This window comes from Petaurus breviceps, unplaced genomic scaffold, assembly GCF_028583685.1.
Source record: "Petaurus breviceps papuanus isolate PSGF00001 unplaced genomic scaffold, PetGlider_PUasm1.0 90977, whole genome shotgun sequence".
Taxonomy (NCBI): Eukaryota; Metazoa; Chordata; class Mammalia; order Diprotodontia; family Petauridae; genus Petaurus; species Petaurus breviceps.
Window position 1 is genome coordinate 47,229,928 of NW_027187391.1, and position 144,179 is coordinate 47,374,106.

General features: G+C 38.8%; 1 protein-coding gene across 3 annotated transcripts; it reads right to left on the bottom strand.

Moving 5' to 3' along the window:
* Nucleotides 1-44,142: 44,142 nt before the first annotated feature.
* On the bottom strand, nt 44,143-70,283 carry PRDM1 (PR/SET domain 1). 3 transcript variants are annotated; one of them, XM_069077128.1, is made up of 7 exons: nt 69,987-70,283; nt 68,020-68,268; nt 60,045-60,164; nt 55,849-56,101; nt 49,058-50,169; nt 48,082-48,210; nt 44,143-47,693 (listed from the first exon to the last, which is right to left on the bottom strand). In XM_069077128.1, exons 1-7 carry the CDS (start codon nt 70,026-70,028, stop codon nt 47,118-47,120), a joined length of 2,481 nt encoding a protein of 826 aa, XP_068933229.1. In that variant the 5' UTR covers nt 70,029-70,283; the 3' UTR covers nt 44,143-47,117. The 3 variants fall into 3 exon arrangements, with proteins under 3 accessions (XP_068933229.1, XP_068933231.1, XP_068933230.1); XM_069077130.1 differs by lacking the exons at nt 60,045-60,164; nt 68,020-68,268; nt 69,987-70,283 and adding an exon at nt 57,601-59,029; XM_069077129.1 differs by lacking the exons at nt 60,045-60,164; nt 68,020-68,268; nt 69,987-70,283 and adding an exon at nt 56,776-57,573.
* Between the last annotated feature and the right edge of the window lie 73,896 nt (nt 70,284-144,179).

The window sequence follows — 144,179 nt, forward strand, 5'->3', positions numbered from 1 at the left end:
GATACACATTGTCACATACCCTGCTGAAATCCACCATAGCCCTAAAGACTATGGCTTGGTTTTGGACAGCAATCAACCATTGGCACTCAAGAAATGTTTTTATTGCTTATTAGTAGTAATAATAATAATAATCTTACTCTGAGCCAGACTGAGTAAAATACTCCCTGAGAGGGAATTGCTCATCTATTAGCTCAGGGCACGAGAGAACAAGTATGGTCAATTAGCTTTTCTAGGAACTAAATAATACTCTAGAGACCCAAAGGAGTTAATTGGGTGGAGTGTACTTCCAGGGAATGTTTTCTCACCCTGGGTCCACGAAGGATTAAATTTAGAAATAGTATGGAGTTTATGTGTATACACACATATACGTGCATATGTATTTAGCTTTAAACACATGTACCAGCATATGTATATATGCATATATATATACATAACACACACAGATATATTGGATGCATATATATTTTTTCTTTGTGTTAAAAAGAATGTCTTTAAATTTTAATCATTAATTTTATTAATTAAATGAATTAATTTTAATTAATTCAGTTTTTCAAATAACTTGCTTTCTCAATGAGGGGGGTGGGGATGGGGGGAGAAAACTTTGACCTCAATTTTTTAAATGAATGTTGAATGATTATACATGTATAATCTATATATCAGATTGCTTACTGTTTTAGGGAGTGGGAAGGGGAGGGAGAAAAATTTGGAACTCAAAATTTTACAAAAATGGATGTTGAAAACTATCTTTACAAGTATTTGGGGAAAATACTATTAAGGAAAAAAAGAAAAAAATGTTGAAAATTGTTTCTACGTGTAATTGGGAAAAAGAGTAAATTGTTTTTTAAAAAACAATGTGTCAATAGTGTTATTTATTTTTGTGAAAACATGCCCATGGGAATACACATACATACACACACTCATGCACACGCACACGCACACACATACACACACAAGGAGGGACTGGAACAAGCATTTATTAAGCACCAGTAAGAACTGTGTTAAACACTTTACAAATGTATCTCATTTGATTTTCACAACAACCTTGGGAATTATGTGAGAGAGAGAGACAGAGAGAAGAGAAGAGGAGAGGAGGAGGAGGGAGGGAAGGAAGGTAGGAGGGGAAGGGAGAGATACAGAGAGACAGAGAGAGAGAGAGAGACAGATAGAGAGAGAGAGACGAAGTTGAAATCCAAGTCCAGTTCCCCATCTACTGGGCCTCTGGCTGCCATTTGCTACATGATATATTTATATGCTGGCGCATCCTACCAAGGGAAGATTATCTATGTTGGCAATTAAGGAGAGCCCAGTGTCTGGGTAGGGAAAGACCTTGGCATCATAAAGGACTGGACTTGGATTTCAAATTCTACCTCAGATACTGGAGCCATGTTACCCAGGGCAAGTTACTTCCCCTGTTGTAGTCTCTGTTCCCTTATCTGTGAAATGAGATAACAATAGCATTTACCTTATGGGTGATAGTGTGCACTTTGTATATGCAAAGTGCTTTACAAATCTTAAAGTGTTATATAAATGTTAGCTATTATTATCCCCTCACAGTAAAGAAGGACAAGGCTCAAATTTGGATCCAAGAAAGCACGGACCAAAAGGCTGAACCACGTCAAAGCAACCGTGGTGTCTTTGGAGTACCACAATTTAAGGGATTGAGACAGATGTTGGAAAGTTATTACAGAAGTGGAAGTTGAGGCTGGGGAATAAAAGATTGGGAGTGTTTGTCCAACACTTATTTAATAACTCCATCTGTCTTTCCCATTATTTTAAATTTAGTATTTTTTTAAATTGTTTATGGTGAATGGGTGCATTCCCCTGCCCTACCCTGTGTTGATCTGTCAGTATAATCACAGATTTGGGTCTGCCATGCACCTTCCTAGCTCAGCCATGATTAGGATAGGCAAGGTCTTAGAATATGACTAACGGCCTAAGATATTGCAGCATATGGCCAATTGGCTTATGTCAGGAAAGCACTGGGGGAGTTGGAAGTCCAGTAGTCATGAGCTAGACTATTGGTTGGTTGATTGTTGTCCTTTGGTTCTCAAAGAGGACCAAAATGACATTACTATGCTAAAGAGTCGGACTGTGGCTGATCAGAGCAATATGAGCTCAGATAGCTCTACCACAGGTCGGGCACAAATAATCCCATGTGAACATTTGGAGTGAAATCTCCAAATTTGCGCTTCCTGCATTTCCTTTGAGCTGTTTCAATCCCACTTTGCTCATAGAGCACAGCACTTTCTCTGACGTGGGCACACCATGCTGAGCGGTCCTGTGCCAGTGTCTCCCATGTTCCACAACCAATTCCAAAGTTCTTGAGAGAGACCTTGAGAGTGTCCTTGTATTGCTTGTTCTGACCACCATGTGAACACTTACCCTGTGTGAGATCTCCATAAAATCATCTTTTTGGCAAGCATATGTTTTATATTCAAACAACGTGTCCAGCCCATTGGAGTTGCTCTCTCTGAAGCATAGTTTGAATGCTTGGCAGTTTAGTTCGAGTGAGGACCTCAGTGTCTGGTACCTTATCCTGCCAGGTGATGTTCAGAATCTTCCTAAGACAATTCAAATGGATTACAGTTAACTGGGGGTGGGAAGGTAGTGTCATTTTGTCAGAGTGGGAATCCCTTCTCCTTTGATTGCAAATACAATATTTCTGATGAAGCTGGAGCTCCTGCCTCAAGAACTTTCCACAGTGGGCTTTAAGGAAACATTTTGATGGAGGGTTCCTCAGCCTTTTGTGTATCATGGACCCTTTTGGTAGTCTTGGTGAATGAGGCCTATGGATCCTTCTTCAGAAAAATGTTTTTAAATACATAAGATACATATGAAATGATGCAGAGTGAAGTGAGCAGAACCATTATACATAGTAACAGCAATATTGTAGTGATGATCAACGGTGAAAGACTTAGCGAACTAGTGAAAGACTCTGATCAAGACAATGATTCAAGATGATTCCAAAGGACTCGTGATGAAAAGTTCTATCTCCAGAGAAAGAACTGATTGAATCGGAGTGCAAATTGAAGCGTACTTTTTTTTTACTTTCTTTATTATTTCTTGACCTTTTGTTTTGTTCCTGTTTTTGCAACATGGTTAATACAGAGATTTTTTTGCATAATATCACATGTATAATTGATATCATATTGCTTACCTTCTCAATGGGTGGGAGTGAAGGAGATAACTTGGAACTCAAATATTTTAAAAATGAATGTTAAAAATAAAAATAAATAATACTTTTAAAATGCGTAAGATAAAATACACAAGATGACAAAAGAAGCCAATTATATTGAAATACAGTTATCAAAATATATTTGAAAGTTGACTGACTCCAGATTAAGAATTGGTTTGAGGGGCAGCTAGGTGGCACAGTGAATAGAGCACCAGCCCCGGAGTCAGGAGGACCTGGATTCGGATCCAGCCTGAGACACTTAACACAAAAAATAGCTGTGTGACCTTGGGCAAGTCACTTAACTGCAATTGCCCTCCAAAAAGCAAAAAAAAAAAAAAAAGAACTGGTTTGGGAGCAGCTAGGTGGCATAGTGAATAGAGCACCAGCCTGGAGTTAGGAGGACCTGAATTTAAATCCTGCCTCAGACACTTGATACTTAACTAGCTGTGTGACTTTGGGCAAGTCATTTAACCCAACTGCCTTGCCCTATCCCCTCAAAAAAAAAAAAGAACTGATTGGGATTGACTGTTTTCCTCAGTTTTGATCAGATTTAAGGACTCCAGTTTCTGCCACATCATCTGAAAACATGGAACTCTACTCAACTTGGTCAAAAAGCTAGAAGACAGAGGAGACTAGGTGGTGCAGTGAATAGACCACCAGTCCTGGAGTCAGGAGGACCCTGAGTTCAAATACTGTTTCAGACACTTAACACAAAAACTAGCTGTGTGACCTTGGGCAAGTCATTTAACCCCAATTGCCCTCCAAAAAAAAAGCTAGAAGATAGTTTAAAAGATGTGGATGCTGAGAAGAGACCCTCTAGTCTTTAATGTCACCCCAGAAATGTTTTCTACATGCCTTGATCAAAACATTGAGGGAAGATGTTTTCTTATTGAAACCAAAAACTCCCATTTAAATCTCCAGAGCTGGGTGGTTTTCTTCATCCTCAGATATACTGAGCTGCCTGTGAGCGAAAATGCAGCCGGGACAGCCAAACTACCCTATCCTGCCACTCTTTGTTAATCACTCTGGCCTCTTATAATCTCAGGGTGAAGAAAATGATCACCGGCTGGGGAGATTCTGAATCCTGAATTCCAGTGCTCAAAGAGGAAATGCTTGCTTGGTTTAGGGGTTTGTTGGTCACCCACAAGCAGCACCCTATCCACTGTATCTCCCTGCTGTCCCTTTCCCTCTAATTCCACCTTATCATCTTATTTTTTTCTCCTCTACTCTTTTGGGATATAAGTCCATATATAAGTCCACGTCTTCCTTGGGTGGGCAGGGAGGCAGGGGGTGGGCAGGGAAAGGGGGTGTCTTCTGCTAACATACAGCTCTTTTCTTAACCAATATTTTCTGGTCCTTCAGCATATCTGCCCCCAAGTAGGCATGGCATTGTAAAGGAAAGAGGGTTTCCTCTTCTTTCCATAACTTTTCCATATCTGAAACTTCATGAATATTCAATTGTATGTTAAGTAACCCAGCTAAATAAGCATAACCAAGGCCTGGGGAAACATGACATGTGACGCACATGGAAGTCATAGTGTCTTATCCCTTGGTTATCAGCCAGGAGTCCTCAGAAACAGGAACCAAAGTGACAACATAGTCCAATTTGACATCATCAGAGTTGGAGTAGAGTTTCTGTGAAACCAGAATGAACTGAATTTCTTGCCAGCTGCTGTGAAATTTTAATTGATTCCAGGATCACCAATCTAGAACTGGACAGGACCTTAGAGGTCATCTAGTCTAACCCCCTTCCTTAACAGATGAGGAACTGATACCCTAGGGAGGTTAAGTGATTTGCCCAAGTTCAACACAGTTAGGAAGATGGTCATCATTCAAAGGTCTAAAATTTGAAGGGATCTCAAACCCAAAAAAATGTTTTCTGATCCTTCAGCTTCCCTATCTCCAGGCATGCATGATGCTAAAAAGGAAGTATGATGTCTCCTTTCCAGAAAACACAACACATTCATTTTACAGATGAGGAAACTGAGGCACAAGATGGCTAAATGAATTTCCTAAGGTTATACACAAGTATTGCCAGAGCCTGGATCTTGAACTCAGGTCCCATAACTCCAGATCCTGTACTTTGAATTGCTGACTGAATTGAGCTTGGGCAGAATGACAGTTTCAAAGAAAACACCTCTTGCATTTTTTTTTTCCTTATCTGTTACCAGACAAAACAGAAAACCAGGCAAGTTTCAGTGGGAGCCTACCTTGATTTTTCCCATCATTGTGAGACAAAGCACTGAAGAAAAACTTGAGAATACAAGACTGGAGTTAGAATTCTGCTTCTACCATATATTTACTTGTATTACCCTGGGCAAGTCACTTTCTATTTGCCTCAGTTTCCCCAACTGTAAAGGGAGGTCAGATTAGATGGTTTCTCGGGTCTCTTCTAGTTTTTAATCCTCTCATCTCACAATCCCTCCTTTATCCCTCATATGTGATCATCTTCCTCTTAGTCTTACTTCTGTTCCTTTTCTCTTTCAGATGATCCTCTGCCTCTTCCTAGCTCTTAGCCCCGTCATCCCCACTTTGTAAGTCCCAGATTGTAAGAAGGTTGGTGAAAGTTCTGTGTTTGTCGGTCCAGAGATTTCTGGGAGAGAGAGAGAGAGAGAGAGAGAGAGAGAGAGAGAGAGAGAGAGGGAGGGAGAGAGAGGGAGAAGGAAAGGGAGAGGGAGAGCATAGCCTGCTTGTAAGGGACCACAGTTAAAAATGAGTAGAGATTGTACAGTTTGCAATCGAAGGAGCACACATTGGTTTCCTTCTCATCTGAGATGGTAATGAGCATTGTCAGACTTTTGGCCCCTGATATGTCTTAAACTGCATCTCTATTAAGCCATTTAAAGCGTGGCCCTTGGGAGAGGGAAGGCAGGGAAGTGTTGGGGAGGGGAGTATGGAAGGAAACAGTATGGCTTCGTTGAGACAACCTTCATCTTATGCCCTACACTACCCCATCCTATTCCCTTGACTCAGCTGAATCTACCATTAAATCTACCAGCCCCTGACACCTGCTTGGAATACAACCACTATCACTTCCCCTCACCAACCCAACACACCCACCCCGTGGTCTGGAGAGGGAAAGTGATAAGGAATGTAAGAGAAGTAGTGTATGATCCCAGCTAAAAACCTGTGTTTAAGCTCTGCTCTCGCCCCCCATCCGAATAAAACCAACAAAACGAAAGTTGGTATGACAGCAGGCATTCCAGTGTGTTGGACCTCAGTTTCCAGTGGTGAGCACTACCATGTTTGAATACAATGTTAGTATTGTCACAGTATCTCATTGAGAAAATGTTTCAGGCTAGCCCAGATTGTCATAGTATCTCATTATGAAAATGTTTCAGGCTAATCCAGAAAACATTGTGAAATAGGTTAAGTTTAACTTCGGGAACTCCCACCTCTCTCATCTTCTTCCTCCCCTCTCCTTCAACTCTGGCTCTAAGAACAGAAAGCAAATCAATACCACCATTCCTGGAAAGCACACGCCCATCATTTCTCTGCCCTCTAATCTCCATTCCCTCTAACACTCCTGTCCTAAAGCATCCCCCTCTCCCTTTGCTCTCCATGCTTCATATGGGTTGTCTTCCACTGCTTGAACCTGGGCTTCTTAAGGCCAGAACAATCTTGAAGGTTTATTTATGTTTGTATCTCTAACTAGGTGCACATGCTAAGGGCTTAATACATCCTTTTTTTTCTTTTTAAACCTTTCTCTCCATTCAGCAATGCAGGATGATGTTGAGAAAATTCAAGGATTGTAGCTGGAGGAGCTCACTTTAAACAACCTTAATGTTCTCTGTGATTTGTGAAGCTGAATCCTAGGCTTGTTCCTTATTTTGGCTCAGACTTAAGACTGTTGGCTTAGGGAACTTCTGGTTAGGTAGGTCCCTCTACCAATGCTGTATCAACTTAGGGTTTTAGGGAGCTGCTTGTGAGGTTAAGGGAACTGGCCAGGGGCACTAGGCCTTTATGTATCAGAATCGAGGTTTGAACTCATGTCTTCCTGGCTCTGAGGCACTCTGTCTCTCTGTCTCTCTCCTTTCTCTCTTTCTCTGTCTCTCTCTTTTTCTCTCTCTCATCTCTGTTTCTCTTGTCTCTCATCTATTCTCTCTCTTTTGTCTTTCTCTCTGTCTCTATCTCTTTCTTGTCTCTTTTTTCTCTTTGTCTCTCCTCTTCCCTCTATCTCCGTCTCTCTTGTCCTCTCTCTCTCTCTTCTTTTCTCCCTCTGTCTCTCTCTCTGTCTCTCTCTCTCTCTCTCTGTCTCTCTCTCTCTGTCTCTCTCTCTCTCTGTCTCTCTCTCTCTCTCTGTCTCTCTCTCTCTCTCTCTCTCTTCCTGCAACTCCTCCTCCCCTCCCCCCTTACTCCCTAAACTAGGCTGCCTCTCCTCAGGATTATACAATCACATATTTAGATAGGAAAAAGCCCTTAGAGGTGGACCTTTTCAACACCCTCATTTTACAAATGAAGAAACAGAGACCAGAAAGTTTGAGTCATTTGTCTAAGGTCACATGGGCAGTAAGTAGCAGCATCGGTATCACCTATTCTAAGTATGTGTGTCCAAGAGGGCAGGAGGGGAAGGTTGACTCTGAAGATTTAAGGAGAAAGGAATAATTACTATAGGGACAAATGCCAGGAAGAACAATGAGACCCCAGATGAAGTTATTGTCAGTGAGAATTGGAGGGAGAGAGCCACCCTTAGCACAAAGAGATGAATCATTAATGATGAAACTCTGAGTATCCGTGTGGGGGAAATAGTTTTGGGCACAAAGATATTTTAGGCACGTACTGGTGAAGGAGGCCTGTAGGTGGCGCAGTGGGTAGAGGGCCAGGCCTGGAGTTAGGAAGGCCTGAATTCAAATTTGACCTCAGAGACTTACTAGCCCCAGGCAAGTCACAACCTCTATTTGCCTTAATACCCTGGAGAAGGAAATGGCAAATCAGTCCAGTATCCTTGCCAAGCAAATCCCGTGGACAGAATGATAAGTGTCAGCTATGACTAAAATGACCGCACAGCGACAACACCTGATAATTAAGATACGTGCATGGGTAGAGAAGAGGAGAGGGAGGGACAGTCAGTCCTGGAGAAAAAGCCAAGGTCTGCATCAGGATCCAACCCAGTACAAAGAGGCTGGGCCTTGTTGGTGCAAGGATTCTTTTTCGAATGCCAGGATCTAAGGAGTTTGAGATAACAGTGAGAAATTGGTTCTAGTCACCACAAGATGTCCACTGCCCTGTACATAAGGGTACATAGGCCTCGGTGTTTGCTTCAAGACTTCCAGAAAATTCCTTAAGAGCTCTCTAGTTCAAAACCTCGTTTTACTGACAAGGAAACTCAGAGAGGTTTAGTGACTTGCCCATATGCACATAGTGAGTATCAGAGACAGAATCTAAATCTAGGTCTTCTTGAAGCTAACCATTCTATTCTCTATGGCAAATATGTCTAAATGTAAAAGTGTAAAAAATTCTGTGTATGCATAGATTAAGAAACAGTGTTTCCCTAGGGAAAAGGGAAACATTAGATCAGCATATTTAATCTCTGTGGGTTTGGAGGTAAATTCTAAGAGATTCCTTTGATTTTGAAATTTGCTCTTACTTCATCTTCTCTTCCTATGGTCTGGCGTGCCCTCTGGCTATTGGGAAGGAGCAAATCATTGCAGAAAAATCTACCCAAATTCAGTTCCTTTTCTCATCCTGTAAAATCAGATTTATAAAATCCAGGAAGAAACGTACCATTATGCAAAAGAGGAGGGATTGTTGCGCATAGCCTGGACTTGTTCAAGGAGATCATGAGACTTTCTGGGCAAAATGACCACAATGCCCTGCTGACTTTGACCCTGGTATCACTTGGCCCTTCACAGTCACAAAATATATAATGGCAGAAATTTAAACACTTTGCCCCACATTCACAAGAAGACTTTTTTGAGATTTCTTAGCAGTGAGGCTAATCATTGCAGCATATACAAAGAATGTCATTTTGTGACACGAAATTTTGATCATCTGAGCCTACATTAGCAGTTGGGAATGTGAAAGCTCATAATCATGTTGATTTGTAACACATTTAAACTGAGACGCAGTAGAACTAAAGTGAATCAGGAAGGCCCAAGTTTGGCTCTTGCTTCAGATACTTACTAGCTGTGACACCCTTAGCAGTCCACCTCTATTTCTTCGTCTATAAAATGGGGAATGATAGCAACCACCTTGCAGGGATATTGTGAGGATAAAAAGAGATAAGGTATGTAGAGTGCTATATAATTATTATTCACTCCAGTGCTGACTTAGACACTAAATAGCTATATGACTATAGAGTCACATGACCTCTGAGTCTAAGTTTACTCATCTGTAAAATGGTGATGATGGAATACTTCTTATGAAGCCTTAATACGAGGAAATGACTTTGTAAATGTGAGATGTTACACTCTAAGCAGAGGACTCTTTTTGAAAAGCTAAAGGGAAAGTTTACTCTTTTCAACTCTAAAATCTTATTTTAACTAGTTGAGATAAAAATCATTCCAAGATGTATTACAGGAAAAAAAAATTATTACAGGTATTGAAGATAGACTTTTCTGCCCTTTTCAAGTTTATTGAATATAATTTAGCCTTTTCTTGACAACTCAAAGTCCTGAGATTTAGTGTCAGTTGGACCTGAGTTTGCGTCTTGTCTCTGAAACTTCTAGTCATATGACCATAGACAAGTTACTACACATTTCTATTTTCTTATTTGTTAAATGCAGATAATGATGCCTTCTATCAGTTAATAATAAACATTTATTAAGTGACTATCACATGCCTGGCACTATGCTAAGCCCTAGGGATACAAAAAGAGGCAAAACCCCTCTTGAGAGCAGTTACCCCTGCCCTCAAGGAGCTTACGATCTAATGGAAGGAACAACATACAAATAAATATAGAGAGAGCAAGGATACATATACAGCATGCCTTCTTCAGAGGATGGCTGAGAATAAACTTTTAAAATTTGTAAAAGTGTTATAGTAACATGAATTAGTATTATTATAATTATAGGTTTCAAAAATTGTGCTCTGATATAATAGATTCCCTCAGGGACTATTGAGGAATGCACAGCCCCTACACAAAATGGTCCCAGATGAATATGCTATCTAAGTCTCATATCTGCTTTTTTACAGTTTTTCTTTCTTTTCTGCAGTACTTTCTTAAGGCTATCAATGGGTCTACTCACATCCTCCTCCCATCTTTTTAAAATTTCCTATATGTGATCAAAGACCAAAATACTAGATTTATTAGGATTAAGGGTGTGCTGGAGTCAGCTTAACCTGATAGCATTGTTAAATTTTCAGTATATGCATCCATACCCTGAAAACTGGCAAACATTACAAAGCAGGGCTTGATTCTTTGCTTTGTTGATTGGCTTAAAGAAAGTGATGGAGAAAATTTTAATAATGCAGATTAAAAGTAAAAGTATGTGGAGTGTATCTTTTCCTCTTTACATAAGGAGAGGCAGTCTGGCATAGTGGATAGAGGGCTGATGTAGGAGTCAGGAAGATCTGCTTTCAAGTGACCATTAAAAAGTCCCTCAACTTTTCAATGTTCCAGAAAACTCACTAAGATTATAATTATTCATGGGTAGCCAATTTGAATTAATAGAAAGAGTCTCCGTAATGAGAGTTCCCCACTGAAGAAATCACAGGTCCAAACCAACCCCCATACTTAGGGGAGCTATGTTCCATACCTGATTTTGTATAGTCATATGGGCTCAATAATTGCTTACTGAATTGAATTTGATGGAAAGGAAGTTGTTTCAATGGAGCAAATATGGATTAAAAAAAAACCTACTGTGATATAGAGGAAAGAACATTGGACTTGAAATCAAAGGTTCTGGATTAGAGTCTCTGCTTGGACACTTAGCAGGCTTTGGGGGAGGCTAAAAAAAAAGAAATTTACATGCTAAATTAATTATATATTTAAAAGGAATAGCAAGTTATGCACAATACATTTGCAGTTTCATGTATAATTTATTATTATTATAGTATACTATAGAAATGCTTGTTTTATTCCATAAATTAAAAATAAAATCAATAAAAATGGAAAAAACAAAATAGAAAATAGAATAGTAATACCTGACTACCTACCTCATGGGGTTGTTGTGAGGAAAAATGCTTTCTAAAACTCAATGTGCTCTGTAACTATGAGTTATTGTTAGCTTTCTGCCACCTTTGAAATGATTCCTTAAGGGACACAAGGATCCCCTATGTGGGAGAAAGGATAGAGCATGGGGCCTCGAGTCAGGAAGATCTTAGCTCAGATCTAGCCTCAAACACTTACTTACTAACTGTGTGAGCAGTCCAATCCAATCTGATAAATATCTATTAAGTGCCTACAACATGCCAGGTATTATGCTTAACCCAATAGGGATATACAATTAATAAAAAGAAAGACAGTCCTTGTTCTCAATGAACTTTCACTTTAAAGGGGGACTTGACCCTGTTCACTTAACCTCTGTTGTCTCAGTTTACTTAACTGTAAAGTAAGGATAAAAATATCACTTTCTCTCCCAGCATTGTTGTGATGATCAAATGAGATACTATTGGGGGTGGCTAGGTGGTTCAGTGAATAGAGCACCGGCCCTGGAGTCAGGAGGACCTGAATTCAAATGTGGCCTCAGACACTTAGCATAAAAACTAGCCGTGTAACCTTGGGCAAGTCACTTAACCCCAACTGCTCTCCAAAAAAATAAAAAGAGGCAAAAAAGAAGTAAATGGTTAATCCCAAATTAACCATACAAATCAATATGGTTAATTACATCTTGATTCCTTCAGTCAAAGGTTAAATATGTGACATCATTCATTGAAGTGCTCAGATTTTCTCCATCTGAATTGCTTAGTCATTTTTCAGAGAAAATATGTAAAGCCATTTGAGAAGTAAATGGAAAATGGGGTAAATGAAGTCAGGAAGAAGGCTTTTGAAGGCAACAATTGACCTGGAGTCAGGAAGACCTGAGTTAAAATCTGTCCTCAGATAGCTGTGTGACCCTGGTCAAGTCACTTAACTTCTCTTTGCCTCAGTTCCCTCAATGGTAAAATGGAGATGAAATAGCACCTACTTCCCCAGATTGTTGGAAGGATCAAATAAATTAATATTTGTAAAAATCACTTATCACTTAATTACTTACATTAATCACTTAATGTCTGACCCATGGTAGGTGCTATATATATAAATGTTTATTTCCTTTCCTTTTGAGACCCAAGGGCCTAGACACTGAGCCCAGGAGTTGCTTAGTGAAAGTTAACCCTTCCTCCCCTCCCTCCTCCAAGAAAATGAAAGGACCAATGAAAAGTTTCCCTGATCACCCTGAATCATGAGCTGCTCCAACTACTTTGAGAGATTTTGGCTGTATGAACACACCATGAGCAGCTAGCTGGAGGGTCTTCATTGTAAACAGTTAGGTCACAACAATAGCAAGCCCCATTAGGAATTCGGATGTGGATGGTGATCAGTTTTTGACTCACAAAGCCGAGGTAGAGAAAATCCCACTGGCCAAAGGAGGAATGAGATGAGACAAAATTAACTCAGGTGTCTGTGAAAAAGGGTGGGGATTGGGGGTGGGGGAGGGAGAGTGATTCATAGCCATGACTAAGAGGAACCAATTCTTGTCATTAGAAACTCCAAGAAGTCCATAGTCCATGTTATTTAGTCATTACTGAAGAGGAAGTATATTTTTAATCAATTGAAAGTAAAACATGTCAGGAATCCAAAGGTGAAACTTTCAGTGGGAATCCCTAGGGCTTTTGAGGTAAGTAAATATATATGGAAGCCACAGAGCCCCATTAGGAAGCCACTCGGCTATTTGCCTACATGGTTTTTCCAAGATAATCATGTGGCCTTAATTTGATCACAAGCCCAAGGAGGGCTCTCACTTCACAAATGGACCTGTGGTGTCCAAGAGAATCTTAATTCATATTTTCTTATCTTATTTTTCATGAGTTAAAAAAAAATGAATCCAATTGCTAGGCTTTTGTGACTGATTCCCCGAGCCCCACCCCAGCACAGAGGATCATGGCAGTTAGGTGGCACAGTGGATAGAGCACCAGGCCTGGAGCCAGGAATATCTGAGTTCAAATCTGGCCTTAGACACTTATTAGCTGTGTGACCCTGAGCAACTCATTTAACCCCTACTTACCTTAGTTCCTTATTTGTGAAATGAGAACACACTAGAGAAGGAAATGGAAAACTACTCTAGTATCTTTGGCAAGAAAACCCCATGGATAGAGTTGGACACCAATGAACAACCAAACAACAAAAATACCTAGCACTCAGCACAATGCCTAACACAGGCACTTAAATGTTTATTGACTGACTATTCCCAATCTGAGATCCTCTGAGGCTTCTTGATGGTCTTGCTAAGTCATATACACCATCAATAAATATGGCAGCCCAGGCTCACTTTTATAAGGAATGGTCATTGGTTAAAGGAAGTAGGGGAGACTTTGATATTGAGGCTATTGGGTTGGATTTGACCAAGGATGACTGATAATCTATGATACAATGGAAAGAGAACTATGGAGTCAGAGGCTATGGGTTCAGATTCCAGCTCTGACAGTTACCATCTGTGTGATAAGGAGCAGTCATTTAACCTCCCCGGGCCTCAGTTTCCCCATCTGTAAAATGAAAGAACTGGATCTGAATGGCCTCTATGGTCCTCTCCATCTAGACCTCTGAGCCTATGATCCATTAGGCTACTTTGCTTGGGGTCTAAGAGAGAATTTAATTTCTATTCAGGTTGGGATACCTTAGTAGCACACTGCCTGATAACCTGGACTTTTCTCCAGAGATTTCTCTGGACATACTTTAGTAACTAAGGCAAATCAGGAAGTTTTTAGACCTTGCTTTTAGGTAATTAGCACTGTCTTAATTCTAAGCCTAGTGGTTACTTCTTTTTAGTGTGTATGCTTATCGAATTTATTTTTTTATGTAAATAGTATTTTATTTTTTCCAATTACATGTAAAGATAGTATTCAACATTAATTTTTTATAAGATTTTGAGCCAAATTTTTCTCCCTCCTTCCTTTCCCTCTTCCCCAAGACTTCAAGCAATCTGATATAGGTTATCTAAAGGTTACTTCTTATTACCACCAATGGTAACCCCACTGAAAACCAAAGAAGGTTGTCCTGAATTGCAATTAGTAATAATAAAGGTTATAAGGTCTGCACTGAACGTGGAAGGCATACTGTGAACTGTTGCTGGAATCGCCAAACCTCCAGAAAGTGAATTCAGGAGGTTCATGAACTTGGATGACAAAAAAAAAAATCATACCTTTATTTTAATATAGTTTCCTTTGTAATTTGATGTATTTTATTTTGTGCCTTTAAATATTGTCTTCTGAGAAGGTTTCCATGGATTTCACCAGACTGGATAAGGGTCCCATGACACAGAAAAAGTTAAGAATCCTTGGTTTAGGCTTTAGAAGGCTGAAAGTCAGCTAGCTAGATGGTATATACCAGAAATATCCCATCCAATCTCTACCTTAACATGTAGCAGATTAGTTATAGGCCTTTGGCCATCTCCCTGACTGATAATTACCTTCTCTCTGAGATCCAACAGAGTATTTTGTTCTGTAACACCCTACTTGCCAAGTGCACTTATCTTTGAATCCTAATAGCTATCTCTATTTGAGTTTTAATTCTCTACTAGAATGCAATGTCCTCAAAGGCAGGCATCATGTTTTGCTTAAACTTTGTGTCTCCCAGAGTGCCTAAGTACAGTGTTCTGCATGTTGCAGTCAACATATTTACATTTCTCCACCATGTAGGGCAGCTCCTTGGAAGTCCAGATATCTTCCCCTGGGTGAAACTCATATGGGATGGTGTCACTAAGAATTTTCAGGTCAGAAAGAATTGCCTGGTTGCATTTGACTTTTTCTCCCCCCTCATAACTCTATGCAATCTTGCCTCACATATTCTTTTGGAAGAATCACAAATATAGTCACCTAATTTCCATAAAACTGGCCGCAGGAATGGTTATTGAATGGGGTCAGCAAACTCTGCCTGAAGGACAAATAGGGCTGGCCTCCTGTTTTATTATGACCCTGCTGTATGAAAGGCTTTTACATTTTTAAATGAAATACGACTTTAATTAACAAAAGTTAAAACCATTCTCAGTTCTTGGGCAGCACTAAAACAAGGTGGGCTGGAGTCGGTCCTACAGGCCAGGCTATAGTATGTAGACCAGCCTGTTTTAAAACTGTCCAAGATATGCCAACATGTCTATATTGTTGTTTAGTAGATTAGTCCTATCTGACTCTTTGTGACTCCATTTGGGTTTTCTTGGCAAAGATACTGGAGTGGTTTGCTATTTCCTTCTCTAGCTTGTTTCACAGATGAGGAAACTGGGGCAAACAGGGTGAAGTGACTTGCCTAGGGTCACACAGCTAATAAGTGTCTGTATGCTATATACTATATACCAAAGTCCAGACTTATTTCATGAATCACATGTTCTAAACCTGTTCAATCCACACAGCATTTATTAATCATGCACTAAGTGTTAGGCACTATGTTAGGCACCAGAGATACAGAGACATAAATGAAATAAATAATCCCTGCCTTCAGGGGAGCTTACATTCTATTGTGCTAGAATTCCATGGAATATTAGGTCAGAATGAAAACAGGATTCTATGTAGGAATTTTGTATTAATGAGGCCCCAGAGTGGTTCTTAGGGGTCATCTAGTACAATCCATTCATCTTGCAAATGAGGAAACTGAAGTAGCTTGGCCAGGGCCCTGCAGTGAATAACTGACAGAAAAGGTCCTGCCTCCAAATCAAGTGCTTTTTCCCACTCTACCAAAGTTATCAGTTCTATTAGTATCAAGTTGGGACCATGGAGTCAGAAATTACATCTTACCTGTTTCTGCACCTAACTCAGTAGTACTCTGCCTACAAGAGCTCAATTAATGTGTTTGCTTATTTTATTTTATTTTGCTTTTTTTTGGAGGGGGGAGGGCAGGGCAATTTCGGTTAAGTGACTTGCCCAAGGTCACACAGCTAGTAAGTGTTAATTAAGTGTCTGAGGCTGAATTTGAACTTAGGTCCTCCTGATTCCAGGACTGGTGCTCTATTCACTGTACCACCTAGACACCTCATGTTTTTGCTTATTTTAAGGAATTGAATTTGGCCCAGAAAAAAATAAGTAATTCCTAGAACAAGGGTGTGGGTAGCTAGATAGTGTAGTAGAAAGAGCACTGGGCTTGGAATCAGGAAGACTCCTCTTCTGGAGTTCAAATCTTGACCCCAGACACAATAATTTTGTGACCCTGGGCAAATAGGACACTTACCCCTATTTGCCTCAGTTTCCCATATCTGTAAAAAAAAAAAACAGGAGAAGGAATTGGCAAACCTCTCCAGTATCTTTGCCAAGAAAACCCTAAATGAGATTACCAAGAGTCAGACACAACAGAACAACAGCAGCAACAACTAGAAGAAGAAGGATGTAATTTCAGACAGCTGTGAGATAAGGGAGAAAGGTTTCCTAAGAGGGTCTGGATTGGCATTCTGCCTCTGTCACTCATTATCTGTGTGACTTCAGGTAAGTCGGTTAATGAAGCTGGGCCTCCACTTCCTCATATGTAAAATGAGGGATTAATCTCAATGACTTCTCAGGTTCCTTCCAGCTCTAAAACTATGATCCTAAGATGCTAATTTTCCTTAAAATACAGGACAACACAACAATAGGAAAATAGGATAATACTCATGAATTCTCCCAGTGTTGTTGTGGAATGTTTGTAATGGAACTAGAAAGGTCAACTAGTTCACCAAATCTCTTACCTTTCAACCTTCCTTCACAAATGAGAATCAATCTTATTTTTAAATAGCTTTCTGATAAGAAAATTCCACATCCTCTTGGTAACTCAATTTTTTGTGTGTGCAAAATTAGATTAAATTGCCCAGAATTAAGCATAGGATATTGGCCCAGATTCATAGAGAAGAGTGAAGGAATTGAAATCTTTTCTCCTTAATAAACTATTCAGAAATCATATAATATCAGATATTGAGACTATCTTTCCCAAAGTAGAATATTTAAGCATCATTTACAAGACTATTCCACTGCATCATTCTGGAAGGTAAGTAATCAGCTTCCTCATGACTCATCCCTCACTTTGGGAGATGAGTTAAGTCTTCTTATTGAACATTGACTTCAAAAATGGCATGACCCATCCACAAAATGGTGCCCCAGTGGCCTATTAGAATTATAGCTTCTTTCTGAGTGGCAGACTAGAAAGAAATTTCTGCAAATTCCACCTGACTCAACATAGTAGGACTGTGCCATTAGAATCGTGTTCCTTGAGGGCCAGGATTGTTTAATTTTTGTCCTTGTAGCCTTACCTCAGTGCTGAGAAGAGAGCCTAGTACTTTATTTTGTTGTTGAGTTGTTTCAGTCATATCTGATTCTTTGTGACCCCATTTGGAGTTTCTTGGCAAAGATATTGTACTATTGTATATATTGCATATGTTATAATATTGTATATATTGCAGTATGGTATATTATATATATTTGCCATTTCCTTCTCCAACCCATTTTACAGATAAGGAAACTGAGGCAGATAGTAACTTGCCCAGGGTCATAGAGCTAGTAAGGATCTGAGTTCACATTTGAACTCAGTTCTTCCTTACTCTAGGCATTGAGCCATCTAGCTGCCCCACCCCAATAGGAATGAAATAAATGTTCTTTGAATTGAATTGTTATAAGGATCAAATGAAATTATGTAAAAACTTTCCTAAGTCTCAAATCGCTTTATAAATTCAGATTTTACAAAGGAAAAGGAAGAAGAGGAAGGAGACAGGGAGGAGGTGGAGAAGCAGCTCTTAAAATGAGTTCTGCATGTAATGTAGTTCTGTAACATCTCAGGGAAAAAGAGAGACCAAGTTGATGACTTTAATTGTCCCCACACAGCTGTCATCACTGATACACGAAGAGAATGTCCTTTTGTTCATAAACAAGGAGGGTGTTGTTATCATGATGCCTAATGAACACTCATTAGAACCAGGTAGTCTAAAATGCTCCTTCTGATTGGTCGATCTCAAAACAATTATGTCGACATCTGATTGCTTAAAGATGATCTTGTTGCTTACTTTTGCAACCTAACACCCCTTTAAAAAAAACAACAAAAAAAACCCAAGACCAGTTTGATGCACAAAAGGGCTTTTCATTCATTTTAATGAAAAAAAAAATACCAAGTCCTCTGACAAAAGATAGCAACTTTCTTTTGCTTCTGAATCAGAAATAGCTCAGGTCTGCTATAAGTGATTAGATCTAGAAGTGAAAAGCACTTGGAAAGACATGTGATCCAAACCTCTCATTTTCCAAAGAGGAAGAAACTGAGGCTCAAGGAGATTAAGGGATATACCCAAGGTCACACACATATTAAATGTGAGCAGTGGAATTGAAACCCAGATTCTCCATATCCAGGGGTGGTAGGAACAGCTATTGACACAAAGAATTCAGAGCTTCCTTAGTTTCTTCTTACACCCCCACTGTCTTATATCTATTTTATTTGTTTCATACTTATATGTATACCTGTCATATCCTTCAGTGGAGTGTAAGCATCTTGAGGGCAGGGGTTATTTCATTTTCATCTTTAAATCTCCAGCACCCAGCAAAATGCCTAGCACATAGTAGGTGCCTTTGCTTGTTGATTGAAAGATTGGCTTGATCTTGTCTTTCCTGCTCACCAAGAAATCTAGCCCCTTCCCCAAATAGTCAGCTTGGAAGGCAAGAAATTATTCTAACCAGGAAGAGCTCTGCAGATAATTGATCATTGAAATATAAGAACAGAACTTAATTAGCTCAGATGCAATTTGGCCAGAATTTGGAGGTTGACACCCCTAAGCTTATGAAAAGTGCCCTGGAATGTGTAATAAATGGTCTGCATTTTCAAGTTGTACCTCATCCCAAAGTGATAACACTCTCTATCCTAATAGAGCCACCCTTGGCCTTCCATGCAACGTGCTGAATCACCCTCTAAGGCAGAGTGCTGAATGCTGACTCATCAGTACCACCTCCCAAAGTACTGACTGACCCAGCCCTTGCAGGCTTTCCCTCCAAGTGTGGACCCCACCTTATTTATCTTTGGAAAGCTGACTTAAGCACCGCTTGTGATGATGGGATGTATATGGGCCACTGTCCCCAGGTGGTAAATAAATGCTCAATTTCTTTTCATGTCAACACATTTTAATAAAATCTATTGTATCATCATAGAGCTTTAGAGCTGGATTTTAGAAATTATCTAATCCAGGTAGTTGATCCTGTATTTCTTTTTTTTTTCTTTTTTTTTCCAGAGCGGGGAGAGTAGGGCAATTGGGGTTAAGTGACTTGCCCAAAGTCGCACACAGCTAGTAAGTGTTAAGTGTCTGAGGGCAGATTTGAACTCAGGTCCTCCTGACTCCAGGGCCAGTGCTGTATTCACTGCACCACCTAGCCTCCCTTGATTATGTATTTCAGATAAGGAAACTGGGATGATACCACATACTGTGTCAGAGCTGGGGTTTAGTCTTATAATCATAAAATTAGAGCTATAGAATTAGGGGGAAACCCTGTTGTTGTTCACTCATTTTTCAGTTGTTTCTGACTCTTTGGGGTTTTCTTGGAAAAGACCCTGGATTGGTTTGCTATTTCCTTCTCCAGCTTATTTTACAAATGAGGAAACTGGGGCAAACAGGGTGAAGTGACTTGCCTAGGGTCACACAGCTAGTAAGTGTCTGAGATTGAATTTGAATTTAGGAAGATGAATCTTCCTTGCTATAGATACATCATTCTATCCACTGTGCCCCCTAATTGAACTCCTTATTTTAGAAGTGAGAAAACTGGTGTTGGGGTGGAGGGAGGGGATTGACTTTGCCCAGAGTCATATAAATATTGAATAGCAGAGCCATGATTTCAACCCTACTTCTCTGACCCCAAATCTAGGATTTGAATCCTGATCTCCTGATTTTGAGATTAATCTTTGTTTTTTAATATCTTGTTTTGAGTGTGTGTATCTTATGCTGTGGAACTCTCTATTCTTTTTTTTTTTTTGACGGGGGAGGGCAGGGCAGTTGGGGTTAAGTGACTTGCTCAAGATCACACAGCTAGTAAGTGTTAAGTGTCTGAGGCCGAATTTGAACTCAGGTCCTCCTGACTTCAGGTCCACCTAGCCGCCCAGGAGCTCTCTATTCTAATGAAGGAAAAACAGTTCTTCAAAACTGATTGACAAAGCAACTGTCTGATAATTTATGCAACATTCCACACCCATAGTCCAGCATCTATCAATGAAAAGGCAGTATGTTTCATCATTGGACCTCTGAAACACATTGTACTGAATCCGGGCATTGCCATCTTTCATTATTATTTTCATTTACTTTGTTGTAGTTATTGTTTTTCTTCACTGTATCAGCTCATGCAAATTTTCTCATGTTTCTCTAAATTTCTAATAATCCTTATTTCTTATGGCACAATAATATTCCACTCATAATAATGGTAATGACTCATGGGTTTTAAAGTTTACTTACCTACATTCTCATTTGATCTTCATAAGAAGCCTGTGAGATAGATGCTGGTTATACCCATTTTATAGATTTATAGTCTCAGAGAGGTAGAATGGAGGTCATCTCAAAAGAAAGCCACTTTCAGGAAGGGGGCTGAAAAAAGCCTCTTGCAGAAGGTAGGATTTGAGCTGAGTCTGGAAGCAAACACAAATCACAGAGAAAAGGAAGGAGAACATTCCCGACACTAGGAACAGTCAATATAGAGGCACCAAGTCAGGATATGGAGAATCTTCAACATCATCATAACTTGCTATTTGTTCAGCCATTCCCCAACTGATGGGTATTCACTTGTTTACAATTCTTTGCCACGCCAAAGAAGTGTCACTATGAATATTTTACCACGTATAGGACATTTTTTTCTACATTGAACACTATAGGGTTTCTGTCCAGTCATGGGATTGTTGTGCCGAAGTTTTTGTGTGCTCTTTCTCCTACACTAAAGTATCTTCTCTGTTTATACCAAATATGTGATTCCATGATGTTTTTGCCTCTGTGTTGCTTTCTTCAAAACTACCTATCCTTGTTTTTCTTTTAATTTTGAAGCAGGATTTGGATCTTCTTGGGATGGTGATGAGAAAACAAGGACATAGATCTGCTGCAAATATGCAGATACATAAAATAACATTACACAGAATTTGCAAATAAAAGGAGACAGATCCATAGAAAGATAACTAGTTAGATGCAAATTTTTTGCCTAGAGATTCATGCCCCTGTTGTATCACTGCAGAATTTTTAGAGCTGGTCTTTCAAAATCATCTAATCCTGTTAGATAATGTTATATTACAGACAAGGAAACTGAGATGATATCACCAGCTGTGTCAGAGCTAGGGTCTTAGTATTACTTAGAATTACTACTTTGGTCTTAGAATCATATACTTAAAGCTACATACAGAATTAGAAAGAGATCCTATTGACCTTGACTGGAGATTCATACCCCTGAAGACCAGTGTGTATTATAGGAAATTGTTCTCTATTCTAGATAACATGTGAATCTTCCTACTTCTAGTTTTAGCTCAAGGAGTCAGAAACTGAATATCATGAACTCTCTCTCCAATTCCTGACAAGTAACCATTACTGAGAGGCAAAGCAAGGTTAATCTGTTATATGTGTAATGACAATTACACATAAAACAGCCCCAGTAGCAGTAGTTCATTAACATAGTGCTTTCAGGGTTGCAAAGCACAGTCTTCACAAATGCCCAGTCAGAGAGGTAGGGCAATTATTCTTTTCCTCATTTTACAGATGAGGAAACAAGAGCTTAGAAAGTTTAAATAATTTTCCTGGATCACATAACTAGCCAGTTCAAGGTCAGAGTCCAACACTAGCCAATGTTGGCACCAAAGAAGAACAATTACTAAACAATTACATCCCCCCCCCCCAGAAAAATCACTAAACAATTACTAACTTATGTTGTAAAGGGTATTCCTGTTCAGGTGTGGGAGTTACTAGATGATCTCTATGTTTCTTCTAACACTGAGTTTCTATTATTCTGTAAATCATTAATTGTTTTCCTATTTATTCTTCTATTAACAAAGAAAATTGCTTCTTAATAAGGGCAAGGGTTGTACTTTGATTGCTACAATAGTAATGACTACATTTCCGGGGTGGGGGGAGGGGAGGGGATGCTGTCACCTAACAAGTAGCATAGTGGATAGAGTGCAGGGCCTGGAGTCAGGAAGACTCATTTTTGTGAGTTCAAATCCTGCCTCAGACATCTACTAGTTTTGTGACCTTGGGCAAATCACTTAACCCTATTTGCCTCAATTTCCTCATCTGTAAGATGAACTGGAGAAAGAAAGGACAAAGCAGTCCAGTATCTTTGCCAAGAAGATCCCAAATCAGGTCACAAAGAATTGAACAACCCAATAATAACAACAGTCATTGACTATCTACTTTCTTAAGGTATTTGATACTGTAGCTGCTATAGAAATATACCCTTTTGCTACTAATGGATGATGGAACCCAATGACAGTTGGGAGACGTTACTCTTATTTTTTTTTACTTTTTTTTTTTGAGGGGGGAGGGCAGGGTAATTGAAGTTAAGTGACTTGCCCATGGTCACACGGCCAGTAAGTGTCAAGTGTCTGAGGCCATATTTGAACTCAGGTCCTCCTGACTCCAAGGTCAATGCTCTATTCACTGTGCCACCTAGCCTCCTTGACATTACTCTTTTTTTGGCGGGGGGGATCTTTTTTAGGAGGTGATCAGTGGATTCTTTCAACCTCTATTTTGCCCTCCAGTTCTAAAACATCAGGGCAGTTTTCTTTGAGAACTTCCTGGAGGATGATTTCTAGGTTCTTACTTTGGTCATGGCTTTCAGGTAGTCCAACAATTTTTAAGTTATCTCTCCTGGATCTATTTTCCAGGTCAGTGGTTTTTCCCATGAAATATTTCACATTGCCTTATATTCTTTCATTTGTTTGGATCTGTTTAACAGCATCTTGATTTCTCATAAAATCATTAGCTTCCATTTGCTCCAGTCTGATTCTGAAGCAATGAGGAGAATCAAGCTTTTTAAGGCTTTCTTCTCCTCATTGCCTTTTTGAGCCTCCTTTGCCATTTGAGTCAGTCTGTTTTTTAAGGTATTATTTTCCTCAGGCTGTTGACTCTCATTTCATAATTTTCTTGCATTGTTCTCATTTCTCTTCCCAATTTTTCCTCCACTTCTCTTATCTGCTTCTTAAGGTCCTCTATGGCCTGTAACCAGCTCGTATTTTCCTTTGAAGCTTTTGGTGCAGTAGTTCTGACTTCACTGTTTTCTTCCTGTTCCATGCCTTGCTCCTTCTTGTCCCCAAAATAGGAGTGTAATGTTGAAATCTTCTGTCTGCTTTGTTTCTTTTGCCTGCTCATTTTGCCACTCAATTACTTGACTTTTGGGCTTTTTGCCACAGTAGGACTCTGCTACCAGACAGGGGAGCTTTCGTCCCAAACACTGGGGTTTTCTCAGCTGCCTGAGGTATTAGATGAGTGCCCTCTCTGAGGTCTCACATGCTCTGGCAAGCTGGACACACACCCTAGGACCTCCACCCTAGACTGCAATCCAGATCCAAGCAGGTTAAAGCAAGAGTGATGACCCCTCAGACTGGTGCTTGGTCCCCCTACACTCTGTAGGCCAGGAGCTGAAGCTGCCACGTGGGGCTGGCTGGCTGTGCTGGCGGCTCAGCGGCTTCTTGGGGGAGGGGGAGTAAAAGCCATGCACTCCCACTTACTGGTCCCAAAGTCCAGACTGCACTGGCCTCTCACCTTGTCTTTCACATCTATGTGTTGATAAATCTGGAAACGGCCACCGCTGCTGCTGATCTGGAGTCCCTCCAGCTGTGGCTGGTCAGGCCCACCCTGGAGCTAAAGCCTTGGTGTGGGGCTGGGCTCGGCTCCCTGAGCGCTGCGCTGGCTGATTCCTGCCAGCCTGCCAGGCTGTCCTCAGTGGGAGGTTAGCTTCTCTGTGTCATTTTGTGGGTTCTGCAGCTCCAAAGTTTGTTTAGAGTCCCCTGTTAACATGGATTGGGGAAGGGGGAAGCCGGAGCCTCGGGAAGGTTATGCTTCTACTCCGCCATCTTGGCTCCGCCCCCCCCCCTTACTCTTGCTTGGTTGATCTACTAGGTTAAACATGTCCCCAATACATTATAACAGTGACCCATCATCAAAAGTTAGGTGAGAGGAGCACAATCTTTTATAGTTCCTATCAATATAGAAAAGCTTTGAGTGCAGGCCAAGGGAAAGAATTATGGATTTGAAGGTTGAGCAACTGACTTTCCCATGTACTTGCTGTGTGACCTTGGGCAAGTCACTATTCTTTTTTTGGTCTAAGTCCCTCTTCTATAAAATTAAGGGATTGAATTAGATGATCTCTAAAGTCTCTTCCAGTTCTAAATCCTTGATGTAAGCTGCTTCTACTCCCCTCCTCTTTTTCTTTTCCCCTCCACCATGACAGTCTTATTCCTTGTTTCTTTTCTTTCTTTTTTTTTGAAGGGGAAATTGGCAGGGCAATTGGGGTTAAGTGACCTCCCCAAGGTCACAGAGCTATTAAGTGTTAAGTGTCTTTGTCCGAATTTGAACTCAGGTTCTCCTGACTCTAGGGCTGGTGCTCTATTCACTGTGCCACTTAGCTGCCCCTGTTTCTTTTCTTTTAATATGTTCCTTGATCCCCTTCCTGATACATCCACTCTCCAAGACTGGAGTTTGTTTTGCTTATGACCAATCCCTCCCAGAATCTTGCCTCTCTCTTAGTCTCTCCTCCCCCTTCCCCCAGTTCTTTCCTGTTTCCTCGTGGAGATCACTGTATTTCTTTATTATGTGTGTTTATGTGTGTATACCATGTATGTTTGCGTTTTCCTCTATGTGTTATTGTGTGTGTATGTTTAACCTAGTGATCCTGCTGGACTGTGTATTCAGTTTCTAAGAACCAGTCTAAGAGTTCAGAGACTTATTTATCATCCAAGGGCTGGCTACCAGGTCATAGATTTTTTCAGCCACAATATTCATGAAGACCATCTGCTAAAGCACAATGAGCTTGTTCATCTGTCAGGGAAATGAATATCCACCTTGATGTCATCATAGACCCTTGTGTTATTGCAGTATACATACAGTATGTTATACCCCAGTACACCAATAGGATTATGCTTTTATAAATGCAAACATTCCTTCTGCCAATGAAAATCATAGCCATCCATGCCTTCCCATCAGTGTGACTCCTATATGTAACCTCCCCGGAATCATCCTTGAAGGGGAAGAGGGGAAGCAAGGGTCTGACCAATATGTTGAAGGTCTTGACATTATTTGTATATCAAAGTAGGACACACACCCTCTATCTAGTATCTCTCAGTCTTGCTATGATTGAACTCTCTCCCTTTCCAGTCAGATATCTTTATGATGCTATCTTCTATGCCATTTTCATCATTAATAAGCTACTACTGCTTATTACATACTCTATCATTTGTCCCTCCATTGTCCCTTGGATGGTCTACAATTCTGTTTCCTGAGAGACCTGTGGGATTCCATGATTTGTCAACACACAGCATCACTAGAAAATTATTGCTGTTAAAAATATTGTACATTTCAGGGCAAAAGTCCCCATTTAGGTAGCTTTTTGTTTTTTACTTTCTATTTCCTCTACTATAAGAATGGCCCTCAAACTTAATAGTATAGAGAAAATGAATTTATGACTCATGAATCATGTGTTAACTGCAACCTAATTCGTTTACTTTCAGTCTTGGTTATCCCATGAAGGAAATAACCCAGGGAAAGAGGGAAAATCAAGTCAAGAGTGGGAGAGAGAACAAAGTTATCTGGATAAATACTTTTTTTTTTGGGGGGGTGGGGTTCAGACCTGTGATTTCATTGACATAGGGGAATCCTTGGGTGACAAAATCTTTACCAAAACAAATCAGAAATTTCTCTGTAATATATGATCTACAGAGTAGGCTGGGGGTACTTGTCCAGGGTCATAGCCAATATGTTATAACAAGGAAAGATTTAAACCCTGTTCTTCCTTGCTCTGAGACTAGTCCTTAATCTAGTGCTCTATGGGGCCTCTCAAGTAATTGCCCAGTTCAGAACAAAGTATTATTGATGCCTTTAGTTTTCAATAATTATTTATGATTGTAGTGCTACCCTCCCCCTCCTTAGTAATCAGGGGGAGGGGGAGCCAGCATTGAGCCCCACCTTGTACCAAAGAACAGTTAAATGGAAACAATCCAAGTAATGACAGTTTAAACAGCACCCTGCCATCATAACTCCCACCTGTCTTTTGAGAATAAAGAGGTATGGTGGTTCACTTATCTGTTCATTGGAACGAAGATGGGTTATTGTTTCTTAAAGTTTGTCTTCCCATTAGTATGATTTTTTAAAAAAGTATATGCTACTGTAGTCATCATGTACATTTTTCTCCTGGTTCTGCCTAAATAGATCTTTCTAGCTAGTTTTTATAAATTTCTTTTGTCCACAAAGATGTCAAATGGCAGAAAAAATTGTTGAGTCAGCTTGGCATAGTGGGTAGATCACTGGACTTTGCGTCAGGGAAGAGCTGAGTTTAAATCCTGTCTCATCAGTGATGGAAACTTTACTAGTTGTGACCCTGGCTAAGTCATTTCATTTCTGTAAGTCTGATTGCCTCATCTGTAAAATGTATATAATGCTAGCACCAACCTCACAAGGTTATTATGAGGATCATATAAGTTAATGTTTGTTAAATGATTTGCATACTTCAAAATGCCATACAACTCTGAGCTATTCTTTTCACACATACATTTTATTTATTTCAATTAACAAAATCTATTTTCTATCTCTCCACCTCCCCCCCCCCACCATTGGGGAAGGGGTTAAGAAAAACAAGACCCTTTTAACAAATTGGTACAATAAAGTCAATCAAATTGTTTCATTGGTCATGTCCCAAAAGACACATCGCATTCTGCACTGAATCTATCACCTCTGTCAAGAGGTGAATAGCGTGGTTTGTTACCGGTCTTCTGGAATCACGATGATCGTTGTGTTGCTCAGATTTCTCAAATCGTTCAAAGTCAATAGTTTCTGAGCACTCTGGTCAATCAACTGACCACAGTTCCAGAGGCTCAGTGATGAACTATGCCACTTACCTCCCGACAGAGAAATGCTAGACTCAGGGTACAATATATGTTTTGGACATAGCCAATGTGGGAATTAGTTTTGCTTAACTATCCATATTTGTTACAAGGGTTTTGCTTTTGTTTCCTATTTTTTAATTTTCAATGGGAAGGGAAGTGATGAGGAGAAAAATAGATTTTTGTTAATTAACAAATTAAATTTTTATTAATTTAATTTAAATTTAAAAAGTAAAAAAGCTATGATTATAATGTTGCTATCATATGAATTGTTCCTGCTTCTGTGAATGTATTTTAAATTCTCACATGTGTTTTCAAAAGGGGTCTGCGACAAGGCACTCCTGTACATGCATTTGATTTCCCTTCCTCCTGCTGTGAGAGGCCTAGAGGAAGGCCAGATCATAACAGTCTGGAAACTCTGTTCCCACTGGGAGAAAAAGGGCCCCACTGAAAAACAAGCCAGCCTCACCTGGGGACTTGAAGAATGCCAATGTCATTTACAGAGTGACACAGTCATGCTATAATTGACCGGACACATTCCAGAGTTCATGGTTGTTGTGTAACAGCAATACATCCAGGGGTGGCTGAAGGCACGAGGCAAAACACACCCTAAGTGTGCGGTTGATGCCTAGGTAGCCACACCCCTAGGAATGTCTGATTGCTCAAGTGTTCCCGGCCCTCTCTCTCTGGCCTGACAATGCCGTGCAGGGGAACAGGCCCAACTGGAGGGTTAACTCTATTTTAGGGGATGACAAATTTATTGAGCTGATTGGGTGAGAGTGCTTGTTTTTCCTCCTCCCACTGCTCTGTTTTTAAGGATAAGCTGCCGGGAGTATTTGCTCCGGATTGATTTGAATGAGGAAGTGCTTACTAAGGACTAAATAAGACTTTGATTGGGGTCTGAGGAAAATCTGCTAACCCAATTGCCCATTTACTCATCATGTTCTTAAAGGCGAGGGAGTCAGAGAGGACATTCCATTGAGAGGGAGGAGGAGACAAGATGGCGGCTGTAAATTATATGTCCCATGGCCTAGGAGGCTTGTAAACAGCTCAGGAGTTGAGTGTTATTTTCATTCCTGACTGGTTTGGTGGTGCAAATTACAACTCCATAAACTACTGAAGCCCAGCTGAAATGTTGATGGCATAGATTGACCAAGGTGCTTCATGGCCAGCTGATGAATATTCAGAATTGGGTGAATTTGACCTGCAGCCTGGCCAGTGGTAGTCAAGAGTTTGGTTGTTACCTAAACTTTGAGCCACTAGAAGCCTGTATGGAAATTTAACTTTATAGCCCAAACAAAACAAAAGTCACTCACTGAGTGACATGAGGAAGTGACAATCCAATGGCTGACCTATTGTAAAACTGCCCAAACCAGACAAGCCGTGATCTTCTCACGGGGCTCCTTTTCCTTTCACTGTGTAGAGTATACATCCTACACAGCTTGGGTATATGCTAGGTGATTCCCAAACTAAAACAGGTCAGAGGGTCATGCTTCTTCAAATAAGAATAACTCCTCTGTAGAGTTTAAAGTTCACAAAGTACTTTTTTGTGAAACAGCTCTATGAGGTAAGCTGCTGAAAGAACCCTAGATGTGGAGGCAAGAGAAACCCAAGTTCACATCTGGCCTCTTAACCTCGTTAGGTGCATCACCACTGGTAAGTCACTTCACAAAGCCTCCATTTCCTCATCTTGAGGTAATAAATAGACTTAGGGACTTGAGATACAATCTAGTCCAACCAAACCCCTCATCTTACAGATGAAGAAACTGAGGCCCAGAGAGGTTAAGTTGAATTGTTCAAGGTCACATAGGAAGGTAAATAGCAGAGCTGGGGGTTCCAACTTGGGTTCTAACCGGTCCAAGTTCAGAACCCCTACTACTACAACACACAACCATATTATCTCTCTGTAAAATCTGAAGAATGATGCCTGGAATTCTTAATAATGTACATGAAGCATTTTGCACACCTTCACATATAGAGTACGATTATAATGTCAATTATAATCATTATATCCATTTTCCAGATGAGAAAACTGAAACTCAGAGAGGTGAGATGACTTGTCTATTATTGCACAGAGTCAATATTCAAACATCTACTGTGTTCCAGGTGCTGTGGATACAAATACAAAATGAGATTTTTTTTCCTTACCCTCAAGGAATTTATATAGTCTATTCAACCTAATTTTCTTGTCTTCAAGTCCAGAGTTCTTTCCACAACTTCTGAGACATAATTGAGCATGTTGATGTTACTGCCCTTTCTTTTGTCTAGGTCCCTACCTAGGCCTCATTCTTAGAGTGACCATGAATACAGGAAGCTACCATAAAAGCAAGCTTGGTTGATTTGGAGCCATGATGTTTAGCTTTTAAAGCCCTTCAAAGCCTGGTTCCAAACTTATTATATATTACCTCTCATCCCACATTCTACCATCCAGCCAAACTGGTCTTCTTGATATCCCTTACACATGGTATGCCATCTTCCACCTTAGCTCCTTTCCAGTGACTATCCCCCATGGCTGGAATGCCTTCCCTCCTCACCTCCACCTCTTAAAATTCTCCTTCAAAATTCTGCTCAAGGCCACGAAACCCTTCACCCAACTCCTATAGATTTCTAAATTTTCAGTGTGAATGGTTAAATCTCAGAAATTAGCAAACACAACAAATAAGGACTTGCTTTATTGTTTTATTCACTGTCTAGACTTAAGAAAGTGATGGAAAAAATGTCAATCATGGAGATTAAACTTAAAAGTGTGTCATATATACACTTTTTATAATTAACTTTTTTTGTATTATTCTTTTGGTAGACAGTCAGGTTTAAATGACTTGCCCAGGGTCACACAGGTAGTAAGTGTCTGAGGTCAGATTTGAACTCTGGTCCTCCTGACTCCAGAGTAGGTCCTCTATCCAATTCACCCTCTACCTGCCCTTATATGTGCATTTTTAAGAGAGCGGGTTGTTAAACATTTATCAACATGCCCCTGCCTCCCTGTTCCCCCACCCAATTCTACCTTGAACTTATTTTGTATATATTTGTTTTTGTACATGTCATTCCTATAGAATATAAGCTACTTGGGTGTAGGAACTGTTTCGTGTTTGTCTTTGTAACCACAGCACCTAATGTTGTGCCTAGCACATGGTAGTAAATGCTTGTGAGCTGATTGACTGATGGATGGTGTTCAAAGACTAGTGGAGGTGAAGCTCAGGCCAGAGCAGCAGTTTTTGTAAACGTGGGCCACAAGTGCCCATACCTTATAACCTTCCCTTTCTTCATCTCCCAACACCACCCCTGCCCACCCCAACTTCAGGGTGGAAGGGGACTTTCCCTCTGTAACCACTAGGGTCTATGGTGGTGAACAAATATGATGACAAGAGGAGCTATGTGGTTTTTTTCTCTATTAGAAGCACAGGGGAAAAAAACCTCTCAGACAGCCTGTAGAAGGGGAAAAAAAGGTCAATAGGGAAAGAGATCTGTACAGCCCCAGTACAGAGATAGATAGACTGGTCAGTTGGGTCTCTTCTTTCTAAGAGCTTGCATTGGTCTGTTCCCTCCAAGCCTACCGCACTCCTGAAATCTGGTTTAAGTCTCTGGAGAAACCCAAGCAGCCAATGGGCCTGAGTGGAGACCTGAGTCCAGGATAAATGTCCTTGAAGGGAGGTGGAGGGAGATGAGATGATGATTCTGTGTCTCTCCAAAGAGATAATCTCCCTTTCCCGGAAAGCTCCCTTTATAGCAGATCCTTTTCAAACTCTCATTTCTTTGCTTTAACCAAGAGCCTGAATTTTGAAAGCAGCATTTCCAGGCCAATATCCATTATTTCTAAGCTCTCCAACTTGGTTTTCGGAGGAGACCTGGTCTCTTAAGAGCATATAATTCTTCGGGCTACAGATGAACAATAATATATTATACTATTGTGTTAACGTTGGGATTAGGGGTTGAAACAGCTGTAACCTATCTATGATAGGCCTGAAATGGTGTGCTTTGGGGAATATAATTTGGGGTCTGGAACCCACATGTAGGTCGGAACCAGAGAGGACAAAAGCCACCAATTTGAGGCAACCAGACTATAAATCTTCTAGGGTTTCTGTGGGTTACAAAATCTTTATAACAGGTGGGAATATTGAAAGGCTTCAGATGATCTTTGGGGGTGGGGCGAAGGGTCTCATACCTTTTGAGACTGCATGGTTTATAAAGAGAAAAAGGTATAACAGCCTGTAGTTCTTCAAATTTATTCTCTGCCTATCACGTAATAATAGATAGAAAAGCATTTCTCCTAAACTTCAGGAGAGACTCATTCTATTGTCTGGGCTCCCACATTGTGACTCATGCATCTTTTACGTGTCTCCCCCTCCCCTCTTCTCCCATACACATTCCCTTTGCTGGAAATATACACACCATATGCTTGAAAGCTAGATGAACTCTAAAAGCAGTTTATCCAAAATGTAATCCAGGAGTAATCAGGGAGTTTTATAATTGCCCAGTACAATGGGTGGCATGGTAGATAGAGTGCTGGACCTGGAGTCAGGAAGACTTACCTTCCTGAGTTCTAATCTGACCTCAGACACTTACTCGCTGTGTGACCCTGGGCAAATCACTTAACTCTGTTTGCCTCAGTTTCCTCATCTGTAAAATGAGTTGGTGAAGGAAATGGCAAACCACTCCAGTGTCTTTGCCAAGAAAACCCCATACGGGGTCACACAGAGTCAAACACAACTGAACAACAAAAAAGTCTATCTGAGGATAGTAACATAGTCTATGCATAGAATAAGGAAACCTCTGCAAACGCTGCATGGTTTGGATGTTCTCTGTGTCTCAGTTTACCATTTTGGGTAGTTAGTAAACTGAGATGTATCCTTCCCCAAAAGTCAAATGATGACGTGAGGGCAACACCCCTGAGGACTGATGACCAGCACTCTGCCCTCATCATAAAGCATACCCTTGTACTATTTCAGAGCCTGCTGACTGGCCACCACAGTTGTGTTGCAAAATTTCCCAACAAAAGATACGTTTGAAATGAAGTCAGCTGCAGGTGACAGAGTGGCACGTGTGACTTTGAAGTTAGAAAGATTATAGAAAACAGCCTAATAGAGTAAGTCACCCCTAGTTCTCTAAGACTATGTGCTCACTCATTTCTCTCCTGAAATGTCTGCAGAACCAGTTAAAAAACAAAGACTTCTGACAAGGGAAAGGATGTTAATTTAATGCTCTATAAAAATTCTACAGTTTTGGCAAGTCTGCCTTAAATAAAAACAACATAAATGATTCCTTAGGGTCCTGCCCAAATTCAGCAATAGGGCTATTGTCTGACTTGCTACTCTGGAGATTCTAGACTCAGGAAGCTTGGATTCTGTTCCCAGTTCTAACATTGACCAGTTGGGTTACTTTGGGTATGCTATTTAACCTCTATATATCTTGATTTGCCCACTTCTAAAATGGGCAAATCATAAGTGGGAGAGAAAAATTCATCAGGATATCACAACCCTAGTATCAAATTGCTCACAAGTTCTGTCTGTCTCATGGTAAGACTAAAACAGAAGTGAAAAGACTGGAGTGGCAGAAAGAATAATTGGCTATCTAACTTTCCCCACCAGCAGACCCAACACTTACTTTGACCTCAACAGTACATACCAAGGTCTGTTTGGATCTTTGAGGAAAATTATCAGTCAGATTCCATCATAGAATGACCTGATCTTTCAAAACCAAGTAAAAGCTCATGGGCATTTTCACTAGTCCTTTCATTGTACAGGCACTCCTCAGTTATCTGTGGATTATCAACAAACTCTTAGATTATCCACTTTGGGAACTGTCTCTGTCAAATATTTTCTTTAGCCATCTGGCATGTTTCAGGGTCACCTGCCCCTCCTGAGGCAGTGTGTGCTCAAAAATGCCAAGCTCATTTTAATATTACTATAAATAAAGAGATAATTAGGAAAGTAAAACTGAACCCCCAAGGACCGCCAAAATAGTACTTATTATAATCTTATAACATTATATTAATAATACTATAATCTATATTATATGTAATATATTACAGATCATACTATATTATATTATATATAATAATAATATACTATGTTATGTAATATTATAATCTATTATAATCTTAACTCACGTTTGTATAATGCTTTCTGGTTTATAAACCCTTTGAGATACATGTACAAGCACTGTTATTCTAATAGAGTATAAGCTTCTTAAAGGCAGGGACCATTTCATTTTTGTCTTTGTGAAGCTAGCACCCGAAATAGTGCCTAGCACATAGTAGGTGCCCATTAAATGCTCGTTGACTTCTTGTTTCCCACAGGGAGAAAGACAGACTCAGAAATAGTAAGTGACTTGCTCTTGGTCTTATAGATAGTAAACATCAGTCAAATCTTAAATCCCAGGCTTTGGACTCTAAGGTCAATGCTTTCTTTATTATACTACACTTTCTTTCAATATAATCTATTCTAAAGTAAGTGCTAATTGATGTTAGATTATCCACAGTCTATCGTTCTTCTAAGGATCCAGAGAAGTGAGAAACAATGATATTGAGTAGCCTTGTCCTACAAGAGAGAGGCCATTGGATCTGAAGTCTGGAGAGGCATGGCCTTGAGAATATTCCAGTGTATGGATGTAATAGAAAGAGTTGTGCTGGATTTAGATCACTTATCCTATCATGACCTTGGGCACGTCACTTCTCATCTGTAAAATGGGGGCACTGAATTGGTGCCTTTCCCCATAAAATCACCATGCATTTATTTTATATACACTCTCATAAGTCCATGTCGTTTCTTTCAACAGAATGTAAGCTCTTTGAGGGCAGGCAATATTTTATTTTGTCTTTGTATCATGATGGTTGGTACATAGTAGGTGCTTAATACTTTTGATAATTGGATGACCTCTAAGGTTCTTTCTTGTTCTAAATTGATGCTCCTATGAATTCTACCTTCTAGAGAAGGTACCGTGTTTCCCCAATAATAAGACCTATCCCGAAAATAAGCCCTCCCCTTACTGTGTAAGATTCCTCTAAAATAAGCCCTCCCCTGAAAATAAGCCCTATTGAGATTGCTACTGTAGTGAAGGTGATCCCCTGCGCTACACGCTACATTACGGTACCCTCTGTATGCACCGTCCCCCCCCCCGGGTGAAACGCAAGCCGTGCTCCGAGCTGCATCCAGTCAGAGCTGCAGCAGTGAGCGTGTCATCCTGTTCTTCCCCAGTGATTTGCTTGCTGGTGCCATTGAGAGCAGTGCCGTGGAGGAGAGCTGAGGCAGGACAACATAAAAACCCGGTATGTAAGCGGGAGTGAGGGGGCATGATGGAGGATAAAAAGGGCATGATAGAGGAAAAAAGAAGAACTCAGGGGGCATGATGGAGTGAAAAGAAGGACTGATGGTCATAATTTTATTATTCTGTCTGTTTTGACCCCCAGACATGAGTACAAAAAGGAAGAGCTATACTGTTGAGTATAAGAAAGCAGTTGTAGAGGAGTCACATGTCATTGCTCTCAATGTTCATTAAAATAAGCCCTCTGGTGTTTTTCTGTCCAAAAAAATTAATAAGACAGTGTCTTATTATCGGGGAAACACGGTAGTAAGAACCCTTACCAATTGTTTGACCATGGACTTAATATCTTTAAACCTTATTTTCTTTTGTAAGACAAGAAGAATAATACCTGTAGTCTTTACCAGAGATGAAGGATATAGTATTTGAAAGCTAGGGAACCATGTGAGCAAAGGTTCACAGAAGGGTCTGGGTCATGGCAGATAGTCCAGTTTGATTGAAATATAGAACATGGAAAGAAGAGAAGTATGAGATCAGGGGGCACTAAATCATGAAGGGCCTTGGAATGTCAGGGTAAGGTGTACGGCTTTTATTCAGTAGGCAATCAGAGGTCATTAAAATGTTTTAAGCACTGAGTGTGAGGATCAGATAGGTCTATGCATAAGGAAAATTAACTAGGCAGCTATGAGCTATGAAAAGAATGGATTGGAATGGGGAAAGAGTAGAGGCTGGAAGACTAATTGAAAGGCCATTACATTTGTCTAGGTGGGTGGAGGCAAAGAGATATTCATATAGGATATGATGGATGAAAAATTTTGCAAAGGTATCATCAGCAAAAATTTGGTTCTGGATTAGACATGGAGAGAGACAGAGAGAGAGAGAGAGATAGACAGACAGAGAGACAGAGAGAGAGAGAGAGAGAGAGAGAGAGAGAGAGAGAGAGAGAGAGACAGAGAGAGAGAGAGAGAGAGACAGAGAGAGAGACTAAAGTATTGAATACAAGGTGATGCCAAGAACGAATATAATGAAAAGAGAAAGAAGAGTGGTTTGGGGGAGAAAAATAAGCTTGGTTTGGGACACATTGAATTTTTTTTTTTTTTTTGCTTTTTGGAGGGGGGAAGGCAGGGCAATTGAAGTGACTTGCCCGAGGTTATATGACTAGTAAGTGTTAAGCGTCTGAGGATGAATTTGAACTCAGGTCCTCCTGAGTCCAGGGCCGGAGCTCTATTCACTGTGCCACCTAGCTGCCCCGAGACACATTGAATTTGAGGTGCTGTTGGAATCTCCTAATCAAGTAGAAAATCCAGAATTGCATAGTTTATGAGAAACATCACCCATGATCTTGTGGGTGTCTATACAGCTCCATATAATCACTTCTCTTCCTGGGTGCTGGGGTGGGGGTGGGGGAGACACGCGGGAGGAGGAGAATCACAGTGGTAAGACCAGTCTACTTCCCTCAGTGTTCTCAGTACTTCCTCAAACATGCAAAGGAGTATAGGGAGTGCTACTGACAATTGTCATTTGACTAACTGGGTCTGGAGCAAATTTATACCTCAGTAGAGTTTCCTTTTTGACAATTCTGTGACCTACACAGGCAGGTACTATGAAAAAGCCAATGATAGTGGAAACCAGGGCCATTCTAAGCTTGATATGGAAGCCTTTGGGAGTAAAATTAAAAGCTAACATTTTTGCCTAGGCTTTAAGCATTTTGTGTGTTTTACCTTTTTTGATTCTCTCAGCCACTCAGTAAGGTAGTGACTATAATACCCCTTTTGTAGATAAGGAAACTGAGTGAGACCGCTCTTGGGTGGTCACACAACTAGTGAGTGTCTGATCAAGATTCAAACATGGATTTTCCTGACTCTAAGACTTGCATTCTGGGGCAATGGAAAGAGAGCCAGGCCTGGAGTCAGGAAGACCTGAGTTCAAATTAGGGGCCTCAGACACTTACCAACTGTGTTACCCTGGGCAAGTCATTTAACTCTGTTTGCCCTTAGTTTCCTTATTTGTAAAATAAGCTGGAAAAGAAAATGGCAAACCACTCCAGTATCTTTGTCAAGAAAACCCCAAATGGGGTCACAAAGAGTCAGACACAACTGAAAAAAACTGAACAACAGCAAATGCACCATCCATCCAATGCCAGATGGTTGACAGGAGGAAGAGAACAGGCCCAACCCACCTCCAAGCTTCCTCTCTCTCTCCATCCTCCTCTTCCTCCTCCTTCCATCCTCCTGCTCACCCTGCTCTCAGTGTGTCTATGTCCCTGTATTCTTTCTCCTCTGAAGGAATTTCACCTGAACTGTACTGTCAGCAGGAAGGGGAGATGACCAAGAATTGTGTTTGTTCAGGCTTCTGAGCAGTAACATGGGCCCACATGTCTCTCTGATCAAGAATAATCACAGTGAAACTCAGCACTAAAGTAGAAAACAGTGGCCGCCCACAGGAACTGCAGTGTGTGCACCCACCCGCCACAATGTAGGTTAGTAGCCGAGATGCCTCAATGCGGCAGCCCTGGGCTTCCATGAGCTCGTGACTCAGTCATGACTGGAAATGGGATCGCTTTTTCACTCACTGTTTTTAACGGTTTATTCATAAAGCAATTTTTCACTTTTCATTTATTTTCACATCTCCTCATGGCCTTCTTCTGCTCTGCCTCCATCTCACCCTCACTCAAACTCCTTTCTGTTATTTTCTCTATCCCCGCCTTTGTAAACTTCAACCTTAAGATGGTCAAGGCCTTCCTCCCTTGGCTAACCGAAAAGTTTCCTTGTAACATCTGAGTCTCGATTCTAGACTAATTCTCCTCCTTTCACTACCAGTGTATTTCGGTCCCCCAGCTCCTTTTCTTTTCTTCTTTAAGGGTGGGAGGAACAGCAATTGAATTCTCTTGAAATGTTTTTCACTCAAAAACTAACAGATCTTACCTTTGCTCAAATTTTTTTAAAAGTCTCCCTCTTCCCATGTAACAGAGAGACAGGGAAATATTGAGGCAGAACACTGAATACATTCTCATCCAAGGACACAAACATTAATAAAATCATCACTGGCTCAAAATTTAACAGATCATATATATACGTGTGTGTATGTATAGATGTGTATATGTATGTATGTATGCATGCATGCATGCCTGTGTATATATATACACATATCTATACACATTGTGTGTATATGTATACATACATATTGCATGCCTATGCATACACATATTGCATGCATGCGTACATGCACATATATGCACAATGCACAAGAGACACATATGTATACAAACACATACGCATGCACATATGTGTACGCATGCAACACAATAGGTATGTACATATATATGTATGCATATGTATATATGTGTATACATTTTATATCTGTCTATCCTCCATCTATCTAATCCTCTATTCATCAATCTATCATCCATCCATCTATCTACCTATCATCTATCTACCTACCTACTATCTATCTATCTATCTATCTATCTATCTATCTATCTATCTATCTATCTATCTATCTACCTATCATCTATCTATTATCTATCTACCTACCTATCATCTATCTATCTATCTACCTATCATCTATCTATCTATCTATCTATCATCTATCTAACTATCCATCTATATATATATATATATATATATATATATATATATACATCTCCCTCCTCCCACACAGGAGAAGTAGGGGACTACTGAGACAGAACACATTCTCAGCCAAGGGCAAAAAGATTGATTTTAATTAAGTAAAAACCTTGGCTGATGGTCTTTGTCATAAGAAAGGTTCACCATGGAGGGGGTTAGGAAATGACTGTGAAACAGATATTTTTTTAAATAAATAAAATTTAAAACCCCACCTCCACAATAACAAATTATTTTCCTTGTTTTCTTCCTCACAACAGGAAGCTGGACCCATTACTACTGGGGAAGCCACCTTATTTCTTTAGAGTGAGCACGTTAATTAAGGAGAGGGGTTTCTAGTTTTTGAAAATTTATAAGGGTATCTATGCTATAATTCTCTTTGCCCTGAAGAAGTTACAGTGGTCCTACATACTTATGGTTGGCCCTTTCTAGATATTGGTTCTAACTTCTGTTCATCATGTCTCTAAGGTAAGAAAAGCAAAAGTGCTCTAGCTGTAACACAGGCCTCCATAAAAGACAAAAAAAAGAAAATAAAAAAGAATCATAGAGAAATGGGGTGCTGGAGATGACAGAAACTTTTTTTTTGCTTTTTGGAGGGGGGAGGGCAGAGCAATTGGGGATAAGTGACTTACCCAAGGTCACACAGCTAGTAAGTGTTAAGAGTCTGAGGTTGGATTTGAACTCAGGTCCTCCTGACTCCAGGGCTGGTGCTCTATTCACTGTGCCACCTAGCTGCCCTAGAAACTCTTAAAGAACATGATCTCCTGCTCTTATTTTATAGATCTCTGAGGTACCCGAGGCCCAGAAAAATTAAAATGCCTTACCTATAGTCATAAAAATTCTTTGTGGCAGATCCAGGACTAGATTAGGGAATCCTGACCCTTTTTTCATTATCCCCTCCATGTGAGAGAAGGCTAGAAAATTTCTCAATAGACTCAAATCTCACTTGCATACATACATACATACATATATATATATATATATATATATATATTTTTTTTTTTTAAGTAGTGATCAAGTTGACCATGGAAACGTAGACTACAGTGATCATTCCAATGCAAGGTCTAATGAAGATCTTTTTTCTGTCTTCAGCCCCTTTGTCAGTCCAGTGAAGCCTAGGAACCCTTTCTCAGAATGTTTTCAAATGTGTAAAATAAAATACATAATATAACACATGTTTAGTGTACAATTGCCAAAATATTTTTTTGCTTTTTTTGGGGGGGGAGGGCAATTGGGGTTGTGACTTGCCCAAGGTCACACGGCTAGTTTTATTGTGCGTGTGTTACATGTCTGAGGCAGGATTTGAACTCAGATCCTCCTGACTCCAGGGCCAGTGTTCTATTCACTGTGCCACTTAGCTGCCCCTAAAATATTTTTTAAAAAGTTAAAAGACCCCAGACTAAGAATTCCTTCCTTAATGCATTTTAGCTGATAGGAATTTCATCAATCTCTTTTGTAGCCAAGGCAGCTTCTTTCCTCTTCCTGCTACTCGGCCTCCCAGGGGGATGGCTCCTAGTATCCCATAGGTAAGAGCCATCCCCTCTTGAACTACTGCCATTGTGACTTCTTAACATGATTGGCACTGTGTGGAGAAACCTCCTCTTTCAAGGTCTCCCAGGACCAGAAATTCAGACTATTTGTTTCAACAAATTAACAATAAATGTGACAGGGTGGGATCAAGGGATGCTCCCTAATGTGCTGGACTGAAACAATTGCCATGGAGCTAGGCATGAGTTCTCTTGCCTTGTGAGAAGAGGCATGCTCTGATTCAGCAGATGGCAGAAGCAGGTGGGGGTGCCCTGATCATGGTTATTGCATATATATTCAGTTGACTCTTACCTATGCATTAAATAATGTATTTAAAATATTTAAGATAAATATTGTGAGGCCCACAGGAAGGAAAATGGAATCGGCATCCTACACTAAAAATGTGACAACTCTCTGGCTCCTAGGTTGTTTGAAAGACTAATCACTAGAATGAGTCCCAAACTTGTGATCAAGAAGAGGCCTGAAGCTGGCTTGCCCTCTGCCAGCTCAATGGAAGCATCTCCTTTGTGGTCTCTCTTGCCATTTGTAATCTTATATGCTTGTCTTGGTTCTTTTCTTTCTAGAATCAACCATCCCAGAGACCTGATTTTTTCCCATGGAAACCATTGATAATGTGCCTCGAATTATTTTCATTACTTTTTGCTGGACTTTATTATGCCCTTTGAAAGATGGCATCAGAAGACAAAATAAACCTTTGGTGGTGGTGGCCTCAGCTATTTATACAAGCTATTAGGTATTAAATGGAGTTCATCTTAGGAAAGAGAACTAGGAATGTGCCCAGCTAGGGTCACCTCCCTACTGGAAGGTGTTTATTTCCTAGCCTGGGAGATTGAGGATAGGATTTCAGCAGTAAGACTTTACTTAGCTAAGAGAGAGAAAGACTTAGAAATTTAAAGAACATGATGCCATGTGCTCCATATTGAATATGACAAAGGGCTACTTTTTAATGACTTCAAGCCACCAAACCAAAAAACCCAACCAACAGCTGCTAACTTTAGCTCATTAAGACTGGAACTAAGCATGTTCATTGTTTTTTCCTGTGTTTTATTAAACATTGTCTAAGATTCACAAAGTATCCTCAGGATATAACTCTTTAGGTCAGGCCCAAGTTTTGTCAAGAAATGAGGTATGATTTATGGTGGCAACTGTTATCCAAAGGGTTTGGGGGAATTTGTTATTGTTGTTGATCTTTTTTGTTTTAAATGGGGGATTTCAAAAGTGATTGCTGCAATGGTTCTGCAGAATAGAGGCACAAAACATGCACCATTTGGCATATTTATGACAATAGAGCTCTGGTTTTCTTAATTCCACAGTTACATATTGGCAGGATTTCAAATTCTTAGGACAGATGTTGAAGTAAATTTAAAGAAGACAGTGAAACACTTTTAAAACACCAGATCGTGAAGGGTCACAATATGAAAAAGATCATTATTTCCTTTACTTGCAAATATCAAGTTAACTTGAAAGCCAGAAGAGTGAAATAGAAAGAGTCCTGTATTCAGAGTCAAAGAACCTGGGTTCAAATTTTCACTCTGCTATTTACTGTTAAGTGGCACAGTAGATAGAACACTGGGCCTGGAATCAGATTCCTCTTCCTGAGTTAAAATATGGCCTCAGACACTTACTAGCTGTGTGACCCTGGGCAAATCACTTACTCATGTTTGCCTCAGTTTCCTCATTGGTAAAATGAGCTGGAGAAGGAAATGGCAAACCACTTCAGTATCTTTGCCAAGAAAACCCCAAATGGGGTCACCAAGAGTTGGACATGACTGAACAACAACTGAATCCTTGGGGAAGTTAATTTCATTCTCTGGGTCTGTTTCCTCATTTGTAAAATGAGGGGGTTGGATTCTGGGACTTGGAAGGTCCCTCTCAGACCTAAATATAGAACCCTACTGACCCCAAGGTAGGAAAGGATAACACAAGGCTCCTTTTAGACACAGAAAGGAACAAAATAACAAGCAGGAAATTATATTTTCTTTAGAAGATAACAATAGATTAGATGGTTTCCAAAAAAATCCAAAATAATAAAAGGATTAAGTGGTCTTTTCCCCAAAAGGGGGCCCTTAAAGTCAGGTAGTCATCCAACAAGCATTTATTAAGTGCCTACTCTGTGTCAGGCACTGTGTTGAAGGCTGAAGATACAAAGACAGGCAAAAGAGGGAGTCTCTGCTCTAAAAGACCTCACAGTCCAGTGTGTAAGACAATACGCAAACAACTTCATGAAAATAAGGTACTGACAGGTTCAATTGTTGGTAACTAATGGATGGAAGGTATTAGAATTCAGGTGGAATTGAGAAAGGCTTCTCGTAGAAGATGGGATTTAGTCTAGGACTCAAAGGAAGGCTGAGGAAACAGGAGGTGGAAGAAGAGGAGGGAGAGAATCCCCAAAGTGCTTAGAATCAGGAGATGGAATGTCTTATGTGAGGTGAAGCAGAGGCCTGTATCACTAGATCACCTAATAGGGGGGAAGGTGGGGCAGAAGGGAGTGGAAGTAAAATAGAATACAAGCAGACCAGAAAGGTGGGAAGGGGTCAGGTTGGAAAGGGCTTTGCATGCCAAATAAAGGATTTCATATTTGATTCTGGAGGTGATAGGAGCCCCTGAAGTTTATGGAACTTGGGTGTGAGATACGATCAGATCTGCACTTTCAGAAGATTAAGCTGAGTGGAGAAGGGATTGTAGTGGGGAAAAGGCTTGAGGCCAGACTAACCAACAGGCTGTTCCAGGCCTGAGGTGATGAGGGCCTTCCCTAAGATGATGGCACTGTCAGAGGAAGTATATGAGGGATGTTGAGAAGGTAAAATTGGCAAGACTTGGCAAGAGATTGGATATGGGAGGGGTGAGAATGAGGATGGTCATGAGCCTGGATGACAGAGAATGATGGCACCCTTGATAGCAATAAGGAAGTTCAGAAGGGAGGAGGGTTTGGGGATCGAGGTGGGGGAAGAGAAGTCCACTTTTAGACACATTGAGTTTAAGATGTCTATGGGACATCTAGTTTGGGATACCTAATAGGCAATTGGAGATGCAAGTCTGGAGGTTAGGGCTAGATAAATAAGAATCACCAGCATAGAGATGACTGAAACTATGGGAGCGGATGAGATCACCAAGTGAAAAAGTACAGAGGGAGAAGACAAAGAAAAGATATTTATACACAGGTTTGAGATTTTAAATGTTTGTTTTTTAAAAGTCAGTAATCTTAAGGGCACAATTCACTTTAATTCCTAAAGCAGCCCTCTCAGTATCCACATTTCCATAGTTCCAATGAAAATGTTTGTCTGTGGACACCTAAGCTTGATCTCACATGTACACAGCTGACCTAATCCTAGGCAGAGTTGAGACTTGCCTGTGTGGTGTCATTTCTAGAGGTCAAAGGCTACCCTCTACGTCCACACCCACTAAGGTCCTCCCTCCACTATGGTTTTCCTCCCACCTCCTTGTTATTTGAAATTCCTTTAATAGAACATGTCTTCCATTCCATAATTTAAAATGACCTAAAACGGGGAGAATAAAAGTTGACTGCTTGTCCACTAAATGACTGATATCAAAGACTTTGGGAATTAGAAGGAACCTTTAGAAATCATCTAATATAAATGGTTTTACAACCAAAGATTTTTTTCCTGGAATCAGGGAAAAGCCCTAGCACCCAGAGGTTATGCAAGAGGCAGACAGGTCTGGTTTAGGGACAAGACTTTCTCTATTTCCAAAGTCTGCCTACTGCATAACCCAAGGAGGTCAAAGACAAAGGTTCCATTTATTTTAAAATGTAGTTATAGTAGTAATTTTTTGTGGCAGCAAAAAAAAAGTGGATGCCCATAGGATTAAACATTATAGGTCTGTGAATGCAATAGTTTACATAAGAAACAGTAGCTTAAGAATTCAGAGAAACGGGGCTGGCTAGGTGATGCAGTGAACAGAGCACCAGCCCTGAAGTCAGGAGGCCCTGAGTTCAAATCCAGCCTCAGACACTTAACACTTACTAGCTGTGTGACCTTGGGCAAGTCACTTAATCCTAATTGCCCTCCAAAAAACTGCAACAACAACAAAAAAAAGAATTCAGAGAAACTCAGGAAGACTTTCGTGTATGAGGACAATTTATACTCTGCAATTATAACAATGTAAAGGAAAACAATACTGAAAGTCATGTGATAGCTAGTCAATTCAGAGACCAATCTTGACTCTGGTCTTTCTCTTTTGGGCAGAGATGAAGAGGTGGCAAGGTATACCCCCTGATGAAGCGAATGTAGTCAGACAGAGCAAATGTGTGTTTATCTTCCTTCATTGGGGTAAGGCAGAGTTCTATATAATGTTGGTAGATCGGAAAGTGACAAAAAAAACCTTTTAAAGGAGGTCTAGGGGCAGCTCTATCTGTGTCTATACAAGGTCACTATTGAGAAAGCTGAAGACATGGCAGCAATCAGTAAAGCATGAACATTTATATTTAATTTACACTTTGACAATTGTACATAAATAACAATGTAAACCAGTTCGTAAACATAAGATAGTTTGTTGTTCTAGCAAAGTAAAAAGCCGATTAACTTTGGTCAGTTTTTCCCTTTGAGAAAAGCAAAACCACTTCTGATTGTTTGCTACATTCACATGTAAGAGGCCCAAACAGGGGAAGGTCAGGAGAACTATGGACAGTAAAGAGAATTCGAAATTTTTAAAGCTGCAATATATAAATTTTTTAAAAACTTCAACACAAAAGCACTAAAGGCCAAAAGTGAGGGAGGGAAGAGGGGTTTAGGATAAGAAAAGTGTGTCCAGTGTCCAAGTAGTGATACTTTGGTTTATCTACATTTAAGTACTGTTTTTTAACCACAACGCTATGCCTAAATTTTTCAGCCTTACTGTTTTGTCCAGCAAATACTTCATTTTACATACTTCCCTGGGTTACCTTAATTTGGTTTTTATCATCTAGTTGCCAACCTATTAGTTAATTTCCATCATAAAATCCTATAACTTATAAAATAATCTGATCAGAGATACACAAGTTATAAGGACATAAAGACAAGGTGCATTGAGTAGTAATGGGTGAAATAATGGGATTTGTTTCTGCCACTGGGCATTACCACATAACTCAGATGTGGCAAAGTGAAATAAAGTTCTATTAGGCTGTCCCTGACACTCAAAAATCATTTAGTCTACTCATATCTACTGGCCTTTGGGGTGTTACCATATGGAGGGTGGGATTATTTCCCTTTTCTGTCAAGGTTTTGGGTCTTTGCTTATGTACGTTAAGATTCTTTCAAATGCCCAACATATCAACATCCTGGGTTTGAGGTCATCAGGTGTGTTGCAAAGTCCTCTGAAAAGGTTTGATTTTCATCTTTTATGAAAATTAGGTTCTATTACATGGTTTGGCTCACAATGTGACATAAATATATATACACATACAGTATAGTGGTATAAATAAAATGTATAAATATACACTATTCTTTGCTACACCTTGAATGCCAACATGAGATCTTTGGGCTTAGCAAATTGAGAAAACAAAGTAACACTCATGCGCTTGGAGGAGAGAAAAAAATACAATAGCCCCTCTTTTGGATTGTCTACATCTGGCCCACCATTCAGGTGTAGTCAGTGGCACTGGTACAGATTTGGAGGTGAGGTGGTGTCTTCTCCCTTCCCTGAATTTTGGGGCCCCATTGGTAGTTATGTTTTTGTGTGTATTATGTTGTCTTTAAGTCCCTTGAAGACATGCACTTTTCTCCATTATATATTCACCACAGTGCCTTGCACATAAAAGGAGTACTTATGTACTTAACTGACCCTATACTCATGGCTCTCTCCCTACCCCTTCCACCCCCACCCCCACCTCCCTTTCTGGCCCCAGTCCTTCAGTATGACTTTTAAATTTTAAGGAGACAGAGGGAAACCTAAAAAAACAAAGCAAAACAAAAAACACCACATTCTAAGTTTTCTGTGCACGCTCGGTTTCTTTTCTAAAGTAGCAAAGCATTAGATAAAACAGCATTTCCTGCACTACTGGACACACTAGAATGAGGTAATTGTTGTTGAATAACTTTGCAATGCCCTTTTCATCTTCAATTAAATTAACCACAAAATGTACAAATGCAAATACTGAGGAAAATCTGAGTCTTACAGAAAACAAAACAAAATTGATGTGCTGGAACAGGAATGTTCATCACCCACTTCCACCCAGAGATAATGAGAAAATACCCGTTTTGATTTTTGTTTGTTTGTTTGCTTAGTTTTTCAAAATGTGGACTGAGCCTTTCTACCCCAAAACTTCTTTCTGGGAAAGCACCGTTTTTGTGCAATTCTGACATCTAGAAAGTAAAAACATACATCATCCACACAAAACACCCCAAACTACAACCTGAATAACGAACACAAAAACCACTTATCCTTTTAACAGTGGTTTTAACCATCTTCACATTTTTGATTGCTACAATGGGATGACAAAGCTAAATTGGCAGTTTGTGATGGATCTTTGGGGTGACTTTGGGGTTTTGTATTGCTTTTAGAAAAAAAAATCCAAAATAAAACCAACCAACCAACAACCACCACCCTGGCTCATTGGTATTAAAGTGAGGTTGGCATAGCCTGCCCTCCTGTTATGTCACCTTTCTGGGTAGAGCTGGTAAGTAGGGAGAAAAATGTCTGGACTACCTACAGAGAGGCAGCAGCCACAGGATTCCTTTCTGCATTGCCACTATCCAAATTATTATTGGGTAATTCTGCACATCTACCCCCAAGTTACACAATGTTGTTCAAACTAAATGATTTCCAGTATGATTCAACATATCCACCTTTGGCAATACAAAACCTCATTTTCAAACCTTTAGTATGTAGGCCTATATTGACTGAAGTAATGCATTTTTGTTTTTCCAATCTTAACTTCACCTTAACTTAGACAGATGTGCAGAAATTATCTACAAAGAATGGCCACAAGACAAAAAAAAAATAAACATTTATACTCAAATTACAATGATTTTTCCAGTCATTGTAAACATTTTCTAATTATTGCTTTTAGAATGAGAAGTTGCATAATAAATTATAAAGTACTATCATTGAAAAATAATTATAGATAGGAGATTGTCTTAGTAATGGGAAAGGCTATGCAAACATACTTACAAACATATTCAAAACGCACAGTCAAATATATATATATGTATATATAATACGTATACATATAAGAAGTCTTTTTTTCTTTATACCCTGAGATTATAATAACTTCAGAGTTCCTTCTTTGAACTGGAAGAAAAGCGAGGGAACTCATCTGTGATGTCAGGAAAGCTTTGCAGCATTGGGATCAATGTATAAACAATTTGCTACAGACATCCTGACTTGCCAAGTCATAAATTAATTATTTATATATATATGTGTATGTACATATATAAATCACTTCTTTCATTTCCTGAAAGTCTTAAGGATCCATTGGTTCAACTGTTTCTTGTTTGACCTTTACGGGTAACAGAGGTAGTGGGTGACTGTGAGGCAACTTCATAAGGGATGGGTCTGATGACTCGTAAAAGTTACACCCTGAGGAGAGTAGTCCATTCCCCATGTTCCTTTGCAAAGACATCTTCAGGTTGGCTCCTTCCATCTCTCTCCTAAGCAAAGCCAGGATCTCCTTCTCCACCACAGAGGTCATATCAGTACCGTCCTCTGTGTCTTCCAGTCGGTCTGCATTGTCACTGATGTCAAACTTTTCTATTTCTTCATTGATTCGGGTCAGGTCCTCCATGGACAGGCCGGAAGTTGGGTCTAGGGGGCAATAACCATTCAGATGAACCTTGAGACTACAGAGGTGGATGTAGCTCTTGTGGCACTGACTGCACTTGTGTGGCCTCTCCCGGGTGTGTAGGCGCTTGTGGAGTTTCAGGTGCACAAACTGAGTGAACTTGGCTGGGCACAGTTTACACTGGTACGGCTTCTCTCCAGAGTGAAGTCGCAGGTGGGTCTTGAGATTGCTGGTGCTGCTGAATCGCTTGTGACAAACCTACATTTGAGGATATACGGGAAGGGAGACAGAAACATCCGAAGATTAAAAGCTGTAAATAGGAGGGGTTAAGCTCAAAGACAATTTGCAACAACTTGGGAGGTGAGAAGCAACATGAGGGCTAGGCTATTAAGCAAACAGGGCTGTGTGGGCATAACCCACAGAAGGTGGCGGCTCCTTTCCCTGTCCCTCTGCCACCCACTGGCCACTAGGTCTGCCTATTTGCTTGAAGATTATAGGACACGGCTGTGGCACATAGCAGCAATCAATCAGCATTTAAGAGGAACTACATATTTTGACATTAAGCTTCAGACTCTCCTGGGCATGCTAGGAACTGGTTGGACAGATTTCTAACCAGTTTCAAAATTTTCCTCTGGAGTTTACCCACCTGACATTCATGAGGCTTTTCTCCAGTGTGGACCAGGTAGTGTTTCTGCAGATGGGCGAGCTGAGTGAAACCCTTATTGCAAGTTTGACATTTGAATGGTCGCTCTCCACTGTGCACTCTGAGGTGGACCTGGGAACAAAGAGCAAACAATTGCTTCAGTTTCAAACCAACATTAGGACTATGCTGTTTCTTTGAAATACTGGTGTTATTTTATTAATTCTCCTGTTGGCTGATTCTTTTCACTTTATTTTATATCACTTTATGCAGGTTTTCACAGTGATCTCTGAAAAGTGCTCATTTTCTCATCTCTTATGGTACAATAATATTCCATTACATCCATATATATGTTTAGACATTCCCCAATATGTGTTTTTTACCCTCTTTAAGTTTCTAGTTTGGGCTACTACAAAAAGAACTGCCACATGTATTTTTGTGTAATATGGGTCCTTTTCATCTTTCTTTGATGTCTTTAAAGTACAGAACTAGTGGTGTTATAGCTGAGTCAAAGGGTATGCAAAAGTTTAGTGATTTTTAAGACCACAATGTCTTTGAGCATTTTGGTTGGAAACATAAGATACATATTTCTCAAGAGAACAAAGGAGACTCTTTTCACCATTCTTAAAAGCAAAGTTATTACCATCAAATCATAATGATAACAACAATGATAGTAGCTTATATTTACACGATGCTACAGAATTTACTAAGTACTGTCTTCAAAACAACTCTATGGGTAGGTAGTAGAAGTATCATCCCCATTGAAAAAATTTAAAAACTGAGACATAGAAGGGTGAAATGGACTTGACCCAAGGTTACCCAGCTGTACAGTGAGTGGCGGGACCAAGACTAAAACTCTGGTCACAGAACTCTTTTTTCCAAAAAGTTGTAAAAACACGACCTTTTATAAAAAGATAGGGAAATACAAAACTACATGTGTGCATGCATGACACAAGTCAATAATTTGATTTTCAATACCTACCTTCAGATTGGAGAGTTGCCCAAAAGTCTTGGAACAAACATTACACTCGTACTTAATCTTTCCATTCTGTTTCTTCAGTGGATATGGAAGTGTTTTGTAACCAGTCATATTTCTCTTACTTTTAATGAGATTCATGGCTTCTTCACTGCTGTTGGTTGCCAATATCGCTGAGGTAGTTTTAGGTTGTATCATGTGTTCAGATGTGGCAGCTGTCCCAGCAGTTGGGGACCCACTTGTTGGGCTACATGGCTTGTCTTTCATGCTGGTGGCTGCGCTGGTGATAGAAAAGGCACTGTGGGGTGCAGGTACGAGAACATCTCTGGGATGGTCTGGTTGTAGCAACCTTCGGGATCCTTCGGAAGGTAATGAATTTGGAATAGTAGCTGAGTTGAACATGGTATGAGGCAAGTTGCCTCCTCCACTGAGTATGTTACCATAGACTGGATATAACCTTGGAAAGAGATTGAAGTTATTGATGCTATTTATATTGTTCACAGTACTCAGGCTATTACAGCTCATACCATATGGAGGTAAAAGTAACTTGGGATAATGAGCATTATAAGAAGGGAAGAAAGCTGGAGGAAGATGACTAGATGGTATATATCCAGGGTAAGATCCCAATCCTTCTGTGCCATAGTGTGTATTCAAGTAAGGGTAAGATTCCCGATGTTCTTGAGAAATGGGAGCCAAAGGTGAAACTGTGTCCCCCAAGCTACCATGAGGACTGGAGCTTTTCAAGCTTTGGTCTGGGCTGCTTATTGCTGAGGGGCTGGGAGTGGTAGATGATGGGATGGGGGAGTGAGTAATATAAGTAGGTCTCTCCATCCTGTAGGTCAGAGAAGCTTTCAACAAGTCTTCTGCGTGGGGAACTCGAATTGGGTAGATAACCCGAGGGCATATGGGCCTTTCAGGGCTGCAGTTTTTCCTCAGGTCATCCATGTCCTTTTCTAGAGTGATGGGTGAAATGTTAGCCGGGAAGAAGCTCTTTCCTTTTGAATGACTGGAATCATTTTTCAGAATTTCTTTCACACTGTGCTCTCTCTTTGGGACACTCTTAGGACAGAGTTCATTTTTCTCAGTGCTTTGCTGCTTTGGACTGATGTGTGTTTGAGCTGAAATAAAGAAGAATACACTGTTACTTGAAAGGATGTGAGAAAATGGCACACCATGGCCAAATTGGAGAGAACTTCTGTTTTGAGACCTTTTTTTGTGTGCCACAGCTTCCTTGAGTAAACTGAGTCAAAGGAAGAGGGCCAACCCAAAAACAGAGGATGAGACTTACTCTGGGGTTTGGGCTGTTCCCTCTGTAGATGACTCCCAGCAAACCATTAAAAAGTTACTATATCTCATTTATTTCCCCTTCAAAATGGGAAAAGAGAGAGTACTTATGCTATCATCTGCCATAAGAGGGTTATTGTTTGGATTATTTTGTTTCCATTGTTAAAGAACATAGAATGTGAAAAGTGCTTTTCAAGCAAAAGATCAAACTTGCCAGAACAGATAGCTTCTATTAAAATGGGGTGGAAAAATCCCATGCGGTGTTAGAAGCTAATAAAATAGTCATACTGATGGTTCACAGTTCACCTAAAGGAAATCAGTAGGCACAATGAACTAGATTAGTCAGGTCAAAACTGTTTGGAGCAGCATCAGTCATTAATTTTTACATCAATCGTATTTTTAAATGAATTTGATTAACTAAGTTATAAATGTCTATGTCTGGGTGAATTAGGAAATTAAAAGAAAAAAATCCAGTCAATGCCCTCCTCAAACCACTTGTTCACCGCACAAAAATTTAGCCAGGTTTTGCCCAGTAAAACTTGGCTCCCAAAAATGTTGTCCCCTAGAATCATAAGGCGTGACAGATTAACCTTTGCCAAACCACAACATGTGCTCAACCAGCCAGTTCAATTACTTATGGTCCCCAAAAAAAACATAAGCATCTCAGATGAAAGCCTTTTTTTTTTTCAAAGAGAAGGTATTCTATACCAGTAAGCATAACATTACTCAGTAAATACAATATTTAAGAAAATGAACAACAAAGAACAATTACAAAATACTAAAGTCCTGCACAGGACAATATAGACAAAGTATATAGGTCAAGGCAAAGAAAACCAAATTCATGGGACTTGGTCTACCCCAACTTATATCCGACCCGAAATATTAAAAATCTGCATTTGGAAACCTTTCGTTTGGGCTGTGAATACCTGACAATCACTGGCAATGTTACATAGCAGCTATGATATGGAAAGATATAAAACATGAAAACATAAAACAAAACAGAATGACCTTTGGGAGTAGCAAGGAGATATGCTTCAGTTTAATTTTCCAGTGTTTAAAAAGCAGAGTTTAATGACCAACTGATTGGGTAGCATCATTTTTCAAACAATATTTAAAAGGATAATAAGCTTTCAAAAAGTGTAAGTAAAGAATCATTTGGGGAAAACACCTTTTAAAAATTATCTACATTTATCTGAGAAAAAAATGCCAATGTCACATGTGAAAATCTGGTAGGTCCAGAAATTAATGGTACAGAACGCTAGAGACTTTACTTTCTAAATCAGTTTACTGCAGGCCACCAGGCTTAAGAAAAATTCTCTACCCTCTTAAGAATCCCTCTGAGAATGTTATCACAACTAGCTATTATCAGTAGCTCCTCACTGAGCAGGCAGCCCAGAATAAACAGGGAGAGGGACCCTTATCAGGAAAGGTGCTGATCAGTGGGGATTGATAGCGAGCCTGCAGAGGGACAAGGGTTTCTGAAGCCACTAGACCAAAATAAATATCACCTTATCAGACCAATATCAGTCTTTCAGTGAGGCCTGGGAGGCAGGAAGTTCAAATTGTCACTTTTGTTTTTTAAAGCTAAAATGGCTGAGGAAGAGAGAGACAGCTAACCTGGAAAACTGATAGGGGAGTGGCCTCACTGCTAAGGAGAGGAATTTAACTAAAATGAGGTGGAATGCTTGGTGTCCTTAGAGAAGGCTACCTCACTTCCCCCTCCTCATTCACCACAACTCACCTCAACCCCCTTTCTTAACAAAATGAAGGTACAGGTATAACAATCTACCATCTTCACTTGAGATCAGATTTAATCGACATAATTTTCTCCAGGGATCCCAAGAAGCCTTTCTTCTTCTTGATCAATTTCAGGATGGGAGTGACTATACATCAAGATGTCAGATGAAATCATTGATAATACTTCTTTGTTTTTTAAAGGCACTTACTTTTCTCTTGTAACCGTAATTGTGACTACTGAGTATACATCATTACTAACTTAATAAACTAAAACAAAACCAGTTTCATAATCATTAAGCAGATGGAAGAATTCATACTTTTTTTTAGAACCCTTGAAAGAAAATCAGATTCTAATACCAAGTTAATTTCAAGCAATAAAAAAAATCCCACGAAAAAGATAAGTGGAACATTTTCTTTTATAAAGTATCCTTTTCTGCTATTCCTCCTCCACGGAGCACAAAATAGATAGATACCTACTAATTAGAACAATTTTTCCTCCTTAGAGAAAAAGAAGAGAAAAAAAACCCCTCACAAAAAATGCTGATTGTTCATAAAGTCCATATGTAAGAGTTGGAATATTTTCTACTTCCCTAGTTTCCAAAGCCGCAAGTTACTAATATCTATCAATATCACAACTTTTAGAAAACCATGCCAGGAAAAGGCTATTTCAACCTAGGACAAGAATCTAATTAGAATGTTCTGAGTATTTTTGAAAGGAGAATTAAAAACAAAAAACATGTACATTTGTATATTAATACATAGTAAATTATCCTTCAGCACCTGCTGAGTAATCAGTAGTTCTGTTATTTCTAATTCTTCCACTCTGTAACAAGTGAACATTAAAAAAAAAAGAATTAAGAAAAAAAAAGATGTTTTGTTCTTAAATCTTAAATGGCTGTAGGCGGATAGAGTCATTTCAAGAGTAAAATGCTCCTGAAGGCCTTCAATGGTTTAATTATGCCGATTCACATTTTCAGTCTATAATAAGAGCCTCTAAGGTTAGAAGCAAGAGAACCTAGAAGTTCTACAGAAGGTAAAATAAAGCATGTTTTCAACTAAAACTGAGAAAGCAAACTAACATTTAGAAGTCTATAATTTGGTCATCTATTTTCTAGATGGGACTATGTATCCCCTTTTTATTTTGTGTATGTACCAAATAACTTTTCCCCACCATGGGTAGAGAAAGGAGGAGGGGCACAAATTAATTCTGACTCATATTTAAAATCCTGTTCTTCTAAAAAGGAAAAAAAAGACATCCAATAACTTGGATTTAAAATGTAGCTGTTATCCTATCAAAGCTCTTTTTTCTACTCTCTGTTTCTATTAATTAAACCATTATTATTATTCACTAATATCCTACAAGCCCCCAGTGGGAGTCTGGCACAGACTTGCATTATGCTTTAAATGTGGAAACTGAATACAGCTCACTAGTCAGAGGCATAATCTACTTATTAGGACTGATGAAATAGTGGAAATTTTTCTGATCAACAGTCTCAATCATCAGCCACCACACCTAAGACAAATGATTTCACAATAGGCACTAAGAACCCTCTGCTGAGGGTGACTAGTTGTTCTAACTCAAAAACTGCTAAACAAAAGCTGCTCTGAACCTTAATGAAAAGTGATACCTGAAAATGTTATTCTTCCACTATATAGGAGGACCTAGAGAAAAAAAGATACTTAATTAAAAGGTCCTATCTGAGAGGCAATAATGGCATTTCTAACAAAATAATGGATTCTGTCTGATACATGAATCTGAAAATGCTGTGTCTATCTTGATAATTTTAGGATACAATTTGTAATAATTTTAGAGGAAGACTCTCTTTCTCACTTGGCCAAGTAGAAAAGAGAAGGCAAAAGAACCAAAGACTCAGGAAGAGAGTCCTAGTGGGTTTATTTGGGGAGGGGGAGGTAACAAGTCATTAGAACTGCTCTGACTTGACCAATAATTACAAAGCTGCAAGAATCCCACTGGTGTTTCCATCCAAATAGTCTGAGAGTTATTCACTCTTCTCCACTGAAATAAAAGGATGCTGAATTGTATGTAAACGCTTACAAAGGTTAAGTAGTTCTACACTGACAAGGAGTAAGAAATTAATTCTGGGTAATTGCTAGAAGAAGCAGAACTAAATTACTCCTCAGGGGTTCAGGGTTGATAACTGAATTATTTCTGAACATTCTTAGTCTACCTAAAAAAGAATAGGGCCGTGACAATATAAAACTCACGGAAGACCCATCTAAGTGAGTGGGATGAAACTGGAAAGTAACAGGGAGATGCTGATCCAAAGATCAGTCTAATTTTATACATTCTCAAGAATTACATCGACCTACTACTCACTCTGATTGGAAACTTCATTTCTAAAGCAGTATGGTTAGTAATTCATCTCTAATGAGGATCCGCAACTGGAATTAGCTAGTTTGGGCATTTGTGTTCCAACAGCAAGATTAGGATTTCATAGAATCACATACTATCTTAGAAGTTATAGAGACTAGCCCCCTCCATTAAATGATGGGGACATTGAAGGCCCAGCAAAATAAAGTTACACAGACCCAAGGTCACACAACTGGGAGGGGCAAAGTCAGAATTTCTGTGTAGATATATCAGTCCTTTGATTTGATTATCATATGGTGTTAAGTTTTGTTGACATTTCTCTTTAAAAAAAGAAAATTAACAGTTAAGTTCAAATGATTCAGGGATATGATCTATCCTTGAAAGTAACTGGCTCTGGGGCGGCTATGTGGCTGCAGTGAATAGAACATCAGCCCTGGAGACAGGAGGAACTGAGTTCAAATCAGACACCTAACACTTAGTAGCCGTGTAACCTTGGGCAAGTCCCAGTTATAACCCCAATTGCCCTGCCTTCCCCCCTCCAAAAAAAAAAAAGAAAAGAAAAGAAATTAACTGGCTCTGTTTGGTTTAGGGAGCAAAACAACAAATATTTTGCTATTTTAAAAACAGCAGATTTTTGTCGGTTTCATCACACAACAAAAGATATAATTTCTGACTTATTGGAAGACTACCCAAGGACAGCCTAAATCACTCATACAAGTAAAACCTTTTGTAGCAGGTAGGGACAGAAGGGGGTTACCAGGTCCAGGCCCGATAATTTTACCTAAGTATAAAAGTGAAAGCCTATAAACCTGACTGAGGAACTGAGAATTTTTTAGATAAAGTGATATGCAGCTACTGTCAAACAGATTAAAAAATCAGATAATTAAAATCTTACCATAAGGAAGTTAGATATGAAATCTTCAGAACCTCCACTTAGAATAAATAGTCTTTCAGGACAGAGCTAATTGCTTACTGTTTCTAGAAAAAGCCTGGGATACCACACAGTTTATTCTTATGCTGTCTCTTGGCTGATAGTGATTTTGTAGTTGGCACTTGACTTGGTACAATATGAGATCCATTTCTAAGCAGCACAAATAGGCAACAGTAACTGATTTGTTCAATGGTTTCAGGCCTGTTGTACTAGCCATATATTTTTTTTAAGTGCTGCCAATTCTAAGTCACTTTCCTCCTTACAGCTTTATAAATTCAGCTCTCAAAAAGCAATGCTTAAATTTTTTAAAAAGTGCCCCTTGGATGGGCAAATGGACTGTGAAAAGAGAGAAGGCAAAGAAAGGAGAAAGAAGGAAGCAAGTCTCTTTCTGGTCCAAACCACCTACCCTGGCACAACAGTTGATACAGCCATATAATTAACCACCATATTATCAGATCGTACAGACAGAATAGACATTACTAGCATTTTTTTTTTAAATTGTAATCCACTTACTGAGATTCATCCTCATCAGCTCTCCAGAGGAAGGATAGGGGAGTCTTTCTGCAAAGTCCCGACAATACCACACAAGAAGTTCCTGGTTGGCAGGGATTGGCTTAATAGTGTAGAAATAGATGTTCATTCCATTCTGACATGCAGCCAAATTCTGCTCCTGAACGGAGTGAGCAGGGTTCACATAACGCATCCAGTTGCTTTTTTCCTCATTAAAGCCATCGATGAAATGGTGGAGCTCCCCATTAGAATAGATCTGGAGGAAAACAGAAGATAGTACCATTGAATAAAAAAATTCCTGAAATGACAGAGGCTTATTTTTATCTCCCTTCCTTCAGCACAACACAAGAATGGAGACGAATTTGAAGAGACAGATGTGTGCTTCCCTTGCCCCAACTCTCTTGTTACAAAGTTAAACAAAATCAGAGCATTCTAGATTTAGCAGAAATAAGGGAGTTACCAGTGAGAGGTGGCATATTTCTCTCTCTCTCTCTCTCATTACCTTTTCCATTTTGGTTAATTTGTAATGCTGAGGAAAAAAAAAAAAAAACCAAGACTGAAACACAGTTTCATGGAAGGAAGGGGCTGGGCTCCTCTGACTCTCAGAGCGCCCTTAAAAGCGTTAGAATGGCAAATGAGTAATACTCCTAACTCCAGTTCTGGTTGTGTGCTGACTTTGAGTCACCCAGGTACAAGAGCAGGCTGTGTCAAACCCAAGTCTCGGCTTTTGTTTTTTTTTCTTTCAATTTTAAAAAAACATTTTTGTTTAAATTTTTGAGTTACAAAATCTATCGGTCTCTCACCCCCACCCTCCACATTAAGAAATCAGATACAGGGTATACATGTACAATTATGTAAAACATTTCCATATTAGTCATTTTGAACAAGACTAATAAAAGAAAAAAAAAGAAAAAGTAAAAAATAGCATACTTCAGTCTATACTTAAATCAATATCAGTTTTTTCTCTGGAGGCGAATAGTATGCTTCCATCATGAGTCCTTTGGGATTATCTTGGATCATTGTATTGCTGAGAATAGCCAAGTCATTCACAGTTTTTCATCGAATAATATTGCTGTTACTGTGTACAATGTTCTCCTGGTTCTGTTCTCAGCTCTGTCTATGGGCCTCTCTTTACTTGCAGTTTCCAACCACCCCCGCCCAGAGGCTTAAACTATGCAAACATCCTCCACCCCCCCACAGGTCCTAAAGTAACACTTGCTCATATGAATACTTGGAACCTTGCCTTTTTGTGGAAACACTGGGTGGGGCAAAGGTGAACTTCACCTGCCATAACAAAGTGAAGACCTGGACAGAGGCCAAAATTTGACAGTCTACTACTGAGAAGTCACTTTTCCTCTCAATGGACATGTTCAGACCTGTACTTTTCTTTTAAACAACAAAAAAAAAGGGGGGGGGAGAAGAAAGGAAGTCCTATTACTTTTATAAGGGGTAGTATAAATCACTACACACTTCTCCGCATCAGCTGGAGAAGAAAAAAAAATGCAATTTGTTAAAGGAAAAGTAGGATGAAAAAATTAAAAGCTTTTCCCAGCGTCTGTCAGAGTAGTTAACGGATGTATTCTGATGAGATTGAAGAGTAGAGGGTTAAGAATAAGAAAACTCAAAGCAGCCCACTTGCTCAGGTCAGCCATACCTTCTACCTAAATCTCCCATCTTTCCATAGAAAGAACATTTCTACTAGAGATGTCCCTTCCCTCTCCCTTATCTCACCGGATTTTCTTTGGCAACCAATACCTGATGATCTGTAGTGTGTAATCTCCAGGAAGCCTCATCCCGTTCATAGTTCAAGAGTATCCATGGGGCAAGCAGACTATTGCTTGATTCTTATTCACACACCCTGACTCTGGCTATAAAGCCTTTCTTATGTCTCTCCAACGCTATCAAAAATAAAAAGGGAACTCTGTCCCTTTAACACAGGCAGTAAACACCAGAATCACTTTCTTTTAAGAGTAACTTCCTGTAAATTGTGAAGGGGGAAATACATGTGGCTTCATCAAAGAAGCTTGTGAGAGATTTTGCGGTGTGTTTTGTTATGAGAAAATGGAACAGGGCTGGGTGAATTCTGCTCTCAAGAGGAGTCTTCAAGTTTGTTTACTCTGATGTGCAAACTTCCAGGAACATGGGGTTCCATTGCTCTGCACTCTTTGCTTTGGGCGGAAGCTGCTTTCTAAAGCTAAGGGCGATGCACCTTCCAGTCAGCTTTCCCCAATTTACTGTACCCTCGTTTAAAAAGGGAGATGACGATGCCATGAAGTCACAGGCTCACACCCACAAAAATATAAAATAAAAGCAAACGCTAAAATGAATGCCTTTCCCTATCTTGTGTTTCCATATATTATCATGAAGATTAAAAATGTGCTGACTCACAGTACGGTTACAAGAAATAATGTCACTCTGTGGTTTACTCAACTCGAACATCCCTTCTCTTTGACTATGTAATTTGCATGGAACTTTTTTTTCTTCATACAGCAGATGTTCCTATCCCTGCCAGCAAAAGCAGGACAGTTTTTATAACATGTGGGAAGTTATCTCCGACAATTTCCTTTTCATGTGCAAGACTAATCCAAATCCTTAGTTAGAAAGAACATCTTTGGGGGACAATGGAAGCTTACTGACTAAGGGAATTTTCAGAGAGATGCAAGAACTAAGGTGCTGTTGTTGCCTTTTTCAAGATAGCTTTGCACAAAAAAAAAAAAAAGGCTTATACATCGGATGGTCTTAATTGAAGACTTAGTCACTCTCCAGGAAATTATACACCTCCATGGCTTGCTTTTAACTGAAGAAGGACTTACTGGCAATAAACTCAAATGAACCCACCCACTTTTTTCTAGGAAAAGCTTGTAGAGTGCACATACACACACACATGCACGCGCGCACACACACACACTTTGAGTAATTAAATAATTTTGGATTTAAAAATATAAACACAGTGTTCCTATTTTGGGAAGACAATTTAAATACCATCTTTTGTTCAAAATGGAAATAGAAATTGAAGACAACTTAAAAGTTAGTAAGAAAAATATAAGAAAGTGTAGAAGAAAAACAAAGGGAAAAAAAATTCTTAGGTGAAGAAAACCTAACCTCTCTCAAGAACAACTTGAATGAAGACTCAAATTCACAGCTTTCTTAACACTACATTGTGGTTTACAATAAAGACAGGATGAGAGAAGGAAATGAATAAAAAAAAAACAGGAGCCTGATAAATATCCTATAGATCAGTAATTAATAATATTGCTTTTTTGTCACAGTGACTTTTTCCTTAGAAGAATTTAAAATTCCTAAAAAAAAAAAAAAAAAAGATTTCCCTCCTAATTATCACAGCATTCTTTCAAGAAGTTGTGATAGGTCTATGGGTCTAAGTGTAAGAAACTAAAATTACAAAACAAACAGTGGTAGATTGAGGAAAGTAACTATGTGTGTGTATATACACATATATATTTGTTGATTCAGGGGTGCTTATTAGTATACCCAGAATGCCTTAAAAATATCTTTTATCTAAATTTTCTAGGTAAGGTTTTAAAAGTGTTAGGGATTTTATGGAAATATTCTAAATAATGCATGTAGTCATGAGAATGTATACATTCCAATAAACCTTACGAACTGAAACCCAGATTCTGAATTACAGCATATTCATTTTAAAGAACTACTCCTTCCCTTGCCGCTCCCCCCCATAACTAGCCTTGCCACCCTTCCCAAAGGAAAACATTGTTTTCAAGATTATATAATTCATTGTTTATCCAATGAATTAAAATTTTAGGAAGAATTCAATAATATCTGAAATTGAAAGGTTTAATGACTCATTACTCCCTCTTTGCAGAGAAATGCAAATGAGTTTACTCTGGAAGCAAGTAGCAAAACGGTTTCATTCTATCAGGAAGCTCTTATGAGTTGCAAAAATTCAAGTCAAGTATAGTCCATGTTATCTCCTTTTCTTCCACCTACAGGGGATTTTTTTCCCCCCAGAGGACCCAGAGACTTACTCAGCTACTTTAACATCCACTCAGAATTCTTATTCTGCCACCCAAGGGAGAATAAAGTTTCACTTGTAGGTATGCAAGTGCATATTAGCAGCCAGGCAGAAAGACAGACAGACAGACACACGCACAGAGGAAGGGAGCTAGCCTCTTTAGCTTTGCTTTTTTTTTTTTATTATAAAATTAACATGAATTTTTCCTTACCCGCCAAAAATACTGTCTGTTGGCATTCTTGGGAACTGTATCATTGGTATAGATTTCACCTATCAAAGGTCCAAAACGTGTTCCTTTTGGTATGTATTCTTTACTTATTACTCCAATCACCTAAAAGAGAAAGAATATAAAACAATCTATAACCTACATTTCAAAATGACAGTCCTATTTCCATCAAATTAGTTTTTCATAAAAGGTAAAAAATAAAAATCACCTAATGAGGCAGAAATGAACAAGTAGAGAATAATAACCAAACTCCATTTTAATAAAGTTGTATTTCCAAAATCTTAAAAGTGATGAAAACTCCATTTTCTAATTATTTTCACTTGTTGAATTAGGAGCCTTTGTTCAGTTTGGGAGTGGGAGGAGTTGAGTCACACAGAAAAGAAAACAACTTCTTTCTTAGAATAAGAATCAAATAATTTTAGAATAGATGTTCTTAACCTTTTTTTTGTCGTGGACTCCTTTGACTATCTGGTGAGACCTATGGACACCTCAGAATATTGCTTTTAAATGCACAAAATAAAATATATAGAATGTCAATGGAAACCAATTATACTGAAATTCAGTTATAAATAAATATGAACATGTTTAGTGAACATAGGTTAATATTCCCTGTTGTATATACAGTCAAGATTACACAGAAATAGATTAGACAATTCCAGTCCGGTGTTTCCCTTCAGTCTCCTTATCCATTAAACCATTAAATATCATGTCAATTTTGAGGAATGGAATATTTAAGCTTTGAATAACAAAATCATGCTCTTCAAAGGGTTAAAAACCATAAATTCACTATATTATACTCTGCTAATTCCCGATAGAATACATCATACTTTCCTGTTGCCTGATGGAGAAATAGCTTTCAATTAATTGTTTTTCCCTAAATGTGTAACAGGACAGCCAGCCTCTTCTATCTATAGAATAGTGGCAGGAATTCTCATTAACAATTATCTTATGGATCTGTCATGGAGACATTTTATGTGCCCTCCAAGCCTCCCCCACCCAAGATCCCGAGATAAGGAAATGACTGAAAATCTACTATAGTCCATGTTTCTAAAAAGGCTTTGGTAAAGAAACACATTACGCCAGTTCCTCCTTGATGGTAAATTTCTTTTGAGTAGGGTAGAATCACCAACCACAAATCAGGAAGCAATTCATCACTATTCAAAAGAACTCATCTGTGAGTAGTCACTTACAACATTCTGCTGAGTTACCGGTATTTTTCATCCCGTCCCTCCCCCCCCTCCAACCTTGGATTTCTCTTCTCTTTTAGGGTAGCCAGTAGAATTGCCTAAATTCTAACTAGAACCGATTGACAGAGAAGGAAAAAAAATGTATAAGAATGTTTTTAGTTTTCTTTTTTATGATGCTTCTTAGTGACTTAATTAAACTTTTCTGTTTGGGCCTGTGAATTAGATGACATCTTATTCACATCTTGTGCTAGTCAAATGACACTGAATAATAGAACAAAACTCTATGTTTCATCAAAAGTATCTACAGATAGTTCATGAAGAATGGTAAAATTTCTGGCTACAGTCACACTTATTCCATGCCATTCCTAGCAATGCATTAAGCCCCACTTCAAATGAAAAGGAACCTGAAACTTCCGTGGAATCGAACAGCTAAGCCACAAAGCAGAAATTTCTGGCAGATGATGCGTTTTGGTGCTTGCTAATGTCCATTTCATATCAGCAAGTGATTAGGAGCATAATAGTAGATATAAAAGTCAGTGAAGCATTTAAAGGCATCTGGCAGGGGCAGGGGGCGGGAAGAGAAGGCAAGAGCAGAAATTTTCCTATACCCAACACAAGCTGAAACAAGGTTGTTGGGCCAGTTTTATTTTGGGTGCTTTTCTGCATTTCTGGCAGAGTTGAAAAAAGCAGATGTTCATTTCATCCTCCTCTGCCCTCATTTACATCTATCTGATCTTTCAATAAAGGCTCATTATCATTGGTAATCACTACAGCCCAAAGGATGGGAAGATATTAGTAAAGTCTTAAGGCCCTCTAGGCCTCAGTGCCTCAGTTTCCTCACCTGTGAAGTGAGGAAGTTGGACTAGTGATCTCAAGTACCTCAGGGCCCTGGCATTGCATGATTTTGTCTGTGTATGCCTAGTGAAATTCTCACTGTCTACAGCATCCTGGAAAAAGTCAACTTGAAACATTCATGTTGGCTCTTAGGATGTAGCAAATCTTCTGACACTTATATTTGACTGATTATAATACAGCATTAAAAAGCCCAAACAGGAACTGCAAATAATGCCATTTGCTGGTCAGCCAATAATTAACAGCTGATTTTTCAACATGTCCATGTTAAAGTAGTAATTTTAAGAAAGGCACTCAACTGGTTCACCAACTTTTGTGTCTGCTAGAGACTATAATTTTAAAGTCTTGAGAGACACTGCATGATTACCAACAAGCAACATTACATTGAGGTCAGTGCTTTTCCACCTAGTGGCCATTCGGTTTACCAGAATGAGGTGCTTGTTTTTCAGAATTAAAACTCATCTTTTATCCATCCAATTCATGAACATATCAGACAGTTTTCCATGGCCAATTACAAGGTGACAGGCTAGAACCTTGTTTCCATAAGCATTATTGGCTTTCTTTAATTGGGAAGGTGTTACTAAGTAAAATATTTTTTGCTTGACACCTTCCCAATTAAAGTAGGGGACATAAAGAGGTATAAATGACCTAATTCTTACCCTCCAGGAGTTGACAATATAGTTGAGATAGGGAATAGGCATATAAAAAGTAATTCGGCTCTAAGGCCTATGAAGCTTACCTATAGCTCTCAAAACTACAAGGGAAAATAATTTGATTATAAGGGCCTTTTGTTAAGATCCATTGTCTTTTTGAAATTCATATTCCTGTGGTGTAAAGTGTACCTATGCTCCATACAGTGAAGTTACAGACCAGAAGGCACAATATAAATTATGATATAGTATGGAATATTAAGTGGCACATCTTGAACACTTTGTACATCACATATCTTCACGAAATCCTGTTTAAGATACAGTGATGAGTTTATCCATATAGATGTACTTACATGATAACACAAAGCTAATTAATTTTATTATCAGCTAGAAAGTTAAGTTTGTCCCAAACAGGCAGGGAATAACTATCAGAAGTAATATTAAGATATATTGTCAGTTGGATTCCTTCATTCAGCATGAAAGCTACAGCTTTAAAACAGAAGTGGTCAGGATACTTTCAAGATACCAGAAGATCAATCAATCTAGATTATTTATTAGGCAACTACTTGGTGCCAATCTAAAAAGCAGGGATACACAAAAATGAAACAACCCCTGGCAGGTTCTCTCTAGTTATAATCACAGAGGTTTCACCTATATGGTAACAGTATTTCAATGTTTATAAAACCTGACGTTATTAATTTTGCCCCTTATGAAATAAACATTGAATTTCCAAATCGAAAATCTTATGAGACAATTTTCCTCTGCGACAATGATCCAAAGATTTATAATTGGTCTGAAAAGGGGCATTCTTCAACCTCCCCTTCACTGTCCCCGAACTAGCAATTGCAGAACAAAGACTTTGTCTGGTGAATTCCCATGTGCTAAAAAGGCCACTTAGGCTGGTGCTCACCTAACCCAGGAAGGAAACATGATTGGAACTGACCAGGGTCCTAATGAATTACTGCTGGGACAAGGCTGCTGTATGCCTTCTATAAACATATCAGTGAGAAGACAAAAAGCTTCAACACTTTCATGCTTCATCTATCCCTACAGAAGCCCGTCCACAGGATGCTTTATGAGCAGCACCGACCTCCCTACCATTTTGGAAGATCCGTCTCTGTCAATGGACTGGGGCACAGAGCACATCCTGACACCCAAAGACAAAAAACAGGACCCCTTAGTCTCTTATTTTACAAAACTTATTTTTACAAAGATCAAGGCAATTAAAAAACTTTGGAGAGGTTGAGCTAGACAGGATATTTAATGCATATCCAATAGCAGTAGGGACAGAAAAAGGGTTCTCAAAAAGCAAATCTTTCCCTTAAGGGACTATGTAGATTTTTTAAAAAGCACATATTTATTTGGAACTTTATGGTTTCTAAAGTGCTATACACACATTATCCCACAACACACAAAACCCCACAACAATGGTATTTAAGTAGAGCGGTATTATGCAGGTATATTCATGATGTGGTCAAACTTATCCTAAATCATTAAGATCACAAATTACTAGTTCCCTCTCTCCCCCTCCTCCCTATAAAACTGATTCAGTCTATTAAAATTCTGTTTTGGACCTAAGACTATTTGCACTGTGATGACTGGGACTCTATAGATGGATCAAGACCTGAAGTCTGTAATTCATCTGATTTTTTTTAAAGGGGTGGAGTGAAAGGAAATGTTTTCAGATGGTTTCCTCCTTAATTATCTTTGTATTAAAGGAAACACAGTAGCAGCCTCCCTGTATCATCTCTAAAATAAAAGACCATCCCCAAGAACATAGGATTGCATGTTGTGGTGAGATATTTTTTTCAGATGGCTTAAGTTAATAATGGACTTCAGCTAAAAGAGGCATATAGCAGACTGATTTTTATCACAGTATTGCTTTAGAACTTCCCAGAACAGGGAGCTTCCCCTGTTGAGAGAGAAGAGCATTCAAAATCTAGGTTTTTCAAAGACATAAAATGTCTAAACTAATGTTTTCATGTTTTTTGAAATGCTCACAAAATATTATGAGCTAGTATCACAACCAAGTATCCACAAAATGAATAACACAAATCAAGACTTTAGTAAATAAAGATTAATATATTTTTAAAATGAAGTTTAAAAAAAGCTCTTAGCTGTGAAAATAAGAAACAAAAATCGACTCTTTAAAATGCATTAATTAGCCTAAATAAAATCTGAAAGCACCAAGGTCAAGAGCAGAAAGTTTTTAAACATTTAAAAAAAAAGAGCAGACACTTATGTGAATTCCTGAGAAAAAAGTCATGGAAAAAGAAAAAAAAATCTAGTATATCAGGAGAATGAAAGATAACATGTAATCTGACATCTACTACCATTCAAACAAAAAACATTTAAAGGACTTTATAAATCAGATTAAAACTACATGCAAAAAAGTTTTTTTTTTAATTCCCATGGGATACATGACTAAGGACAAACTGATCCATGACAGCCTGCAGATTTTGTTAATCATGAATGTTTGTTCTTAAATTTGTTGAATTCCCTCCATCCTTTGAAAATTATTGTTCTTTTAACAAAAACTGTCATTCTAGTACAAATTCCAGAGTTAGCTGCTAAGTAAGTGTGCATATAAAATTTGTATCCTGACTGATTCAGCCAGGACCCCCAAAATTGCTTGTTTCTGTTAAGTATGATTTAGAAGAGGAAAGAAATGACAGATGCCTAGGTAGGGCTCACTTCTCGTGTAACCACCTTTGTAAGGCGTTAAAATCTCTCCTAAATCAATTGAAGTAATAGGTTCTGGGTTGTATGGGAGAGCCAGTTAAGCTACACCTTATAGCAAGTAAATAAATAAAATCATGCAGAGACCCAAAATAACAACCACGTAATAATGCAAAGAATACTGGCCAGCGTTAGGGAGACCTGAGTTTTAGTCCTGGATTAGCCAATAATTAGCAGTGTGTAGCCTTGGGCAAAGCACTTAACTCTAAACCTCAGTTTCACCATTTGTAAAATGAAGGTGTTGAACTAGATGGTCTCGGAGGTACCTTCCAGTTCTAAAATGAGGCAGAATGGTATACATTCTGACAGTGGAACATAGAACACACACCAGTATACAGCATATTTAAAAGGAGAGGGAGAAGTAGCTCTCTTGAATACTAGAGTATGGATCAAGATCAAAGTTTCTTTAAGCTGCCTTTTGAATAAAATGGGGAACTCCAGAGAACAAAAGAAGGGAGAAGGCTCTATACCTTCACCTCCAATCTCCAACTCTAGTAGAGATCCATTTGAATCAAGTTTCATATTGGGGGTGGGAGCCTGGGGGAAATGCACCTCTTACAACCAGGACAACAAAAATCAATGTTAAACAATTCATAAAACATGTCAAGTTAGCCTTTGTCATAGAATTATGACAAATAATGCTCTACTCAGAAAAATGTTTCTATATAAGGGGATGTATAGGGTAGGGTGGATTCAGGGCATCTCCAGCAACTTAGTATTAGATATGGTTTATTGTGCAAAAGGCTGCATGTCTCTTGAGGTACTTAACAAAACATCTTCATAGAATTCCCCCTTTCAATTCCCCAACACCTCTGCCTATAGTTGTAATAAGTCAGAGGAAATAAGCAGCTAGTGCTTGACTTGGAGTGCTAAAGATAGGAGTTCAGAGGTGGGTAGGTGGTGAAGTGAATAGAGCACCAGCCCTGGAGTCAGGAGGAACTGAGTTCAAATGTGGCCTCAGACACGGAACACTTACTAGCCCTGTAACCTTGGGCAAGTCACTTAAACCCGGTTGCCCTTCCCTCTCCCCTCCAAAAATAAAAGCAAAAAAACCCCTTGTCTTAGGTATTTACTAACTGTGGAACTCTGGGCCATTCATTTAACTTCTATTTCCTCATCTGTAAAACGATTGGGTTATACTCAGACTCTAAAGGTCCTGTTTCTAATTCTGAATCTATAAATTTAGGAATATAGTTAAGTTTTATTTTAGACATCTTTGTCTCCCAACTCAGAAAATATCCAACTCTGGAACACACAATCAGGAACAAGACAAAGCTTTGCCCAAAAGGTTTCCAAGGTCCTTTAAATGCTCCTCTTAAGGGGTAAGAGAAAGTGATTTAACAGGGCTGTAATAAATATTCCCAGGAAAAAATTCTATACTCATAAAGCAAACAAATCCTTTCTCACTGTTATCTTAAGACACAGTAATATAATTTACACATGGTGAGGGGCGGCTAGGTAGCTCAGTGAATAGAGCACTGGCCCTGGAGTCAGGAGGACCTGAGTTCAAATCCAATCTCAGACACTTAACAAACACACAAAAACTAGCTGCGTGACCTTGGGCAAGTCACTTAACCCCAATTGCCCCCCTCCAAAAAACCCAAATAATTTGCACATGGTGGAGGTGGGAATAAGGGGAAGGAGGTCAGCAGAAAGGTCAATTTATCTGGGCACAGTAGCAGCACAGGTAAAAGGGGCAGCTCTAAGTCCCAGAAATAAAGAGGTTGTTCTTCAGATTACCTAGTTTAACATCACACCTGGATAGATAGTTACACAAATGGGTGAACACAAATCAAACTGCCCTTTCAGGGTCCTAGGGCAGCCTTTTGGAAATAACAAAGGGCAGTCCCACTTCAGAGACTGGGGAGGGGGGGGGCGGAGCAGGCGTTTGCAAGTCTAGCAGGGAGCAAAGGAACTTCAGCAGATAAACAGTGGTTAACTCTTAAGTCATCCTGACAAAGGACACTTTTCCCAGTTTATATACCATCCCTCCTGTTCATAAACACGTCAATGTTTCGGGAATAATTTTAGAAACACAGCTAATAAAGCTAGCTCATTAAAAAGAATAAAGCACTTTAATAACTGAAGGGAGACAAAAGAAAAGACTAAGAGTGTTTTCCAAGGAAACTTTACTTTTCTTTCCCTCCCTAGAGCTATTGTACAACGGAGGCAATTTAATCCAGTGGCCAGAGGCAATGGATACATTGGCTGCTAACAGCAGTTTAAAACCTGGCTCAGGGGTCTACCTCAAACACCCCCCCCCCCACCCCCTATGCTGTGCACATACTTATTCTAGGCACAGTACAGCTTGCCAGAAGATTTTAACTGCTTGCTAATTGGTAAGATGGGGGATTGGGGGGGGGGGGGGCAGGAAGAAATTGGTTAAAGGAAAAAGAATAAATTGAAATGGATATATTATTTACAGGTACTTACAAAGGAGTCTCCCAGTCTTATGGGGCCTCAATAGAAGTGTATGAGAGATTTGACTGTCAGGTGCCAATCTTCTTCAGCAAAAAAACCCAGAGGGCTTACCTCTTTGCAGTTCGTTGCATATTTGAAAACCAGATTCCTTGGCAAAGATGCTTCCGCCTGAATAGCAGTTCCTCCATCAGCACCAGAGTCCCAGGGGTGGTCATTCACAATGTATGTGCACTTCTCTTCAAAATCTGCCTCTGTCCACAGCGTCATGTCAGCATCTTCCATGTCCATTTTCATGGTTCCCTCTGCCCCCTCTACCAAGGTCGGAAAATTTACGGTGTCGGAGCTACACTGGGTGGCAGCCTGGAAAAGAAGGAAAAAGCCTTTAATCCCCATTGTCCTGCAGTTTCTGTGGTTTCCTCTGAGACACTGTGACTAATACAGTAGTCTGTGGCACTTGAAAAGCCTATGCAGAAGAGCTGGTACAGTTGAGTAATAGCCAAAAGAGCAGTATGAACGAGATTGCCCGGACTGAATGGAGCAAGGGTTTTCAAACGCTAGGCTTAGCTTAAAAAAAAAAAAAAAAGTGAGGCAGCCTCGCTGGGGAAAAAAAAAATCAAAACAAATCAGCTAAGAGATCCATTTCGGGCTTTACCTCTCCAAAGCACAGAACCCACTTTCTGGGTTCCCAGTCTTGTATCCAAGAAAACCCGGGGTCATGGCCACCAGACCACTCAGTGCCTGTGGAAAAGCTGCCTCAGAGAAAAAAAAAAGTGTCATAAACAAGGAGAGGAAGAGGAAGGAGCTGCTGTCTGCGTCTGAATGAAGCTAAAAATGGAAAGCGCGTGTTGCAGGAACGGAACCCAGCCTGCCTTTTCCAAATGGGGAAGACTGAACTTTCCCACCAGCTTCCAAAGCACAAACAACTTTCAAAACAACCTGCCCCCCCCCCCCATCATCCTCCCCCTTCTGCCTCGATCTCTTTCATCCTCTAGCAAGGAAGACAGCAAAAGGCTGCATCTTGGCCAGCATCCTGGTAACGAGAGCTGGTCGCAAATCATTGGAGTGCACTCATTTGGACCAAAGCGGGAGAAGGGAAAATGGGGTTTCTGTGATGTGTTGGCATTTCACGCCATCATGAAAAGACACAACAAAAATGCAAAACTGTCCAATAGTAAGCTGTCCCTGGAGAGAATTCCTTTCAGCCACCTCGGCTACAAATAGTAATTGCTGTTGAAAATATTGACCACTCATTCCATTCTCAGAAGTCACAAGTGTTTCAATTTACTGTAATGAAAGTTATAGCAAATATAGAAAAGTGAGAGACTAAGTAAACCCTTCCTCAACTAGTGATGGGGCTACTTTCCCCAAGCCTGCCTTATGCTCTAGGTCAGTAATAACACTTTCCTTCCAAATAAGAGGTCAGTAGCTTCTCTATTTTCCCCCACAAAAGTCACCCTCTCCCACGCTTAGAATACAAACTAGGTGACAAAGGGAGAAAAGTGTCTCAAACACTTTACTTAATGAAATTCATACCCCGTAATTCTAATTAAGGATTTCTACACAGGAAAGAATACTCACTCGATATTCAAAATAAGATATTGTCCCATGGAAGATGTTAAAAGCAGACTTTATCTTCTTTTAGCCCTAACTGATGGGGGGGGGGGCACTGATGCATCCAATAAAAGAACCTGGGACATATGTCTTTAATGTTCAAAATTTAAACAGACCTGCTTGTCTATGGGTGGCTCCAGCATGTACAGTCATGATGCTAAATAAATATTAACTAATAATAAAGGTTTTAAAATTAAGCCACGACCGAATATTTGCTCTTCTTTGATCTTATGGGGGGGGGAGGAGAGAACTGCTACTGAAACTTCAATGAATTGACAATTGCACCCAGAATTGAAAGGGTTAATGATTCATAAGGAGGAGAGAAAAAGTCTATAATAAACATGTTTGAAGTCAAGAGTGCACCAAGGCAAAAGTATTGCTTGCTTGCAACTACTATTGAGTTGGTTAAGCAGGGAGAAAAAAGTTTCAACTCAAGAGCAAAGAAACAGACAAAAAAAAATTCTTACCAAGGTCGTATCCACAAGTTTTTCCAAACAAAAATCCAACATCTAAGGTAAGTCACACTCATTTCTACACAGTAAACATTTCTTCGTCTTTCCAATAGCCGGCTTGCAGCAAGACTGACTCACACCTCCAGGGTTAACTCCTTTTTCTACGGTCTCTCCGGCCCCCCCGCAAGCCTCGCTTCTCTTCTCTTTCTCTCTTGTCTGTCAGACAGGTGCTGCGGCTCTTAGTGCTTTTGCCTCGCCGAAACACTGGAGGGCTGAGTGTTACAGCACTTTGTCTGCTTAACCAAACAGACCCAGCATTTACTCAATAAGGGGGTGGAGCTATACCTGTATTTTCAGAGGCCAATCAAAGGAGCCAGCCCAAGAGGGATTTCCACACCCCCCTCCCCTTCCAAATAGTTCAGGCTTTATAGGTTTTCCTCTTATTACACGTGAAGTTCACCATTCACTTGGAACTTTCTTACTTCCCCTTGAAACACACAACCTCAAAGTGAAAGAGTTGACATTATCAGCTTCGTGCCACAAATTCATTCTTCCAACTGAGGCTTAAAGTACCACAAACACTAAAATCATCCCCCAAAAATCTTAGTTAAAACTTCTATCGTTCTGAAAGGAAAAGTCCTGGTTAGGGAATGGGAACTTTACACTGGGCACACGGAGTCGCAGTAGGGGGTGGGCGGGAGTCCCTGGGGGGAGGAAAATGGGTGTCTAATATTTTAGTATATAATGCCATACAATTCAGAGACCCAGGTTTCGAGTAATTTTATGTGAAGCCTGCATTTCCTGTGAAGCATCCTAAGGCTTGTATTTATCTGCATAAGCTTTCAAAGAAGTAGGTAATTAAATGATTTTACATTCGGCATAACTTTCCCCCTTTAAGAATCTTTTGGGAATAATGAAATGGGAAGAAACCAGAGCCCCATTCACACAGAGATCTCTTTGCTTTCCCTCCTTTTTTCTTTTCAGGTCCAAACTGCCAGACTCAAACTCAATATCCAAATCAAATATAAAGCATTCCTAATTTCACCATTAGAGAGCATAATGGATTGATCCTTCTTAGAGTGTATTACAAATGACAGAAGTATTGGGATAGTAATTAGTGGGTTCTGAGTTCGTCTGTCTTTTCCTCCTGTTCAAGTCAGTCTGGCTGAAGGAAGGACATCCTGTGATGATGGCATACAATGTCCTGTTTGTTTATTATTAAGAGCAAGGACCTAGCATTCCTGCTCCTCATTACAAAACAAACCAGATGCTTTACTTCCTTCAATGGTCCTATTCCCCCAGCAAGGAATTCTTCGATTCAGAGAAACAATGATGCAAAAGATCCATTAATAGACAGCCACTAGGTTGCAAACACTCTTTATATTCAAAAGGGCAAGTCTCCGATTTTTCCTGCTGGCTTCAGATACTCAGATTTATTTGTCATTCCTTCCCTCTGCCTCAGGATGCAGTGTCTTTTCTAACATTTTAAACACACATGTGAGTACACACCCACCCACACGTACACACACCCAGTCCCAACCTACTGATACCAACTTAGTCATACAATGAAGTGGACATTTGAGTATTTGTTTACAGGAAGATCAAAACAAATTAAAGGAAAAAAAAACCCCAACTCAATCACAATTGTGCCTATATATACTTCCTTCTTTTTTTTTTAAAGAAAACTTTTCTATGGTTCTGTTAGCTAAAAAAATGAAGCAGGCTGACTACATTTGAGAATGGCATCTGTGTCTAAAGGTCTGGGACAGGCTCTAATCAACACCCACCAGGGGATATTAGTAGAGCTGAAAGCTGCCCTCAGTGCCCTGGTTTATCTGCTATAGCATGAAATGCCACAGGGGACGCTGGCTCCTTAGAAGAATCAGGGCCCTCCTTTGGGAGATGTGGTAGGGGTGTAAAACTGAATGAACACTTCCTAAAAGAGATCTCAGAAAGCTCTGAAGATGATAATTAAACCAGAGAAATCCAGCCTCCTTGGGAGGGTTAATTAACTGATGCTGAGTCAGAACCACATTGGACAGAAAAACAATGTAGTCATACTGGAGGCAGGCCTTCTATTAAAACACAGTCTCACTTTGAGATGCAGATGTTGGGAGAGCTTTTCACTTCCCTCTTAGCATCAAATCTGTTCTTAGGGCACACATGGCATTCAAGAGCTATTTAAGTCCCTCTCATACAGTAAGAGAACAGGAAAATGGTGGGTTTTTTTTTTTAAATACTTGGAGGGTGATGGGAGGGCTTGGCTGTTTTAAGGCAAATATTTACTTCAATGACTGGAGGATGCCAGTGATTCAACTCACTGTTAATTAATATCAGCCTGCACTCACCTTCAGAGGCGGTGAAAAGGGCTTGAGTCTAGGGAGGACGCACACTTCAAATACCTTTGTAGGGCTTAGTCAGGCAACCCTGAAATTAATTCCAGCTGTTTCAGCTAAGCTGGATAGGGCCACAAGTAGAACTGTAGCCCTTAAGGGGCAGAAATGATAGAGCACGGGAGTATAGGCATATGGAGACTCCCTCTAGGATTTGTTTCATCACTGTACAGGTAATACCAACTTAACTCAACCATCCTTTTTTTTTTTGCCTTCTGTAGGATCAAAGGTACATTGATTTCTCATTGGAAGCTGCCTTAGAAAAGAATCCATTTTGCAGAGGCTGGGAGTGGGTGGAAGTGACTTGTCTAAGGTCACATGACTAGCATATAGCAGAGGTGGGATTATGAACCCAAGTCTCTTGACTGCAAATTTTTAGTGATTTTCCAGGATGACTGATAAAGCTAAAGTCAAATTCCTCTAATGCCTTCAAATAGTCCATCTAGAAACAGCACAGGGTTTTTTTTTAGTGAAGAAAATAAAAGGCAGTAGGTAGTGACCTCTTGACCCCCTATCCGTTTAGAAAGGCATTAAAAATAATGTGCCATATAGTTGACTAAAATTGGGGAGAAGCTACTGGCTGGCCTATTACTGCACAGGCAGGCCTATCAAAAGTTGTATTTGTCTGGACTTCTGTGTCTCAAAATGTTCATTTCAAAGTCACAATTTGGTGCATTTTTAGTCATGGCATTTCCCCCCCTCCCCTCCTGATTCACAAAAAAAGCTCACTAAAAACCTCAATTATTTTATTAATCAGCATTTCTCAGGCAGAGTTCTCTTTGTTGCTCTCAGGCTGGCAGCGAGTCATGAATGGCCTAACCAGCTCTGATCTCAGAAATCCCCATCCATTTTCTTTGATGCTATCACCACAGCTGATGTTACTCAGCTCCAGCTACTGCAACAGTATTTTCAGTCTTCTGGTGGGGATCGGGGAGCATCTGCTTGCTCAGAGGAGCCTATGATCAGTGAGTGAGGGTATGGGAAGGGCGACTGTTGAGTTAAGCAGAGTTGAGAACCAAATCTGCAGAATTGGCTCCAACAGGGAAAAAACCCCAACTACAACAAACTTTCCAAAGCCAGTCAAAAGAAGGATGAAATGTGCCCAAGATGAAATGTGGTCTCATTTTCGAATTCAACCCTCCTTTACCAAAACAAGGTCAATGACAGACTAACCACATCAAGAGTAAACCCCCTCCCACCCTCTGCTTTGACCCTCCCTCTCCCCCTCCTCATTTCCCACTTCCTGTAGGTTAGGGCATCTTTATGCTGGTAAACATTTGGGGACCAACTGCAGTCTTTCCTCGGAAAAGAAGGGCACAGGGGCCTTTGAAGCCCTCCCACATGTCTTAAAAGCTGGGCTGAGAAGTAAAGACCTTGGCTCCTAGTGAGACACTCAATTTTTAAACTTAAACAGCCTTTCTAAAGTGAATCAACTTAGCTCAACTTTCTGCCTGAATTTTTTTCCCCCAAAGCTGACAAGGGAAGCAACTATGTGTACATGAAGGAGAGAACGTATGACACACTTTGGAGTACAATTTGGCATGTGTCATTGGTATGATTTACGTGCATGAACCAGTTTGGTAATGAGTGAAACAAAGTTTAAAAATAGAACCATGTTTCCCTTCTGGTGACAAGGCTCTCCAAGCTAACCAGATATTTTGGTTTAAAACAACAACAGAAAACAAACAAACAAAAAACAAGGACTGAAATTTTGATCCTAAGACTATGATGTTTGAGCCAGTCTTCTTGGCTAAAAGGATGGAAATTAATCCTCCCTGCAAGCCTCCAAACCAAAAATGATCTGATTGTCCCTTTCCTAGAAACATAGATGGAACAGAAATAACACCAAAAATATGAATGCTACAAATGTACAAAAACATCATTTGAAATGTTAATTATATGACATTGAAATATGGATTTTTAAATGTAGATTCAACATAACTACTACTGTCTTGTGTTATATATCACTTTAGTCAATTTGCCACGGCTCAGGGTGGAAAAGGATTGCACCTGTAATCGTAGCCTCAGGGTCATCCAGAGAGTGATGTTCTGATGTGATCACAAAGGATAGAGTCTGATGAAGCTAGATTAGGTGACCAAGGTGGCCATGTAAGAGAACCACTTCTACTGATCCACGGGTCTGAGAAAGTATAACCCACAAACTATGGCACATAGGATACATAATGACATGGTCACTTGGTACGCTAAAATTACAATTTACTATTCAAAATACACCAAGTAAATAAGTATAAGAGAAATGGGAATAATTAAACCCGGAAGTGATGTTGATTTGAAAATTTGTAACATTTATACTTCTGAAGTTATCAAAGCATCAGACTGAAGTAAGACTTTGGGGACATGCCATATGTGCAGGTCAGAAGATTGTATTTTTGGCATCACCAACATTTTTCCATCACCTTTTATTGGGAATTTACCTGTGTTTTTCGATCTTGTCTTGGGACACAAGTAGACTGGTATGGTGTTATGTAGAGTAAACATTATATTATATATTATATACTATATTATATTTATATAATATATAATAGTATGTATAATTATATATAATATATCTATAATTATATATTTTTATATTATACCATATTATGTATATGTCATATATTATATATTATTATATTACAATTTATTATATATAATTATTTATATATTATAACTCAGCATTTTCTTCTAATTTGATATTCTCAGCTAAATCTGTCAGAACTCATAAAATAACAGGTATAGATATTATCACCTATGGAAAAACCTAGATTTTTTTTCTTTTTCTTTTAGATAAATATAGGTAATCAATAGTTATTTAGATTTACTTAAAAGGTGAATGAAAGGGGAAAATTTACACCTCTAGTAATTAATAACTACAGAAGTTTTTTTTTACTACCTTACCTTGAGAGCCAGGTTGGTACCATAATGAAAAGGGGAATGGAGTTGGAAGGAAGAGGATCTGAGTTTGAATCCTCTCTCTGATACTTAACTCTCCTTGTGACTTCAGGCAAATCATTTTACCTTCTAGGTAAATTCTAGACTCCATCTAGAAAATGGGGTGTTTGGACTGGATGGCCTCTAAATCTATGATCTTTTGATTCAGAGTCAAGGAGGAAGAAAGAAGTGAAATCAGGGATCACAGAAATCATTTAAGGTTTAAGGTTATTGAGGCTACAACAAGGGAAAGAGAAAGAGAAAGGAGCCAATGCTGAGAAACCAACTTTCTTTTTATTTAGAGAAAGAAAAGAGGCCAAAGTAAACCTAAACACTGGGAATAAAAGTATATGGGATTTTCTGGGCTTGTTACCACAATGGGGCATTGCCCAATTTCTGGATGCCCAAATGAACCTCCAAACAAAAGTCACCAGGCCTTCCTGTTCCCCCCTTCCCTGTCAAATTAGCGTCAGAATCATAGAATCTCCAGAGTTGGAAGAGAAATTATAGTTTATTAGTTTAGAAATTATATTTATTAGTTTAGAAATTATACCTAATCCTCTGTACTGGTTTCACAGATGAAGACACTGAGACCCAGAGAAGGTGCTACCTGCCCACAGTCATTTAGGTAATCTGTAACCAGGACTAAGGCCTACTTAGGTTCTTTAATGTAACCCCAGAGCTATTTTTAGGGGTTGCTCTAAGTATGAGTCTGACATTAGGTTAAGATCTCGAGTCACAAATACTATTTTCATTATTAAAAGGTTTCCTGGGTTTATAAGAAGCAAACATCAGTGAGGCATGTCAACAGGCAAACAATGTCACATAGTCCTTAACAGGTAAATGAATAGTGTGAACTTTTAAACATAATCCCCCCCTCCTTCCCCACCAGTGAATAGCAGGGGGGCTACTTTCACTTCCCTTCAAAGCTACACTGGTATGAAAGGAGGAGTCTTGGAGACACTTATTCCCATCATCTTCACTAACCCCACCCTCCCCACCTCCACATTCCCCATTTTGGGTAAGGATTCTTTTTTTTTTCTTTGAAATGTGTACAGTTTTGCATACAAAGGGTACTTCAGAAAGATGAGGTGCCAAAAGTCATCTTTCAAAGAAGCTTTTAGCTTTCTTTTTGTTTGATTCAATACAGCATTGATTCAGTGCCAAGAATATGCTAAGCACTGGAGAGAAAAAGAGGGGAGATAACAGTCACTGCCCTCAAGGAGTTTATAATCTCAGTCAGAACCTGAGAAAGATGGATGTAAAATGGCACCCCCACCTCCTGTTCTTTGCCTGGGCTCCCTTTCCTTCCCCCCTACTCCAGCTCCCATCTTTGGTAATAATAGAAAGTCCACTGGAATGGGGACCCTGGAGATCTGGATACTAGTCCTAGCTGCTAATTAACTCTGTGTAGATATGAGGAAGTCATTACCTCCCTTTGGGTTTTAGAGTCTCTGTATCTGAGACATAATGAACAGGGGGCTGGAACTAGAGTCTGGAAGACCTGAGTTCAAATAGGGCTTCTGACACTTTTCTATTGGCTAGGTGTCCATGGGCAAAGGATAGAATCATATATCCAGAGCCAGAAGGAACCTCAAAAGGCCATCTAGAGGAACTTCTTCCTCCTCCTAGGTTACAGGGGTTACAAGGATTTGAACCCAGGCCCTGACTCCAGAACCAGTATTTATTTTTCCCAGAGGCGGGAAGGCAATGCAATTGGGGTTAAGTGACTTGCTCAAGGTCACACAGCTAGTTAAGTAAGTGTCAGGTGTCTGGGGCCTGATTTGAACTCAGGTCCTCCTGATTCCAGGGCCAGTGCTGTATTCACTGTGCCACCTAGTTGCCCCCAGAACCAATACTCTTTACACTCTACCAGAAGACCTTAAGTTCCTTGGTTTACTCACCAAAACACTGAGGATAATGATATCTGTGAGAGGTAGTATGTTGTGGTAGCCTTCAAACCAGGTCAAGAAATGGATTCTAAAGCCATCTCTGATATATAATGGCTCTGTGATCCTGGGCAAGTCACTTAACTTTTCAGCGCTCTACGAGATTCTCAAAGATTATAAATCATACTTGACATGGCAGGAGTTCCTTATACTCCATCAAATCACAAGTCCAGTCCTTATTCTAATAGCAGTAGTATTCGCCTCACAGGGTTGAGAGACTTTATTATTGTCGTCTCACTATGATTATTATTACTCTTTTTTTTAAGCAATTGGGGTTAAGTAACTTGCTCAAGGTTACACTGCCAGTTATTTCTGAGTGTGGTGCTAAGTATCTGAACCCGGATTCGATCCTAGGTCATCCCTACTCTGGGGCCGGTGCTCTTACTCACTGCACCACCTGGCCACCCAGATTATTATACTCTTTCACTGGAAGATAGGAATGGAATTTGGAGGGAAAAGCTGACCCATGGAAAAAAAGAAAAGGAAAGCTGTGTACAGGGGCATTTTCTAGGTTTGTGTAATTGAAGGAAGGGGGCCTGCTAGGTTTTAAGAAGAATTGATAGAGAGAAGTTCCAAGAGCCACTGCAAAGGATTTTTATGTACATAAGCAGAGAAGCCCAGGAGTTCTATTGTTATTTGAAAAAAATCTGAACAGCTTACCCTAGGTGAGTAGCAAAAATATCCCAAGGTCTGCTTGTTTCTTTAGAAAATTTCGACATTATAGGGAGATTTGGGTAAGTGACTGGACCAGTGATAGATTCAATGGAGAAAATCAAAGGATTTAGAATTGAAAGGCACTATAGAGTGGCTAGGTGGTGCAGTGAATAGAGCACCAGCCCTGGAGTCAAGAGGACCTGAGTTCAAATTCAGCCTCAGACACTTAACACAAAAACTAGCCGTGTGATCTTGGGCAAGTCACTTAATCCCAATTGCCCTCCAAAAAGCAAAAAAAAAAAAAAAAAAAGGAGGAAGGCACTATAGAAATAATCATCTAGTCCAAATTTCTCACTTTATAGAGACGGAAGTCAATTCAAGGTGCTAATCAGTGATGTGACTTACTCAAAGCCACAGGATTGGTATCTAGGTCTCCTGGAGCCCAATTCCAGCTCACTTTCCATTATTCCTTAGATGGAGCTGGAGAAACGTATAGGTGGAGAATGAAGAGTAGGGTGGTTACAGGTGGTTATGCCACTTTCTGTACTTTCTCCTGTCTAAATGTACTGTCTGATCATGAACTATTTTCAGGCAGGGACTATGTCATCTTTCATCTCTTTCTCTCTGAATACTTAGCATATTATTGGAATTTCATAATGTTTATTGTACAAAAGTTTTCATTTGTTTTTTTCAAAGTATGATATTTTGAATGAATAAATAACAAAGTATTCAGCCCTTCCTACCTGCTAAGAGCTGAGTTAACAGGCTCAGGGTGGGCACAAAATAGGTGAAGAGTAAATATCTGACTGATTGAAATACAAAGACAAAAGCAACAGATTTTGCCTCCGAGCCAACAACCAGAAGGGCTAGTTAAGCTTTTCAAAAGTGCTAGGCGCCAAGTTAAATTCTGGGGACGGAAAGAATTGCAAAAAAACCCACTTTCTCTAACCTCAGGGAGGGTACACTCTATCAAAGGTTTTTGTAGTACTGCTTGTATTCAAAATTGTAGACATTTAAAGAAAAAAGAATCCGGAGGTGGGAGAAAGGTGAGTATGGGGAGGGAGGGAGGTGGTAGTGGTGATTGATAGTAAGGTGGGGGGAAGAAGTGAATCATTTTAGTCTACTTCTATGAAGACTCTCTAATGAGTGGACCCTTCAGTCAGTCAGTCTGGCTGCTACATTGCTGCCAAAGTGATTTTTAAAGCACAGATCTGATCAACTTGCTCCCCTCCTCAGACCCTAGTAGCTTCCCACTTCGTCTAGAATCAAACAGAAACACCCAGTTATCTTTTAAATCTCTAGAATCAAACAGAAACACCCAGAGTTAGCTTTTAAAGCTCTAGAATCAAACAGAAACACCCAGAGTTAACTTTTAAAGCTCTAGAGTCAAACAGAAACACCGAGTTAGCTTTTAAAGCTAACTTTCGCACCTTCACAACCTTGTCCAACTTAGATTTTCATCTTTCTTTTCCCCCGTTCCTGAATTATGCCTTTCTGTCAGACTGGTCATTTTGTTCCTTCCCAGGAAACATCATCTCCCTTTTCCATGCCTTTGCAATGGCAGACCCTGAAAGGCACTCCTTTATCAATTCCTCCCCATAAACTCCCTCTCTTCCTTCAAGATACACTTAGAGCACCACCACATTCTACCCAAAGGCTTTCCTGAGGCCTTCAACTACTAGTGTCCTTCCTTTCAAACTACCTTATATTTATTCTTTTCATATTTGTTCTGTATATAGTCTAATATATGTTTGTCAAAGAATGCAGGCAGGGAAACACACAAAAGTATGCATACATGTACACACACACAGACTTGTCTCCACTGTTAGAATGCAAAATTTCAAGTAGGGGTTATTTTTTTCATTTATTTGTATTCCCAGTGCCTAACTATTTAATAAATGCTTGTTGACTGACTGTGAGGAAGGAAAAATAACCCAATAATTCATTTTTTAAAAATCTCTCTTTTTAAAGCTGACATTTTACCTCTTTCATCTAGCTAGTGTCTACTTCGCATAACCCAGAAAACCTTTTAAAAATGAAGACAGTGTGGAGACCTCTCCGAGCCTCAGAGTCCAGGCTTATCTAGTCTTTATCAGTAGTCTATTGTTTCCTGAGGGAACTCATCCAGGAAGAGACAGTAAAGGGTTAACATTCACTAGATCCCTCCTGGTCTTCTTCCTTCACCCCCACTTCAGGTAGAGGTAAGAAAGAGAACTTTCAGCTAGTGAGTGGAAGAAATTCTGGGCCCCTGGTACCTTCTTCCAGGCATTCACCCTCCAACCCACCTTTAGAGGAGCAGCCCATGACCTCCCCCAGTGGAGAGTCCATTAAAGGTATTAAGATTCAGGCAGCAGCCGGCATCTCTAAGACAAGCTCTTTCCTGACAATAGACAATTAAAGCTGATAAATTTAGGCTACTTGTTGCCCTTCTAATTCCTCCTAATTGTCCCACTCCTTCCTGGCCTCTAGCACGCAGGGACGGAGCGTGCTCCTTTAATCTCTGAAGTACCTGACCTACTTCCTAGAGATGGCCTTTAGAGAACAGTTTTCTTCCCCATCTGGCCCCCTTTCCCCGCTGAACTTCCCTTCTCCTTTGGGGAGGGGAGGCAGAGGGAGGGAAAGGCCCCAGCCCAATCCGGGATCCAGGAACTGCAGACGATGCTGGCCCTAATCTGCAGTTAACAGCTAATCAAGCGGTTTGGTACACCAGTCCTTAATTCCAGTGTTAGGCTCCACCAGTGGGAGCAGGCCACGTTGACAATTCAATCGCTAGATCGCTCTGAGCTGCCAACTTTGCATGTGCTCATATGTGCAAAGAGGAGATGCCTCAGTGGTTCCATTTGCAGCTGGCACTGTCCCCCTAATTATGTTGTCACAACCAGCTACTTGGAGTAAGAGCAGAGTATTCATGTTCACACAACCGCTGCTAAAAGGATAGAATTCTTACCTAACAGATTGCCCTTTGAATGTCAGTTTAGTGACTTCCTTCTGCCTGCGTGATTTCCCATTTAGAATCTGCATGCCAACCCCCACCTCACCCCACCCCCCCAAAAAAAACTGGCTTTGGTAGCTTGTGAGTCCTGTTTCCTGGTTAAATGGTTAGGGCTGAAAATCTCTCCATCAATATCTCTCTCAATCATCATCTTGGCTAGCCCTACAGAGATGACAATTTGGAGGAACTGTGGTACAATAGAAAGAGCCCTTGTTCTGGGGTCAAAGAGGTTCTGGATTCAAATCCTACCTTTGAGATTTATAACCTTTGACAAGTGACAATTTCCCTGGACCTCAGTTTCCTCATTTTTAAAATGAGGCGATGGCTTTGGAGGTTTTTTCTAGATCTATGATCACATAAATTGTGCTTCAAAATAATGATTCTGGGAAGGAAAGGGTTAGAAAATAACAGAATATAAATGATCAATATTTAAAAAAAAGACATGAAAAGGACTGTCAGTACAGAATGTTGATACCCCATCAGACTAATCCTGTATCTGCTAAGTTTTGCTTGACTCTTTTTTGGTTGGTTTGATTGGGGTGTATCCAGAAACAACTGTGATGTAAAAACAGAAAGCATCAGTAACATTTTAATAAGTTTTAGGGGTCTGTATCATTCACTCAGTGGCCTAATTTACCTTTCCATCCTTGAACAAATGGGGAAAAAAAATGGTAAAATGACAGGTAGGAGAACCTGGCATGAGAACTGAAGATTGGCTTATGGCCTCTAAAGGTAGAAGACACTTTACTTTCTCTACCAAAGGCTTTCAGATAGGGTCCCAGAATCGACTCCTTTGTCTTCATCATCTTCCCTTTATCCCAACCTCTTTGGCCTCTTAGACCTCGAGGGACTCTCATACTCCAGTAATTCAGCATCATTCTCTTCCCCAAACCCCAGGATCACTGGAACTTTGTTGAACCTAAAGGATATTTCAATATTCACTTTCTCTTCTCTTTTAGTAACTTGTGCCATCATTAGAAGCACCAATATGACTGCAATGCAAATTTAACTTTTGTCTTTGGAACAAAACTGGAAAATGTTGCTATGTTTTGATCCCATTTTGAATATTGAGGCTACTTTCACCTCAGTATAGGGGAGTGTGGCAGAAGATGGGAGGACTCTTTAGATATGGAATTTGGAAAGGAGGGAAGGAAAGACCCTTTTTATCATATAAGCCTGCCTCCTCTAAGAAGGACCAGCCCCTGTGCCATTCTCCCTCCCCCAATAAAATATTGTAGGTCATTCACTTTCTGTTTAGTGGGAATAACCAAGATGGCGGAAGACAAGGAAAAGGTACAGCTTTTTTTCTCTCCCCACCTCAACTACACACAATAGCCCAATTACCATAACATTTACTCCTCTGGAGAAGTGGTAGATATTGGAACCGGATCCCCAGAGTGACAAAAGTGAAAGCGAAAGTTTCAGCAAAAAGAGATCCCACTAGGGACAAAAGTGAAACCTCAGCCCAAGAAATACCCTAAGGGAATAAAAATGAAAGCCTTAGAGCAAGCCACTGGTTGCTTTAAGAGGGAAAAAAGGGTAGTAGTGTCTTAGTTGAAGACAAAAGAAAAAGGGACACAACATAGTGAGCTAAATAAAAAGTCCCTACTTCCTATACCCCTGAGGAGCCAGGTCCATTCCACCAGAGGAGGATGGCCTGTGGATTAAAGAAAAGTCCTCTCCTTCCTCCCTTCTCTTCTCAAGGAAAGGGCTTCAACTCAGGCTGAACCTGGAAGAAGGGGGAAATCTTGGTATGGGGAGGGGTAAAGGAAAGGATATGTACAACTGAAGGAAAGAGCTTTAGCTTTGAATCTTAAGGGGGAGTTGGGTGAAAGACCCACCCACACCGCCCCTCCCCAGGGTAAAGAAAGGACTTCAATCTGCTCTGATCCCCAGAGAATTGAAAACCTAGAACTTAGTTCTTAAGGCCTAAGCACCAAAAATAAGTAAACAAAAAAAAAAAAGAAAGAAAAAGAACTTTGATACCAGAGATGCTCAAGTCACAGACCTAGAAGAGACTAACTCAAAAACATAGATAATCAAAACCTTGAAGGAGGAAAAAAAAAAACTCACCAATGAGACCAATAAGAATTCCTAGAAGAAATTATGTAAAATTTTAAAAGTTTAAGATGATATTTTAAATGAAATTAGAATGAGAAGATAGAATTTGAAAAGCACTAAGAGCTATAGAGAAGAGACTTGGGGGGAAAATCAATGGTTTAACAAGAGGTATACATGGCATATGGAAGGATGGATGGCACAAAAATAAGAATAGAATAAAGAGAGGTTAATGACTCCAGGTAACAACAAGAAATATTGAAACAAAGTCAAAAGATTGGGGAAAAAATTAAAAGAAAATGTAAGATATCTTATGTCAGAAGCAAATGACCTGGAAAACAGATAAAGCAGAGATAACTTAAGAACCACTGAACCACTTGGAATCTCTGACCAAAACAAGAATTTGGATATCCATCATTCAAATAAATCACTCAATATACCTACCCAAACATTAGAATAACGGGAAATGGGAAAAAAGAAAGAATCTACTAATTGACTCCCAAAAGAAAGCTCAATAAGAAAAACCCCAAGAATGTCAATGCTGGGATCTAGAACTAGAGCTTCAAAGAAAAAATACTACAAACAGTCAGAAAGAAAGAATTAAAATACCAATGAACCAGAGTGAAGATCACTTAAGACTTGGTAACTACAATTATTATGGAACTGAGAACATGGAATGAGAAATTGCAAAAGGCCTACAAGTCAAAATAACTCATCTAGGAAAATTGAGTATAATCCTGCAAGAGGGAAAAAAATGACTCCAATAAAAACAGAGAACTTTCAATATTCCTTATAAAAAACAAAGTTGAGTAGGAACTTCAAAATACAAATATGGGAATCAAGAGAAAAATAAAAAGGTAAATATAGGTGAATAATCAGAAGGAACTTTATTAAAGATGAATTATTTACATTCTAATGGGGGTGGAGAATGACAAAGTGTTCTTTAGAATCCTAATGACATCAGAGGTAATAGAAGTAGTCAAATGAGATGGAAGATTTAGAAGTGGTTTTATTATGTTTTGCCAATGCTCTAAGAACAAAAAAAATGAGGAGAGAAAGAATACACCAGGGGAAAAAATGGGAGGAAAATGGGAACTTATTTTGAATAATCAGTCTACACAAGTACAAGTCTATACAAATAAGAAAGGAATAAGGCTAATAGACATAATTTGAATTTTACTTTCATCTAAATTTGTCAAAAGAGGATAGAACATAGTCAGTCAATAAACATTTGTTAAACACCTCTGTGTGAGGCTCACACACAAGCATACATACCCAAAGATTTTGATGTAAAAATATGTTCAACTCAACAAGGATAGAGGAAAAGGAAGATGAGAAAGGAAGAAATAAGGAGAGTAGATTCAGAAAGAAATTAGTTATAAACAAACAAAAAAAGCCCTAAACTTTGAGAGGAGATAGGTAGAGGGAATCAAAAGGAAAAAAATAAGAAAAAATAAGAACTTATAAAAAAGAGGGAATAGAAACTGAAGACAAAAATGTTCAAGAGGATAGAATAGAGGGAAATACTCAATTTAATAGTCCCAAATGTGAATGTGAATAGGATGAAGGTACTGACGAAATAGAAGAAAATAGCAGAATAGATTACAAAGCAGAATCCAACAATATTATAAGAATGAACTTGAAAATAAAGGTTCACACCTAGAGCTAAAGTATGGAAGTTGGAGGAAAATCTGTTTTCAGTTGAATGAAAAAAAAAATCACAGGTAACAGTTATGATTTCAGGCAAGATAACAGCAAAGACAAAATTAAAAGAGAGAAACTGGAAACTACATTTTGCTGTCATTAATTTCAATCTTTAACATATGTGTACCAAATGATCTAGTATCTAAACACTTAAAGTAAAAGCTAAGGAATTATAGAAAGAGAGTAAAACTATGATAGTAGGAGATCTCAATCTACCCTTTTCAGCCTTAAAAGAATCTAACCAAAAAATAAATAAGTATATAACTCAAATAGAATTTTAGAAAAAATTAGTTAGGGTAGCAATTAGGGAGGATATAAATTTCTCAGCTACGAATGCTACCTTTTCAAAAATTGATGCTGTATTTGGCTGTAAAAACTTCACCAATGGGGTGGCTAGGTGGCACAGTGAATAGAGTACTGGCCATGGAGTCAGGAGGACCTGAGTTCAAATCCAATCTCAGACACTTAAACACAAAACTAGTTGTGTTACCTTGGGCAAGTCACTTAACCCCAATTGCCCCTCCAAAAAGCAAAACAAAAACAAAAACAAAAACAAAAAGCTTAACCAACAAATGCAGAAAAGCAGAAATATTAAATGCATCCTTTACTGACAACAATGCAATAAAATTGCATTAAATAAAAAGCTAATGAAAAATGTTTTAATATCAGCTGGAGACTAATTAGCCATCCATCCTAAGGAATGGATGGGCCAGAAAGCCCACCACAGAAAGGATACATAATTTCATTAACGAGAATTACAACAATGAGACAATATATCAATATTTTTGGAATGTAGCTAGGGCAGTCTTTAGAAGAAAATTTACATTACTAAACATTTTTATTAATAAAAAAAAGAATAGCTCAATTAATTGGGCATGCAAGTAAAAAAAACCCTACAGAACTAACAAATTTTAAACCACATGAACTGAGAAAAAGAAATTGAACAAATCATGAATGAACTCCCAAAGGAGAAAATAAAAGACCCCACGGATTTGACCCCATGGATTTACAAATGAATTTTATCAAACATTCAAAGAACAATTAATTCCAATAATTTAAACTGTTTACAAAAATAGCGGAACAAGAGATCCTACAAAATTCTATCTGTGACCCAAATATGTTCTTGATATGGAAACAAGAAAATTCAAAACATGAAAACTATTGACCAATATTAATGATGCAGAAATTTTAAAGAAAAAATTAATAAAGAGGCTAAAAAAACATATCACAAAGATTATACCTTATGGACACATGGTTTTTATACCAGAAATGCAGATTTGGTTTAATATTAGGAAAGCTATAAATTTAGTAAACCATATTAATAAAAAAGCAACAAAAATCATGGCTATACTGATAGATATAGAAAAGGCTTTTGACAAAACTCAACACCCATTTCTATTAAGACCCCTAGAAAACACAGGAATAAATAGATTTTTCCTTAACATGAAAAGTAGCATATAGCCAACATTATATAATATAGTTCTATAAACTAGAATCCTTTCTATTGGGGTGAAAAATATCTATTTTCTCCACTTCTACTGGACAAAATATTAGAAATGTTAGCTTATCAATAAGAAAAGAAAATAAATTGGGAGTTACCCACATACATAAAGAAAAAAATAATTATCACTTTTTGTTGCTGATGTGATATACTTAAGAGAACCTTAGAGAGTCAGTTAAAAAATTAATTTTGGGGGCAACTAGGTGGGCAGTGAATAGAGCACTGGCCCTGGAGTCAGGAGGACCTGAGTTCAAATCCAGCCTCAGACACTTAACACTTACTAACCATGTGACCTTGGGCAAGTAACTTTTCCCCAATTGCCTTGCCTTCCCCCCTCCAAAAAGCAAAAAAAAAAAAATTCTCAAAAACAAAAATTTTTTTTATTGCAACTGTAACTTTGGCAAACTTGTAGGATATAAAGTAAATCCAAACAAAACATCAGCATATCTATGTGATATAAATAAAAGCCAGCAGAGAGATAAAAGAGATATCATATAAAATACTTGGGAGTGTACCTACCAAGTGCTTGTTCTCTCCTGTACACGTGAGCACGTGTGTATGTATATATGTGTGTGTACATGCATGTGTGTACACATATTGGTATACTCACAAATAAAGCTAGATCTAAAGAGTTGGAGAAATATTAATGCTCAAGATTTGGCCAAACCAAACAAATATAATAAAAATTACAATATTACCCAAATTAATTAATTAATTATTCAACACCATGCCAATCAAAATACCAAAGGATTACTTTATAGAACTAAAAATAAAAATAAAAAATTCATATGGAGGCAGAAAAGATCAAGAATCTCAAGAGAATAATAAGATTAAAACAGCTGGGACTGAATGGAACCTAGTATTTCAAATTATACTATAAAGCAACAATTTTCAACAATTTGGTACTGGTTACAGAATAAAGATGTCATTCTGTGAAGCATATCAGATATAAACAGAAGCAGAGGAACCTACTAGCTTGATATTTGATAAACATAAAGACGACAGCTACTAGAGTATGGACTTACTATTTGATGAAAACTGCTGAGAAAACTGGACAGGAATATGGCAGAAATTAGAGTTAGACCAACACAGACTTTATCACAAGATCAGCTCCAAATGGATTCAAAACCGAGATATAGAAGGTCACATAAACAAATTAGAGAAACAAGAAATTCTCTTTCAGATCTACAGATGGGAAAAAGTTTGTGATCAAACTAGGTATAAAGAGGATCTCAAAAGATAAAATGAAGAATTCTGATTACATACAATCAAAAATGTTCTGTACAAACAAGTCCAATGCAGCTAAGAAAGGAAACAGTTAACTGGAGAGAAAATCTTTGCAGAATGTTTCTTTGAAAAGTCTCATTTCTAAGAAATATAAAGAACTGATTAAAATTGATAAGAAATAAGTCATTCTTCAATTCATAGATTGTATGAATTGGGGTTAAACTAGAATCCTTTCTATTGGGGTGAAAATGTCTATTTTCATACTTCTACTTGACATAATACTAGAAATGTTAGCTATAATATGAACAGGCAGATCTATGAACCAGGATATCAACCAGGCGATCAACTCCTGTTTTAAAAAAAAATGCAATGCCAATTAGAGAAATGTAAATTAAAGCAATTATAAGGTCTTCCCCCACAACCGTCAGACAGTCAAAAATGATGACCCCCCCCCCAAAAAAAGACAAATGATGGTGGGAAAACAAACACATTTGTGGAGTTATGAATGGATCCAATAATTCTGAAAAGCAACTTAGAATCTTCTACAAAAAGCTACTAAACAATGAGTGCCTTTTGACATAGGTATACCACTGGTAGGCCTATACCTTCAAGGAGATATAAGTCCTATATTACAAAATATTTGCAGTAACAAAACAAAAACAAAAACAAAAGACCTGGAAACTAAGAAAGTGCCCATCAGTTGAGACAACAAAGTGTGGGTGTACGAATGTAATGGAATAGTATTCTGTTATAAGAAATGAAGAAAAAAAGATGGTGTCAAAGAGACAATATGAATGGATGCAAAGTGAAATGTAAAGAATCTGAAGAAATATTTACACTTCGACATCAATATTGTAAAAACAAACAATCCAGAAAGACATGAACCCTGATCACCCATGATTCCAGATAAAAAAGAAAGCAGCCCACATTGAGTGGTCAATACATAGGGGGAAAAATGCATTTTTTGATGTGATTCCCCGTGGGGATTTGTTTTGCTTGATTTGCTTCTGTGATAGAGGGGTTCTGTATTTCTTTCTTTCATTTTTCTCTCCAATGGATGGGGGAAGTAGGAGAGAGAGAAAAAGAATGCTGGATCATTGAAAAAAAAATTTTTTTTAAAAGACATAACCTGAGTAAGCAGGCAGGCACCCAGCAGGGGCTCAACTGATAAACTGTCAAATTCAGACCATTTGTCAACCAAGGAGAGAAGAGAGCAAGCTGAAAGACAGACTCAGGAAGTCAATTTATCTGGTGCAACACATTAAGTAGTATAAATACTAGGAACAAAAAGGTAAACACATTTACTCAGCAGTATCTCCATCAGGAAAGAAGGGCCAAGTCATTCCTACCTCAGAAGCACACCCTCCCTGACTTTTCCAATGCTTTTAGCTCCCTCACATTCTGAAGGCTGAATGTTTAACTAGGGGACGAATATAGACCTCATCAAAGTGAAAGATTACCCACTCTCAGATACAATGCTTTGCTTCAAAAGAAGCATAAAATGTTAATGCCAAAAGTTTCTGTCAGACTCAAAGGGAAACCCTTTTGTGAGACCTTAGTTATGAAAACAGAATGATGTCTGAGGATCATTTTACTCAAAATAAAATCTTAGGCAACCGTTGAGATACATGTTCCTAAAAACCCCAGATGGGAAGGTTCCACTACATAATAATATGTTGTCAAATGCCTATGGGTTGCTGCAGCTAGGTGGTGCAGTGAATAGAGTATCAGCCCTGGAGTCAGGAAGACCTGAGTTCAAATTTGACCTCAAACACTTAACACATACTAGCCATGTGACCTTGGGCAAGTCCCTTAATCCTAATTGCCCTACCTTCTCCCCTCCAAAAAAAAAAAAGCTAAATAAATAAAATAAACAAATGCCTATGGGTAATGCCCTAGTGCAAATAACATTGGAACAGGAGTCAAGAAACCTGGTTTCCAGACAGGGACCTGCTGCTGATTATCTGTGTGACCCTGGACAAATCATGTCCCTTCTCTGTGCCTCAGTTAGTTCATTTGTAAAATTAAGGAATTGGAGATAATATCATTCCCCATCACTCACTCTGTATTTTAGTCAAATTGGCCTACTTGGTGCTGCCTCTAAGTGACATTGCATCTCTTACCTCCTGTCTTTGTATCAGACAGTCTCCCAAGTCCTAGAATATACTCCCTCTTCACCTTAGCTTCATAGAGTCCCCATCTTCCTTCAAGGCTGTGCTCCTCCTTAATTTTTGCAGTTGGTAGTACTCCCATCCCCCTATAGTATTTTGTATTTACTTATCTGAGTATGTGATCTCTTTCCCCCTCCCCCTCTCCTATTAAAGCTGAGGCAGGAATTGGTTCCATTTTTGTCTTTTTATATACAACACCTATAATAGTTCCCGATACATGATAAATCCTTGTTCAGTGAATGAATGATTCACAAATTGTCCTTGCAGCCCTAACACATAGTATTTTATTATTTAGGGAAGGAAACTTTGTAGTTTCTTGTTTGTACTTTCTTTGGATAAACTAAATGAAATAGAAAAACTTGAAGACGAAAAAACGTTAAAATATGTGGCTTAGGGACCATTTGACCAATGTCAAACATCTATTTAGCATCTTCCTTTAACTGAGATCTTTTGCTAGACTTTTGGGATACAAAAAGGTTTAAGACTCTGTTCTTGTCCTCAAGGGCCTTCCCATCTAGTTTTGAAGACAGGGCACATGTTAAAAAGCAATGTCTTGCTTGCTTGTCTTTCACTCATATCAAAGGAATGGAATGTACAACCCCTGCCAGAGAAATGAGCAGTTAACGGAATAAACGGACATTCTCTGCTTTCAGAAAGTTAACAGTTAAGGTTAAAAATTAACCTGACATTCACAGCATATAATTTTAATGCTCCACCATAATCTCTATAAATCCAAATCTTGACCAATTAAATGTGATTTACACACACACACACACACACACACACACACACACACACACACACACACACACACACACACACACCAAAAAGCTCCATGGTCCCTGTCCTTAGGTTCCAAATGGAGCAGGTTCCTTGTACTTGTTTCTCACATCCCTAATCTATACAGATTTATCCTTTCATACAGTCTATATCAGAGGATCTTAACCTGGGAGCTCTGTGACTTTTTTTTTTTAATATTTTGACAGCTGTATTTCAATAGAATGCACTTAACACAACAATAATAACTTGTATTTATATATAGTATTTTAAGGTTTTCAAAGAACTTCATAAATATCATCTAATTTTATTTTCACAGCAACTCTAGGAGGTAAATGTTATTATTATCCCATTTTGCAGATGAAAAAACTGAATCAGAGGTTAAATGACTTGTCTAGAGTTATGTTAAGTGTTGGAAGCCATTTTTGAGTTCGTCTTCCTGACTGTAAGGCTACTGCTCTATACATCATAACACTCCGATAGCTCTTTAAAAAAAAAAATTATCCTGAGAAGTGGTCAGTAGGCATCATCAGGCTGTCCAAGGGGATCTGTGACCCACAAAAAAGTTAAGAACCCCAAGCTACGAGGACTGGTAGAAGTAGTAGCTAAAAATGGACTTTTACAAACAACCTTAAAGTTGATGTGTCTATTCTTATGACTGGAAATTTTCCTCTTTCCAATCTAACTTTTCTCCTCCTCCTCCCCACCATCCACTCCACCCAATAGTCATTAAGTTTAACAAGAGTAATTAACAAAACAAACTCCTTACAGCCTGGTGGTCTGATTATTCAGATTACAAAATTGTTTTAGACTGTTATGAAGTCAGTTAAAAAACAAAAGGTTAATAAAAATTACTTAATCATTTGCATTTAATTAATTCTTTTGTTTTAATGCATGCATTTTTTCTCCAGCATATATCTGACATTGATGAATAATAATAAAATTACTACTATGTAGTGACTACATGGGGTGTCCCAAAAGTCTTAGTGCAGTTTACTGTATACAGTAGTACTGTTCTTCTGTGAACTAGTGTATCCAACAAACTTCACTAAGACTTTTGGGAACCCTATTTGTGTATGTGAATATGCACACACATCTGAATACATATATGTACAAGTATATAGAATATGCATGTATGCATGCAGGTGGGTACATATATACTTACATGTATGAAGTACAGGAATGGTTCATATATATGTAATGCTTAGCTAATGATTACTTACAAAGGGCTTTTGAATTTAAAAGGACTTGGAGAAAAGGACTTTGTTTTTCAGGAGTCATGCTAAGAGGTTAGTTTACAATACTGATATGGACTTGACATCAACAATACAAATACAATACATAAGATGTTTAAGCCTGCAGCGTGTGCTGTATACTGAGGCAACTAGTTTTAGCTATGAAATAATATTATTATGTAAGTCAAATGCTTTTTAAAACCAATTCTAATGTCAATGACCGCCAAAGCCCATACTATCCTTAGTTCAGGTAACCATATAGATTTCTAAAAGTCCTAAAGACCCATTAAAATAAATGTATTTAAAAATATACATGCATTGACCTGTCTAACCCCTAAAAGCCTCCTCAACTTCATATGCAAAATGGTGATAATAATACCACCTGGATTATTTACTTCTTGGGATTGTTGAGAGAGAAGACATTGATAAATAGGAAATCTATTATTAGATAAAACATCATGTCAGTAACAAAGGAATTTGGAGCCTCTTAAAGAGTTCCCTGTAGTAGACTTTTTGCATGTAATGTTTTTGCAGAGGCTTCAGATCCAATCATCAAGGTGGAGGTGGGTGGTGATGGTGGTGAAGAAAGAAGGGATTTTCTGATAACTACTTTCTATAAGAGAATTTCTACACAAAAAGAAAATCACAATTGCTTTTCCCATTTTGAGGCATTAATCAGCTTCCCAAGGTATAAATCTGGGAAAATCCCACAGCAAGGCTAAGGAGACAGCCTCTGTGGGTAGTGGGTGAGGCTTGGCTGGGCTATGAAAATGTTTTTGGCTTCTATTGAATAAACCAAATGTAAAGCCTAAAGAATAAATAAGGCTTTTGCCTCTGGGTTATGCAAATGAATATTCTTAAAGACAACCTTACTAAGTGGTGGATTGATAGCCACAGTAGGTCCTAGGCATCCATACCCCAGAGGGTGTTCTCCCCTAAATTCAACAAGAGTAAAGACTCCAAGAGACCATAAAATCAATACATTTTAGAAGGAAACTTTACCTTAAAAGATCATCTAGACCAAATTTTTAACTAAAAAAAAAAAAAATCGGGAAACTGAGATAAGTGACTTGAACAAGGTTACATAGTTATTTAAGCAGGGATCTGCCGGAGCCAGCTCAAAGGTGAACATTCACAGCTCAGAAATTTGCAAGTCAGGGCTTGACTTAGCTGTTTTGTTAGTAGTCTTGTCTTAAGAAAGTGATGGGGAAACTGTTAATAATACAGATTAAATTTAAAAGTGTGTCCTGCATATATTTTCTGTGGTTGTTAAACATTTACTATTATATAGCTGTACTTAAAATGTCAGTCTGGATTTGAATTGAGGTCCTCTGATGCCAAATTCTGAATTCTTTCCATTGTATCATACAGCCTCTATAGTTAAAAAAAATGACCAGGGGTTATTTTTTGGTTGTGAACTCCTTAAGAGGAAGGCCCCATCTTCTTTCCTCTTTGGATTCTCCCAGCACCTTGAATGCTTATGGAAATAAATCATGAAGGATAAGGAAATAGACTGTACTTTTCCACATTTTCATCTTCTGGCTCTTGCTAAATATTGTGGAGGGTCCCTTTTTTTCCCTTTAACTCAAAAATTCTTAACCTGGGATTCATGAATTTGTTTTTGAAAAATACTTTTATAACCATGTTTCAATATAATTGATTTCCTTTGCAATTCTATGAATTTTATTTTATGCATTTAAAAACATTCTAATAGCCTTCATTAGATTGCCAAAGGGGTCTATGACACACAAAAAAGTTAAGAATCTTTGCTACAATGCCACCACACTTGGCCTTAAGTGGTTCCTACTTCAGTACCCTGTATTAAAAGAAAAAAATAGGTCGGGACCTATAAGGCCAGGAGAGGAAAGATCCAATCAATTGATGAATCAATCAGTCAAAAAACAGGTATCTATTAAAAATGCCTGCTGTTTGCTAGGTACTTCACCAGGCCTCAGAGGATACAAATAAAATGAAAAATGTTTCATAAAATGAAACAATTATTATTTTCAAGGAGTTCACATTCTATGACCCAACACAATTCTGTTCAACACGTATTTTTGGTTAGGCTAAGGGAACAGTTGGTTATGATGCTGGACAAGAATTTTGGAGATTGATTTAGGAGTTACCTACCTAAAAGATAATTGAACCTATGGGGACTTGTGAGCTAACAATGAAAGAAAGCCCTGGAAAGGTCTTGAAAGTCACTGAAAATAAAGAAGATGGAGAAGATAAGAAAGGATAGGAAGGACCAGGAGGTAGTCAACAGTTACAAGCCACAAAAAGGTCAAAAAAGATGAACTAAGTCTGAGAACAGGTGATCAGATTTAGCTGTTAGATCATTAGTAACACTGAAGAGAATGGTTTCGGTCAAGAAGAGGGGACTGAAGCCAGATTATAAGGGGTTAAGAATGAGTAGGAGATGAGTAGTGTAGTTAGCTTTTTCTAGGAGTGTGTATATAAAAGGGAGGAGAGATGTAGGAGGAGAACTTGAGGGGATAACAGGGTCAGAGGAAGGTCTTATTTTTTTTTTCCTCTGGTAGATTGGGGAAAACAGGTAAGAAGCCTGTTGATGGGAGATTAAAATTAGAGAAAGGTGTTGATCAAAGACCAAACTCCTGGAGGACATGGGAGATGTGATCCTGAGCAGAGGCAGAGGGGTTGGCTCTGATGAGAAGAGAGATGGCTTCTTAAAGACTGGAAGAGAGAATGGGGGAGGATATAAAAGGTGTTTTGAAGTATAGAACAGGGGAGAATAGGGAGCTCATGATCCATTGTCTCTATTTTCTCGGTAAAACAAGAGGCTAGGTCTGGAAGGACTGACTGCTGGAAAAACAGATAGCCTAGGAACAGTGAGGGTCTTATTGATGTTAGATAAGAAATTTGCAGTGGACCTGGTTAGTATAATTCAATCCTGCAACATAACTAGTAAGCTTATTGGATAATAGCTAGTATTTATATAGTGCTTTAAGGTATGTGGATGGCTTTCTATATATTATCTCATTTGATCCTCACAACAACATTATGAGGCAGGTGCTAATATCCTCCCCATTAAAGACAAGGAAAAATAGGCTGAGAAGTTAAAGTAAGTAGTCCAGGATCATCACACAGTTGTTAAGTAACTAAGGCAGAATTTGAACTCAGTCTTTTCTGTTTCTACCTCCAGCACTCTTTCATCTACACTATGTATTACAGTAGGTTTAATGATTGAATACTATTCTCATTCTCATGGGATAATAGAGTCTTAGATGGTTGGAAGGGACCTCAGAGGCCATCTTAAAGAGAAATCGAGTTAGATACTTGATGTAGAATTCCTTTACAACATACTAGACAAGTAGACATCCCAACTCTTTATGAAGAGCTTTAATAAGGAAGAATCCACTCTCTTTCAAGGCAGCCTGTCCTACTCTGGACTAGCTCTAATTAGAGAGTTTCCCAAATCTACCTTTCTTCAATTTATAACTACGGCTCCTTGTTCTGTCCTCTAGGGCTGAGAGAGCAATCAAATCCTATCTATAGGCTTCTGTTCTTTAGGTTAAACACTCATTTTCTTCAATCGATCCTCATCTGGAATATTCTTTGGGTCCTTCACCATGCTGGCCATCCTCCTTTGAATATTCTGTAGCTGATCAATGTACTTCCTAAAACACAAAACCCAGAACTTGAAGTTTAGATGTGGTCTAATTAAGGTAGAGTAGGGAAGAACAACTGCCACCTCCCTCATTTCTGATGGTATTCCTCTTCAAAAAGGTTAGGAGGGCACAGTGGATAGAGCACCAGCCCTGGAGTCAAGGCCCTGAGTTCAAATTTGACCCTCAGACACTTAATAACTGTGTAATGGTGGGTAAGTCACTTACCCCACTGCCTCAAAAAAGGGGAGGGGGAGGGCCAGTCTGGAAGATTGTCTTAAATATTTAACTAATACATTGCTTTAACATAGGATCTTAACCTTTTGGGGCAATGGAACCCATTGGCAGTCTGGTGAAGTCTATGGTCCCCATCTCTGAATATTTTTAAATGTGTGAAATAAAATACTTAAGATTATAGAAGAAAACAATTTTATTGAAGTATAAATATTAAAATATCAAAATATTTTAAGATGAGGTAAAATATTATATTTACTGAAATTGTGTTCACATAACCTTTTTTTTTTTTTTTGCTTTTTGGAGAGCAGTTGGGGTTAAGTGACTTGCCCAAGGTCACATGGCTAGTTTTTGTGTTATATGTCTGAGGCTGGATTAGAACTCAGGTTCTCCTGACTCCAGGGCCAGTTCTCTATTCACTGCACCACCTAGCCACCCCACACAAGTACTTTTTAAAGGAAACTATATTGAAGTAAAATTCATCTGAACAGTAAAGTGAATATAAACCAAATTGTGAACTGCCTAGCAAAATTTCCTAGTATTTCTTTCCCTTTTGATGGTAGTCAGCAACCAAGAAAAATAAATTCTCCTAACCAAGTTGTTTTGGAGCAGATTGTCATTGAAGAGGGTATATTTTTAGGATTTTTTCCCCTTTTCTCTTCTCAATTAATTCTAAGCTGTAAAAAGCACTGTAGTAGGGGGCGGCTAGGTGGTGCAGTGAATAAGAGCACCAGCCCCGGAATTAAGAGGACCCGAGTTCGGTTCTGGCCTCAGACACTTAACACCCACACACAAAAATACTAGCCCTGTAACCTTGGGCAAGTTACTTAACCCCAATTGCCCTCCAAAAAAAAAAAAGGCAAAAAAAAAAAGCACTTTAGTAATCAGCTGATTTACAAGCCTGACTCTAGTTTGTTTCATGGGATCAAATATTTGTGTGTCCTTTATTACATACATCAAAGACCTGGGGTCTAGTTGTGATTTTACAACTGACAGTTCCTTCCCTTTGCTGAGTTCCTCATGCGTAATCTGTGCATTAGCATGAAGGCTTCTAGACAGGGTTGGTTTCTATAATTGAGTGCCCTGGTACAATGCCTTAAGTAGAGTAGGCACCTAATAAATGTTTGTTGAACTGAATTAAAAGTGCTTTGTTAACTGTAAAGAAGTGTATAAATGTAAGCTTCCATGGATTTGGAAACTGAGGCCTAGTTAATAGGTTAAGATCATACAGCTAATTGGTGGCAATAGCAGGGACAGGATCATAACTTACTTGTGTACGTGACCTTTGTCCATAGAAAGCTCCTTGAGGGCAGATTTTTGCATTTCCATCTTTGTATCTCCAGAGTCTGGCACACAGTAGACACTTTATAAATGTTTGTTGATTAATTGACTAGAACCTAAGTCTCTTTCTTCATTATCTTGTTACTCCCTATGATTACAGACAAATCCACGTACTAACTAAAACTGCCTTTGGCTATCTGTGACTATACCACAGGCAGTCTTTGATTATTATATGAAAACACAAATTTAGGAAATCTTTCAAATCTTAATGAGTAGTATTATTGATTATCTGTTTAAACATCCCCCAGATTTAGCATCACGTACTACATCTTCCCTCAAGAGATCTAGGGACAATTCTAAGGGGTTGGCTGTGTTATGAGCTCATGAGCCCCTACTAGTGTGCTTTCCCTATTATCACCTATATCAGTCAGTAAACCAGGTTTAATTAGTTTTAGAAAGTGGTATCCAAGGGAAAGTAGGCTTAAATTTAAGAAGAACAATAGGCAAAAGGAAGAACTCACAGCTCTTGGTTTCTGGAAATCCCTTCCTCCCCTTTGTGGGGCATTCTCTTCTTCCTTAGCAGTATTTCACTTAGTGATCTCATTGGCTCCCATGGATTCAGTGATTATCTCTGTGCTGATGATTCTCAGATTTATTTGTCTAGCTTTAATCTAGACTTCCAATCTCACATCTCCAAATGCCTATTGAACATCTTGAGCTGGCTATCTTCTAGATATCTTAAGCTCAACATGTTCAAAATTGAACTCATTATATTTCCCCCAAACTCTCCTTTCTTCATAACTTCCCTATTACTTTTGAAGACACCACTATTCTCTCAGTCACCCAAACTCACAACCCATGTGTCATTCTTAACTCCTTTATCTCCCTCATCCCTTTATCTCCCCCCACTCTCCCACCATATCCAATCTGTTATGAAATCCTGTCAATTCTACCTTAGCAGCATTTCTCTTATACACCCCCTTCTTTCCTCCTGCACTGATGCCACTTTGGTACAGCCCTCATAATCTCATATGTGGACTACTACAATAACCTTCTGCTTGGTCTCCTTGCCTTAAATATATCCCCTCTTGAAACTATCTTCTATTCAGCTGCCAAAGTGATCTTTCTCAAACGCAGGTCTGACCATGTTATTCCCTTCTTCAGTAAACTCCAAGAGCTCCCTGACACCAGGATCAAATACAAGTCTCTGTTTAGCTTATACAATCCTTCATAGCTTAAAACCCTTCCTGTATTTCCAGTCTCCTTATGCTGTACCTACTCTCCTCTTTAAACCACCACTTGAATTCTGAATCCAGTGTTACCAGCTTCCTAGCTGTTCCTCAAACACCCTCCATGTCCTGACCCAAAGCATTTTCACTGGCTGTTCCCCAAGACTAGAACATTCTTCCTCCTCATCTCTACAACCTGATCTGCCTGGCTTCCTTCAAGTCTCAGTTCAATTCCTATCTTCTTCAAGACATTTTTCCTGATCTCCCTTAAAGCAGTGCCTTCAGGGTGGAGTCAAGATGGTGGAGTAGAAGCAGGACCACTTCGGGGCTCTGGCTTCCACCTTCCCCAATCCATGTAAAAAGGGGACTCTGAAGAAACTTTGGAGCTGCAAAATCAACAAAATGACACAGAGAAGCTAACCTCCCACTGAGGACAGCCCAGCAGGCCCACAGGAATTGGCCTATGTGAGCCCCAGGTTTTAGCCCCAGGGTGGACCGTCTGACCAGCCCTGGCTGGAGGGACTCCAGATGAGTAGCAGCTGTGGCCGGTTCCAGATTTATCAACACATAGATGCGAAGGACAAAGTATGGACTTTGTGACCAGTAGTTGGGAGAGTGTCAGCTTTTGCCCCCAGGGCAAGAAGCCACTGAGATGCCCGGTATAGCCAGTGCCAAGTGGCAGCTTCAGCTCCTGGCCTGCAGAGTGTAGGGGGGCCAAGTACCAGTCTGAGGAGTAATCGCTCTTGCTTTAACCTGCTTGGATCTGGACTTCAGTCTAGGGTGGAAGTCCTGGGGTGTGTGACCCGCTTGCCAGATCATGTGGAGGCTTCAGAGAGGGCACCCAACTAATACCTGCAGCAGCTGAGAAAACCCCAGAATTTGGGATGAAAGCTCCCCTGTCTGGTGGCAGAGTCCTACTGTGGCAAAAAGCCCAGGGATCAAGTGACTGAGGGGTGACATGACCAGGTAAAGGAAACAAAACAAACAGAAGATTCCAACATTAGACTCCTATTTTGGGTTCAAAAAGGAGCAAAGCATGGAACAGGAGGAAGACAGTGAAGTCAAAACTCTTGCACCAAAAGCTTCAAAGGAAAATATGAGGTAGAGGACCTTAAGAAGCAGATAAGAGAAGTTGAGGAAAAATTGGGAAGAGAAATGAGAACGATGCAAGAAAATTATGAAATGAGAGTCAACAGCCTGACTTAGGAAAATAACACCTTAAAAAACAGACTAACTCAATTGGCAAAAGAGGCTCAAAAAGGCAATGAGGAAAAGAATGCCTTAAAAAGCTGAATTTGCCAGATGGAAAAAGCTCAAAAGCTCAATGAGGAGAATCATTCCTTCAGAATTAGATTGAAACAAAAGGGAAGCTAGTGACTTTATGAGAAATCAAGATGCTGTTAAACAGATCCAAACAAATTAAAGAATAGAAGGCAATGTGAAATATCTCATGGGAAAAATCACTGATCTGGAAAATAGATCCAGGAGAGATAATTTAAAAATTATACTACCTGAAAGCCATGATCAAAGAAACAACCTAGAAATCATCCTCCAAGAAATTCTCAAGGAAAATTGCCCTGATATTTTAGAACCAGAAGGCAAAATAGAGGTTGAAAGAATCTATCAATCACCTCTTGAAAAAGATCCCCAAAAGAAAACTCCTAGGAATATTATAGCCAGGTTCCAGAATTCCCAGATCAAGGAGAGAATATTATGAGCAGCCAGGAAGAAACAATTTGAATATTGTGGAAAAAAAATCAGGATAACACAGGATCTGGCAGCTTCTACACTGAGGGATCAAAGAGCCTGGAATATGTGGAATATGGTATTCCGGAGGGCAGAGGAGCTGGGATTAAAACCAAGAATCACCTACCCAGCAAAACTGAGTATCATGTTTCAGGGGAAATTATGGAAATTCAGTGGAATAGAGGACTTTCAAGCATTTTTAATGAAAAAACCAGAGTTGAATAGAAAATTTGACATTCAGATACAAGAAGCAAGAGAAGCTTGAGAAGGTAAACACGGAAAAGAAATCATAAGGAACTTATCAAAGTTGAACTATTAACATTCCTACATGGAAAAATGATAATTGTAACTGATGAAACTTTTCTCAGTATGAAAATAGTTGAAGGGAATGTGTGTGTGTGTGTGTGTGTGTGTGTGTGTGTGTGTGTATGTCTATATTGGAGGGCATACAGGCGTATGAATATATATGTGAATGTGTGTATATATGTTTACAGGTAGGTATACATAGTGGGTACAGGACCAAGTAAGTAGGATGGGATGATACTTAAAAGGTGAAATTAAGAGGTGAGAGAGGAATATAATGAGAGGAGATGGGGAGAGACAGAATGGGGTAAACTATGTCATATAGAAGAGGCAAGGGAAAATGGTTACAATGGAGGGGAAGAATAGGAAGGCAAAAGGGAGTGGGTCAACCTTATTCACATTGGATTTGGCTCAGGGAGGGAATGACATATACACTAAATAGGGCATCTCACCCTATAGGAGAGTAGGGGGGAAGGGGATGAGAAGGGAGATGATGGAAGGGAGGGCAGGCTGGGGGGGGAGGGAAGTTGGAAGCACTCACTTTTGAAAAGGGACAGGATCAAAGTAGAGAATAGAATAAGTGGGTGGTGGGATAGAAGGGAGGGAAATATAGTCAGTCTTTTACAATATATCTTCTATGTTAATGTATTGCATTAGCTACCCATGTACAACCTATACTGAACTGCGTATCTTCCCAGTAAGGGTGGGCGACAAGGGAGGAAGGGAATGAATCTGGAATTCAAAGTTTTAAAATCAAATGTTTAAAATTTATGCACACACACACACACACACAAAATTATTAATACTATTTTACATGTAATTAGGAAAGAAAATATATAGGCACTGGGGCATAGAGATCCACCATGCCCTACTGGAAAAGTCGAAGGGAGTATGGGAGAAGATATGGGAGAGAGCAGATTGGAGGAGGGGATATCCTGTGGGATTGCGATTTGGGGGCGGTGGGTAGGGGAAAAAGGGGGAGAAAATTTATAACTCAAAATCTGGTGGAAATTAATGATATAAATCAGAAGTTAATAAAGCATTTGAAAAATAAAAAAACAAAAGGAGTGCCTTCCCTCAGCTGATTATCTCAAATTTATCCTGTATTAGGCACTGAGGCATAGAGATCCTGGAAAAGTCGAAGGGGGTATGGGAGAAAATATGGGAGACAGCAGATTGGAGGAGGGGATATCCCGTGGGACTGCTATTTGGGGATGGTGGGTAGGGGAAAAAGGGGGAGAAAATTTGTAATTCAAAATCTAGTGGAAATGAATGATGTAAATCAGAAGTTAATAAAGCATTAAAAAAAATTTTATCCTGTATTTATCTTGTCTATACATAGTTATTGCATGTTGTCTCTACTACTAGACACTGAGCTCCCAGGGAAAAGGGATTGGGTTTGTTTGTTTGTTTGTTTTTTGCCCTTCTTTGTATCTCCATGGCTTAGCATAGTGCCTGGTCCATAGTAGGGATCTAGTTGACTGACTATTTGTAAAATTCCCCTTAGATATGATATAGCATTTCTGCTGGGCTTTTTGTAGAATGTCAAAGGTGTCTTCCTTCAGTTTGTCTAGGTTGTCCCTAGGTCTTGATACACATCCTAGGTCAGCTATTCTGGGGCTGCTGCTAGGTCAAGGATACCAATGAGAAATCCAAAAATCATCTGACCTGCTAAAGTTCTCAAAGTCCTGGTCAAGGAGGGAAGAAGGAGACTGAGTCGATGGCTCCAAGAGACAGAATGATTTCTGCTCCTCTTTCCTCCACCCTCTCTCCCAAGCAATTCCTTCTTAGGAGTTTGATTGGAAAGCTTCCACCCTAAGCCACCAGATGCTTGAACCCTCCATTTCAAACTAGCTTGCTGATTTTATAGATGCTCCAGGGGTATGGCCATGGTCCCTCAATCAATCTGAATGTACTCCCAGTTCATCCATTCATCCATTGACTTTTAAGGACTTTTAAATTCAACAAGGACTTTTTCTATTTTGTCTAAAGCTTATGATTGGTTGCTTGACTTAACTTGTCATAGCAGTATTCAGGTTTGCCTCATGCCTACTTGTATTTATTTAAGGGTAAGGGATAGTTCTTTTATACATTTATTCAACAAGCATTTATTAAGAGTCCACTGTGTAGACATACAGCTAGACATTTTGCCAGAAATGGAAATGTGAATCAAAAATGAACCAGTCCCTGATTTCATGGACTGTATTCTAGAATATTCTAATATTCTAGACCCATATGCAATTAGGGAAAACCAGTATGTACCTAATAAGTAAATACAAAATATATTTAAAGGCTGAATGACTGAGGTGGAGGTAGGGCAGATGAGGATTAAAGCAAGGCTCCTGTAACAGGGAGGCCCTATACTAAGATATGGAAAATAACCTGTACAAAGGTCTAGAGGCTGGAGATGGTGTTATTTTCATGTAGGGAGAAGAAGCAAATAGGCCAGGGACTGGAGGTAAAGTTTAAGGGGAGTAATGTATAATAATATATATCAAGTCTGGGAAAGTATGTGAAAGTCAATGTGTGAAAAGCTTTCAATATCAAATAGAGAAATTTGTATTTTATCCTAGAAATGATAGGTACATATATTTGTAACAGGAAAGTAATTCACAGAATTGCTATAAAATAATACCTAGCATTTATATAGCACTTTAAGGTTTCCCAAGCATTTCACATTATTTTGTGTCATTTGATTTTTTTAAAAAAATGTGGCTCTTGTTATTAGCAGTGAATTTAGAAACAGGAACTAAGGAATTTCTTTTAGTCTAAGACTGTTGTTGATGGCCAAAGAAAGGAGATTTTTCAAGACAGGTTATAGGATAAATGATAGGGCAAAGAATGATGTACACAATCTGATAACTGCTGTTTGCCTGATGAGGGAAAAGAAGCGAACTAACAATCAGCTTTTATCCCTTCTCTTCCCCCTTCTAATATGGCCACTTCCCCTTCCAAGTCAGATGTGTATACAAAGCAGGCCACATCTTCCGGGGAGGCTCAAAGACCCTGGTGGCATAAAGCTCCCTTCAAAGAACTAGTAGAAGTCTGTGTGGGAAGATGAGTATTGAAACCATCCCTTCTTTGAGGAAGAGCTAAATTCACCCCACCACTTTTCTGTTCTCATTTATTTAGGGCTGACAGTATAAACTTTTAAGAAGTCTGTCATGCAGCTCACATGTGGAACAACCCACAGATGGAGGAGCATCTGCCCTACTCAATGACACTCTCAAATCTAGTTTAGCATTTTATTAACTTTGGGAAGACCATGGCAAGGGAGAGTGAAAGTCTAGACCTATGCTTCTTTTTTTTAAAAGATGTTTTATACCTTGGGGGTTCTTTATGGAAAGCCCATTATGTGAATCGTGTTTTCTTTTTCCATAGAGCCATATCACATTTCAGTCTGGGGATATAGGATGTCTTGAACCCAATCAAAAATCTCCTTAATGTATATGTCAATTCCAGTGATCAATTTTAACCCCAACTTCATCATGAGTCTTTCCCTAAGGAATAAATTAAAGCAATGCATTTTTCTTAGTTAAGTTTGAACTAAAATGAACATCACAGATTATTATTTTGCTGGAAAAGGAAAACTCTTGGTTTTATACTTTAATGAGATATGTGGGAAGGCAAAAGAGGCCATAATTTCTGCCCCCCATCAATTGACACAATTTGGAATTATGATTAAGCCTTATCCCCCCAAATACCTCTGCAGCATGATTTTTAGGTTCAATATTATTATCACCTTCTTTTACTAACTGACTGATACTTGAAAAATATGACCTTTTTTTTTCCCAATAGCAGTGGGGGAATAAAAGAAGAAAATTTCTAATGTTTTTGTGGGGGCAAAATGTAAATGTATCTGCCCCTCTCCTATTATGTGTGAGGAACTAGAGTAGGCACTGGGACAAAGACGAAACAGAAAAAAAAAGTCTCTGGCCTTATGAAGTTTACTTCCTACAGTGGGGATGGATACCTAATATAAGACATAAGTACACCTTTGAATGATAATGATGGTATTCTCTAAAACCTGTTCCCTTGTTTTGTTTTCAAGGCAATTCTTCTGTTCTTTCTTTACATAATTAGAGTGTACATATTCAACTCTGACCACTAAGTTTGCGGTTCTCCATTGGTCAACAAACTACTTATAGGCATAAGAAGTCCCAATTAGTAATAGTATCTGGATAGCTGACTTTGGTTAATTACCTACAAAATTTGCCTATGTGTCTAGTTAGCTTGTTAGCTACAGTTAGTACTGAAGCAAAGTCATTATATCATGGGGGTCTAACTTCATGGAGGCCAATTAGCTTTGTTTTATTTTTTGTGGACCTAACCCCAACTGCTTATCTTTCAAATGTCCATCCTTATTCCCCAAAGGCAAGTGGATAAATGGGTCACTGCTTCTAGGAAAGAATTCAAAGGACCCAGCCAGTATTATCTTTGACCATAAAAGGACAGCCTGCTACTGTTGCCCTTATTGTTCTTGTTATTATCATTATACCAATTATGTTCCTATTGGACTTCTGATAAATCGATAATATAGCAAAAAACGAGTTCTTAACCCATGTGACTAAATGCAATGAAATATGGCTAGAATAAGTCAATCTGGAACACAACTGCAAAGAATTACAGTAGAATTCCTAATTCATTTAGGAATTATCACCTAAAGGTCTTTAAAAATCTCCTGCCTTCCCCTCCCTCCCTTCCCAGACTGCTTCAGTGCTTGGACTCACAATGACACCTTAAAACTTGGGTAGTTTTTCCCTAAGATTATAAGGGTGACTTGCCCTATTTCTACACTTTTTACACTTTCCTCCCCTTCACAGATTATATAACCTAGAAACATAGCATTTAGGATACTCCATTTTCCACCTCTGTGCCCTTGCCAGTGGCTACTGCCCTTGCTTAGAACCTTCCCTCCTTCCCTCCTCTACTTCTCTTCTCTGTCTTCCTTTGAGAGTCAACACAAACCCCACCTTCTGCAGAAAGCCTTTCCTAGTTGCTGGTGCCATCCTCCACCCCCACCCCTCAAGATCACCTTATGGCTTCTCTGTATGTATTATAAGCTTATGGTTGTTTACATGCCATCTCCCTCATTAGAAAGTGAGCTCCTAGGGGGTAGAGACTGTTTTTACCTTTCTTTTGGCATTACATAAAGAGCTTAGCACAGTGTGTGGTACATAGTAAGCCCTGAATAAATGCTTATTGACTGAAAAAGTTGGGCAGAAGAGTAAATAGAAATAAAGGAAAAAGAGCAAAGGAAAGGCATTTTAAAGAGAGATCTTTCAAAAACAGTGGCTCTTTGTGAAAGATTTGAGAGGTATTATAATGTAGTGGTGAGAGGGGCTGGAGCCAAAAGGGACCCTAGTTTAAATGTCACTCTGGCATTTACGAGCTGTGTGACCCTGGCTGAGTCTTGTTGCCTTTTGGAGCCTCAATTTCCCTATCTGCAACATGGGACTAATAATACCTGTGGTACCTGCCTCACAGGTTGTTGTGAGGCTCAAATGGGACTATATGTAAAGCATTTTTATAAACTTGAAAGTGTCACATAAATGTCAGCTATTATTATTTTAAAGGGTGTATTAGCTGAAATGTATAACAATAATTACAAGAGTGTGTAACTGTTGATTTCCAATTCTCCTCCTCTAATTAAAAATTTTCCTTCAATTAGTCTTCCAGAAACAAACACTTTAAGTGATAATTTCAATTAATCATAAGCACCACTGACAAGCCCCTCCTATCCATATGCTGGGTCCTTCAATCAACCCCATATTAAAACCTTTTAAAACTGATTAATCTAAAGAACAGGCAACAGACTTAAAGTGACTGGCAGTCAGCCAGAAAATTCGAAAAGATGATAACTTAAAAAAAAAGTTGAGTAAGGAAGCATCATTAAACCTGTTTTCCTAATTTGTTTTTCTCTTTTCTTCAGACATTATAAAGCTAATCCAATAATAGCCTGGGATGCTGCTGTTTAATAAAATAAATAGATAAAAGAAAAAAAGAAAATATATAGAACACTTTTGGTTGACGCCTTGGTTTCCACTGGGGGAACCCCCTCCTCTATCCCCTCCTGCTGAAGTCAGACCTTCAGTTAAGAGTGTAACATACAAGAGTGCGTTTTTATCCAGCAGAAATATTTAGCTTGGCTGGCTGCCAGGGAATGCTAGAAGAATAGACTGAATTAGGGGATTTACCTTCCCCGTGTTTGGCACGCGTCATTTGAGCTTTGAGAAGCTTGTCTCCTTCTCTCTCCACAACAACCAAGAGAACTGCCCAAGCCTTAAGACAGTAATGCCAAAACCAAATGCAAGAATATATGGTATGATCTGAAGTAAATAATTACATGTGTTATCACATTAAATTTCCAGATATGACTGAGACAGCTTTAGCAGAGTAATCTAGGTACCTGAATTGGAGAAAGAAACCAGCTTTCTAGATCCTTTCCATGTTGCTATTCTTTCCTTTAATCATGTAAAGAATTAATTTCATATGGGGGGGAGGATAGGAGGAATAAAATTACAAGATGGGGCAGTCTAGGCACACTGTTGCTGAAGACAACTTTATCCATGTGGATTCTTCACATTGGACTTGACTAATTCTACTTTATTCTTGATGTAGGTATCATTCGGATGGATTCAGTAAACATTAAGCTCCTACTATGTGCTCTGTTTGGTGCTGGGAAGAGGAGAGATCATACTGGATACCCTGAGTAGCTCCACAAATATATTTCCTCCCCTCAAAGAATGTATAGTCCAACACATGGAGAAATCAATATAATACAGATATGTGATAAGAGAAATGAGAAGTGCTGTGAGCTCGACATATGTATAAATAAATCAAAAAAATTTTTAAACATCTCAATATTTTGTTAGTTACTTTTAGACAATGTTGGGAAGGCCTTGGTTCAATTCCCACCTCCAATGTGTGCTAGCTGTTTCATCCCATCTAAGCGGCTTAATATCTCTGAGTTTTGGTTTCCTCATCTGTAAAATAGGGATATAATAATTTATTTCCACATATTAACTTTATAGTGGATATATATATATATATATAAAATCCACATGATTGTTGTGAGGATAAAATGAGACACTATATAGAAAACACTTAAAACTTAAAGTGTTATTTAAATAGGACTAATTATTGTAATAAGTCAAAAGGATATATGTAACAGTGATTACTTTTTGTTTCAGAGAAAGGTACAGATTCTAGTGACCCGTGTTCTCCATAAGTCCTCACACAATGTTAGAAGGGACCACAGAAATAATCTCTCTTAGTCCTCTCTCTTTTTACAAGTAAGGAAACTGAGGCACCACCATATAATTAAAATATTTACTAAGAACCTACTATGTTTAGGTTACAGTGCTAGGCCCTGAGGGAATGTGTATTTCAGACAAAACATAGTCCCCACCCTAAAAAAATAATAGCATAAGATCTGATGTTTGGGTAGAGCTTTAATTTCACTTAAGTTATCTCATTTGACCTTCCCAAAGACAGGATGAGGTAGGTATTTCTACAAAGATTATTATCCTATTTTGCAGAAGATGAAACTCCCACTCAGAAAGTCGAAAGATTTGCCTTCAGCAAAAGCCAGAGGTAGGATTCAAACCCAGGTCTCTCCTGATTCTCTATCCAGTATCTTTTAAATCCAATTCGATCCCATTCAATTCAATAAGCATTTATTAAACACTGAATGTATTAGGTCATATGCTAAGTACTGGGTTTATAAAGACTCTGAAAAAGTAAATAGTCCTTACCCAAGAGGTTCTTAACCTTCTTTTCTTTGGGTCATGGAGTCCTTCAGCAGTCTGGTGATACCTATGGACCCATTTTCAGGATATCACTTTTAAATGCAGAAAATGAAATAGGCAGGATCAAAAAGGTAGCCAATTATATTAAAATACTGTCATTTACATATATAACAAGCTCATAGACCTCAGGCAAAGAACTCTGCCTTACCCTCAGAAAGCTTACCTTTGGCTGGGCAGGGGACAATTTGACCACAGATAATTAAATTTTAAAATATATATAAATTAAGTACAAAGTAATTTGTGGGGATAGCACTAATAACTGGAGAGATGAAGAAAGATCTTCAGTAAGAGGTGAAACTTGATGAGAACTATGGATTTCACAAGTCAGATGTGGGGATGGAGAGCTTCCCCAAACATGGAAGAAAGTCTACTTAACAATATGGAGGTGGGGGAACCATAAGGGGCCAGGTTGCCGGGAAGGTAGAGTATTTCAAAGGAAATATCGTGAAATAAATCTGAGACAGTAGTTTAGGATTAGCCTGTGAAGGGCTTTACATGCCAAGCTGAGAAGTTGGTCAGCTGTACCTGAAATAAGTGATTTTGAGACTGGCATCCTGGGGAAAGGGTTGGAAAAACCCAAAGTGTGGCTGGGCAGGAGCATCTGTTGGCCGAGGAAAGGCTGCTGGAACCCCTAATACCCTTTGGTAAGCTAGGGCTTTCGTTTGCATGAAAATGGAAAGAAAAAAAACCTTTTAGGATTTAATTTTTTTTAAACGTGTATTGGGGAGGTTAAGGGAAGGTTTTCATAACTTCAAATTAGAAAAGAATGCTTTTATGTGTATCTTTTGCCCCATTTCCAATTCAGCTATTTTAAAAATATAGTTTTTAAAAAGTGAATTAAAATCATATATTTGGAAATGCCTGGATCCTAATTCAGACCTGCCTTGAAGCATAGAAAATTCTCCTTCACAGCCCTGCCGCCTTCTTCATTAAGATCTTATTTGCCTGGTAATCTCCTTTGATGCTAAAGTTATAAGATTGCCTCTTCCCTCCCCGTTTAGGCTTCCTCCCCCCTCTTTTGATATTATCAGCTAGCTTTTGACCACTGAGCGTGATGAATTAAATGTATGACAGATATGACAGGTGAGGAGTGCTTGGAGGGGGCTTAAACAGCAGGGATAAGACAAAGCCCCCATTTAAGAAAAAACCCCCACCAATGGCTAGCCCATTAATGACCAAGCACTGAATCCCTCTTTATTTGTCTTCTTGGTAAGGGGCAAGCTGATACCACAGACAATGCTTTGTTAGCCAACCCTGCTGTTTTTCCATAGGGCCTCTCAACCAACTAATTGAAAAGTCTTTATTTTTCTGCTAAGCATGTCTGAGTTATACACTAGGGCCTCCATAGGTACCAACGGGACTTTCCCTTTATGTTGTACTAATTCAGCACTCAAGTTTATGGCTAGAATAAATGGAATTATTTCATATAAACCTGAAAATCTATCCAAATACAAACTAAGCCCCACAAAGAGACAAGTCCTAGGGACAAATCCAAGGAATTTTGGAAGTCAATCCATTAGGATTAGCAGAATGGCCCCTTGATTTTGGAAGTCATAGGCTCAAAAATATGGAAGCTATGAAGACTCAATCTTCCTTTATCTGGCTCTCTTATCTGTAGGCTTATTGACCCAGTTATTATTTAAATAAACTGATAATGGTAGATGAAGTTATAATCATTTTCAATAGTATTTGCATGAGATTATTGGGCAGGCAGCCCACTAAAATATTTGTTTTACTACTGTGACAGAAACCACACTTAAAAAGAAAAAACTATTTAGAAACCAAACTGGCATCCTGCATATATCTATATTTAACTATAATCTAATTATTGTTGATAAATATAAAATTTCGCCTGTCAGTTTTAAACTTTAGGTTTAATGTTCAGTTAGAGCAGGGGTTTTTAAACTGAGTGCATAGACCAGAGATTTCAAGAGATCCATTAACTTTCACGGGGAAAAATATTCTATATTTCAATATAATTGGTTTCCTTTGTAATCCTATGAATTTTTATGTATACATTCAAAAATATTATTCCAAGAAGGTATTCATAGGCTTCTCCAGGCTACCCAAAGGGATAATGATAGAAATAAAATTAGCAACCCCTGAGAGAAACATAGATTCTTTGTAGTTTGGTGAGCTTCATAGTTATAGGGCCTGGACCTGTCATTTCATAGGGAATTCCCAAGCGAAGAAAACACCTGACTTCACTGGAATTTAGAGTTTCATAGAGTTGCCTAGATCACTAGAAAGTTAAATGACTTAACCAGGGTCACAGACACATATTGGAGAAGAGGCCAGCTTTGTATTCATTATGCATTGAAAAATCAGAAAACTTTGAGCTTGATGGCACACCCCTAAAAAAAATCCCTGTTCCTTCAGAGCTTGAGGCTGGTGGATCGATTGAGTTTGGGAGCTTCGATTGGTCTAAAGCCAACCAGGTGTCCATACTAAGTATGGTAAAACCTAGGGAGCAGGGAACTACAAAGCTGCCTAAAGAGGGGAAATTCATTCAGGTCAGAAAAACAGAGTAGGTTAAAGCTTCCTTGCTGAATAATAATGAGATTAAGCCCATGAGTGATGATTGTACTTCCAACTTGGACAAGAGAGGGAGAATCAGTCTCTCATATAGGTATGTGTGTATGTCAGTATGTGTGTGTGTGTGTGTATACACAAATATATATGCATGTAAATTTTTTAAGTAAAAAAATTTCAGTAAGATAAGCAATCCTTTGCTTTTTAACCACTGTTTATGCAATAACACACTAGTTAGATTTATTTTAGTTATCCAAGTAAATCAACTAAATGTAATATTTGCCTGATAAATACTAGATTTCATTATTTTCAAGTTCTTTAGATCAGCTTTTTTGTCCACATTAACCACAAACAAAACTCTAAACATATATTTGACTAAATTTTCTATCAAATGTGCCAAGACCATTAAGAAAAAAGGGGTAACCCTTCAGAGATAAACCAAGAACAAATTGAAACTGCTTGAACTAGCTGAGAAAACAATCTGTCATCCTGGACTGGCGGCTCTTCTCGCTAGGCTGGCTTACTTTGGTTTTCCACCATAGGACTCTCGGGAACAATATTATGGGATTGACATCTATTATAAGCCTTTTGATTAATGTTCTTTGAGGCTCTCGACTTGGATTCATAACCAGATAGGTGTAGGGGTCTGTATCTTAGACAGCCTTAACCCCACCCTCTAATATCTGAGGGCCGGTGCTGTGGCTGCCCTGCAAATGGATCTGGACTTTGTCTGTCCACAGCTCAGCACCCAGAAAGGACATTTTACAGAAGGGCCAAATGGACGGCCAGGAAAACTGCTTTCAGGGCCTTATCTGAATGACAATACTTAACTTTCACCACCTGGGTCTGGCCTTAGAGAGGAAACAGTCACACTTAATTATTGTCTCTTTCTAGACAACTACTGTTTAATCATACCTCCAGCTGATATTAACTGGCGAAAAACACAAAGCTATTTTTAGACAGGACAGTGATTTTCCCCCCTTTCATCTATGACTAATGTGTTTCCTCTTGCTCTCAGCACTACAAACCAGTCCATACCAGATGCTGGATATTAGGTAAAATTAGAAATGTGGGCATTGTACCCATCTGCTGAGGGCTTTGAACTCCAGTGAATGTACTCAAAGCAACTTTTAAAAAATGAAAGATGCCCTCTGAATTGCGTATTTTTCTTTTGGTCCAATGTACACATGAAGTAAAACTAACACTCCACATTTTGACTTAATGAAAAACTACACTTTTCTTTAAATAACAGGAAGAAAAGTTTCCAAACTGAATATGAAATTAGCTTCTCTCCTCCTTTCCCCCCTCCTTCTTACTTTCTTCTCCCCTGCACAGAACCAATCTGAAAATTATAGGAATATATAGACTTAGAGCTGCAAGAGACATCGAGTCCAATCTTCTCATTTTACAGACAAGAAAACAGAGGTTGAAATTTAACCTAACCAGGTTAAATGTCTTTAAGTTAAGAAAGCTTCTGCCTTTAAATGTTTGTTTAGAATCATGGACACTACTGAGTTGAATGAGTTTCATACTTCATATATTTGTATCCTAGTTATTTTTATAACTACAGGTTAGACTATAAATTCCTTGAGGGCAGAGAACATGTTTTGTGGATCCATTCAAGGTATCTAGAATGATTTCTCCTCTCCTCAGCACATAGTAGGAACTTAACAATTTTATTGAATCCACCCCAATGACACCTACATCAAGAATAAAGAGGTCAGTGAGGGATGTGGTAAATAGCTTGATTTACCTGACCAGAAACCTAAGGTGACTATCCTTCCTTGACATACATATATTTTTGGGGATGTTGCTTAAAGCTTCTCCTTTGCAGTTTATAATTTTTAGGGTCCTTGAAACTATAAAAAAGTGACTCATAATCCTTATTTTCCCCAAAAGGAGATAGCAGAGAAAATATGCTCATGGAAAAAGAGTAGATAATCATCTAATATTCTTCAGCATGCCCATAGACATGGAGTCCATCCCCTCAAAGTTGCCAATTTTATGGCATGACAGTTTTACAACACATTTTCTCCTTGAGGAGCACACTTTTTTCCCCCCAGAGAAAAGTTTTTAAAAGATAGAACATAGGAAAAGAGCAAGAAAACCAAAGTTAAAGAGCTGAATTGAGGACAAACTCTTCAGAAAAACTATTTCATGCACTCTCTTCCTCTGCCCCAAGATATGAGTAGTACATACCCTAAGTACTATTCTCTCACCTTGAAAACCCCATGTTAGTCACTTCTGATGTGTCTTCCTATTTGAGTAGAATTAGCTAGAAAAGAGGTGCTCAGCTTAGTTTACATTGACCTCTGCCTGACCTAGGGAAGGAGTTTTTTTTTTTTTTTTGAGAGCCCCGGTCATAGCCAGGAAGCACTCCTCAGAATCGTTGCCCTAGGAAAACACCACAAGGAAAAGGCAACAGTTTGAGGGGACCCAGGAGTCACTCGTCCATTCTTGTCCTAGATGGAGGGCATCCCCTTCGCCCTTTTGGGAATGGGAATCCATCCATCTTCATTTGGGCTTCTTTTTGCTGCCATTTCCTTTGGCTCTTAAAACTGAAGGCAGTGGTGATTATTCATTTGTGTCTCCATTACCCCTTCACCAACCCTTCTTAGCTGCTATTTGGGGGAGGGAGGAGTGGAGAAGAAATTAAAACTAAAATTCAGATTCAACATTCTGTTAATACATACCTTCAGTATCCCCTTGCCTTAATCAATTATTTCTGGATGAAAGAATTTGCAGCAAATACTGAAGGTGAGCATAATTTTTAAAGGTGCTAATAATTGGAGTTGAATAAAGAAGCCTTTCAGAACCTGTGCATAGGTTTTTAAAGACTAGAAAAGCTATGTATAAAGAAATTCAATACCCAAAATTTCACTGTTAAAAAATTTATCAACCATTTCAAAGAAACCTGGGAAAACTTGTGTGAACTGATGCAAAATAAGTTAAACCAGAAAAAAATAATAATAGCATTTTAAAGAAAAATACCTTTGAAAGACTTAAGACATGCGATCAATGCAATGACCAGTCATGATTCCTAAGAACCAATGATGAAACTTGCTACCCATTTCCTGACAGAGAAGTGATGGGCTCAAGGCACTGAGTAAGACACATATTTTCAGACATGGTCAATGGGTGAATTTATTTTGCTTGATTATGCATTTTTGTTACAAGGGTTTAGTTTTTTTTTTTCAGTGAGAGTTGGGAGATAGAGGGGATCTAAGGATAAAGTTACCAAAAAAAGAAATTTTTAAATGCATAGAAGAGAAGGAAAATCTGAAGGAAACCTTAATAAGCAGTGTAGTTTTGAAAGTTGCACATTGAATTTCCTAATATACATAAAAGGAAAAGCAAGGTATTGGTAAAAGATACTTATGGTTTCCTCTTTTTTTTTTGTTCTGCCTTGAATATGGAAACGCTCATTTTATTTGGTGTTTGTTAAGTCCAAATTTTTAAAAAGTATAGAACAGGAACACATTCTATGTTTATCATATTCAACTTATATTTATGAAGTGTTGCTGGCTCCATCATTCCCCCCTTCCAAATCAACCTTATACAGGGCATGCATGTTTGGTCATTCTTTAGTGTCAGTCAATGGTTCTTAACCTTTTTTTGTGTCACGGACTCCTTCTGGAAGTCTGGGGAAGCCTTATGAATTCCTCCACAGAATAATGCCTTCAAATAATCAAAAGAAATGCTAAATTTCAGTTAGAGGTTAATAAAAATAAAGATGTAGTTTTTATCATCTAAGTAAACCCAACCCTGAAATCTATCTATGAATCCTTCGTGGGGCCAGGGACCTTAGGTTAAGGACCCCTCTTATAAGTCACTGGAAAAATTGAAGTTGATGTATGAAATTTCCATTTATGGATAACTTTTCAGGAAAGCATCTCTTCTATACATCAATGACTATATGTACCTTTTACACACAGAGAGGGAGAAAAATATAGGATGAGTAATACTTTAAATTACCTATTGAGCATAATGATAGAGAACTCACTACATTCTTAAGAGCTTCAGCAAGCACGGATTTATATTGTATGTCATAGATGTGTTACAGACACAAATCATAGATCAAGGTAATTCACAGTAAATTCTGCAGACTGGATTCCAGGACCCCAAATTAAATCTGACCAGTGAAATTTTATTAAATCCCAAGAAGTATCATATAAGTACATATTATATATAATATATATTATATGTAGACATATCTTCTGATTTAGAAATAGCCATCTCTTTTTCCAAGTAGCATTGAACTATATAAACAGTGACATCTGGGAAAAGAAATGGTTATATTGTAATGTATAAAAAATGCTACCTGGAAAAAGAGATGGCTATTTTGTTTTATATAAATAATGCTGCCTGGGGAAAAAGATGGTTACTTTTAAATCAGAAGAAACTTTCAAATGCAGCAACTAGATCTTGCTTTAAAACCTTTATATTTCATTTTCTTGCCTGCATGATATCAAAACTTTAAAAAACTTACACAAGTATCAAGGAAATGCAAATATGCAAAGACATTTCTCAAAAGTACAATTATCTTTTGGAATTCATCAATATCCTTCCATATCAAAATATGAATGAAATCTTCTTAGTCCACATTCCACTGGGCTGGTTTTTCAGAAAAGCCTGGTCTTGGTTCCAATTCTACTACTAACTAGCTATGGGACTCTGAAAATTCATACAACCTCTCTCTACTTCAGTTCTTTCATCAAGATTACATAAATCCCTTTGAACTAGATATACCATCGTTGGACATCTACCCAAAAGATGGTTAAGATAGAAAGCCCCCATAAAACCCAAAATATTTATAGCAGCATTTTTTTTAGTACCAAAGACTTGAAAACAAAGTAGACGCATATTATTTAGGAAATGGTTTAAAAAGGGGGCGGGGTTCTGTAAATATCATTGGGCCATAAAAACAATAAATATGAAGAAGACCAAGAAACATGGGAAGAACTGTAGGAACTGAGAAAAAGTGAAGTAAGCAGAGTTTGGCAAACCACAACTACAATGACCGGGCAAACCATAAATACAATGACCGAAACAACATAAATGGAAAGGACAATTTAAAAAAAGAAATCAAACACTCTATTATTAAAATCAACAAGCTTGACCCGGAAGAAGAGAAGAGAAAATGTTTTACCTCTCTACTGGAGAGGTGAAAGACCATTTCAGAACCTACTATCAGAACCAGCTGATGTGTAGAGTAGTAATTTTTCTCTCTCTTTTTTCTTTGTTACAAGGAATGGTTCTCTGGATGGGAAAGAGGGAGAACTATACTTGGAAATAAAGGTGTTGTAAAAACAAAATCTATCAATTATAAAAGGGAAAAAATTAACAAGTGTTTATGGAATGCCTTGGAATTACACTGGGTTATTCTGGGACCACTGGCCTACAAGAGGATAGATAGCCTGACCCCTGCTAACAGTCATCCACCCTAAGTTATTTCTTTAATGTTGAGAGGTTAAGCAGCAGCTTGAACATTCTGTGATCTTCCAGATTGCTCTTGTATTTCTGGACCAACAGTAGGGAGAGTTTACATATTCAGACTATTGCCTGGGATTCCCTTGTGTCCAATCAGTGGAGAGAGGAGGAAGAAGACACCTCCAGCATCCTCAGTCACTGAGCTGTTATCAGCAGCAGGTCAGCTAAAGTTATAAACAGCCAATTAAAAACTGTCACTAATTTGATAAACTTCTCTACCAGTTAGTGACATTTATGGAAAAAAAAGAGCAGGCATGGCTTCTCTTCCCTGCATCCCAAATTCCAGTTTTTAGATTAATACTTTTTAGAAGATCAAATGAAATAATGTAGGTAAAGCAATCTGCAAATCTTAAAACAACATCTAAAGGGTTATTAGATGACCCATAATTGTTTCTTGGTCTGCATTAGTACAATAATAGCTATGACAACAGCTAACATTTATATAGCTCTTTTAAGTCTGCAAGGCTCTTTACAAAGGTTATCTCTTTTGATCCTCAAAACAATACAGTGAGGGAGGTATTATTATGATTCCCATTTTACAGATAAAGAAACTGAGGGAGGTTAAGTGACTCGTCCAGTGTCACACAACTAGTATGTGTCTGATTCAGGATTCAAATTCAGGTCTTCCTGATTTCAGCTCCGACACTTTATGCACTGTAACACCTACTACAATACAACTTAGGAGACATCTCCACAAGGCAGAATCAGTTGAACAAACTTCTGAAACATTGAAAAGGGTTGAACTGTTGGACAGAGAGGAAGGCATTCTAGTTGATGTGTGAGTGAGCAAGATAGAAAGTTGGAAGACACTGAGTAAGGACACTTGTCTGGCAGAAGTAGGCAGGGGGGGGGCTGTTAGGGAATAGTAAGGGATGAGGTTAGATAAATGTTTGGGGTAGGATAGATATATAATTGACTGAGGACCTTGAATGTTAGGCTAAGGAATCAAGTTAAAAGGAGGCCATTGTAGATACTTACCAGGGCAGTGGCATAAAAACGGTGTTAGCAAAATATTATCCTAGCTGCTACATTCCGGAATGGGATAGGGAGAGCCTGTAGGGATGGGTACCAGCTGGGAGCATATTTCAGGAAACTTAGGTGTTGTGATATATGTAATACTTTTCCTAACAAGGCAATTGAGGAAATAAGGAGTAAAGGTAGCATAACAGTTAGGTGGCATAGTGGATAATGGGTTGAACTTGGAGTCAAAATGAACTGTTCAAATTCTGCCTTAGACACTGTTGTTGTTCAGTCAGTCACATATGACTCTTTTTGACCCCATTTGGGGTTTTCTTGCCAGAGATACTGGATTGGTTTGCCATTTCCTTCTCCAGTTCATTTTCCAGATGAGGAACTGAAGAAACAGGGTTAAGTGACTTGCCCAGGGTCATACAGGTGGTAAATATTTAAGCCAAGATTTGAACTCAGGAAAGTGAGTCTTCTTGACTTCAGGTCCACTACTCTATCCACTTCATTACCTAGCTGCCCCAAGACAATTACTAGTTATGAGACTTTGGACAAGTCACTTAAGCTTTCTTGCCTCAGTTTCCTTCTCTATAAAATGGGGGTGATAATAATAGCCACTACCTCTCCCAGGGGTTATTGTGAGGACCAAATGAGATAACACATGTATAGCTCTCTCAACTTAAAGTGCTATGTAAATTCTAGTTGTTGTTATCTTATTGTTGTTAAGAAAGAATAGTAGAACTGGGAGAATAATTTGCTTGACTATCACGGTAATGTAAAGGAAACCAGCATAGAGGAAGTTCGAGCAATATAGTGATCAATTTTGACTTCAAAGGCATCCTTTTTGCCTACTTTGGCAGACATGGCCAAAGGGTGGATTTAACTACCTCTTGATCCCAAGGGCTGATTCTGTTGGGGCTAGAAGGAATGGTGGGAAATTGGTATTAAAGTGAAAAAAAACAGCAAATATTTAAGAATGCTTGATTGAAGTATTTAAGAATGTTTTATAGGTGACTGCTTTGCTCTCTGGGACTATGAATAGGAAAAACATCAAAGAGAGCCCCACCCCTTAGAATGTAAGCTTTTTGAGGGCAAAGAATGTTTCATCATTTATTTCTGTAACTCCGGAACCTAATGCAGTCCCTGGCACACAGCTGTCAATAAATCCCTGTTGAGTTTAGATAAAGGGTAAGAGCCTAGAATCCTGGGAGGTGATATTGATGCTAAGAGAGAAAGTAGAAAAGAAGGGAGAGGAAGAGGTGTTATTAAGTGTTATCAGGGAAAGGTAAACTATTTTAACAAAATCACATTATGCTTTAACCATTTCTGACATCAAAAATTAAGGTGCAATTTTTTCAGAAGTTGCCTCAGTTTCCTCCACACTGTCCCTGTTTCTTTGCCTCAATCTCTTATGGAACTTGAAAAGAATTTGAAAGTGATCATATATTAATTAAATGTGATGTTATTGCACCATAAGAAATAATAAGAGAGAGTTTCAGAGGAACCTAGAAAGATTTCTTTGGAATAATGTAGAAAATAGTGAGTGGAACTAGAAGAACAATTTATACACTAATAACAATGTAAAGAAAAACAACTTAGGGGCGGCCAGGTAGCACAGCGAGTAAGAGCACCGGCTCCAGTGTCAGGATTGACCTGGAGATCGAATCCCGGGCTCAGACACTTAGCACCCACCCAGAAACACCTGGCCGTGTAACCTTGAGCAAGTTAACCCCGATTGCTTAAAAAAAAACTTACAAAAACTTAAGAACTCAGATCAATGTAATGATCATTCATGAATTGACGATGATGCATGCTTCCCTATTTCCTGACAGAGGTGATAGACTCAAATTGCAGAATGAGACATATGATTTCTCGAATTAAACAATGTGGGGATTTGTTTTGCTTGACTTTGAATAGTTGTTGAAAGGATTTTGCTTTTCTTCCTTTTTCAAATTTGGGAGGGAGTTGATTAAATATATAGAGCTGAAAAGAAATTTAGAAGAAAACAGAAGAAAGGCCAGAAGGCATCTTGGATAAGTAGGTCAGCTTGAAAGTTGATTGTTGACTTTTATATGCTATAAAAATATCAAGCAGGTGGCTAGGTGGCACAGTGAGTAAAGTACCAGCCTGGAGTCAGGAGGACCTGAGTTCGAATCCGACCTCAGACATTTCACACACAACTAGCTGTGTGACCTTGGGCAAGTTACTTAACCCCAATTGCCCTCCAAAAAGCAAATATATATATCAAGCTCTACAAAATAGATTCACAGTTTCAGGTACAATCTTCTTCAGTTTTATAATGTTTATGGAAATGTTTGTTTTATTTGGTGTTAAAAATCAGGATTAGGAAGGAAAGGAAGCTGAACTTTGCATGCTGTGTTTAGATTTCAGGAATGGTCTAAATAGGAAAGATAAAGAGTAATTGAAATTTGGTGCCACTATTTTCTACCTGGATTTGACTTCCACCTCTACCCTTAATTAGAGTTGTGAACTTCAGCAAGCCATGTAGATTCTCTGTACCTCGGTTTCCTGGTTACCAACGTTACCTCACAGGTAATTGTGAAGATCAAAGGAGATAATTCTTGTGAAAGTGGTATGTGACAGAAATGCACATTACAAACACAAGTTATTATTATTATTTTTTCATTTTGGAGGGGGGAAGGCAGGGCAATTGGGATTAAGAGACTTGCCCAAGGTCACAGGGCTAGTAAGTGTTAAGTGTCTGAGGCCAGATTTGAACTCAGGTCCTCCTGACTCCAGGGCTGGTGCTCTATTCACTGAACCACCTAGCCGCCCCTTACAAGTTATTATTTGTTAGAGTAGCAGAAAGGGTCCCAACTAGACTTAGAATCATGGGTCTTATGCTTGAACTCTGTGTTCAGATGATGACAGATTGTATTACTATAGTAAAAATTAATTAACTTCTTCTAGCCTCAGTTTCTTCATCTATAAAATGGAAAACCAATAGTCCTACTACCTACCTACCTCCCTACCTACTGACTACAGTTAAGAGGAACAAATGAAATAATGTATATTTAAAGTGCCTGGTTAACCTTAAAGTGCTATATAAATATGATCTATTATTATTATTAGAGACAGAGGAGGAAGGTGGGTTAGCCTTATAAGCTCCCCATTATCCTTGACTCTTCACTTTCTCTCAACCCACATATCCAATCAGTTGCCAAATCCTCAACATATCTCTGCTTCTGATCTCATCTTTCTACTCCCAAGTACTCCTTCATTCCCTTATCACCTTTCACCTAGACTATTACAATATACTCCTAATTGGTCTCCTCACTTTAAGCCCTATCCCCCCAATCCACCCTCCATACATGGCTGCCAAAGTTATTTTCCTAAAGCCCAGGTCTAACCATATTATTCTCCTACTTAATAAATTCCAATGGCTCCCTATTTCCTATAAGACCACATATAAACTCCTTTGTTTGGCTTTTAAAGTCCTTAACAAGCTGGCCTCAACCTACATTCCAGCCTTGTTATACATTACTCCCCTTACCACACTCTGAAGTCCATCTAGACTCACTTCTTCCTGTGCCTAACACATTAATTATACTGTCTCCTATCTCCCTGCCCTTGTACCGGCTGTTTACATGCCTGGAATATACTCCTTCCTGAGTTTCTTTTAAAATTAAACTCCAACAGCACCTTCTACATGAAGTCTGATTCTGCTCCAACCCCCAACTGCCAGCATCCTCCTCCTTCTTACCGGATATTTATTTGAACACACACACACAATCTAATTTTTTTTTTTTACATTTTGGAGGGGACAAGGCAGGGCAATTGGGGTTAAGTGACTTGCCCAATGTCACATGCTGTACGTGTTAAATATCTGAGGCCGGATTTGAATTCAGGTTGTCCTCCTGAATCCAGGGCCGGTGCTCTATTCACTGAACCACCTAGCCACCCCACTATTTATCTTTTAGTTATCTTCTTCAATATATAATAATAATATAATTTCAATATTGAATATTGAATAATATTTCATTGAGGGCAGGGACTGTTTGATACCTGGCACAGAATAGGACCTTAATAAATGTTTGTTGATTTATTGAATGAAAATGATTCTTCATCCAGACCCTAGTCCTAGCACTGAATTGAATTAAATCCCAAGACAATAGAATTTCATATGCTATGTGGTTTTGCTGTAATATCCTCTGCTCTTCCAAATGACACCATATTTTTGGCATTCAAACATTAAGCAAGCACCTTATATGGGCAAGGCACTTTACTAGGCACATGGACACATTCTGAAATACAACAGATTTTTTACAAAATCAGGATCATGCTAGAAGACAGCAAATTGTCCTGCAAGTCAGTAATTAGCAAGAGAAAACTGAATTTATGATGATACTTATTAAGATTTGTCACCTCTGAAGAGTCACAAAGGGAGCCCCTTTTTGGTATCTGGGAGCAATAGAAAGAAGAAAACAACTCCTTTTCACCTTTCAGTCTAAATAGAACACTAACAATGGTGCTAAGCCAACTTTTCTCTGAGCAACCCATAAAAATTCTTAAGGTTCTTAACCTTCCTGAAGAAAAAAAAACCCACCCCAACCTAGGTTGACTATAAAGTAAACACGCAGCATATTCTCAATATTATGGGCATCTTTAAGCAATTTCTCACACTTATGATGCATTTATTTTTATGTAAAACAGATGCATGTCTTTGGGGGTAAGCCACGTCTTTTATTCTTATATTGTGAAAGTCCCTTCTAATTAAAACAGGAAATACAAATTTCCTCGTCTAGTTCTAAGGATAAAGCCCACTTAGCTCAAGCAGCTGTCGGCAGTTTCTCAGGGAACCTTCCAAAACCATTCATAACTTAGTACTGAACTTCCATTTCTAAAACACCTCTGGAATCCCAATTTCAGATCATTTAGGAGATACCATAGGCCCCTGGCATCAAGATTAAACAACAGAACCCAGGCGGAAAGGGAAGAAAATCCTGGCTTCAAAATGATTCAGGGTTGCTCAGAGTTTTGAGCACCAGAGGGAGTAGGGGCCAGGGTAGATGAAAACATTCTAAAGAGAAAAAGTCTGTGGATAGAAGTATTAGGGTGAATAGTGTGCTAATGAATTTCTTTCTTTCTTTTTTTAAAAGCAATTCTTCTTTCAACTGTTTCGCATTATAACCTAAATTACAATTAAAAATAATCCTGACCCAGGCTTCTAATTAAAACGTATACCAAGTTCCTCGACTGACCACAGTAAAGGCCAAACAGGCTCCAAACCACTTCCTTTGCATCAGACCCTCTTTACGTCTTTCATTTGGGTGAATCATATGTGACTGATAAAATGGGATCCTATTAGAAACGGGAGCATTAAGGCTCTAGCAAGTTTATAAACTTGTTTTAGTTTCTTCCAGAAGTGATTAGATATGGATATCTAGTGGGTAGACTAGGGTTTGTTTTTTCCAAACTTGTCAGACCTGGGATTAATATTCCTACAAATTGCACTTTCAGAATGGTCAATTAGTTCTAGTTAAACAGCTTTTGACAGGGGAGGTGTAAAGGGGAGAGGAGGGGAGGAAGGAGGGAGAGACTGGGAGGCCAGAAGATGCCAACAGGTTATCACACTTAAGGATCAGTGGAGCTTTCAAGCTTTCCAAACTTGATGTACTCCATTGGTTCCAAGAGTGAAGTCTTTCTGAATGCCTTGGCCAATCCCCTAACTATGCATATGTGTACACACACACACACACACACACACACACACACACACACTCTATAATAATTGGGAGTGATCAGAACATGAAAAGAAACTTTGTGTAGTTTAGTAAAGAGTAATCATATAGTAATTTTGAATGATTTCTATTTTCATTACCATAATTCCTATCTAAACCCTGTCAGAATCAGAAAGCATTTTGTTGTTGGTAAAATAAAGACACACTAACAGGCTGTTTTCCCATATAATTCCAGTCTTATTTGTACTTCCAGCTGAAGAAATCCAATTACTTAAATCCAATTTTGCAAATTCAGCAAAGGTAAGGGTCTTGCCTTAAAACAACAACAAGTACACTAACTAGCAACTAAAGTGTCAACAATACCTATGGAAACTTTAAAAAACCAAAGTCAGAGGCCAAGGGTTACACCCCTGATTGGGTCAGTAAACATGGCCGTCAAGTTGGTTAATAAACAGCAACTACTCTTTTCAATTACAGCAATAAATTGTTCAATTGGTAAAATGTCCACAGGCCTGCTCCAAACACCTTGTGAACTGTTTAATTAGCAAACTATTGCATCACTCAACAAACAGACATTGGCAAGCAGGGGAAGACAAGGTCCCTTAAGAATTAGCTGTGCTGATATTCCAGTCTGCTGGCTTTTTTAGAAGGGTACATATTCTGTCAATTTTTATCTTTTGTAGTTTAAGAAGTTCAAATGAGATACTTTTTTCCATTTTGAAAATTCTGCAACAAATAAATAAATAAACCATGGTTTCATAAATACACTTTGGTTTCAACCAAAGAGGCTTAGAGCAAATGAGATCATTCTTTTGTTCAATCTGTATCAGAGGTTCTTAACCTGGTTCTTTTCTTTTAAATATTTTGATAACTGTGTTTCCATATAATTGGCTTCTCTCATAATCCTGTGGATTTTAATTTATGAATTTAAAAGCACTATTCTGATAAAGAGTCCACGTGTTCTACCAGACTGCCAAAGGGGTCCACCTCACAAATAAGGTTAAGAAACCCTGCTCTAGTCCCAGGGAACAAAAGGGTATGATAAGGCAGGAAGCTCATCAATCTTCTTTGGTGCAATGATGGCATTTGTACACAACAACTACATTCGAATTAAAGGAGAAAAACAAGAACTCACCCACCAACCAAATCTGCTTTGTGTTTCAATATAGGGAAAACTAGAATGAGTTGTGACATTTTTAAATTCTGCAATTAGTTATTCAAAGACACAGAAGTCATTAAGAAAGAGACTCTAATAACTCATCTGGTCCAAAAACCCCCTCCATTGTGAATTGATAACCAGCCAATCAAGTTTGGAAGTAGGAGAAGGGTTGAGGGAGTAGGGGTGAGAAGTTTATAGGGGAGTAAGAGTTTATAAGCCAAGCCCTATGCTCCCTGCTGGAGGGGTTCCACCATATTGGTGAGTTAGGATTGTCTCTGCCACTGTGAGAAGAGGGAGCCACTGAGACTTGCAAGTTCTAGGTGGTGCTGAGCATCTGGAAATATTCTTCAAAGCAAAATTCTTCCTTATTCAACTAGGTACAAAACTTGTCTCCATTCTGTGCCTTGCTTCCCAGCCCTGCTGAATGGGATGTAGTCTCAGGTTAGCAGAGCAGTATTTCAGTTAGTCATTTATTACAGAAACATTATGATACATGATAAATCCTTGTGGATTAAGAGCTCCTGGAGTTCAAATCCCAGCTCTTCAGCTATGTTACCCATGTAACCATGGGCAAATCACTTCACCATTTCTAGGTCTCAATTTCCTCATTTGTAAAATGAGGGACTAAATCTGAGTTTATTAACATGAGATCTGTAGGTTTTTAAAAATGTTTTGATAATTATATTTCAATAGAAATATTTCTATTGTAATAAATAATAAAATTATAATCCTATGCATTTTATACATTTAAAAACATGAGTCTGAAAAGGATTATAGGCTTCACCAGACTTTCAAAGTGATCCATGACATATACACAAAAGACTAAGAATCCCTGGACCAAATTATCTGTTCGATCTCTTCCAGTTTTAAAGCCATGATCCTATTTCTATCAACAGATCACTGAATTTTCAGATTTCTGCCTCCTCTATTTGTTTCCCCTGCAGGGCATCCACTGTTTTGCTAAGGTTTTTTAGCTTTCTGTTCTCAATCATAAATTCTACTTTTTAAAATTAATTATTTTTATTTTAAAAACTCTAATTTCTCCCTTTTAAAGCCTTCCAGCCACTCTCATTGTTATTGTGGCCAACCCATTCTCTTTTCTGGAGTTCTATTTGTAGTTAGTACAATACTATCATTCTCTTACCCTAAGGATTTTCATGGTATGAGGAGCTGTTCCTTGCTTGCTCATTTCCTCAGTCTCTACTCCATTTTCTGGGGATTTCCTTTGTGGGGATTTCTTTCCTTGCCACTCTTTTAATTGTTGTTTAGTTTATTTGGTCCAGGTCTAGCTGCCTTAAGGTGATGAGGAAGAATGGGGCTGATATGTACCATCTCACACAGCCATTTTGCTAGAAGGCCCTATATTTAACAATGAATCCTTCTTTGGGTTGGTTAATCAAGAGCTGACAAGAAATAGTTAGCCAAACTGTGGTGCTAATGAGGCCAAGGTCACTGGTTCAATCCCCATATGGGCCATTTAGTTTCACTTTGTCCCTTGGTCACAGACAGCACCCCAGTCCTAATCCATCATCATTCCTGCTGAAGTAATTCAAAAGTCTATATATTACTATGTCTGGATCTGATTTTGTAAATAAGGGAATATACATTTTGGTCATAAAGGTAAAATACATTTTGATTTTTTTTCTTTGGTGTGTGAAAAATACTGAATTAGCTATCCTCTACTTCTTCAGAAGAAATTAGGTTTATCATTATCACTATTAAGGAGTATTAAGTGCCTCTTCTACCCTCTTGGCCCTATACAAACAAATCAGGCAGCTTATGGTGCTTGTCTACCAGAAACATATACAATAAACGAAAGTTAAGGACAGCAATAACGACTGATATGTAAAAAGACAAGCTTGTCAGAGTAGAGGCAGGAAAAATTAAAGAGGAGGGAGATCAAGGTCAATAAATCAGTAGTTAAAATTATTCTCTGTATTAGAAGGAAAGGCAGCCAGGTGGCACAGTGGATAGTGTCAAGCTTGGAGTCAGGAAGACTCCCCTTCCTGAGTTCAAATTCAGCCTCAGATGCCTCTTAGCTGTGTGACTCTGGGCAAATCACTCTGATTGCCTCAGTTTCCTCATCTGCAAAATGAGCTAGAGAAGGAAATGGCAAACTACTTTAGTATCTTTGCCAAGAAAAACCCAAATGTGGTCACAAAGAGTTGGATATGACTGAGAAATGATTGGACAACAAACATAAAGAAATAAATGTGGGATATTGGCTGGAAAATCCATCACATCCCTTCAAGTTAGGAAAGAAAAACTTTTTAGACAGAGAAATGCTCCTTGAGGGCAAGGACTGTCTATTGCCTCTTTTTGTGTCCCTGGCACTTAGAACAATGCCTGGCACATAGTAGGTGCTGAGTAAATGTTTATTAATTGATCGATAAAACTGAAGCCCTTTTCCTGACCGTGGGCTTAATAAGCAGAAATTTCAAAGTCTCTCATTAAATGGATGATTATGAAATAATATAGATTAATTCATTAGACATTAAAAATCAGTGTGGCATATATAGAGTATAAAGAGCATTGAACCAGGAATGAAAATATTGGGACTTTTAGACTCAACTACTAATTAGTTTCAGACCATTTAGGCAAATTTCTTAGTTTCTCTAAGACTTGTTTCTTTAGTCATAAAATGGTTGTACAAGACGATCTCCACAGTCCTTTTGGGGTCCTAGGATTTCTCTCTCTCTTTTTTGTTAATGTTTCAAAACATACAGGGTAACAAACAGGATTCATGTTTAGTAGAAGAACAGTGTTCTGCTTTCTCTTCACATATAAGAGATAATATATTATGAAGATCTATATGTGAGCCATAAAAATTTTGTAGTTAAAAGCAGAAATATTGAAAGTATCCTTTCAGATCATAATGCAATAACAATTATATTTAGTTAGGGACCATGGAAACATAGATTAAAAACTAAGTGGAGATACAACTTAATCTTAAAGAATGAATGAGTTGAAGAACAAATCATAGAAACAATTATTTCACTAAAGAGACAACATATCAAAATGTATGGGATACAGCAAAAGCAGTGATTAGGGGAAAATTTATATCTCTAATTGCTTATGTCAATAACAGAGAAAGAGCAGACTAATGAATTGGGAATGAAATTTGGAAAACTAGAAAAAGAACAAACTGAAAAACCCCAATTAAACACTAAATTGGAAACCCTAAAAGTTAAATAAGGTGAGATTAACAAAATTGAAAGTAAAAAAACCCCAACAACATTGAATCAATCATATATAAGAGATCCTCTATTATTGGTAAGGATCACAACCACATCTTCAGAACTTGCTGCTGCTAGTAACAGCAACAACAATATCAACAATGATGATAATAGTAACATTAATAACAGACTGGTGGATACACTAGCAGTGAGCTTCACTGAACTCAGTTAGGTGAGTCTATGAGGATAGGCATAATTCATGTCTGGCTTGTACTCAGAGTCTTCCCAGCTTCGTAGAACCTGCCAGGTCTTGTTTCTCCCCTGGCATAACTTTGGAGAACCCAGGGTCGCCATCATACCCTGATGAGACATAAGAATAGGATTTGCCCTACACATCTGAAAACCCCAAGAAGACAAAGGCAGGCAAGTAGCAATGTGGCTGGGAATTTTGGTAAGTCTGTGACCACAACATAAGTAGGAAATGCCAACTTTTAAGGAAGATTAAGAGAGGCAAATCATTCCTTTTGAGTGAAAAAAAAAAGGGTGTGTAGGAGTATGTAGAAGAATAGCATGTTTAATAAAGTCTTCTGGAAAGTACCTGAATCTAAATCCTCAGGCAATCTTGTTTATGTAAAGGGTATTTGGGATAGCTTAAGCTTCAAGAAGGTACTACAATCAAAGAAAAATTTATCTTGAAATCAAGAGTCAGACATGGCATAGTAGATAGGACTGGCCTCAAAGCCAGGAGGACCTTACATTCAAGCCCCGTCTCTAACACATACTGGTGGTGACTGGGCAAGTCACTTGATCTCTCAATATTTCAGCCATTTCCCTAAGACTATATATACATTATAGAGAAGGTATGGTTACTTACATTGGTAGTTTCTTCACCCAGGAGTTTCTTCTACCAATGAAATCACCCAATCCTTATCTTGAAAATATACTGTTCTTCCATCTTGCTACATGAGAAAGTATGGTTGGACTGATACTGCAACTTGTTGTTCAGTCATTCAGTGTATCTGACTCTTTGTGACCCTGTGGACCTTTCTGTCCATAGGGTTTTCTTGGCAAAGATACCGGAGAGGTTTGCCATTTCCTTGTCTAATGGATTAAGGCAAATTGAGGTTAAGTGACTTACCCAGGATCGCAAATCTAATGAATGTCTGAGGTTGGATTTGTACTCAGGTTTTCCTGACTCCAGGTCCAGAGCTCTATTCACTGAGTCATCTAGCTACCTCCTACTGCAACTAGGACCTCTAATCCAAATTCATAAAGGAGTAACCAAACACACCTGTCATAGTCTGCTACTTGTTCATAATCTTCAAGATCTCAACAAGAACTTGTTCATTCTACATTACCATTATTGCTTAGACTCCAGAGCTCATTCTATATGAACTTTCCACTCAAAGTACTGTAAACACTTAGAAAAATATATGAAGCTATTTTGTAGCTGAGTCCCATAAGATAGACAGGCATCGATGGGTTGAAATATATATTGTTGGGGGGAGGGTGTTGGAGGAATTCTGCCCCACCCTCCCCCACTCCCATCAATGAGGTCACAGATCTGTTGGAATATTCGTTTGGTGCTACTGTGAAAATGAACCATAAAAGGATATCTGCAAAGACCCTCTAATTCTCACTAACAGCCAAATGACAGCCCCACCCCCAAAGAACATCCTAAAAGCACATATACATTTTGCAGATGTGCTAATGTGAACATATGCTTTTCCTTTTTTAATAGTAAACTAAACTTTGAAACACTTTGGTCAAACTAATAGATTTTCAAAAATAGCAACACTATTTGTTAAATTCCAGACTACCATGATTTGTGCTATATAATTTAATACAATTCAAATTTTTAATGGATTTTTTAGTTTAAAACTTTACAATAGTCAAATCAAAGGGGCTGGGTTTAAAAAAAAATCCTCCAAATCTAGGGGAATCTGCCCTAATTTGAACTAGAGCTTTCACTTTTTTGGACTTGCTAATGCAAAACTTATTAACACTATCAGGAGAAAAGCAGGAAGTGAAACTGGACTAGACTTGTCTCAAATAGTTCAAAGTTGATGAAACATCAAATTTTAATCATTTCGGTTCTAACAACCTGCAAGAAATGATTACTGTTTAAGAATGATTTTTTAAAACTTCCATTTCAAAAGATGAACACGTTCCCCTTGTTTAAGAAAAAAAAAACCCACCTCTGTGAAAGGATTAAGACACTGAGGTGAAGGAGCAAGGTAGGGAGAATGCTATAATGCTAAATATTCTGTTAAGTGCTAAATACCAAAATCTGATACTTCTTGAAAGGAAAAAAAAGTTTGAAACTGTTTTGTTCATTTAACATGCTTCTTATTGTACAGAACCATATAATGAGAAATCTACATTTTATTATTTGTGAAAGACAAATTCACAAGCACTAGAATTTGAAGAAAGACTAGAATTTTAAGTGGACTTCTGAGGTATTTTAAAAACTTTAATCTATGACAGCTATATCAGAGCAAGCTAGAACAGGAAAGTGACGAATTTTAACATATAGAGAGACAAGATATAACAAACAAAATCTTCTTTTAGCAAACATTCATCAAATTGTACCCAAAAAAGCTTAGAAAAGCAAACCCAACACCCAGCAAACTTACAAAGAGGATGCCAGGCATTGTCAGAGCTTTCACCCCAGACTCTCCAACTCACCTTTTCTAAAAGTAGTTTTTGCCTCCTATAAAGAAAACTTCAGGTTTCACACCATGTCAACCCCCCTTTCCACTTTGAGTCTCCAGGGTCTCAGTCTTCAGAATCTTCCTGGAAAAGTCATCTTGTTCACTTCTACACTTTTTCTTTATAAGTAGGAGAATAAAGTTATGTCAGCTATCCTAAGCGAACCCTTAGCGGCATCATGCACCTGTTTGGACAACGGTCAGTTAAACAAGCAAACTAACAGCTGAGAAAGTCAGGGCAGCTAACCTATGAACTTAGCCATTTACAGAAACATCTCCCCTTCTTGCCTTTCTTCATTTGAAAATAGTAGTGGAAGTAACATGACTCCTCTTTCCTGTTTGAAGAGACAGTGAAAGCCCTCCTGCTGTACTTCTACTAGGCTCTCCTAGTCTGGGCAATGATTGAAAACCCCAATCCTTGGGTTTACCACATGAGACTAGGTCTACAGGGGAAAGAAGACCTATCCCACTGTGGTCATGTTTGTTTAAGTAGCACCCATCCAACTGAGAGTTAACCATTAACATGGCTCAAATTACTTGCCTGATATTCTTCATAAAGTGATTTTCCCCTGTTCAGCTCTTTAAATCAATTCTTCATCTTTCTAATCTTCCTTAAGTATCTTTACAGATGGGCACCACTGGTCAAAGAGTGAAAAGAATCAGGCTGTTATCTGGAGAAATCAGGTCTACACTATCTAGAGCGGTCCCAGGCAAAGCTGACCTTCCTATATTGTTTTACGAGAGAGCAATAGAATACAGAATATACCCCCAGCTATTCTGTAGTGACAGAACTAAATAACCAGGCACCCAAATGTCGAGCTGATTTTACTCCCACATTTCTGTAGAGTATCCTGAGTTATGATTGATCATCCAAACACAAAGTCCCTGGACCTTATTATCAGTCTCCTCTAGAAAGAGCTTCCTTTAAAAAAATGACAACAATGAATATTTTTCACTTGTTTCTTCATCTTATTTGGAACTTGTAAAGAGTGCTTCTTTATAGTACTGCAATGTGTGGGATATTTTTGTTTATTTTACTTACTATGTTGAAGAAAAAGACGAAGAAAATGTATAATGGCACCACCAGAGTAATTTCCCAAAGATATCCTATTAAATTAACAAATCTATTTTAGACTCTTTGACTACAGGATGTATATTTTGGTGGAATGACTGAACAGGGAGATGATGATATGCCAAGAGGCTTAGCATTTTAAAAATCTAGATCATGGGAACATAGATTTAAGAGGAAAAAGGGACTTAAGAGGTTGTTTATTCCAACTCTCTTATTTTTAATATATCATGAGCCTGAGGCCCAGAGAATTTAGTTAAATGTCTTGCCCAAGAACATTCAGGTAGTAACTAGCAGAGTGAGGATTTTTCCCAGGTTCTAGGACTCCAAATTCACCACTATACCACAGTATGAATTTTTTTTAAAAAGAGGTTATACTTCTCATCTCAATACTGTCAACTTCCAGATATCACTCTTAAATTAATTTTATTCCTGTGTGTAGTGATTTCTTTTTAAGGTCAACCATTTCAATGAAGTTCTTCTTAGTATATCTTTTTTTTTTTTCTTTTTGGAGGGCAATCGGGGTTAAGTAACTTGCCAAGGCTAATTTTTTTTGTGTTGAGTGTCTGAGGCCAGATCCGAACTCAGATCTTCCTGACTGCAGGGCCGGTGCTTTACTCACTGTGCCACCTAGCGGTCCCCTTCTTACTATATCTTAACTTGCCCTCCTCTCTAGCTAGAGGGAAGCTCAGTAATTTAGAAATTCAAATTCAATAACATGTTTTATTTTGACTTTTAGAAAAAAATAAATCTTAAGAAATGGGTAGAAGCAGCTGGGCATTGTGAATTGGTCACATTTGGAGTCAGAAATACTTTTTTTCAAATCTTTGTTTTTCCACTGATTGTGATCAAGTGACCCAACCTCTTTGATTCTGTCTCCTCTTTTATAAAATGGGAATAATGTAATGAAGTGTTTTGGTTGTAATTAAAGTAGTGTGACTCAAAAAGTGGAAGACTGAGCAGCGAGTAAAGCGCCAGCCCCAGAGTCGCGCCAGCCTCGGAGTCAGTAGGACCCAAGTTCAGTTCCGGCCTCAGACACTTAATGCCCACACCAAAAAAAACTAGCCGTGTAACCCCAATTGCCCTCCAAAAGGCAAAAAAAAAAAAAAAAGTGGAAGCCTGAATTAAATAATCTCAAAAATTCCTTTGAAATCCAATGACCCATTTAAGGGTCCTGAAAGCCAAACAAGTGCATAGGGGACAAGGAAAAATGGGACAATGTGAAAATAGATATACAGAAAAAAAAAGCCCAGGGAATAGTTGCAGATATTAATTCATTTATTTAGTCAACACGTATTTATTATAGTGCCTGGTATCAAATATGTATTTATTGCATGCTAAATGATTTAATTTATCTAGTGCTTGCTACATTACAAAATCATGGTGCCAGGTACTACATGGCATACAATATTCTATAAAATATAGTCTTAGCACTCAAGAAACTTAAAATTTAGCAGGTGAGATAAGAAAGGTAATAAAAGATTACACAATTTTCTATAGCATGAGGTAGACTGTATATGATAAATGTCCCAGGAATATATTAGAGATGGAAAGTTTTTCACCCAGGGGTGATCAGGGAAGGCAACGTGGAGGAGGTACCATTGGATCTGGTTCTTAAAAGTCAGGTAGAATTAAGATAGACAAAAATGGCTAGAGAAGAGGCATTCTAAACACTAACAAAGGTGAGAAGGCAAAGCCCTGTGACTTGTGATGTCACTAAGCAGTTCTATTTGACTGTAGCATCAGTTCAGAAAGGAAAGAAAGGTAATGACTGTAGGATGGATTTGGGTTACACTATGCAAGGAAAAGCTAGCATCTTTTTCATGGAGAAGTAATGAGAAGAGGGGGAAGAAGAGGGAGGAAGGAGATATAGGGATACAGCAAAGATAAAGTTTCCCAATTGTGGAACATGACAACAGAAATCATCTGCTTATACCCAGAATGTGTGCCCTCCCTCTCTTCTCTCCTTTTTTTAAGGCAGGGCAATTGGGGTTAAGTGACTTGCCCAAGGTCACACGGCTAGTAAGTGTTAAGTGTCAGAGGTCGGATTCAAACTCAGGTCCTGCTGACTTCAGGGCCAGTGCTCTCTATTCACTGTGCCACCTAGCCGCCCAACTCCCTCTCTTCTCTATCAGAATCTTTCAAGGCTCAATTCAGTTGTCTCTTCTTCAAAGCCTTCCCTGATCCCCTCCTCAGGTAGAAGTAAATTTTCCCTTCAACTTTTCCTAGAGTACTTCCTCTGAGGCTCTCAATTGCTGACACCCCCCTCAGTTAAATTTTATCTGTATATATGTGTACCACTCCAGCCCACCACCTCCACACCCAAAATGTAAACTCTTTGATAAGGGCAGGAACATAGTTTTGTTTTATCTTTGTATCTCAAGCACCTGGAATAGTAGCTTACATATAGTAGGCAGTTAATGAGTGCTAAATGATTCCAATGACAGAATTCTACAATCTGAGAGCTGGAAGGTACCTCAGTGGCCTCAACCCACACAGGAAAGACATCCCCATAGTAATATAACTGACCAGTGATTGTCCAACCTCTAATGGAAGACCCCCAAGGAGGAGGAACCTATTGCTCTCAAAGCATACCATGCCTCTTTTGGACAGCTCTAATTATTAAGAAGTCTTCCCTAACATGGAGTCTTTTTACAACTTCTACCTGGTTCTTGCTCATGGTTCTGCCCTTTGGGTTCAAACAGAACAAATCTATTTCTTCCTAAGGATAGTCTTTCAAAGAGCTGAATGTAGATGTGTTCCCCATGAGTATTCACTTTTCCAGGCTATATATGACCAGTTCTTTTAATTGATACTAATACATAATAGATTCAAGGTCCTTCATCATCCTGGCTACTGTCCTCTGGACACATTCAAACCCATCAATGTCTTGAAATCAAAGAATAAGTGAGAAAGCGAATTTATCTCCTAATGCGATATAAGGAATAAACAACATAAAATACAGAAATTGTTTCTATACTAATTATACAAAAAGAGGGTCTAGGAGGGGAAAAGAGATCTGCTATTGGTCTGTCCTATATGCTTAGGGAATGTTAAAGGAACTTTGCATTAAAAAGGAACTTCCAATTAAAAATACCTTGTCTATACAACATTGTCTCATTAAAAATGTCAGAAGGGAAAGTAGAAAAACCATTCTGCTCCCTCTCCTCCTACTAAATGGGAAAAAAAAACTTTGAATACTATGACATGGAAAGAGTTAAACCTGAAGAAGGAAAAAAAGCAACAACAACAGAGAAAAAACCCCTCCCCTACCTTTCTGACCCTCTGTATTCCATAAAACAAGTTTCTTTAGTGATAAGACCCTTTGCTGACCAAACAACTACATTTTACTGCAGGGTTCACTGATTGAACTAAAGCTGTCTTTTTTCAAGGATACCTATATCAATGCAACCAAGAGCCATAAAATTGTGAAATTAAGAGAAAAGCTGGCTAAGTCAAATGTGAGCTTTGTTTAGTAGAATTCTTTTTGTTGATTTGAGAAAAAAAATATTGTTCGAATCATGTCACTGCAGTTTGGTCAGGATTGAGGGCCTACGCCCTGCACATTAACAGCAGTACATGCATTTCCTTTAAAAGTGTTTCTTTATAAGGACAGTTAAGTCTTAACACCAAAAGGATATGGAGAGTGGGGAGAGGGATAGGCAATTTCCATATATTCTCATGAATTTAAGGGCAAATAGAAGCTTTTCACTCCACTGACCATTGCCAGATTTCAATATCTGTAGGGAACCAAGATAATTAAGAAATGCCAGTGTAAAATAAATATTAAACTTTGTTAGCTACCAAGGAGACTATGCCTCCATATAAAAATAATTAATATAATCATTTTGTTTTTAAAGCTGGAAAGGATGTTTAAGATTGTTTAGTCCAAGCTTCTCATTTTACAGGTGAGGAAATAGGACCAGATGGGGACATGATTTGTTCAGGGTCACCTAGTTAGAAGCAGACCCAGGACCAGTTCCTTAGCTCTTCCATTATCCCAGTTCAGAATTTTTCTCTACTTTATACATCATGAATGTTTATTATTGTTTACTTTTAGTAATTGTGTGATTCTGATTCCATGATTGACACAGTCATATGTAATTGGAGCAAAGAGACAATGAATTTCAAAAGAATGAGGTGACAGGAGGAAACACTGCGGTTGCAAACCCACTGGGTATATTCTGTGATAAATTCAACCAAGCATTAATCATATGATGAGAAGCCATCCTATGAAGACACCACTTGCAAAGACTTAGCTCTTCCTTTGCTTATTAAATCCCTTTGGATAGACCAAAGGGTATGTATGAATTTGATTAGTCACCAGCACTCCCTGTGATTGGGAAAGTAGGTAATTCTCAACTGTCTACTGACCAAGGGCTGTTACATTTGTCATCATATGCATATACCAACCAGAGGCACTTCTCACTTTCAAAGTAAAATATTTTTTACAAGCTTCTGCTTCACACTGGCTAGCTATATTTATAACTATCTCCACTACTGATTGAAAACTGAAGTAATGGATTAGAATGCATCGAGGCTGCTTGAGGTATAACCAAGAATGAATATTCAGTCATTCAAGATTGATGTGCTCCATGGTAAAGCTTGTTATTCAAAGTAAGAAAAGGAAATCATGAAATCCTCCATTCAAGCTTAGACAATTGTATTTCATTTAGGTTATGGGTCCTAGAAGAGAAATCAGAAACAATACTGTGTATATGTGGTATTATCAAGTCACAGTTACTTGGGTGAGAACTTAATATTTTCTTCAGAAGGAGAGAAAGTCTTAAGAAATCATTTTATATGGTACCTAGTAAATAATATCTCTAGTAAGTAATGTTTGATTTTCCCACCCATTAACCTACTGATCTCCAAAGGATTATCAGATCTTTGGGGTAATCCTACTCAGATTCTAGAACTACATTTTCACAAAAGAATGTATTTATTTATCTAACTATTCTTTGTATATTGATATGCTATAGGTAAATGTATATACACTGATATATTCTTTCATACATACATATATAAGCATTCTGTGTAGGTATGTATATATACAGATGGAAAGAGACAAAGTAAGAGAAGAGAGAGAAAGAGAAAAGAGAGAGAAAGAGAGAGACAGAGAGAGAGAGAGACAGAGAGAGAGACAGAGAGACAGAGAGAGAGAGACAGAGAGAGAGAGACAGAGAGAGTGACAGAGACAGAGCACTTGTGATTTCACTGGTATATGGAACTCTCAGATGAGGAAACTCTCTCTACCAATATGGGTCAATCCTTCTCTGTAACTTTAAATCTTAGAGAGCTGCTTAGAGCCCTGACTTGGAGAGGGTCACAAAGACAATCTGTGTCAGATGCAGGATTTGAACTCAGACCAAGTTTCGCTGATTTTCTATCCCCTAATGACATACTGTTTCTTCTCTCTTACTATCCATAAAGAACTATAATTAGGACCCCAGTGGAAGGTGGGTTAGCTTTATGAGCTTGGATGTTATCCAAGTCACTTACTCCTTCCCCTGGCTTCCAAACTGCAGGAAAAAGGAATATCTCCCACTGCAGATAAAATACTCACTTTTCACCTCCAGAATCTTCTAATGAAAAGTGATTCCCCACAGGACATTCCAGAGTCCTGCCCCTTGAGCATGGCTTTCCCTCTTCACAGCACAAAGAACACTGGCTGCTCTACCAGAGCTAAAATGTGGATCTGTGAAAGCTGTCTGAGTCAATAGTACTATCAAGAGGATCACATGACCTAGCCTTTGTCTCCTTTCTGCTGCTGTGTTAGTGGCCATGGCCAATGACTGAGACAGGGGATGGTCAGGGATGGAAAATGCTCAATCGGGAATCCAGCTACCAAAAGGGTAAGTAAGTCACCTCTCTACCCTTCTCCCATCAGAGCAGAGCAGACCTACTTCTTTACCTGGGCAATTCGGTGAAGACAGGGGATAAACTAAGGGGAAAGAAAAGGAAACTAGGTTGACTTTATTCCAATGGAAACACAAGGCAGGTTGCATGGATCACCTTGGAGACCATCCCTCTCTTCTTACTGAAAGCTAAGCCCACCTCGGTAGCAGCTGCCCCACCAGCCCAGCTTTCTCAACTTAGGCTTGGATATCAAGCTAATCAGTTTGATCTGACAGATTTTAATTAAATTAATTAAGGCTTTTCTGAATGGGCCTGATTAGCATCCTACAGAGGGTTTCTTTCTGTAAAGCAGCCCTGCTGGGATCAGCACTAATACTTTCCTTTCCTCTAATAATGAAGATGTCTTTATTTTGTTAGAATTACTAAATGGGGAGGGTTAGTAGCTTGGGTTTTTTTTCTTGGTTGTTTGCTGAATATTTTTCTTTTTTCTCTCTTTAAAAAATAAACTTACAGAGGTTAGATTTGATCCATAATCTCTGTATCTATTATATGATTTATGATATATTAAATCTTCTATAATGGGGAAGGGGTCATTATTCACAGAATTTTCTAGGGCATCCTTGTTTCATATAAACTTTATCATCCCAAATACTTTACATTTACATATAGACAGAAAGAGACAGACAGAGAAAAACTATAAGCACAAGCCACTGCATTTTCCAAATCCTCCCCCAGTCCTAATTCTTTCTACATCATACCCTACTTACCCTTTCAAAACAAACTGAGTAGTCAAGAAATAAAATGCCTGTCATTTGTTTTATCGAATTTTACATTTTAAAGAACTAAGGAAGACTTCACAGAAGACAGTTGGAGACCAAGCCTGTCTTTGTCATTCCATGGTTTTCAAATGCTCTGAGTATCATCAAGGTTTCCTCTGGCATGAGTTTTTAGCCATATCTGAACACTCTAGTTGTTGCTGTTGTTTGTTTTTTTGAAGAAGACTAATGACATCAATCCACGAGTGATATCTTGACTTGTGGAACTGTGCAAATTTTTAGCCTCACTTTCTCTTCCGGAGTCATCAAAGTCCAATGGAGGAACAAAAATCAGAATGACCCAGTGATATGGCTTGGGATGCAGTGCATAACTTTGGCATCTTCAATGTCTGACCAAGCTCCAAGTGTTCCATAATGCTTACTTCAGTTGTATTGATAGCCTTTGGAACAAATTGTTCTTGTGTGCCCATTCCACTAGGAGGTCTTTACATGCTTGGGGTAGACATTCCCCTAACTCACCAAAGCCTATTGGTCACCTTCAACTGGTTTAGCCTACCTGCTGAGACAGTTGGTTTACTGGGGTGTGGCTGCTGCACATGCTACAGCTTCTTGGAGCCAGAGGTGAGAGGTGGATAACAGGTGGACACCAAAGGTAAATGAGCAACCTTGAAAAGGGCTTGGCAAGGGAATGACATACACACTAAATAGGGTATCTTACCCTACAGGAGAGTAGTGGGGAAGGGGAAGAGAGGGGGGATGATGGAAGGGAGGGCAGGCTGGGGGGGAGGGAAGTTGGAAGCACTCACTTTTGAAAAGGGAAGGGATCAAAGTAGAGAATAGAACAAGTGGGAGGTAGGATAGGAGGGAGGGAAATATAGTCAGTCTTTTACAATATATCTACTATGTTAATGTTTTGCATTAGCTACACATGTACAACCTATTCTGAACTGCTTATCTTCCCAGTAAGGGTGGGCGACAAGGGAGGAAGGGAATGAATCTGGAATTCAAAGTTTTAAAATCAAATGTTTAAAATTATATATATATATATATACACTATTATTAATACTATCTTACATGTAATTGGGAAAGGCACTGGGGCATAGAGATCCACCATGCCCTACTAGAAAAGTCTAAGGGGTATGGGAGAATATATGGGAGAGAGCAGATTGGAGGGGGGGATATCCTGTGGAACTGCTATTCTTGGGGTGGTGGGTCGGGGAAAAATGGGGAGAAAAATTTATAACTCAAAATCTGGCAGAAATTAATCATGTAAATCAGAAGTTAATAAAGCATTTGAAAAAGGAAAAAAAAAAAGACTCAACACCCTTGGAGAAATTATGCCCTACCCAAAGTGACTTAATAAAAGTTTGAAATAAATACTACAAAAAAAAAAAGGGGCTTGGCAAACCCTCTCACCTGAGGTGCTAGTTCTCCCTGACCACCCTATACACACTACACTCTAGTACCTATGTAATATAAGTTTGAAGAAGCCTTAGCATTATACTCACAGGTTTAGCACGTACCTTTATTTGTGAATTGTATAAAGTCATTAATAATGTATGGTGAAGCTTAAAGACCCAGATTTGTGCAGAATGAGACTTTTTTTTGGACATAGTCAACGTGGGAATTTGAGATGTTTGAATACGCATGTTTATAACAGGGTTTTACTTTTCTTGCTTCCTCAAAAAGGGTGGGTGTTGAAGGGGGTGATGGGAGGGAAAGAATGAAGATATGAAAAATAACAGAATAAAAAAAACAAACTATGAACTATAATGCAGGCTAGACTTGGAAAAATCAATTGTCTAAAGTATTCTTATTTCCCACTGTGTTAAGTGTAGTTTCATGATGAAGAATAAAAGAATATACATCAAAATCTTGCAGAGCCAAGTGATGGCAGGAAAAAATATGACATTGGATATTAAAAGATTTATTTTAAAGAAACAAAAATAATAAATAGGGAGAGACATATCAGGACTTAAGAGGCATGTTAGAAGCTGGAGCAGGAGTTAAGGACCTAAGCTGCCAAGGATGCAGTTTGTCTCTGCAGACCATGAAGACTGGAAGGCAAGATGAACGTGAGAGCCAGAGAGGAGCAGACTGCTATGACCTACAAAGAGCATTCTGAACCATTGTTATTCCCCTCCTCTTTGGCTGGGCATTACTGGCTCCCTCTTCAAGCATGTTCCTGTATTCTATTATGGCTTGTTCTTTAGACGACTAGTTTTACTTCTTAGAAACATCTGTAGTCGAGTCAGAAAAAAATCAAGAATCAGGCAGAAAGAAAATAAACTACTAAGAAAAATAAAGTTGCATTTTCCTCTTAAGATTCAAATATCCTCCACACCCTAGCAAGGCAGTAAAAGCCCGGACTTACGACCTATACATCCAGGTTTTGCATCCTGCTGAGATTCCTATCTCCCTTCTTGTGCAATAGGAAATTCTCTAAGGATTAAGGTTGTTATTACCATCACTTGGGCAACAAGCAATCATGGCAATCATGTTTTATTGGAATATTTCTTGTCTTGGTTAAGATGTTAGCATGAAGACCAACTAAGCAACAGAGGGCAGAACATGTGGATAAACACAAGGAAAGAAGAAATACTTAAGATATGTCCTAAGGCCACATTTTCCATTTAAACTGCCTCCCAGTCTTATCTATATGGGGTTAGCTTGGATTAAATATTTCTTTCTATTCATTTTTTTTGAAAGTAGACTTACTTTGTCCCCACCTCCTTTTTATTCTATGATTTTAGTCTTGGGAGCGTTTATACAATACTAAAAAATCAATAAAACTAGAGAATTCTGCTACTAAAAAAAGGTGCTCATTGACTTAATTTTCCTGTTATCACCTAGTTCTCATGTGTAATATATAACCATCCTTTCTCTTTCCTTATCTATTGTAAGCAAGCCTCCCCACAATTCTTCCACACCCTTACCCACAGGGCCTCAGAAAGAACCAAGTTTAATTTTGTTTGAGGCATTAACACCAAGTTTATTTCAGCTCCTAATACAATTCTAATTATACGTTCATCTGTGGCTAGTGTTGCCAACTGGTCACTATTGGAATGGTTTGGCTGGTATTTTATCATACAAAGGAGGAACATTAGAAGCCATCTAGTCCAACCTATTCACTGATGATGAAACTGAAGCCCAGGGAGGGGAAGAATGTCGCAAAGGTTACTGGAGATGACAAGGTAGGATGTGACCCCAGTTCCTCCAGTTCCAAAGCCATGGGAAATAGAAGAGCAAAAGGAATTCTGAGGAACGAAAGAGGGGAAAATGGCTGCTAGGAGGTGAGAAGTAGGATCTTCACTTCCCAAAGAACCAATGGTGGCATGCTGGGGGGGAGGGGGCAGTCTGTGGTTTTCTAGGTCCTCGAGTCCAGCCCTTTGACTGAATCCAAAGAAAGGGCCATACTTGAGGACCTAGAGGGCCACACGTAGTCTCAGGGCTGAAGGTTCCTCACCCCCAGTTAAAGCATCTTTGGCCCTCAAGTGCTATGGATTTTGGCCTTAGCTGCAGAAGGAGACTGAAATTTTAAAAAAGCAAAAAGCCAAGCAGATACAAAGGGATTTACAAATCTGCAAGTGGAATGTCTAATTACATAGAGCACTGGATGTGGAGCCAGAAAGACCTGTGTTCAAACTTACCTCTGACACTTAGCTGTGTGATCCTGGGCAAGTCACTTCTACTCACTGAGCCTCAGTTCCTCATCTATAAAATGACAGGGTTAAGCTAGATGGCTTCTGAGATTCCTTATAGCTCCAAGTCTATGATCCTACATTCCTACATTTTTCTACTGTACATATCTGACCACATACAGAAACCCAGTAATTTTCTTTCATTCAGGCATAGAAGTTTGGGAAAAAGTGGAGAGGAAAGAAATTGGCAGCAGCATGGTGAAAAACTCTTAAAAAGGAATTCTTCTGTCTTCTTACTTTCACAGACCTAAAGAAATGAGAGAGCAGCATAGGAAAAACAGTTCTCCCTAAAGTAATAACTTTAAAAATCACAATGTAGATGAATGGTGTTGGGCATTTTAAAGTTTTCTTTAATGCTAGAATTTCTTTATTCCAACCTACTCCTGACCAGAAGCATTCACTTTGGAGTCCAAATGCAAAATAAAAACTATGTAAAAAAAACATATAATGAAAAAAAAAATACAGTTCTACTAATAAGTAGCAAGTAGTCCTAAAGAGACCTAAATGTGGGAAGAAGCAGAAATAAACAGAGTTGACCTTCATATTTCTTCCCATATTTGATCAAACATCCTTTCAGGTAATCTCTAGACAAATATGGGCAATTCTGAGCCTGCCATAGAATCGAAAGATGAATTAGAATTGGCTACCACCCATTTATAGCTACCAAGGCCTTTTCTGATTAAATTTTCCAGACCTGAAAGTAATGTTGGTGACACCACTCCTAATTTAACTCAGCACCAGGGTTCCTTGAATTAAACGGAATCGGGGTCAATGAAAAAGGAATCTAGCTTTTAAGTCAATTTGTGACCAATATCTCCCTCATAAGTGATTCCCAAACTTCAGGGAAAAAGAAAGTGATACCTTCAATAGTGATAGCTCAGCTTGAGGGGGGAAAAATGGCCAAGTCTGGAGAGTTTTCATCAATAAACTAAAAAAATAAATTTTTCTCCAAATAAAGTAGATTATTGGACAATTGCCTTTTTCTGAAGATAACTTCAAAGTGTACAATGCTTTGAGAAATGCATAACTATTTGCGTATGATATTTGTTTCTGAATATCTGTGGTAGAGAAATACACACAATAGAAGTCAATCTGCCTATGTTGTGTACTCGTTTCAGTTGTTTCTGACTCTTTGTGACTCTATTTGGGGTTTTCTTGGCAAAGAGACTGGAGTGGTTTGTCACTTCCTTCTCCAGATCATTTTACAGACAAAGAACTTAGGCAACCAGAATGAACGGAACTTGATGATCAATAAATTCCCTTCCAGCTGTAAGCTACAATCTTATGATACTGACTCAAATGTAAAAACACATGGTACGTGCAAGTATCCTGTAGCACCTTGCCCAAAATGACTTGCATAAAAATCATGTTTTAGACAACATTATCCCTAAAGGCACAAATGACCAGAAAAGGAGATGGGTTGGCAAGGTAGTGAGAATGAGGGATGATAACAGATGATTGATTAGCCAAGAAAGGAAAGGCCTCTTCTACTGTCTGTAGTTGTATCCCCAGCACCTAGGACAGGGCCTGGCACATAGTCAGTACTTAATACATGATTGTTAAGTGATTGATTGACATGGATGAGAATTGCATAGAGTGAGAAAACATGAGGAGATCTTAATTTGCGTTGGAGAAGGAAGTACCAACATTGATAACACCATGAGCTGATTGGTTTTTTTTAAAGCATATTATAGCTAAATAAAATGAAAGACAGCATGGCATACATAGTGTATAGAGAGGATAATAGTTAAAACCTAAGATCACATTACTGACAAGATTATAGAACAGAGAAAAATCAAATTGAGCATATAGGATACAAGGATGGGAAATTAGTTTTTTGACAGTACTTCCATGAAGATTATGTAGCTTTTCCCTCTACCCCGGCTTAATCAGGAGTCTTCCCCTCTACCCAACCCCAATATTCCTTCCCCATCCCTTTGCTGAAGGATACATGGACGTCTCCAGAGCTCTCTCCTTCAAATTGCCAGCTATATTCATTCAGAATGGTATTACTATTTGGAGAGATGGGTCACGCTTCTTTTCTCTTCCCTGAATTTATTTGGAGATCTTTGAAGGCTCCTTGAGATACCCGTCTTGCCCCCCATGACATGTCAAGAAAGCTCTAACATAAGCATGTCTCAATTTCTTCATTTCATAGATATGCTCAATACTGTAGGAAGTTTCATGGTCCATGCATTTGAAGGTGTTTGGCCTTCTCTCAAAGGAGACAAAAGAAAAACACTTGATACATGCCTAAGAATAAGGAGACAGCTAGATGTCTCAGTGGATAGAGCACTGGGCCTAGAGTCAGGTAGACCTTAGTCCAAATCTGGCCTCAGCCACTCACAAGTTTTGTGACCCTGGGCAAGTCACTTAACCTCTGTTTGCCTTAACCCACTGGAGAAGGAAATGGCAAACCACTCTAGCATTTTTGCCAAGAAAACTCCAAACAGGGTCATGAAGAGTTGGACACAACTGAATGACTAAGAGAAAACAGGAACAATGAAACATATATGTGACTATAAAAGTCAAAAGAAATAACATACCTAAGCTCTGGGAAGATGACTGAAAGTATAAACAAAGGCAAAACTACAAGGGAATTGACAAGAATGTATACAGATGCCAAAGAGATCCTTGTTGGAAATAAATATAGAAAGAGCTATTCTTAAGGTGCAAAAAATATTTTTAAATGTTGGTAGATATGTATTAGAAAATAGTAATACAAATAAATCAATTTTTGTAATTTAATAAGCTTCTTTTCCTTCTACTTCTTATACAACTTGAAGGGGGAAAAACTGCTTACCATACTTGGCACTTAAACTATTAAACTCATGAAAGCACCCAAAGGCTGGGCAAAGGTAAGATTCCAGCTATCTCCCTGTCTAGACAGTAAACTCCTTGTTGGGGTGGGGCATCCATTTTCAACTTCTCTGGTCTCTCCCATGGAGCACTCCTCAGCACAGAGCTGGTGCTCAATAAATACTTCTTGATCTAAAGAAAAAAAAGGAAGAACCAGTATCTAGCTTATTTTAGCAAACAGAATTTATTTCCTCTATTAGTCTTAAGTATGGTGCCAGGGACTTTTGCTCAGAATCCTCTTTTAAAATAGGAAATTCATTTTTAAGACATTAAGTTGGAAGTGGAAGACTCTCAACAAGCCTTCCTTTGCCTGTGTCACACGTGCTTGTAAAATAATGCTAATGTTGCCCTTGGATTAGTGGACGCTGATTGCACCAGCTGGTTTG

Bases quoted from the DNA above. Each gene is read 5' to 3' on its own strand.
- PRDM1 (XM_069077128.1), bottom strand. From the start codon at position 70,028: ATGTTGGATTTTTGTTTGGAAAAACTTGTGGATACGACCTTG. The intron at 56,102-60,044 runs GTAAGGAAAAAT...GTTTTCCTCCAG, and splicing joins ACAGACAGTATTTTTGGCGG to ATCTATTCTAATGGGGAGCT. The intron at 48,211-49,057 runs GTAGGTATTGAA...CTTTGTTCCCAG, and splicing joins GGCAACTCTCCAATCTGAAG to GTCCACCTCAGAGTGCACAG.